This window comes from Pogoniulus pusillus, chromosome 24 (genome assembly GCF_015220805.1).
Source record: "Pogoniulus pusillus isolate bPogPus1 chromosome 24, bPogPus1.pri, whole genome shotgun sequence".
NCBI lineage: Eukaryota > Metazoa > Chordata > Aves > Piciformes > Lybiidae > Pogoniulus > Pogoniulus pusillus.
In genome coordinates, this window is record NC_087287.1 from 8,124,157 (window position 1) to 8,238,525 (window position 114,369).

The 114,369-nt window shown below is 42.1% G+C and overlaps 1 protein-coding gene and 1 long non-coding RNA gene across 8 annotated transcripts; one reads left to right on the top strand and one right to left on the bottom strand.

The window, feature by feature from the left end:
• Positions 1-218: 218 nt before the first annotated feature.
• LOC135185964 (uncharacterized) lies at positions 219-15,941 on the bottom strand. Its single transcript, XR_010306703.1, has 4 exons — positions 15,521-15,941; positions 9,668-9,721; positions 2,635-2,725; positions 219-289 (listed from the first exon to the last, which is right to left on the bottom strand). It is a non-coding gene; the product is annotated as an uncharacterized LOC135185964 (long non-coding RNA).
• Positions 15,942-15,945: 4 nt separating this feature from the next.
• On the top strand, positions 15,946-89,936 carry PTPN5 (protein tyrosine phosphatase non-receptor type 5). Of its 7 annotated transcripts, none has more exons than XM_064163245.1 (16): positions 15,950-16,027; positions 19,562-19,683; positions 20,619-20,779; positions 38,672-38,784; positions 58,868-59,049; positions 59,943-60,062; positions 61,895-61,978; positions 64,803-65,044; positions 67,111-67,300; positions 70,309-70,393; positions 74,274-74,353; positions 74,814-74,951; positions 78,194-78,304; positions 82,139-82,299; positions 84,041-84,154; positions 87,792-89,936. In XM_064163245.1, exons 4-16 carry the CDS (start codon positions 38,775-38,777, stop codon positions 87,883-87,885), a joined length of 1,611 nt encoding a protein of 536 aa, XP_064019315.1. In that variant the 5' UTR covers positions 15,950-16,027; positions 19,562-19,683; positions 20,619-20,779; positions 38,672-38,774; the 3' UTR covers positions 87,886-89,936. The 7 variants fall into 7 exon arrangements, with proteins under 7 accessions (XP_064019317.1, XP_064019315.1, XP_064019318.1 ...); XM_064163248.1 differs by having other exon boundaries at positions 58,883-59,049; XM_064163242.1 differs by lacking the exon at positions 38,672-38,784 and having other exon boundaries at positions 58,883-59,049.
• The last annotated feature ends 24,433 nt before the right edge of the window (positions 89,937-114,369 follow it).

The window sequence follows — 114,369 nt, forward strand, 5'->3', positions numbered from 1 at the left end:
GAGTCTCCCTCTCTGGAGATACTCAAAACCTGCCTGGCTGTGTTCCTATGTGATCTGGTATAGGTGATCCTGCTCGGATACAGAGGTTGGACCAGATGATCTTTCGAGATCCCCTCCAGCCCCTGACATTCTGTGGGGCAGAGGTACACTCTCTACTCTAAAATATCAGTTTCAGCAAACAGCTTTACGGAAACCAAGTTCATATGACCAACCAGAGACGTAGTTTCAGGACAGTAGCAAAAGTCTTGTTGCCATCAACCTTTGACATCCAAAGTCATGCTGGAAGGAGCTATGGAAAGAGAAAGAACACCATTTGGAGCAGAACTGTAAAATGTGGGAGTTTTGTGACCATTCACCTTACTGATTTTCCAGTATGCTTAAAGATAGGATAGTGGATAAGCAGTTTTGAGGGCACATGCAGTTATAAAATTGCCTTTTGCCTCATTGGTTTTATATGAAGAAAATAGTTGTCTGCAGTCAAATTTATTTACTGCCTGTCTCTCAGATAAGTTTTATAGCATTCAATAAAGGCTCATCTGGCTTCAAAAACAGATGAATCTTACTTATTTGGTATATAAAAATCAAAACCAGGACTTCCCATACTAATTCCAGGGTGTTAGAAAACACATCTTTATCAACTTCTATTTTTACTGCTCAGCTGCCCCAGGACAGCCAGGGTTCAAGTGCAGTGAGAAATGGCTTCAGTCTGATGCTCTGATAGCTCTGGTACAAGTCAGAGTGAAGAAATATTCTCTCCCTTTTTTTCTTTTTTACCAGTAGGAACTGAGGCACACAGCAATTTGCTCATACACTCCAAAAGCTTGTGTCAGAGCTGAAATTTTAATTTAGATCCCCTGCGTGTCTGCAGTGCCATTTCTAATGTCTCAGTGAAAGAAGACTTGAATTTCTGTCACATTTCTGAAGGCAACAGGTCTCAGATAGGCCTCCTTCAGCTTCCATACATGACTGCAATGCCTCAGAGAGCTGCTCTGAGTGACAGGAGGCACTTCCTTTCCCTGCTGGCAAGATAAATGTGTTTATTATTTTCCCAACCTGCATTTTGGAAGGTTACTTATACAGACTTAGAAGTTCACATGTGACTTTTCTGTGCTAGTCCTCAGAGCCATGGTCCATGCTGCTGAATATTTGCAAAGCGCTTTTGATCCACAGCTTTGAAGAGAGATCTATCAGAGAAGAGGGGGAAGTGCCACAGCTGTCTTTTCTGTAAGTATTTATTTATGCTTATAAAACCAGACAGGAAAGGTGCCCATCCTGTGTGCTAGGCACACTTGATGATTATTTGAAAGCACAGCATAACAGAATGACGAAAGCCAGTCGACACGCACAGCAGTAACCTTTGCTTAAAGCCTGCAGCAAAACTGAGAGCAACATGAAAGAGGAAGAATATGCAGACCTCCAGGGTGAAAACACCCAACCACCACACACTAAGAAACAGCAATGTTTCCAAAAGCCACAAATGTTGCCAACTCCTAATTTGGGACTGAATCACAACAGATTGGGGAATTGTGCACTGAGACAGGGTGTAAGCACTCAGGTTGTGCAGCAGGACCATCACAGAGCAGGTCCCTGGACTATGCAGAATGTGGTTTAACTGTGCAAATATTTTTAAACTCCCAGAACCAAGCAGTCATTTTTCTTGACCACTGAAGAGCTTCTCAGAAAATCTAACCTGGAAAGCTCAAGTAATTTGCACATGGATGGTCATGAGTATTGACAGCTATGTATATAAATCCCTCTCTGGCTCCTCTGTCTGTCTTGGGCTCCTAAAGGTACCAGAGATAAAATAAAGCAAATTCACAGTCTCTCTTCTGATCCAGTACAACAGCATTCAAACACAGGATGCAATCATTCATTGCAATGTCACTCTGGGAAAAAAACAAAACACACATACAAAAAAACATTGACAAACCTCCTTCCCCTCTGCTTCTGAGGCTTTTCTAATCTTCCAGTGCCATTCACCAGAGGCTGCTTTCTCCCAGGAGGTGACAGCAGCCTTGATAGAGTATTCCTGAAGTACTTTAAGTGGCTTTTCAGAGGAAGCAGTGATATTTAGATGCAGGCAGAATAAACCAGGCTTGGAACACCCAATTGGCAGGGTAGCTGAGAGCTGGGCATGCACAGAGTGCCTCAGGACACAGAATCACAGCCCTCCTCAGACAGGAGGCAGGAGCCGAGAACCAGTTCTCAAATACATCCAGTGAAATCCCAGCCACTCCACTTGTAATTCTTTCCTTTCCTGCAGCTGAGTTGACAGCCAAAGCCTGAATCTTGTACTGCAACAAAATATGCTATTATTTTCTTCAAGAATCATGTCCTAGTTTGTATGCCCATTAAATATTCATTTTCTAGGAGATCCAGAGTGGTTTCTGTAGGTTCTGTGTATTCTAAGGCTTAGGTTTTGAAAGGCTTTCTCCTGGTTCCTGAACCACAGAGCCTGTGACAGAACTGGGTTTGTGGAGTTTTATGTTAACCATTCTTTCCTTCACAAGGCACCACTGCTTGATGAGACCATCCAGGTTTCCAAACTCATATTAGCACTGCTCATTCATAGTTTTAAACATTTATTCTGCCATGTGTTACAGTGGATTCTATCCTGACACTGCTAGTATTTACCTGAATACATCAGCCAAAGGGATTGCTTTAGTCTTCTGATGTCCTGGCTTTTGCTCCTTCTCATCAACAAACTCCAGGCTCTTGAGTCAAACTGAAATGATTCCAAGACACATCAATGTTAATTTGCATTTGTGTCCACTGCTGTGGTGCCTTATGTGGGCTGCAGTTCAGCTGCTTTGTGCTTCTTTCCCCTTGAGTTCCAGCTCTCCTGCTGATGCTGAATGAGCACAAGGTAGAGCTACTGACACAGTACGCCCTGGGAACTTACCTAACTCTAGGCAATTTAGAGAACCCCAGTTGGTTAGCATAACCACCCCAAATTCTTTAGGTGATGTGGAGACAAATCCAACTAAATTCAAATTAAAATGCTCACATTCTTTTCAGAAAACATAACTATTTCACTTTGGGATTACAAAAATATTTGAGGCCTCCATTTCCTGACCAGTATTGACTGGGAACTTTTCAACCCAAAAAAGGAAAACATATCAATATTGATATGTTTGGCCCAATTCCTGATAAATACAAATTCTGAAATACCAGAAATTCATGTGGGACAGAAAGTTTACATTTACTTGCTCTCTGACTGCACAGAGTGGAACAGAATGCGAAGCATAAATATATCAACCTCCAGATTATTTCTGCTTTCAGATGAAAAGATGGAAGCATAAATAGGCTGAACTCTGACTGATTCAAGGACAAAAAAACCAAAACACAGTAAATCACCTAAATTACTCTCAGGAGCCAGGAATTCTCACTCTTTGTCCAGAGCTGTAATGATTAAATGGTGATGCCAGTCATGATAAAACCATATAACAGGAGAAGGTGGGCGTTGGAACACCTGTAATTGGTGACAGCAAGGCTAATCATATATACTGTGTGTAATTCAAATACTTGAAAAAATACTTTCTCCAACCCACACAGGAACACTGTATCACTCCATACTGCTGTGATGCACTGCACTGTATTTCTTCTCCTTAAAATTGTATCTGTAGTTTGTGTAACACTCTTACTAACACATCCTTACGTTAGAAATAGGAAGTGAGTAATAGCATCTCCTGTGTTACTTCTGTATGTGCATGCAGTTTATTAGTGAATCAGTAAGAGAGATGCTAGATTGCTTGATTCCTGGGTGGCATTAAATTGAAATGGAAGGTCATCCTTTTGTTGCTTTCCTGCTCTCAGGGTTACTAATCTAACAATTTTAACAGGACTTCCATGTTAAAAAAGAGTTAATGTCCAGAAATTTCATATTTCAATGAAAGGATTCAAATGCCACAAACCTAACAAGCAAACTGGATCTCAGAGTTTACTTTGAAATATGGATCTAGTCATGCCTCAGGACTGCTTCAGGCAAATCTCTCACCACCATATTACAATGAAAACTGGGAAGGGAGCATTCAGTTGATATTTCAGCAAATAAACAAATGTTTGTTCTTAACTCTTCTGTTTCCCAGCTGTTGAACTGTTCCAACAGCTACCTGAATTCAAAAGCTCTATCTAGTCACATGAAGAACATGGAAAGACTAAAATCAGCTTTAGGTCTTTTAGACTTGGTCCACTATGAATATAAGCAGACAGAACTTGTAGCAGCTTCACAAAGAATTGCCCTGGCCTATGCCATGGATGAGTGTGAACTTAGTATGTAAACCAAATAACACCCCAAGTCAAATATATGCAGGTGTGAGCTCAGAAAAGCCTCTTTGAAATTTAGGCTTGGGAATAAGGGGATAAGGGGTTAAGGAGGCTGTAAGGCAGGCTTTATACACAGCCAATCATCTTACAACAGCTGAAAGTAAAATAAGCTCTGAAGAAATTGAGGGAAAAAAATCCAGTCCTTAATAGTTTTGTCCCATCATTTGGACTTAGAAGGGATTCTCCTATTACTTCCGCTAGGCTGGTGGATATATCTGATTCTTCAATGACACTAACACCCAAAATAGTTCTGCACTCTCATCACACAACATCCTATCTTGACCTTCCAGACCAGAAATAAATTACTCTTCAGGCTGTGAGGACTTTTTCTTCCTTCAATATACCATTCACTCCATGGAGAACTGACTTTGCAGTAAGCTGAAATTTCATCCAGCACTTCAGCACAATGGCTGCAGTGGAGCTCCTGCTTCCTTAGACATTGTTTCACCACAACCCTCCAGCCTTATTTCACCTGTGACACCCTGACATCCACAGGTAGCCACTGCCCTAATACATGTAGAAGCTCTGGAATTTCACTGAGGAGATGAAGGCACATTCCTTTACCACCTTGCTGCTAGAGCTTTCTAGAGCTTTCTTGGAATAGTCCAAAGCATACCCTGAACTCTGGAGAAGAAACTGTGAGGAGGTAAAAGCAAGAGAATCTGTAAAGACTCAGTCAGAGTACAATTAACCTGGGTCTTGCAGAACACAATACAAAAATACAGCAATACTTAAGAAGTGTTGTCACTTTGTCCTCTTGGTACTGTTAAATCACATACATTTAGATTCAGGAATCATAGAATCAGGCAGGTTGGAAGAGACCTCCAAGATCATCCAGTCCAAACTATCACCCAGCCCTATCCAGTCATCTAGACCATGGCACTAAATGCCTCATCCAGTCTTTTCTTGAACACCTCCAGGGACGGTGACTCCACCACCTCCCTGGGCAGCCCATCCCAATGCCAATCACTCTCTCTGCCAACAACTTCCTCCTAACATCCAGCCTAGACCTGCCCTGGCACAACTTGAGACTGTGTCCCCTTATTTTATTGCTTCTGCTTCTCCACCTCACACAGACTAGAGAAAGCATGGATAAATGCTGCTGGTTTTAATAGCTGTGGAATCCTACTGAAGTTAGCAGGATTGCAAACATTCAGTTAAAGAAGAGTTAGACCAACTGATGTTATTGTTGTGAGAGAAGCAGCTCATATTATATTTCTCTGTTTTGGTTCATGTGTTTCACTGCAGTCAAACAATCCAAACCTAGGATAATGGCAGGGGAAAAAAACCCAAAGCAATAAAACAAAAAAACAAACCAGAATGTTTAAAATCATGAACTGTAGTTCTTTTTGTTCTTCCTAGGTTTTGGTCCCTTAAGATGGAGATCAGAAGAAAAAAATGTTATTACTTTAAAAGTTAAGAATCTTATACTGTGGCTATGGTTTAGCCATAACAGGACCAAATGCTGCCAGATCTGCAGTAAAACATTGCAGTTTCTTGACACTATCTTTGAACTTGGTCATAGTACAAGTGTTGACCCATAGAAATGCCTCTTTCCCAATCAGTTCCTGCAGGGCAACAACTTCTGCAGAAAGATTCCTCTCACATCAACAGCTAATCAATGCAACACTTCTCTGGGGTAAAGCTTCATCAGTATTCCATAGATAAAAGAATGATATGATGAGAGATTAAGATTCAAGATCATTCCTCCTCTCCGTGCTCCAGATGCAATCTCCCAGCTCCAGGCAAGGTTGTTATCTGGACTGGTGCTATTTTTCCTGTCTTCTTTACCTGACAGCCTGATTTATGTGGATTTATCTGCCAATCCTGAAGAATGACAGAAGGGCTCAGCAGACAGATGCCCTGCCTGAGGTCCTCCCTGGTAAAGCCTGAAAGCACACTGGGTCATTAAGCATCTTTTGCTATTTGTCTAGGCTTTCATAAGGATTTGGTACCAGTATGGAGAAGTCAAGCTACAACTACAGAAATAGTCTGCTAGATCTGCAGGCTGGGCCTTCAACACCTCTAGTCAGAAGGAGGCTTTTCTCCATAAGTAACAGCTAAGATGTACAGTGCTGAAGTGAATCCTTCCCTTTTCTCCTGCAGTTCCAAACTATTGGTTGGACATTAACAAGGCAGGTAAAAGCAGAAGAGTTCTCACTCTTCAATTAACCAGTCTCTATCCAACTGACAAATCAGCACTTTGCAACAGACTTTAATGACCACTAGTCACAGTTCTCAGGCTTGTTTATTGCTTTGTTCAGATGACATTATTTTAGATGGGAAATAGATGGAAAGATGAAACGTAACTGGTGCTATTCAGGAACAGAGCAACAGTCCAGTTTGCTTGGAATCCTGCCTCTGTATCTGGATATAACTGAATGCTGAAGTAAAGGCTATGAAAGAAAGGAGGGGACAGGGGGAAATCCACCTTCTTACCCCTTTCTTACCTCCTCTGAAGGCCTGTGACAGACCACCCTCTGTTTCCCTTTAAGTTGACAGAAAAACAGCACAGAGAAATAGATGCAAGCTAGGGATGTAGTTGTTATATCACTATATATATAGTGATATACCAGCTGGCCACAGATAAGTTGTTGTTTTTTTTTTCTGAAGATGAATCTCACTTTCCAGTTTAAGTCTGGATGACCTTTCAGTTTCTCTTGCTGAATTTTGTGCTCCAGTGCCATATGGATTCTATGTCAGTTACTCCTACTGTAAGCACTGTACACATCAACTGGTGTGCATTACCCAGGCACTAAATAATGGAAATTGCTTATTGCTTTCTCAAATGGTTATTACAGAGAATTAAAATTCTCTTTTTCTTGCAGTATATAAACTTCAACAGAATTCACATTTTGCATGCAGAGAGGGACTAAATGACAAGAATGACAGCACTGTTAAAAAATCAGCAATAAGGCTTTTCAAAGAGTTACTCCTAGTTGGTTAGCTTTAGTAAAGGAGGCTCAAATCAAATGTTTTTGAAAGTGTGTATTTATACACTATTTTTTTTCAACCAAAAGTAAGTCAGACTATATCATGGTTATTTGTGCAGAAACAGTTTGTGTAATGACTACGAGGGGATTGAGTCCAGCATCAGTAAGTTTGCAGATAACACCAAGCTGGGAGCAGGTGTTGATCTGTTGGAGGGTAGGAAAGCTCTGCAGAGGGACCTTGGCAGGCTGTATGGGTGGGCAGAGTCCAATGGGATGAGATTTAACCAGGCCAAGTGCAGGGTTCTATACTTTGGCCACAACAACCCCAAGTAGCGCTACAGGCTGGGGACAGAGTGGCTGGAGAGCAGCCAGGCAGAAAGGGACCTGGGGGTACTGGTAGAGAGTAGCTGAACATGAGTCAGCAGTGTGCCCAGGTGGGCAGGAGAGCCAATGGCACCCTGGCCTGGATCAGGAACAATGTGGCCAGTAGGACAAGGGAGGTTATTCTTCCCCTGTATTCAGCACTGGTCAGGCCACACCCTGAGTGCTGTGTCCAGTTCTGGGCTCCTCAATTCAAGAGAGATGTTGAGGTGCTGAAACATGTCCAGAGAAGGGGGATGAAGCTGGTGAGTGGCCTGGAGCACAGCCCTGTGAGGAAAGGCTGAGGGAACTGGGGGTGTTTAGCCTGGAGAAGGGAAGACTCAGGGCAGATCTCATTGCTGCCTACAACTACCTGAAGGGAGGCTGTAGCCAGGTGGGGTTGGTCTCTTCTGCCAGACAACCAACAACAGAACAAGAGGACACAGTGTCAAGTTGTGCCAGGGGAGGTCTAGGCTGGATGTTAGGAGGAAGTTCTTCCCAGAGAGAGTGATTAGCATTGGAATGGGCTGCCCAGGGAGGTGGTGGAATCATGGTCCCTGGAGGTGTTCGGATAAAGCCTGGATGAGGCACTTAGTGCCATGGTCTGGTTGACTGGCTAGGGCTGGGTGCTAGGTTGGCCAGGATGAGCTTGGAGGTCCCTTCCAACCTGGTTGATTCTACAATTCTGTGACTAAAGCTAAGAGTTACAGATGCATGTATGCATTAAGAAGACTGATGACATTAACAGTGGGTTCCTCACATATTCTGCAAATAGCATCCTGGAAAAACCATGAGTTTCATCCCCTGCAAAAGGACTCTCTGCAAGAAAAATGCCAAGGTTGCACGAGAAAGTTTCCACCTGGCACAGGCTACTGCTATTTAGCTCTTTCTATTGTTATTCTTCATTCTTAATACTTTTCAAATGGGTAATCTTAATTCATAAGCTCTCACATGTCAGAATCTGGAGTAACTTCTGAGCACTGCCTGATGAACCAGGCTTTGTCACAACAGGCAGAAAGAAAGGGCGCTGCTGCTGCTGGCAGTTCAGTAATGCTAAGTGACAACGAGACTGGGAGCGAATACCAACTAGAAGAATTCAAAGAAAAAGCTTGAAAACAGCTTCAGGTGCCAGACAAAGCAGTCTTGCAAAGCATATGCCAACTTCTGATGACTACATAGAATATGCAGGTCCCTGGTTTCTTAATCAAGTTATTTTCAGCAAAGGGATACACATCTTGTCTTTTTGTTACCTGCCATGACAGAGAAGTTAAAATTCTTAGCTGATTATATGCCCTGAAATCTAATTAAATCAGAGACAAATCTTTACTTTTTGCAGTATATTAAAGGCATTTTTAAAGACATCAAGATACTATTACAACCAAAGAAATAATTTGCTATGGTGGCAATCCCTTAGGAACACAATATTGAACCTTGCTCAAGATATCCATCACAAGGCCCTACACATTTTGAGTCTCCCTGTAGTATTTTGGCTTGTCATCCTTATTAATACTGATGATACAGATATTCATGTCTCTGTGCAGCCATAAGTGCTGCTGTGCCAGCAATGAATGAACTTCGGTTGCAAATGATATTTATTTATTCCAGACACATGGAAAGTTTAGGAACTGCCACTGGAAATATTCTTTTCTGAATAAGATACCTGAAATCTCATGTTCATATTTCTTACCTTCATAGGACTGTCAAGTAGTGATAGGACTAGAGGGAATGGAGCAAAAAAGTGGGTAGATTCAGACTGGGTGTTAGGAAGAAGTTCTTCATCATGAGAGTGTTGAGACACTGAAACAGATTACCCAAGGAGGTGGTGGAAGCCCCATCCCTGGAGGTTTGTAAGGCTAGGCTGGATGTGGCTCTGAGCAACCTGATCTAGTGTGAGGTGTCCCTGCCCATGGCAAAGAGATTGGAACGATATGATCCTCGAGGTCCCTTCCAGAGCTGACAATTCTATGATTCTATGTCAGAAGAAAATTTCTGTGAAAGATTTTTCTATGTAACTCTTGGACAAAATGCACATTGGGTCTCTTGCTTACCAGAGCTTGTATTTCTGTTCCCAAGGATGATTTCTGACATCAATTTTCTTCAGCCTGGAGCAAGAGGACAATTAAATCAGAGAGATAAACAGGTATAGATCCACAGCCACACCCAGCTATACAGACTTCAGCTATCCCAAGTGTTTCTCAATTCTGCTTAGCAGCAAGGCTTGCTGTGAAATGCTTGTTTACTAATATTTGCAAGACTATGACAGATGTACAAAATCAGCTAGGCTACAGTGAACATTAAGAAAGAACAGCTGACATTTAAATTTAGAGAGAGGAAACTAGGAACACCACTAACTGTTCACTGGCGTGGACATTTGGATAGTCAGAGGCAATATTCTCTATAGAAACAGCCTTTCCTTTCAGATTTGTGCTTTTGTCTCACTTCATTCCCCCTAAAATCACAGCAGCTGAAGCTAGACTATGAGTTTTTACATACAGAGAGATCTGGCTGGTGACTGCTGCTGATTTTGCCAAAACTTTTGTGATTTGATTGTTTATTTGTAAAACCTGCTTCAGCAAGAATGCAAAAAGAATGTGGAGACAGTATTTTGAATGCTAGATATGTGCAGGAGTTAAACTAATCTAGGAATAACAGGGGTATTTTAATGCTTTGGGAAACCTGAAACGGATTAAAAGGCAATATTTAGAGTCAACTGTATAGATGTCATTTCTTTTGTTATGGTTAGGTTTCCACAGCAGCCTCTAGTCCTTTTTCTTGTTGACTAATACCACAAATGTTCATGGCCTGTAAGTGTATATATATGTGACATACTGTACCTCTCACTGGCTTGCACTTCTGTTTGTAAAGAAAGGTGTCTTTTAGCACCTACAATCCAGCCCACGTAGTTTCATGCTTTTACTTGTAAGAGTCCCACCTGCTTTCTTATGATGAAGACCTACAGAACTGGTATAGAAAGCCACAGTTCTGACCTCAGCAATTTACTATCCAATTTGGAATAACATCATTTTCATCAATGGCAACAAATATCAGGGGGAAATTGAGGAAGAGCATATAGGTGATAAGATCATGCAGTGACAAAAGCTAACAATTATTTTGATTTTAGAATTTCCCCTTCAAATCTTAATACCTAAATATTTCATTAATCTTTTTTTTTTCTTCTCCAAATGATCCCTGCACTCACTGAGCCACCCTGAACTCACCAGAGATCCAAAGGTGAATCTGAAATGTTCAATGTGCTGTATATGTGGACTGTGTCCCAGGACCTGATACCAACAATGCCTACCAGTTTGAGCAGTACCAAAGGTGCCAGGAACACCAGATGCTTTCAAAAACATATGCATTGCCTATTTTAGTGTTGTTCCTTCTCATATGCAACAGTCACCATACAGTCTAAAAGCTCTTCCACTGCAGAAAATAGTCATTTTCAGACCAAACAAAAACAGTCAGCATAGACCACTTTCAAAACTGCACACTCTCACTGTACCAGAGCTCATGTTCTCTTCTTCAGCAAAGGTAAGTTTCAGGCTGTAGCTGTAGAGAACTGCAGGCACGGTCCCCTGAAAGCACACTGCCTTCAGCATACTTTTTTGTCCTCAAACAAGAAATAGCAAGCTGCCACTCTGATTTCCTCTGAGCCATATGCTTTGGCATCTTTAAAGCATCCAAGCCAAACCTTTTTGCTTTTCCTGAACCTCTCAAAAGTGAGATAACCTCACAGTCCCAGTCTCTGACTTTCGTATGGTTTGTTTTTTACTTTTGTGCAAATTGAGGGTTTTACCTCACGCAGAAATTACGCTTCCCAAGTTTTGAATATGACTGTGTTAGCCTTCTGCAGCGGGTGTGTGTATCAAAATAGCTGCTGGTGCCACAAGCTGAGAGAGGGGAAACCCCAGGACATGCACCATATGGTGGCAGGGACAGCAGCAGAAACGCAATTACTAATTAAAACAGTTCTTCGTGGTTTCAAAATGGCTTTGCTGTGAAGTATTAACAACTGCTGTTAATCCTTCTTTATGATTGCTTAACTCTGAATAAACACATCTCTATTTCAACTTTGGAAAAAGTTTTTTTTTTCCTTCTTCTTCTCCTGCCTTTTTTAACATTTGAAATGTAAGGAGTATTACAGTAACCATGGTATCCTGATGACATAATGGTTACCATGAGAACAAAGCTGAAATAGTGTCATCAGAGCCCCTTCTCTCTGCTGTGTGTTGAGTTTTATATTTAATAGAAATGGCCAAACTGCTGCCACCCAGCCTGGCTAATTCTACTCTGCTTCACTCAGGTTTCAAAGCCTGTAAAAGCAAAGCTACCGGGTGCAGCTCCCTTCCACCTTAGTGCAGTCAGTTTTGCTTCAAGGCAGCAGTGCCACTGGCTTATAAGGTAAGTCTGAGCAACAGCCAGGTAAGAGGATAACTGTGCTGCAGCAGATTCCTCCAAGACACTGGTATTTGTCATATCCCTAGGATATACTCCACTTTCAGCCTTTGGCCACGTGTAAAATGGCAGATCTTGGTCTTTACTTGATAGACAAAGCCAATTTTAAATCAGGCTTCCTGAACTATGCCAGAAGATTTCTTTGCCAGCCTCCACAAGGTCTCTCAATGCACGACTGTCTCTGGTCCAGTCCTGCACTGGGCTCTGCTCAGAGTGCTTTGTACCCACACAGGGATCCACTGCCTTCAGGGGCATGAAGTGCAGAGATGCTTCACGCCCAGCCTATTGCAGGACAGAAGGGCTGAGGCAGACACCACGATTCAAAACAACACTGCGACCCAAGTTGCACGATTCATCTTCACGAATGCTCTTGAGTGCTCCCGATTCAGAAATGACTTCAGATTCTGTTACCACCAGACTGATTGCTATGACCACTAAGTGCCACCTGCCCCTGGGCCAGCACACTCCCATTGCTACAGGGCAAACAGGCACTTCCAAAACGCCCTACCCAGAGGGTAGCTCCAGCTTCAGAGAAGCAAAAGCTGTTAGTTTCCTCAGAGAAGCTTCTCCTGTTATTGCAAGAACCGCTGGACATGACTCATGCATATTGTTTGTTCATTTTGCTATATATATTTCCCAAATGCTATTTTAAGTCACATTTCTCCCTTATGCTCCTACTAAGTTTACTGCACGAAAACAACCCTCTAATTTTAATATCATATTTAACCAAAACAAATGTGGTGTGGCTCTTTTCACTTTAATAAAGCTATGCTGGTTTATATCATGCATACAGATATAAGTGGTCAGAGGGGAAGACGTGGAGGGCACTACAAAACAAAGGGGCCAGCTAAGCAGGCAGCATTTCCTATAGAGCTCCCTGCTTTCTGCCTGCTTAACAAAATGTTTCCACACCAACCCAAGTTGGTTGCAGGTGGTTCACATACATTTCCTTCCTCCTCTAACTAGAATCCATTGCCTCTTTTACCCCACTGTTTCATACAGTTCTTCCTGCTTACTTTTTGGAAATCAGGAGGGAGTCACTGTCAAAGACTAACTGCAAAGACTCTTTCTAAAACCACAGAACAAGTAAGGTTGAAAGAGCATCTGGTCTAAATCCTACTAAAAGCAGGACCATCTTGGAAGTTAAATGAGGTTGCTCAAGGTGTTGTCCAGCTGAGTTATGTGTACAGCCAAGTATAAGTCTACTCTCTCTGGGCAGCCTGTGCCAGTTTTCAATCATGCCTACTGTGAAAGTGAGAGCAGTCACCATTTCCTTATGTCTTGCCAGAATGTAGCTCTTGCTACACCTTTTTCCTACAACTTATTTTGCTATGCAAAGTCTGAGCCTATCTTTATTACTCACTGTTCAGTAGGTGAAGACAGCACTATGATCCTCCCCTTGCCTTCTCTTATCCTCTTCAAGAAAAATCAAACCTCAGCACAGAACTCCCTGGCAGTTCCCAGCTGAGTGGTCACTGAATCTCTAACCTTCACCCTCAGCCTCATGTCTGATGTTAACCTCATCCCAGTCTCACACTTCAAGTCTTCTTAATTTTTGCAGGCTAGAGATTTTTGCCTTCCCTGGTGATTTCCTCTGACTACCCTTCACCAGGGAAATGGTTTCTCAGAATCAAGTCAAGAAGCTCTGCTTCTTCTCAGTGATTAAGCTGCCAGCCCCATCCCCCTGCAAAGCCACTCTGCACCCCATAGCAACGAGCAGCAGGTAACTGGTACAACAGCAGCATTTGGGTCTAAGGAGAGGCAAACCTCGGTGCACAGCAAACCTTCTGAACTCTACGAGGAGTTCCCATCACAGGCTCAGTCCAGGTTTTCATGCTGCTGACTTTTGAAGGGATGATGATAGTGAGCTAGTCCAGTAGTAACTGACAAGTCCAGTTTTGCCTCTTACATCAAACTCTGACTCACTCTGCACTGATATCAACTTGCAATTCTCTCTTAATTGGGAAAATCACTAGGATAGTACTCACTGCCAGAATTCTGGGTCATAAAGTCATTCTCTGACTCAGAAGAAGGTTTACAACAGCTGTGGCAGTGATATGGACTGTAGGTGAGTCATGTTGAACTATCAGCACAAACATAAGAACCTCATAAAACAAATACACAAAGGATTACACTGACCCATCTAAATTATAATCTTACATTTGCTATTCTATAGCAAAGGACCTGATGGTGTTTTATTGTGCACTGAGTTTTCAGGAATGTAAAACTCAAACAAAACAAAAAGTTACTAAGACACTTCTCACCATATGAATCTAAAGCAGCTTTTTTTCTCTTTATGCAGAGCCTAAAATTTTAGCTGGTATAAATTTTCTGGCAGGCACTAAATTTGTGGAGGCATACTGATTTAAAACAGCTCAGATTTTGATTCTAGATTCATGGGACAAAACCCCATGTTTATTGATTATGTAACCCTAAATGCAGATATGTCTCAAGTGCAGCAACGTATCTAACATCAGCTACTAACAAAGTACTCTGTGCATATTTAGAAGTGGAAAATGCCCTGTTCAATTTGAGCTGAAGGAGATATTTAGATAGATAAATACTTTCCAGTCAGATTCCAATACTTAAAAGGAAGAAAATACATGAGATATTCAGTAAATTAGGGGAATTACTGACTTTTGCTGAGTCAATTCCACTGACTTAGGAGGCCCTCATTACTTGATCCTTTGACTCTCCACTAAGTCAGGGTGGCAATGCTAATGTCACAAGTCAAACTCAACCATATTCAGCCCAAAGCACTGGGAAGAGCTCTGATCTCCAGCCAGAGGCTCAATATGTGTTTGACAAGTCAGAACCTTCTTAGGGACAACTGTTGGGCGGAACAAAAGGATTACGAGTACCAAGTAATCACTGGAAAAAACAAGTGGGCTTCAAACAATCTTGGACAAGTCTTCCTCCCTCCTGTTACTTCTAGACAAGAGTCCTAGCTCAGGAATCAGGCACTGGAGTTTTTATCAGCAGACAATGGCTTGCCTTTGGTGGAACAAAGTAGGTTTCTAGATGAGCAATCAGACACCTCTGCCTACATGTAAATGGTTGTGGTCATGGTATTGGCTTGAGAAGGCTTCAACCTTCCACCTTCTACTCCAGGATTTTCCACCCAGACTTCACCCGATGAGAGGCACGCTCTTCACCCACCCCAACACACTCAACCAGGCTAGCTACAGGGCTCTGGGGATCTATGTGCTGTAAGCACCCCTCAAATGCGGCCCCGGGCATCTAGGGAACGAGTTGAAGACACAGACCCCTTAACAGGGACAGCTCTGCCTTAAAATGGCCTCTCAGACTCTCTGAAAAGAGACTGGGGGTGCCACTGGCTGCCTGCAGTCGCCGGCTCCCCAGCTCAGGAACCCGCAGCCCACGGCAGAGGCTGGGGGCACGGTGCCTCCGCCGCGGAGCTGCCCGCGGTACGCCGCCCTACCCACCTGGGCCTACCGGCGAGCCTCCGCCGGCCCGGGGCCCTCAGTGCGGTGGCGGCTCCGGCTCTCCCGGGGCCGGGCGCTCGCGCCCGCCGCCTGCCTGTTTCATTCATGCTTTCTCCTTCGCCATCTCCCGCTCCGACTGAGGGGAAACGGGAGCGCGCGTGGGCGGCCGCTGGAAGGCTCCCTGTCAGTCAAGCGGCCGAGCTGAAAAGAAGGCGAGCGAGGGAGAAGGAGGGAGAGCAGCTTTCCCGGGGGAGGCTGTTGTCGCTGCCAGCCTCGCAGCCCTTCTCGGGGGCATCTGCAGAGACGGGGCGCGGGGAAGGCGGGAGGGGGTTTGCACCACAGACCTTCCCACCTCTGAGGGAAGCCGCTCCTCTCCCGCCCGTTCATCACCTGTGCCCCCTCCTCACACACCCACTCGGCGGCTGCGGGGCCCGGCGGCCGCTCTGCCTGGCGGGAGCGCCGAGCGGAGGGGTCCATGCTTCTGGCGGAGGGGAGGCCAGGCTGCGTGTACGTGTCTGCCGGGGGCTGCGGGGGCGGTGGGTCGGCGGTAGGGAACCGGCTGCCTCCCCCCACCTCAGGGCGAGACCGTTGTGTGTCAACGGCGGGGGAAGGTGAGGGGTTCGCGGGACAGCGGGTTCCCCTCAGCGCTCCCCAGGGCTGGCGAACTGCCCGGGGCTGAGAAGCGCTTGGTTGTCCCAGTAGCAACCGCAACCCTGGGGGTCAGTGCTGTGAGGGGGTTCTGAGGAGAAGCGCGAGGCAAGTTGTAACTGTCTTCACGACCGTAACGGTTTCGGGTGTGTGCGGAAGACTGAGGGGAGAGGAGCGGGGGCGCCGGTGCAGTGCGCAACGGGGCTGGGGGCTCGGCTGGGGAGAGGCGCGGCGTGTGAGGGAGGGCCCGCTGCCCCCCACCGCGCCGCAGCGGGCGGCTCTGCCTTTGTGCTCCCTCCGCACCTGAGTGCGGAGTTGGGAGGGACGGCGCAGGTGGAGGCGGGCACGGTAAGCAGCAGCAGCAGCAGCGGATCTCTAGAGCTAGGAAAGGGAGGTAAGGCTGTGCCGTGCTGGGGTTCTGTGGGGCGGCTGCACGCTGGGATCTGCGCTTTGGGCCGGCGGCGGGGGCGGCGTGCAGAGCGGTACGGGTCTCTTGCTTGGCTTTTCCTATAGCCGCTTTCCATCTTTGTCCTGCACCACAGGGAGAGATGCAGCAGCCTTGTCCCCCGGGGACGGCCGGTGCTCGGAGGTGGGCAAGCGGCATCAGCCTAGCAAAGAGGCTGCCGGGCAGGGGCTGGAGAACGGGGATCAGCCGGAGATGCGTGTCCGCTCCCGCTGTCTCCACGCAGCCGCCCGCGAACCTGTAAAGAGCGCTGAGGGGCGGCCCCGAGGCGCCCGCTCCTCTCCTCTCCTTCGCCCGCCGGCCGCGGGGCCCGGGGAGTGGCGGTGGCAGGCATAGGGCCGGGGGCTCGCAGTGTCGATTTTCTCTGTTTTCTTCCTCAAAGAATACGCCAAAATAGGCGAAGCAAACGCTGCTGTGTGCGCTTAGTCGGTGTCGCATAGGAAGGAGTGAGGAGGGTTGGGGGAGGCTGCTTACAAGCCGGTATAGTCGGTAGTTAACTACGGGCTGCAGCAAGAATTTTAGCAGCAGCAGCAACAGCTTTGCGATGCTTTCCGGGAATATTGCTGCTTTTGAAACGATGTGACAGACAGCCTGTGGTACGCTGCTACTTGCTACTAGATGGCAGTGCAGAGAGCAGGATAGTTGGCGTTGTAGGTAATAAAGTCTTGGGAAGCCGGCGGCTTCCGTGCAGCTGCATTTTGGTGGAGTTACGGATGGGAGAGAAGAGGCTTCACGTCTGTCCGTTGAGCTTATTTGTAACTAGTAGGATTTTTTTTTCCCAAAAAAACTTTATACATGGTTGACTTGTTTTGCGATTAGCATTTGGTGAGACTGGCTGCTACCTCTTGTTTGCGAAGGCAAAATATATGCAGTGTAGGTTATGCCTTGGTGTTACTGTGTTACTTTACAAAGTTTCTGTCGTTTGGATCCAGCTCCGCTGGCTGCCACCTGAATAGCAAAACCTTTACAGCTGAGGACCAGATTCAGTACTTCTGTTAGAGCAATACATTATCAATTCAAAATAAATTGTGGCTGCGTTACCCCTTTTATTTCATGAGTGCTGTATATACACTGAGGAAGCTTTTTGGTTTGGTTTAATCACAATGGGCAGTTTGGGATAGCTTCCTTGTTGTATAAGTGATAGAGTTAATGAAGTGAGTTCAAATCTTGGACTCGGAGCTCCTGTCAATTGCAGCAGAAGAGTAGTACATCATGAGGTGCTGAGTTCTACTATGTCTGGTATTTGAAGTAAGAATTCTCTGCTCGTCCTGCCCTTGTTTTCCTTGTTTATTTCTTTGGAATAGCAGAAGGAAGTGCTTTTGCTTATGTTTTCATGGATATCTTTGAATTAGGGTTTTATATCTGAAGCCATGGGTTGTTCAGAGGCTCAGTGTGTGCCCATTGAGAGAGAGGCAGTTTAACGTGCTGACTTGAATGCCAGTAAGACGGGCACTAGAGCTCTTATTTTACATTTGCATATAATGAATCCCAGGGTTTTCAGTAGGTGTGTGCAGGAAGGTAAGCACATCATGTTTACTTGTTTAATTCACCTTCCAATTGAATAGGCATTATCCTTTCTAGTGGTTTCGTGCTGGTTTGGGTTTTTTACTTGCTGTTTAGCATTGTTGTAGTTTCAGGACCAAACTTTGAAGTGCAGAGAGAGTTGCCAACTGGATGTCATGCATGTAAAACTAGAACAAGAGTCTTTAAATAGCAAGAACATCAATTTAGTAGCAATTTAGTATGATAATTGGTACAATACACATGAATACAAATCTGAATGATTATGGCGTGCATCTTTTGATACTAGTTTTGCTTAAGTACCAAGCAGAAAAACGGCTAAATACGTTCAACTTCTAAGTATCTTAACTGTTTTGAAATGGAAGAGCAGTTTTCTGTTATATGGTTTGTGCTTTAAAGATGGGGGGAGTGGGGAGAAAGAAGGGCAAAATCATTATTTACCAACATTTGTTTTTTTTTCTGGATCTTAAAATTCCATTATGTAGCAGATGCTTTCCAGTATCTGCTTTCTCAGTATCTGGACAGGCAGATGCTGCTGCAGCAAGACCAATTACACTTATTTGCAGCACAGGAGAAGAAAAAAAAATACATTAAATAATCTGTTCTTTCTGCCTCTGCCTGAAAAGATCAGCCATTTAGCTCTATTTTGGGCTTTTCAGCAGAAGAGATGAGATGAAGTTAAGTCAGCTCAACAAAAGGAGAGAAACTATATTGCAAGTTAGGAAATTTCTATTTCTAGAACCAAATAATTTGCCTGACAGTCTACGTGAAAGGATTCCCCCTCCTTGGCTTGCAACTGTCCACAAACTTGTAAAAGAGTCAGAGTCTTCCTGGGTTTTATTGCTTGCTGGTTGTCTAATCAGATTGTTCTGTAATATCTGTCAAAAGGCAGAAGGGGCAATGGAGGCTGGAGCACTGTAAGCTTTTGTATAAGAGGCTTTATGAATTGCAGCTTTTTAAAAAATGCATGACAGAATCGACCTTTGAAGTTCTCTTTTTGTTCCCTTCTTATCCTGTGCAGAGCACAGCAGAGTGTGACTGAGTTCCAAGATCTGACCTGCGATAGGACATGAGTTCTTGGTTTAAGCTGACGCTTTAAAGAGTTTAGTTTTAGTTTTCAGATATAAAATGTTTCTGCTTTTGAAGGTATTTGAAACTTTCTGCAAACAAAACATACCAGTGAAAGTTAGACTGAAGAGGTGATTTGTACTAAAGCATCAAGAACAGAAAAAGCCAGAGGAGATGGATAGTGTTTATGTGCTTAGATGTATGAGTGCTACTGCTTAGCGAGAGAGTCGTCGTAGTCCAGGAAGGCAAGGCTCTTGAATGTCTCTGGAAGGTGGCAGGGTTCTTTTTTAATTCTCACTACAGAGCTCAGGCACAGTAATTCTTTTTTTGGCTCTTTTCAGACTTCTCCCATAGCGGTACAGAACCGACTTGACTTGTGATTTTAAACAGCTAGTACCCTAATAATTTGTATGTTAAACATCAGATTTGAAAGACTTCTGATTTGTGACCAGCTCGAATTACAGTAAGTGGTTCTCTATGTTCTTGGTTTGTCTTTTTTCTCTTAGCCCTTCCTTGCTTAGCTATCTGCCGCATGTAACCCGACTCTTGACCTCTTTGGGGCAGGAGCAGCCTTTGAGCATTTGTTTCAGTGGGGCTTAAAGCCCTGATTGCAGCATTAAGAGATTGATGTAAGAGGAAGTAACAATCCGACCCTGATTGAAGGTCAAGGATAGCTGTCCAAAATATTTACTGTTTTAGGAAGTGGACATCTAGCATATTTTTGAAAGTATCATTTCCTTTGTGTTTCTGTATCATAACTAGTTTCATTCTGTGTTTTGTTACTGTGCTCATGGCAATAACAGCTAGACAGAAATTTTATGGCAGTGTTGACCTGTGGGCACAACTGCATGTGTTAACAGAAAAACTCTTGGTTTTGACACAAACTCACCCTTCGGGTGTAGCAACCTGCTTAAGGTACAGAATGATTGTGACCTCCTTTATCTGTCATCAGATAAACACTTTCAGACTAGCCTTGACAGTCGCTGCCGTATAATAAAGCCATTTAGACCATCTTTTTCTAAAAGTGTTGAATATGTGATGCTGGGTTCAGATAGCAATGAGTGCAAGAAAGAGCAATGACTGTAGGTGGTATCTGTTATGTGCATGGGTTTGTTTAGGATGATACTTGGTGCTTCTGGCTGTGCCAGAGGGTCAGACAGTTTTGGAAGCTTCATTGAGAAGTCACTGGTAGATGTAGTGCGCAGAGCTTGCTTGCTCATTTTGCCCACGGTTACACACACAACTAAAACATCACTGTTTAAACTGATATCTGTGTGTATGCATCACTTCATCAAACTGCTCTGGCACAGCTAGTTTTAATTACTCTGCTTTTTGAAATCCTTCAAGTGTCATAACTCATATATCACTAGAATTGTTCTACTGCTCGTTTGTCCACAGATCATGTTTCATTAAAAGTGCTGATGAGCACTCAGGATTCTGAAGACAGCAGTTCTGTGCAAGATAAGAATGCTCCTTAAAGAAGCTGATGGAGGATAGAGGTCCAGAGTTCCTGGCAGACACTAACAGCGTAAGATGGCACCGTAGTCTAGTCTCAAATTGTAAGTCTGAAGGAGAACTAGATGTCCTTGGCTTTACAAGAACTTACTGCACTGAAGAAACTTAATAGCAACTTTGAGTCTGATTTCAGGACTTGTACAGATGTGTTGGCCTCTGTTCAGTTACACTGCTGTAACTGTGGAACAAGTAGGTTTTCTCTGTGTGAGTGTGAATTTAATCCCTCTATGTTAAATGAAGTAATATTTATTTACCCTGGGATCTGCATCTGTCACTTCTGAACTACTTTGTTTCTAGAACTTCTAAGAAATCTAGGAAAAAGGTGGTGTTAGCATGACTGAACCTACTGATTCCAAAGCAGTCTCCATTTTGAAAGCCGTATTCGAAAGATGTTAGTTAATTTGCAGGAGGTTGTTTTGAAACCTGCAGCTGAAAAAGGTTATTAAATCACTGATGTCATGAAATATGCAAAATATTTCATACAAATGATGTCCATACCCTTGCAAAGTCTTTATTGTCACTGAGGTTTTTTTGCAGTATAGGCTCCTACAAGTTTCAAGTCAGAGGCTAAGATACTGACTCTGTATTGTGCCTTGAAATACAATTACATGGCTGTAACTCTAACATTAAATACAAAAATAACATGATGCATTGCAGATACAAGTTTAGTAACTCCTCTTGGGGAAAAAAAAAAATCAATATTAGTGGATATTTTAGTGGGCTTTTCCATTTCAGAAAGTGAAAGAATCCTATCTCCAACCTCTATTTTTCTTCACCTTCATTATGCAGTTCTTATAAGAAACTCTAAATGCAGAAAGTGTTTAAACTTGCAAAATGTGTTTCTATTTGTAAGGAGGCAGTGATCAGATCCTGTCTTCCCTTCCGATGTAACTCAGAGATGCAGGAGAGATGGATGGATTTCACTGGGAAATGGAGAGCTAATTTACATATGGAAATTTGCTAACATCAGTGTACCAAGCTTGTTTTCCACATGCACACACCTCTTACAGAAGCAGACTGTGAACATGGGAATGTATCTGTCTAAACACTCAGAATGGCTGTTCTGGTCAGTAGCCCTGTGTAGACTTGGATCTAAATAACTATTGCAGCAGTTGGTGGCATAACCTGTAGACATAAAGGACAATAAAACAAGAACTAACAATGCACGTTGAAGTGTGACAAAAGCACAAAGACTGAGCAGAGTACTTTCTATTGAGAAGAATGCTTTCTGTTTAAGGTTGCGGCTGCTTATTGAGGTAATGATGCATCTGGTAGTGCTGGTGCAGCAGAGAAGTGACTCGGTGACTTGTGGAAATGCATGTTCATGGAAATCAGAATTATACCTACAAATTGCAAGTTCTGTGTATCTCCAGATGTACAGCCTTTATCTACATGCAAGGGGTACAGGTGAAGAGAATTGCATTTTGTATCATTAAGAATTAGAGGTTGGAAACTGGTGCAAGAACAGGACTGTAACCTAGAGGTAATGAAGTACAAAGTCAGTGGCAGAGCAGCAGACGTGGACAGTGGGAGCCATTGCTGCATGTGGAGTAATGACAAGGCATGACAGAAATTATCCTTTTAAAAAAAAAAAAAACCCAAAAAAAAGTAGCAAATTATTTGTACTATGTGGTATTTATTTTAAATTTTCTTTACAATGCAAGAGTTGTAAGCTATGTTTTCATGTCCCAACTATTCCACAATGGAACATTTGCACTGTGGGACTACATCAGCCTATAAAAAAACATTGACAATGAGAATCAGAAAGGTAAAACAACAAATTCATTGTTGGCCTACAAGTTAAAATGTGTTCTGAATTTGTAATGGAACTGAAATTTAAATTTAAAACACTTGAGAAAATAATATTTCTGTTTGGATCATGTAATTTGGAATGTTTTGGCTATTTTCAGTTATTTCATCTCTTCCTTTTAGATTTTTTGTTTATTATCTGTATTGTTTCTCACATTCTTAGAAGCAGAACCTTGAAAATTTCACATTCTTAAAGCCTGCAGGACTGTTTGTATTTACTAATACTGTTTATACATACCTTTTGTCTTTTTTGAAACTAGCTTACTACTTACACTACCATTTAGTGTATAGTTTAATTCTCCACTGATTTCAGCTCTTAGCAGGGGCAACTTAGATGAATTTAGATGATGAATCCGCTTGGACAAATGTGTACCTCACTTTCAAAATGATGTATCTCAATTTTCCCCTAGTTCCACACCCCAGAAAGTATTCATCCTCACAGTTTCTACCCCGACAGACAAATATTTTCTTTTTCTGTGCAAATAGTTGCTACTCCCCTTCAGTGGGAGAACATACTGTGTTTGTAACACCCCCAATATCATGAGCCTCTAATGGTCTCTTACTGCCTATTAGGAAATAAATATTCTGGCATGTTGTAACAATGCAGAGCTTTTTGAGATATCATTGAATAATCAAAACTACTGGGGAAAAAAAGCTTAGCATTTTGCATAGTGAGAGTGTTTGTGCTGAACTCTATCTCTCAGGTGCTATAAATAATAACTACTTTCATAATGGATGACTTGCAGTCTCTAAAAGCAGGTCAGTTCAATTACTACCTTGCTTCTTTTTCTGCTCTTTCAGTGGCAGATTTTAAGCAACTGACAGCATTGCAGGTGTTTTTGGGTGAAAGTGATAATTCTGTGGATGTGAAATAATGGGAAGGCTGCATTGGAGTATAACAAGATTTGGATCTTCTTGAAAAGCAGGATTCAAACCCATGAATTTTTATGAGCTTGGGATTTCACTTTTTCCCACTCTTGTAAGATTTGGGTCAGGGCAGTTAGAAGCAAGTTAGGCATCTTGATTCAACCTCTCTGAGAGGGCACTTGTTTACCATAGATGTTATTTGAAGCATTCCTTTGGACACCACTTTTCAGTTCACTGTGAGTTTGTTGAATTACACTTGCCTGTTCAGTTTGAGAGGAGGGGAAGTATTGTTTGTGTGAGTTTTTGTTTGTGGCTTGTTTTGATGTTGGCTTGGTTTTCTGGGGTTTGGTTTTTTTTTAGTGCAGGTAAATAGGCTGAATATTTTTTCTAGCATCATCCAGAGATTCTGAGAGAGGGAATCTCTTTCAATTCATCAGACAGTACATTTTTCTCCATGATGATTCTGTACAGCCCTCTATGGTTTCGGGAACAGAGACTTTCTGCTTCTTTCTGTACCTTGACGTACTGAGTATGACTACATTTGTTTACTTCCTTTCACACAACATCTTCCATTTGGTACTCCAACAGCATCTGTTCCCTCGTTTCCAGTCTCAGTAACAGTGTATCTTACCAGCCTAGGGCTGGGCTGTAGCTGTCTCCTTAAGGAACAGAGCCTCTCTTGCCAGTAAGGATCACTGCCACCATTCCATTACACTGACCAAAGCGTTTACTCCTTAAGTTTGAGAACAGCAAGCCAGAGAGGTGGAATAATTTAAGAAGCTAGCTTGTTTCAGTTCTCTTCTAAACATGGAAATCGGCGCCTGCAAACGTTTGTAAGATGAAACCTTGGCACAGATATGATCATTTCTGTGAAACTGGAGATGTGACTACTTTCTTATGAAACTGCTGGGAGCTTTGTGAATTATTGTAACAAATCCTGTGACTAAAAAGCATGTAATGGCTATTTCATTCTGCTGGTGATTGCTTCTACACTTCAGAGCCCATTTAGAAAGCCCACATAATTAAAACAGTTAACATTTTCTTTGAAACTGGAAGGGGACTTGCATGCATTCATGATGCACTGACATAAGCAGTTGAGAGCCCAAATGCTGTGTGTACATAGCCCATTCTTGTCTAACCCCCTTTTTTTTCATACCCTCGAGTCCTTTGTTCTTTGTGGTAGATTACTGTGAGCATATATAACTTTCTCCATGCTTTACAACATCACTAGTTTCTTAATTATAGATTTTATTTTCACCCTAAAATAGGTGCTGCCATTTGTTCATATCCTCCTTCTCTTTTGAGCTGTAAGCATCATGTACAAATAGGGTATGTCCTGATTTTTTTTTTTTGAGGAAGCACCGTTGTCTTTATCCCTGTGAATTTCATGTGTACTCTCTGACACTCTAACCCCTTAGACTCCTGGCTGGACATATTATAGATCTTGCTGCTTAATGTAGTTCTGGGCCTTTGCTGCAGTTCTGCATATTGCCGGTGGGCAGTAGATCCCAAGTGGAGAGTCAGTGCTCTACAGTTTTATAGTGATGCTAGATGATGACAGGACCAGCAATTAAGTAACAGCATGTTTTATCTCAAAAAACTCAAAAAGAGAGATCTCAAAACTTAGTTTTTCAGTCTCTAATCCTTGAGTGGATTAGACAGCATTATATTAGCTTGTACTAGATTAACCTTAGGACTGGTGATTTGTATTAGTCCTGGACATGACTTTAATATTACATAAAGGTGCTGGGGTTTTTAACCTCCAAAGTGGTGGTAAGTCACTGATTCAGGCATGGTGCTGGTTCCTGTGTTTGGATAGAAGAGGTTATGACCTCTGTGCCTAGGATTTAGAAGAAGATTCTGCTCTGCTTGGCAAGCTTGCTTAGAAGTCAGGTTCTGCTAACACTGTCTGTGGGTTTACTGTGTTGTGTCATAGCCTACTGGCATTTATCTGGTGGCTGGGGATTTGTAAAGCTGTGGCTATGAGATTGTTGATTATGCTGGGAAGAGAATGCAGTCCAGAGCTATCTTGAATAGTGGCTGCTGTCATTTGGGAATTTATTAAGGCATCCCACTTGGCTCCCTTGGTTGTTGATACTGAACAGAAAAAGAAATTGAGAGCAGATCTCTGAGCTGATTTACTGCCCTTGAAACTGAATGTTTATTCCAGTTTGGAATACAGAGTTTTCTGTCTGTGTTTGCAAGCTTTTCTTCCTTCATTTTTATAACCAATATCAGCCCCTGCTGTTCTGTGCATGGCTCTCATCCTTCCCATGTCTGTCACCTCTCCTGGCCCAAGTGTCAACTCTTCCAGCTATGTATATCTATTTCTCTCACAAAGAGCTGAGTAACCTTCTGCCACAAAGGATTCAAACTAAGGAAGTGCAAACTGCCCTTTTTGTCCACTACCTCCCCTCAGATTAGCATCTTCTGTTGTTTGTTGTCCAAGTATGAAAGAAGCACCTTTCCCCCAGAAGCTCAAGAATTCCTTGTTTGTAAGGGACTTTATCATGGACTGAAATGAGCTGAAGCCACCATTACAGGATACAGAAAAGAATCATTCGGGTCAGATTTCTTTTTCTTTCTCTCTCTCTCTTTTGCAAATGACTGCTATGGACATCATGCTCTCCAGTTCTCTGGTGGGTATTTGGAAATGACATCTTGAAACAAGTATTTGGGCCTGGGAAGTGCCACATTAATCCATCCAGCTGTTTCTAGGCCGTTTCCTAAAATACTGAACTTAAGCACTGCATCTACCTGCTTGTGATTGCAAACTTTCCTCTTCAGTTGCTGCGTGACTTTAGAAGATGCTTCGTAAGTTACCAGAGATAGAGATGAGTGGGAATCTTAGATTCTCCTAACATGTCAAACTAGATAAAGCTTTGCTAGTCATAGTGATTTACGTCATATTTGGCCTTTGTCCTAGAGAATTTCATTTTTTCCCCCCCTGTTGTTCAAGAACTGGTCTCAGAGCTTAGATCAGTGCAAATTTTTAAAGCTCCTTTGCTGTGGTAACCTGTTACTGCAAATTGGTGATAACTGACTGCTTAACCTATTTTATTTGCCAGAAAGCTTAGGAGTCTTCAGACTATTTCTCAGTGACACTGGTTCATGTGGAGAGTGTTTTTGGAGGAAGCAAGGAGACTGGAATGCAAAAGTGGTTTCTCTTCTCCCAGACAACAAGCAACAGAATGAGGGGACACAGTCTCAAGTTGTGCTGGAGGAAGTATAGGCTGGATGTTAGGAGGAAGTTCTTCACAGAGAGAGTGATTGGCATTAGAATGGGCTGCCCAGGGAGGTGGTCGAGTCATCATCCCTGGAGGTGTTCAAGAAAAGACTGGATGAAGCACTTAGTGCCATGGTCTAGTTGACTGGATAGGGCTGGGTGCTAGGTTGGACTGGATGATCTTGGAGGTCTCTTCCAACCTGTTTGATTCTATGATTCTTTTGCATGCTCTATGCATAGTGATGCCATGAAAAAAGCAAGGTTTGGAAAGAATGAGAGAATAATTGTTCCTGTCCCTCTCTGCACTTACTAGGCATTTACATTTGAAGAATGAGGCAGAAGCAGAGTCCCATCTGCTGATGTTCCCCTTTGCATGAGATAATTCCTTAAAGAAGAGGCCTTACATATATGACTGTGCTGACCTCTGTTTTCTGTGTATGTCGCAGTTTATCTGTGGGTGTGTTGTTAACTGCTGTGCAGAAGGGGAAAAGTGAGAAACTAAATCATTGCTGAGGCTGGAGAAACTAAACAGTCCCTTCAGTTCTACTCAGGTCACTATTTCCAAGCAAGGGTTTAGCATCTTTGCAAAGCTTGAACAAAGATAACTTTAGAAGTTGCCTCAAAATTAATCTTAATTTCTTTGTGTGTTGGATTTGATGGCAGAAACTCCTCAGATGGTGGAGGGAACAAGATCAGGCTGCATGGTCATGTCTTATAGGTTGTGAAATCTTAAAGCCTGTCCACACAAACAGGGGCATATTTTCTGTCTGAAAAGATTCTGATACTCTGCTGAGGGGCAAAAGCTGTTACTCTGTTTTGACTTGAAGTGATGTCTAGGGAGAGAATAAACAGTATTGGCAGCAGCTTCTTTTCTTTGAGCATTATGTATGTGTACTCCCTAGAGAACTCATTAATTTTTAAGGCTGTGGCAGCAATAGGCTAAATGGGCACAGTAGTGATACATGGATGGTTTGAGGTGCTGCATTCATCCTTTTGGGATAACTGCTGTCTTTGGTGACATGTGGCACCCCAAGATTAGTGGGGCAATTTAACCTGAGAAGGCAGCTACGTAGTAAACAAGATGCTGCTGTTTGGTACAATGGTAGAAACAGGAAAACTATTCTCTTTCTAGAGCTTTGTCTGCTCCCTGATCAAATCCTCCTCAAGATCGACTTACCATGCCAGTAAACTCAGCCTGGTTTGAGGAAGGGAAGAGTTATGAAAGGTCAGTCTCACCGTGGGGAGCCAGCATTATGTGACAGCCAAGTTCTGGGTGACGGCGTGATTTCTAATCGGCAATTGCTAGTGAGGATAAGTGTCTTGATTATGATTTACAGGGTCTTAATGTTGTGAGTGGATAAGCTGTTCAAGGCTGGGTATGTTAAGGGTGGTCATGTTTCACATACATAGAGCCTTTTTGTAGCTAGTAGTGTCCAAATGCTTAATTTAATCAAGTAAATTTTCAGTTAATACTGTCTTAGTATGGGAAGTCTTATCTCAGACAGGGTGAGGAGCTCTTGACTTAAGATCTAAATTGTATTACACCTAGCTTCCTCTGTAAGAAAAGTCATAGCAAACTGCCACTGCCTCTTGAGCTACAGCCCTGAACTCTGGAGGAAGCATACTGTTTTTTCCACGGGTAGGTGATTTCAAGGGGTACTTAGCACTACCGAGCCAGCAAAGTCCAAGCAAAGGACGCTGTGGCATGGCCCTGGGGCTCTGATAATGTTTTGCTGTTGCCTGGACACTCAATAGGGAAGGATGAAAGGGGGATCCTCTGATGCCCCACTGGTTTTCACGGCTGGAACAGATCTGCCTGCAGCCAAGGCCTGAGGCACTCTGAAGTGCACATGTGCACCTCTGTGAAGGATACAAATTTGGGTATCACAGAACATTTTGGGGCAGCAGTGCCTGGACCTCAGGATAATGAAGGATGGAAGATCTTCTGTTTGGTACTGAAACCCTTTACTGGCTGGATTTTGACCATACCATCCTTACTTTTAACTTTTCTGACCTTGCTGTAGTACCATGATCTCTCACTGCAGGCTTGAATGGACATGAAGTGCTCCTGTCTGCTCCATTCACTCTGTTGACATTGTCTAATGTGGCTTTTCCTCCATATTACTGCAACTCATTTCCAAGAATTAAAAGTCAGAGCTGTGCACTGTGTTCCAGATGATGGTGTTAGAAACTGCAGGAGCTCCAAATTTGATCCTATGTATTTTCTAATTAAAGAAATGATGCCAAGATATTGTGGATGCACCACATATAAACATCAGGAGGAGAGTAATGGTCCATCTAGTGCGAAAATATATTCTGTGCATAAAGCTCTTATGGACTGTGTATTTCATCATGTTTGGAAGTTTATAGTCCTTATCTTGTTGACCCTGAACTGTAGGCACTATCAGCCATGTGAAGGAAGCAGGATCAAGGGACTTTTTACAAGGACTTGTAGTGTTAGGATGAGGAGCAATGGTTTTGAGCTGAAAGAGGAGAGATTGAGACTGGAGTTTAGGAAGAAGTTCTTTACAGTAAGGATGTTGAGGCAGTGCAACAGGTTTCCCAAGGAGGTTGTAGATGCCCCCGCTCTGGAAGTCTTTAAGGCCAGGTTGGATGAGTCCTTCAGTAACCTGGTCTAATGGAAGGTGTCCCTGCCCATGGCATGGGATTGGAACTAGATGATCTTTAAGGTCCCTTCCAACGTAAGCCATTCTGTGATTCTAAGCTTTCTAACCCAAGAATAACAAGTGCAGATAGACTGTGACCTAGACCTCAGAGGCAGCTCAATGCTTTAACATTCATTGATATAAGCAAGTACTCAGACAATAGCAATCCCTCATTCTTTGGGGAGATGCTGACCACCCACATGTCCCACTGAGATCAGAGGCAAAGACGTTTACTACCTCTAGGATATGACCCTGAATACCTGCCAAGGGGTTCTCTGCTTTTGGAAACTGAAATGGTTCCAAGTTGTTGAGGGTTTTTTTTTTTGTTTGTTTGATTTTGTGTTGTCTTTTTCTTTGGTGTATTTTGAAATAAAAACATGATATAAAATCTACACTAATACTAACATTTTCTCCCTACCTCCCTCCCAGATTCTCTTCCTGGACCAAAATGCCACATGTCATACGAAGTTTCAGGAAAGGTTTGCTAACACAGATTTAGGGATTTATAGTGTAAATGCTGACACAACCTTAACTAGCCTATTGCAAATGTGACACTGTTCATTAAGGACTCTCCAGGGTGCAATATGCTCCTTAGTGGATTAGATTCCTGGAAATTTAATGGCAGTTTGCAAATTGACATCCACTTTGTTTTCAGCCTCTCTCTAGCTGCTCTGCAAAGCAATTCTGATAACGTGCAAGATTCTGTTTTACTTTGGTTTACTTTCATGCTGTACCTTAGGCAGGAGCATGAGTCAGCTGGGGAGATCCTAGAGAACAGTAGGAAAACAGATTGTTTGGTATCCAATTAACCTTCCAGAAATGAACCACAGGTTATTCATACCCAGCCCTCAGTAACCAACTGAATTCCTCTCTCACCTGTTGGTGAAGCTCAGCTCAGAAAAGGCACCTGAGACTTATGTGTAATTCTAGCTTTATTTCTGAGTTGGTTTTATTTGTAGGATGCTACAATACTCTGTGCTACTTAGAGGTTATCCATAAAACATCACTGTGTAATAACTTCTTTAACTTCATGTACAGACATTCATTCTGGAGTAGCTATCTTAAAGCACTTATCCTTCTGTGACATAACTTGTATCTGTAAGCAAGTTAATAAAAGTTTAATAGTTTTGGAAGGGTCTAATTGGCCTAGGTAGAAGAAATTCTTTGGTGTATAATTGCTTAGCTAAAATGTCATCTTTTGTAAAGGTCAACATTTATTTTGTTATTACAGTACCTTGCAAAGTGTGCCACCCTTGACTTAACACTGTTTAAGCTCTATGAATGCTGTGAACCATGAAAATTTTGGCCACCTTATCTCAGGCCATATGCTTTGCTATTATGATGCTTGTTTATAAGCTGGTCAAACTGTTTGGGTGGCGATTCATTGCTAAGAGATCATGAATCCACAGTAATATTTATCAGTAAAGCAAACTTCAGGGCACTAATACACATGAGAGCAGGAAAAAAAAGCTTCCCAAGATTGCATAGAGCCCTGAAACATCCTTATAAATGCATGAAGACTGCTTAGCTTGCTGGATCATCTTGAGTAACACTGTCAACCCCTCTTCGGGCATGAAACAAGGGAAAAGCAGGCAGATTCTGTATTCCTTCAGGAGGCCAGTTCCTGCAAAGGATATAAGTAGATGAGGCAGTAAGGAGCTGCAGAGATAGGCTGTTATGGGGAGTTTATAGTTTGCTTTAAAAACCCCTATGAGAATGAGTTTGATGCAAATTTGCTAGATGGTTTGAGTTCATGTTAGTGAAGTGGCTCAAGTGCTTCTACAAACCACTTGACAAGCTGTCTGGACATGTGTTGAATTCAGAATTACAGTACATGTATTTGTGCATTGCCTGTGATTCATTTTGCTCTCTGTTACTTAGGACCTGCCCTCTGGCTCACGCAGAAGCATACAAACATTTCCTTTCCTGAATCAGCTTAGAATATCAGGTGTAGTGCTGCACTACTCAGGTTAGGCTTCATGTGGGTGGAAAGGGACATTGTATAATTTGAATCCAGCCATTAGTTTAAGGGGTAAAAAGATGAGGAAGTGATAACTGCAGAGATGAGGATGCAGAGGTGAGTAGATATAAAGGTGAAGGACTGTGTGGTAGGACAGTAACTCCTTTTTCACGTTAAATTTCTTTGTTGCAGCTGCAGTGTGTATCACATGGGGTGGTGCTAATGACTAAAAGGTGTTTATTCTCTCTTTACCCTCTTAGATGACCTCGAAAAACTTAGATGGATTCTGGTAGAGTTGTGAGTTTGGGCTCAAAACTACAGTCTGCACATCTGGTACAAGAGTTCTAGGGAGAAGAATGTAGTAATTTTAATGCTCCTTGTTGTGTGTCGTGAGATACAGTGGGAAGGAATTATCCTTGCTGCCTGAAGACTGAGCTGAGGAGGATATTGTGACCACTTGTAGTGGCTGGCTCTGTAGCAGGGTTTTTATCTGTTATGTGGGAGGCTTAGGTTTCATCAGAGCGGAGAATTTAATTTCCCCATTTCACCGAGGCTGGATTTTTACAGGAATGTAACTCTGTGTACCTTGCAGAATCTGCAGGAGAGCAGAGCTGATTTGTGTTGAGACAGATCTCCCACACGGCTGTGAAAACAAGTGCACAAATTCAGAGTAGCTGGGAGTAAATCTGAAGTAACTGTCATGAAGATTGATGTTCTCTCTAGGAGTTAATCTAGATTTACATCAGGATAACTGTGACCAGAATCTCTCAGGATTCATCTTTGCTAGACTTTAGTAGCTCACTAAATTAATTGCTAATTAACTTGAGGTGGTTGATTATTGTGGATTCTTCCCACATATTTCTTCTGTCTTACCATCACAGAATTTAAAGATCAGACCAGATCTTACCTATTCTGAATTTCTGCTTGTCAAAAGCTGTTCTCTTCAGCTAGGTATAACAGAGTGAGCACAGTCAGCAGGCATTACGCTCCTCAGGAATCCCAAGTTTGTGCAAATCTGGGGCAAGAGTAGCAGAGATGTGGCAACCCATATTGCTGAAGGCACTTAAAATAAGGAGGGCATTAGGAGAGGTCCTGCAAGGTAGTCCCGAACTACCCTTGAAGGTTGACCTTGCTGGTTTCCATAGTGGAGATTTACCCTTGACATAAATGCAGTTGTCGGTGTTAAGTGGGTTTACCACTGAGGTACTACCTCCCCTCAAGACATTTCTTGCCTTGTGTGTCAAAAAGCAATTGAATTTGTGCTTTGTTAATTCTGTACAAAGCAGCTTGTAACACAGTAAAATACTAATTTGCAGTGTCTGGGGCCATTAGAAGGAAAACTGGCCAAAGTAATTCCTTCAAGTTCTGACAACACTGAGACACTCTGGAAATCTGCCTTCTTCCTTTCCTCTTTGCAGATCATCATCAACACTGAACTAAAAAGACATGCCTTTCTTGTGTGTGTTCCAAACTGGAATGTCAGGAGGATGGGGTTCATGTAATCCTGCTGTAGTTTTGGTAAGGAGGACTTAGGACATCCTTACTTGAAAATTAAATTCAGGTTCTGCTCCAGCTTCTTCCAGAATGGAGGCAGAGCAGTTAAAACAAGCCAGCTGAGAACCTTTGAAGACAGTGAAAGGATCTGCCTTGGGGTTGAAAGAAACTAAATTAGGCTTCTATTCAATAAAAGGTCCTTAAACATTTTGTGAGGTCTCAGAAGAAATGTCTAAGCACATGAATCTAAAAGTCACCCTTGTCTTTACAGTGTGCTTAACAACCTTCTGGTCCCTGGGCTTCACTTTGAACTGATCTGTCTCCTAGCAGCTTGCAGTTTGAGTTGGTCATAGTGACTATGAACATGCAATGAAGATGGAAGAATACAATAAAGTAGAGATCATCTTTTCTTGCCTGCATAAGAAAGTAAAGGCATTATGCCAAGCAAATATGCGCATTAGATGACTAACAGAGCTCCCACACTGTCAGTGTAGGCAGGGAATATGCAATGCAACCACATATGTGTCTAAGAACCATACTGAGTGCTTTTTTATTCTTAATGTTTGGTTTTGTTTTTAAATTGGAGTTCAGATCCTTGAGCAGGATGTTTATCTCTATGCACAGCAAACAATATTGGTCATAGTTTTAACGTACGATCAAGGTTTTTACCGTACCGGCTGGTCGGTGTATTGTGACTGACAGCTGAATTCCCAGTGGCTGCTGGAAATGTCATCAGGGTAGCCATGCATATAGCATATGGAATTACCTGAGTTTGCCTTTTCTCTTTTTTTTAATGGCTGGGAAAACCCTTTTTATTCTTTCCAGTGAGACTGTTGTGGGGAAGGTTTGTGCTTAACTGCCCCACTTGAGGTTTGGTATTTCTTTGATAAAATTGGTGTGAAGTTTTCACAAAACCTAGCCTGCTGTGACACAGGATTTGAGTCCCACTTGATGTTTGCTTAGCTATAGTTTTAAAATATACCTGCAAGTACTACTGAGCTGAACAGCCAGGGAAGTTCTGTAAATCCCTGCAAGCAGAGTATAGTTGAATTTTGCATTTCATCTAGCAGCGAGCTTTCACTGAAGATGGTCCCCTTTTCACTCCTCCAATGATGACTAATCCACCTCCCAAACCAATTAGCTTTCCATCAGTTCTTCAGGCTGAAGCTGCAGCCTTGTTGCTGCATAGATAGGGAAGATAGATGGGTGTGCAGTAGAGTGAACAGGATGAAGCAAGCCCCTCTTTCTGCAGCAGCCTGAGGTTAAATAACCTTAAATACAACATAAAGCTAACCTTAAGTGTTGATGTTTGGACAGTAGTCTTATTTAAATTCTCCAAGAAATATTAAGGACCTACTGAGCTAACTCTGCAGACAGAGAATGAGACAAAGTCTCTGGAGTTCAATGAAGATACTGGAAACCAAAGACAGAATCCAAAACCACCCAGTTACAATTCTGTGGCCTGACAACCAGATGATCAAGTATTCAGTGATTACTGGGACTTTGGTTGTTCCCAGAGCTAAAATTTGTTCAAGTTCACCACACTTTTCACTGAGTTATCTCATAAGCATAGAGTCTTCTAGAAAGAAGAGTTTGAGAGTGCAGGTAGAGAAAGGCAGAGGTCTTCTTACTCCTTCCAAGCCCTTCTCATTGACAATGTCATCATCTGTCAATATCCTTTTAGCACTCAAGAACTTTTTATCTGATGACAAATTATTTTTTAGGATTTCAAGAAGCAACAAAGCCTTATTTCCTTTACAGAACTATTTAGTAGCCTGCTCAGTACAGATTGGCCTTTATTTCCTCTCTTATAAACATCTGTTTCTTGACCTCTCTGAAAGTTGGCATCTAGATCCAGCTACTTTTATTTTTACCAGCAAGAATTGCTATCGTGTGGACTAGCAGTTAAAAAAGGCAGTGTGAATGACTGGGCTGAGAGTCCACACATAATCTGCATTATGTAAACTCTGCTTTTCACTCAGCTAGTTAATTAAACTTGGGTTTCAGAACCAAAGATGGAAACCACTTAGATGCATGCTTTATTTTAATAACATGTTTCTATTCCTCTGTCCTAGGAGACTTGGCTCTGTCTTCAGGTTTGTCTGCTCTGGAGATGGAGAAGAGGGAATATAAGGATGAAAGGAGAGCATGTAGCTCTATGTAGTCTGTTTTCAGGCTTTCTGATTTGGGGTTGTAGATGGAGAGAACATCTTATAACACAAAATTGCTACAAATTGCCTGAATTATGTGTTATTTGGAATAGATTCTAGGCCCTTCCCAGGGAAAGAGTGGACAGTAGCAACAAAACGTTTCACAGTTTTGTGTTCTGCTCTCTGGATTACTGTTCTGTGGTGATGCTCCTGCACATTAACCTGCTTTGCAGCTCTGTCAGTGCCCAGCTATATACCCAGATAATGATACATACAATTTTTACTTTCATCTGGGTAGACTGCTGCTGTTTCCAGCAAAAATTAACTGGCAGCTTAAGAACACAGGGCTTTGGTCATAAAAAGCACAAGAGAAAGTCACTCTTGCTTCATTCCAGTAGTCTGAATGTGCTACTGAGCACTTGCTAGCAGAAGTTTTGCATTAGCTTATCAGTCCTCTGTGACACAACCTCTAGAGACTTCACACAGAGCAAAATGAAGTGCTGAAATCTTCTCTTAGCTCTGAGCCTGATTTCGCTGGCACTTATGCGCATGAATAAGTACTCCTGTGACTGGTTGTAGCTGCTGGTGTCAGTGCAACGAATGGCACACAAGGTGTAGAAGCAAGATCATGCAGGTGTATTGCCTTTGTTTAAGGAGACTGGTTTTCTGTAAAACTACTCTGCCTTCAAGGTTTTTGCAGTCATGGGCATGTGGCAGCATATTTCTTCTATGTCATTATAGAGTAGGTGTAAAATGCTACCAAATGTGACTATTGTCTTCATATTGGTTTAGCTTTGATTGTAGCTGCAAGATGGAAGGCAATGGAGAATAAGGCTATATGCATTTTCAGACACAGGATTGATTCCTAACTGTTCTTGCTTTAGTGATGTTTTCTTCTGGTCACTGACATGCTGTTAGAGAGCCAGAAGGATGATGTAAGGCAGTAGATGAGTTGATTTCCTTCAGTAGTTGAATACTGCTCTTGTCCTGAAGTTACATGGTGGGGGAAAGACAAATGCTGGAATTTAGAGGCAGTGTAGATTCTACCAAGGCACCTGTACTGAAGACAGACAACAAAAATTGTGTACAGCTTCAGAAGAGTTAACTCTTTACTCCTGGAAGCTGCAAGGACTTTGAGGTACAGGCCTTTGCCTACAGCTTCAGCATTAGTTCTTACTCATTTCAGCCCTTTGGAAATGTCATGGTGCCAAATTCCTTGCACAGTATTGTGTGCAGAAAAAGTGCTTTAATGCTTGCTTTTGGGTATTGTGATGAACTGCACTCAGGAAGGTCACAGAAAACATTTGGAGCTGTTGTTATTGCAAACAGTTTTATCTTAAAAACTAAGATGTGTGATCAAGTTACCTTGTGTCAGCTGAACCACAGGAACTGTCTGTATGTGTTCTTAGTCTGCTTTTGCAATTTGTGTACTAAGCAATTTGTGCTTGAATTTTGACAGTCTTGTCTTCTGTTTGCATTGGATGGAGAGCATGAAAAATTAATTACACTTCTGTTAACAGAAGTAATAACTTTCTATACTGAAACCCGAGCACTTTATGACAAGACATGGTAGCAAAAGGAGAGATGTATGGAGAGGAAAAAGGTCTTTTATTAGATCACTTGATGTAGTTTAGGAGTATAATTTGGCTTCAGTGGTGTGCCAGGAGCCACCAATTCATGTTTTTTTTCCGTTGATTCCACTTGGGACTTGCCTGCAAGACATCTTTTCTGTGTTTGAGCTTTGACTGAAGAAAACAGGAAACAAATTTAATAAAACCATCTAGCTGAAAATAATTGGTTGTCATCTTTTCCTGCAAAGGAAGGAGGAGAGGTGTTTCTGAGTGGCTATAAAAGTATTAATACCTTCTACATGCTTATGCCTGATTTTTCTGGGTCTAAGAACAACTTCTGGATTGTGTTTTGATGCATACTGTATACATAGACAGTATTTCTTATGGACCTGCCTAGTTACTCCATATTATACTTATATTACAAGTGAAAGACACTTGTGTGTAGGCATCCAGGCCTTTACAGCAGATTTCCTCCATGAACCTGATAGTCTCTTGTCCTGGGTAGCAGAGGATTGCTGAATGCTGAGATGTGCTATATTTAAGGGGATTTTTTGAGGGGTGCTTCACACATGACTCTAATGAGTTACTTTTACCTGGCTGCTGTCTTGTATCCTGATGTCTTCTAAGAATGTGATTTGCTTTTCAATACATTCTTCTTTAACATCCAAATGTGCTGTATGAATGTGAATGTGCAGGTGAAGTATGGTTATCTAGGTGCTCTTTGATTTATTAGCCTGTTTCATAACTGGGAAGATGAGTTTTTAACACGGTGAACACTGTGATTTCAGCAGGAGAATCTGTGTGGGAGAGGGCTCTTTCTGAATTCACAGGATGTCAGGGGTTGGAAGGGACCCAAAGAGATCATCGAGTCCAACCCACCTGCCAGAGCAGGACCATACAATCTAGCTCAGCTCACACAGGAATGCATCCAGACAGGCCTTGAAAGTCTTCAGAGAAGGAAACTCCACAGCCTGTCTGGGGAGCCTGTGCCAGTGCTCTGTGACCCTTACAGTAAAGAAGTTCCCCCTTGGGTTGAGGTGGAACCTCCTGTGCTGTAGCTTACATCTATTGCTCCTTGCCCTATCACATGGAGCAAGTGAGAAGATCTTAATCATCCCCCCTTCCTGACCCTCAACCCTCAGATATTTATAGACCTTTATTAAATCCCCTCTCAGTCTTCTCCAGACCAAAAAGCCCCAGGTTCCTCAGCTTCTCCTCAGACAGTGCTCCAGTCCCCTAATCATCCTTATGGCCCTCTGCTGGACCCTCTCCAGAAGATCCCTGTCCCTCTTAAACTGGGGAGCCCAAAACTGAGTGGAGTACTCAAGATTCAGTCCTTCTAGTACTCTCGTTTTTTAGGAGACTTATTGAGTGGGGAGGTTTGTGCTGCAAAGTGTGTTAGCATCACAGAAACAACTGTTTGTGGGCTTCAGATGAGACTGTGAACAAACTGGTCTGATGTTCACAATGCAAGATGCTTTAGAAGTAGATGGCAAATCATAAGGCTAGAAGGCAAAGCATGTCATAATCTGGACAAAGAATACATCTCTGTCCCCTGCCTGAGCAGAATTTGTAAAGAAGGAATAAGTCTTTGCAGTTCGTTAAGAGGTGAATTGCTTTCCACCCTCTTGAGCCATGTCTTTGCTATGCTTTCAGTGGCAAGTGGGACACAGTCTTGGAGGTTCCAAGTTCTGTGTTCAGTTAGCCCCATTGTGTGGGTAGATCTGATGCATTCAGCAGTCCTTCACAAATAAATAGTAAGAGTTTCTGTCCTGTACTGACAGATCTTTAAGCACTCTCTGAGATTATATTGAAACTGGCCATTATGATTTCAGCAGAAAGCATTTTCCACAGGGAGCAGATGACTCCTAAGGGAGCTTAGCTTTTCCTTAAATACCGAAAGACTTTATGGTACATACCCTTTGGGTATCCAGAGGCTTCAAGTAGATCTCAGTTCCATTATGCAGGCAATAAGCAGAAGCAAGTGGATCAGTAACAACGCAAGAATGTTCGTCTCCTTTCTATGTTTCACTCCTCAGATCAGAGGCTTGATACATCCTTTATGGATATGCATCACATCATGCTCTTTTAGATTTTCTTTTTAAGAAAAGATACTTGTAAAACCCCTGAATGATTCTTGAATATCTGCTAGTGTTAAAGCTCAGAATTTTTTTTCACTTTTATTTCTTTTAGGATTTTAGTGCATAAAAGGACATAAATGATAATCCCAGAGGACCATCTGTCCTGGAGCAGACATTGGAACTGAGCTATTATGTGACTGAAAGGCCTTGAGTGCATGTCAGATGGTAAGTAAGACAAGGAAGATCGTGTGTATCATACTGTCACTTCAGTGCAGATGAAAAATAGTCATCCACTCGTCCAGAAGTTGTCTTGATCTTCTTGGTGAAGAAAAGGAACAAGAAATAAACTAAAACAACAACAACACAAAATCATTAACCAAGGAAAGTTTATTGCAAATTTTAGGTGTTTTGGAAAGCCTGGTTAGCATGGAAAGTACTTTTTTGCTAGATCTTGTTGTGATGAAGTACACCTTTTAATATAGCTGTAGGCCTTACATCATACAAAGAGTCCATTTTACTTCCTTTACCTACACCATGTCGATGAACTTAATTTTAACTTTCTGAGGAGGCCTAAAGGATTTAGTCTTTGTCTCTTAGAAACTCCTTAGAAAGCCCTTTTAAATCAAACCCATAGCTAACTCAAACATGATTTAATTTATTTGTGGTAGGAAGTAATTAAATTAGTTTTGTTTAATCATCAAGGAAGTGGGTGTTTTCAAGTCATTCTGGATTTGGTTCTAAGCATATTCTTTTACCAGAAAGAGTTTCCTGTTTGGGCAATGAGGGCTCTTAAAGCTACTGGAATTTGAAGTTCCAGTTGTCCATCTGGTGTAGATAAACCTTTCTTCTTTGTATTGGTTAGCTGATCTATTCTTCTTCTGCTTATATCTTAAATCAACCTTAATGCTGTACTCGTCCAGGCTTCCTAACCACCTTGCAGGTATAGATGTCTTGCAGATTCTTGCCGTGATTGCTTTTATGCTGTAGAAGCTACTTCAGCTGGTGCAGGTATGCCTTTGGAATCAACTGCACACTGAGAAGGAGGCTCAGCTTCTGGAAAGAGAATATTGAAAGCCTTTATTTGGGAGTATCTAGAGGGTGAAAACATGTTCTATAGACAGACAGAATGTGACAGACAGTAAAGTGAATGACTTGATTCCACATGCCTGTATGCTTCACTCCTGAAAAGCCCTTTATGATTACTTGTATAAGAATCCTGAGAAACTCCAGCTAACCTACAGGTGTTTCTCCTGAATGTTCCCCATTTTCTTAAGAGATTAAACTGGTCAGCTCTGGCTGGATGACAGAGCTTGCCACTCATTTGATGCCAGAAAGGATGCTCTTTCCTTTCTATAAGCTGGGTGATTCATGCTGATATTCTTTACAGCCTTTGTACTATGGTCTTGTCCAGATCTTTTGAGGAGGCCACTGTTAAATCTAGTCCAGAAACTCCAGTATTACTAACTTCTGTATTGAGATGGTGTGTAGGTGTGCCAAGTAATTTGAAGCTTCATTGTGTTAGGACTCGTGCAAACATCCAGTCAATGGCAAACATGCACTTGCTGCCTCAAAGCACTTAGTCTTGGGGTTTAGCATAAGTAAAAGCATGGTATTGTATGTTAGCTGATCTCTGTGGTCATAGAATAGATTAATTTCAAAGCAAGTTGTAAATAGAACATGTTAATTTCAAAGCAGGATGTAAATGAAATTCTGTTGTTTATTCAAAAGAATTCATTCAGAACTTTGCAAAGATTATCAAACTTATCCCTGCACTGAAATTTATAGTAAAATATAGTTAAAAGTTAAACCATGAGTGAATTTGATACATCCACCAACACAGAAACCACACATGTCCTATTTTTAACTGGATAGTGTAAAAGAAATAAAACAAATTACATCTGTGTGCTCTAAATGCAGTGTAGGACTCTTAATGTGTGCTAAGTATATTCTTGTATGCTGAAAGATTTCATTAAATAATTAAATGTCTTCACACTTCCTTTCCTATCCACCAATATGGCTTTTCTGAGGGGGGAAATATGTGAATGGTTCTGGCAGTAGTGATTTTTAGATTTTGACTGTCTTTAAAATTATTTTGATTTCTCCTAGTTTATATTGGACTTCACTACTTTCCATTGTATTTTCACTTTAGGCTTTGGCATTGCCCATCTTTATTCATTCTTCCTCATCTCCATTGAATTCTGCTTGGCAGAGATATCTGTGTTCATGCACATAGCCTGCAGGTTGTTTGTCAGAAAGGTCTTTAATTCAGCAGTGATACTGGGTTGCTCCTTATATGTGGGCAACATAAAGGGAAGGTTTTCAAGCAGTTTTGTTTTTATTGCAGAATAAGGCGTGGGTAGTTCTGCCTTACAGAAAAGCTTAGCCTGGGAAAACCTGATGTAGGAGGGGAGAAAGAAAAGATCAGCAGTCATTTATCATGTGACATCGAAATGGAATAAAACCCCTGTGCTAAGGCTTTTCATCTAAACGTGAGCTGAAGGTCATGCTCTTGCCTGCATGTTAACATAACAGTGCGAGCATATAAGCATTGCTGAAGTACCATGGAAGAACATCTGTTTGCATAGGCTGCTTCTGGCAAATGTGCTTGCTGAGGAGGTGTCCTCAAGAGGCCTCAGTCTGAGGTAGCTGGACAGACTGGTTTCAGCACATGAGGCAAAGGCAGCTAGAAGGTATCGATGATGCTAATTTGAGCGAAGGTTTAGGCAATGGTGTATGAAATGCAAATCCACGTCTTTAAAGTTTAGCAAAGATGCCCCAAAAGATGTTTGATGTTGTTGCCCAGGCATTGTCATAGGCCTGTTGAAGATTTGGCCAAGAATAAGGGTATCATTCCACTGGCCTTGTTTAAGATTTGGCCAAGGATAAGGTTATCATTCCATTCAGCTGTCACTATCACACTACTGAACTTCAAGACTGCAGAAAATGCTACATAGAATGGGGCCAAAAGTTTCCAGTGGTTTAGTGCCTAAGCTGACCAACTAAGAAAAGACATACAAAGAAAGGATTGTCATTTTAATTGCATAGCATGTGAGTTAATGAGGAACTTCCAATGCATTGCTTGATGAGGGTAGGTTGGAGGGCAAGTGTTTAACCAGTGTTCTCTTTTAAGTTCTGAAAAATGCCTTGAGAAACTGTTAGGATATGTTTATGCTGGCCAGCAAAAAGACACAGTAAACCTAAAAAAATGGACTAGATTAAAAAGTGGTCATTTTAGGTAAGCAGAAAGTTGTTTCTTTCACAGAGCTTCCCTGTATGAGATTTGGCATGTGCTTGCATCCAACACAGCACATGAAGCAGAAGTATGCAGAGTGGTATAAAACTGGATGTATGCAGAGTGGCATAAAAGTGGATGATGTTCCTGAAGGCTTGGAAGGTTTTGCTGTAGATATGTGATGTAGCCACAAGCTGCTGTGGTGCGGGTGGAGAACAGGATACAGATAAAAGAGGTCACATGAGTCTGTAGGGATGAGCAAAATTAATCTGCTATTTTTGAAGCTGTGAGCAATTGGGGTGACATTTTGAAGCTGAAATCTTTCAGGTAAATCTTTGTTAAAACAAATTTCTTCTGCAGTGTATGCACCAAACCGTATACAAAACTAAACTGATGAAAAAGTCTGTCTCTGAACAGCATCTCAAAATCAGGGAGATGATGAGAATGAGGCAGTTTGCAGTGCCAAGGTGCACTGGATCTATGGGAACCCTGATTTCAGCAAAGATTAAAATTAAAAACCTGCCTATTCTTTTCTGACAAGTATCTATCTGGTAAATTATCATCTGCTGCTTTTAGATCTGCAGACCTCATTGCTTTAGTACACTCTCTTTCTAGATTATGTAATTGACTTCAAGGAACTTAAAGAAAGGTATTGGCTATTTGTAATGCATGAGAGAGTATTGTTTGTTGTTTCATTTGATGGTGTTGCACAAATAATCCTAATGACTCTGGCACTATTTCTTGCAAAAAGAGCGAGGAAGTGACTAAGGAAGCCTTAGCCTGGGATTCTGTGGTTTACACTGCTTCTGCTGGAGAAAGAAAGCATATTGCTTTATTTTCTTTGGCAAGAACGCTTCTCTGGGAGGATGCTGCAAGGAAGAAGAGAGGTGGTTTTCTTAATGGTTTGAGAACTGCAAGTTGAGAGACGATTCATTTAATGTTGAGCTTTCCATTATGTGGACGTTTCATCATTTCACTGTGGTAATTATGAACAGAAGTCAGCATTTCTAACAAATGCTTGATTCAGAAAGAGATTTGTGCTTATAAAATGTTTATATACGAACAGGAGCAGAGTGTGGCTAACCATATGCTTGTATGTGGAATTCAAATAGAACCATGGAAAAAAAAGTCACTCTGCCTTTGGCATGGAAAATCCCACCCATTTTCCTGAGGTTGGTTTGGTTTGGTTTTTTTAAACCCATTCCATTGCAAATCACAGAGATGGCGTTCACAGTGCACTAGGTAAAAGTTGTAGAAGTGGCAGTAACAAGGAGAATCAAAAGAATAACAGAATCATTCAGGTTGGAAAAGACCCCTGAGATCATCAGGTCCAACCATTGACCCTATTCTACCAAGTTCATGACCAAACCATATTGCTAAGCAACACATCTAAATGACCTTTAAACACACCCTCCAGGCATGGTGACCCAACCATCTCCCTGTAACCATGACTGAAAGATTTAGCATTTACCAACAGATTAAATATGTGGGTAATGTATATTTAGTGTATGTTACATGGCTAACAAGGGTAAATACTCAGAGCAAAATTTTGTCCTTCTCAAGATCTTAAAGGACATGCAGTGATAGGAAAAGTAATTATTGGAAGATATTTTTTGTGTGGCACCCCTTTATGGAAGGCTAGACAAGTTCTCAGGCATTTTTCTTAATTCTTCTTGCACTTGATCCTTTCTCAAGATGGGCAGGTAGCAAGTGAGTTGACTTGATGCTCTTCCTTTTTTTATCCCTTGCATAAAATGGTTTTCTTGCCTTGTACAGCATTAGTGGTATGACTGTGGTATATGGGCACTTACAGGGACTGGAATCTATTGGTGCTGCCCCCAGTGTATGCTTATTCCTCTACTAGTTCCATTAACCCAACACAGAAGTCATGGTATCAGGGGTATATTTTTTGTCTAACATCAAAGGTAGTACTGTATTATTCAGAGTGAGTTTTTTGTGAGGCATTTAAGGAAACTGATTAAAGTTCTAGTGGAAGTGGGAATACTTTGGTCAGCTTTCAGGCATCCCGTGTGAAAATGCAACAGAATCCATTTGCTGATATGTCCCTGGGTTTCTGTATCGCTGAGTGACCATGGAGAGACAGTCCTTCATCATGTCACTCTAACTAGAAGACTGTGAAGCTGGATGGCCTCTGGCAATGCTGACGCTTTGGTATTGATGAAGAATGCACTTTCAAATTGCAGCCTACTACAAATGTCTATCTCAATCCTCAAAAGGCTTAGGAGACGACATCAGCTGGATTAGAGCATACAGGTTTCTGCAGACAACAGTTTACAGTGGTGTTGTGAAATGGTCTGTATTATCATCATTGTCATGGTATCCCAGGTAAAGAACACACACAGGCTGATCTAGGAGTGTTTTGGTGCAAGCTGCACCTTGTTATTTGTGTTTCCATAGCCAGGTATTCTAAACACTATGCTGATGCTTCTCCAGTAGCTATGAATTTTCCTTGCTTTCCACAGGGCTACCCACCTGTCTTCCTCTGAGTGCATACTGTCCTGCCTCTTTCTTCCCCAGACTTTAAAAAAAAAAAAACAAACCAGTATTTCCAGTTGCAGTTTCTGATTTCTGCTGCTCTGCCTTTGGAAAATTTGGTTGAGGAGCTGCCAGTGCTAGTTGGGAAATGATAATCAAGAAAACTTAACTAGATTTTTATCCAGCTTCAGAGTTCAAAGTAAGGTACTCTGGAGGAGAGAAAGACTCTGAGGTTACTTATTGCTCAAGAGGAAGTTTTCAGTGTACTGCACTTCTTGCATATGCTGCCTTGTTTGATTTGAGCTACTGCCAGATGCTGGTTTTAGTCTCCACTCAGTCCTTCTGCCAGGCTTTCACACTTCTCCTCCTCCTTCTATGGGCATCTTGTATGGCGTTGTATTTATTTTCCTTCTTTCATCTCTTCTCTCATCACATTCTCATTTCCATTATTCTCAAGCATACTTCTACCTTCTCTTGTGACCTTTATTTTATTCTCCTCATACTCTGCTTGTGGCTGCTAGCCCACTGTCTAGCTTAACTTTCATTCTTTGTGTTACCTGATTGGAGTGGGTTTGTAGGACCTGATTTAATGTCACAGAACAAACAAACCAAAGGGCTGATTCAGGGGTGTGGGATGTTTTGAATTAGGCACATTGTTATGTACCGTTTTCTACAAGTGCCTCCTGGTCAGTGTTAGAGTTGGTGGACTGATTGATTCATGGACAAATTAATCGTAAGTACACCCTGGAACAAACTGAAAATCAGCCTGGTTAAGATCGTAGTTATTTTTGAGAATAGATCCTTACTGATGAGTGTGTCTGCTACAGTCTTATAAACTGTTATTTTAGCTGAAGCAAACCACCCTTTGGAAGTCTGTTTTTAGAGTACCTCAAGCCTCTGCTGCTTTTGGGAACTGTGCTTTCTAGAGCTCTGCCTTGCCAGTTGCAAGATTGAGGTTTCATGCTTTCCTTAAGCCTGCTGGTGACAACTCTGTCACCAGGGGAAAGCGCAAGAAATCTCAATGAAAAAGTATTTTGGTAAGGATAGCTTTAAGAAGAGAGTGAGTGGAATATGCTGCCCAGGAATTAGAGGGTTTAATGATGGAATGTTTTCCTTACAGTATCACAGTTCTTTCTGAGAGAAGAAAGTCCTGGAAACTGAGACTTGCTTGATCTTTGCATCTTCTTAACTCTTTCCACCTACTGGTGCACTCTGATCTTTGTTAAACCGGTGCTGTTCTGCGTGTTCGCAGGGAAAAGCTCTCAAAAGAAAGAGGAGGGACTGCGAGGAATGAGGAGTTAACAAAGCTGGGTGAGGGCAGGTGGTAAGTCATGCTCAACTGTCACAAATTAGCACAGAGCAGTCTCCTGACCCTGCTGCCTAAGAGGAGTTACCAAAGCAGAGGTGATCATAGAATGGTCTCAGCTGGTTGCTAGATTTCCAGCGCTAGGAAAACTGGTTAAATGCAACCTGGCAGTTCCCACACAATGCGTCTTCCAGTTGAGACCTGGCTACCTTGCAGAACAGCCATATTCAAGCATGTTGCTGAAGGAAAGAACATGAAGGGGAGTCTGTCTGTCTTGCTGAGTCTTCCTCGGGAGAATTCTCAGTGGAACTAAGCTGTTTGGGCTCTCAGATCTGGTGGAGAAAGGAGAAATTCTGACACTGTGAGAGGAGCTTTTGGGAGGACAGAAGAGGAGCTGAGTCAATATTGACACGTTTGACTTTCTCAAAGTGCATTTTGGCAACATCTGTCAAGCTTGCTTTAAAAATAACCCATCCTTCTATGGCTTAACTATGGATATTTCCCACACTTAGATCTCAGCTTAAGGAACTAGTATGAATTTCATGAACAAATCTACCATCTTATTAGGTTCATACACCTGCTCTTGGAAATGGAAACCCAGTAGCTTTGAGTTTGTACTCATATGCTTTGCCATCATAGCTTTCTGGTTGTCATCTGAGCTTTACATAATCTATTCTGATCAGTTTTTGTGTCACGTTGTGTTCTATATAATTTCATCCCTGAAATCGCGCCCACCACTATGATATCTGCTAGCACTTGGTTGTTAGACTGTTCTCACCATGGGATCTGAATGCCTCTTCACTGTAGTCTGGCATCCTGTGTGCTGCACCCCATGCTGTGGTAGCAAGCTGCCTGGATATTACTGTTCTGTGGTTCTACCAAAGCTTCTGAAGGCTTCTGGCTTTGCTTTATTTTCAACTCAGCTGTTTTAGCTAAAAGAGTGCCCTAGTTAAAAGAAAACAGCAATATCACCTTAAAGTAAACGGCCAACTGGAATTTTATTCAGTCCCAACAATAGAGGCCATTTGCTGTTGATGATTGCCATCATGGCACGCTTTAAGTGAGAACAAACATCCTACCCCCCTCTAATACACACAGGCCTTTTTTTCCTAACAGATTTATTCATTAAGCATATGTTCAAAGACTACAGCTCTTACCACTTTTAAATAGAACAATTTTTTTCATTGCTTTTCATAGATACAATCCACAGTGTTATGAAAAACCCATTAACGTTCCAGATTTAATTAAGTAAAGTATTCTATTAGAACTCCTTTCTGCTCTAGCAGTTGTTTGACAATAGACAGATAACTACTGTATGTTGGAGAGTGACCTTCAAGCGACAGTCGAGAGTTGCTGCTTTGCAAAATCTTTAGCAGTTGGAGTACTTTGTTTGCCCTATATGCATGTTAAAAAGGTCTCTTCACACCAGAAATAGTGGGGGAGCTGCTTAGGCTCGAAAGCCTTGGTCCCAGTTTCCTTGCACAAGCAGCATTCCTGCTGAAACAGGTAAAAGTTTCATCTGACCAATTTTTCAGGCTTTCAGGAAGAGGGATGGCACTCCTGAAAGGCACTAAATGCCTTCCATTTTGTGTGCCTTCTGTGGGAGACAAAGATAAATACAGACAGCTTTTTCAGAACAGTCATTTTTCTTTCTGTCATGTTCATGCAGGGGCTCTCAAAATGGCCTTTTTTCGCACCCTGAGTGCTCACTGCTACTGGCAGGTTCTGAATATCCTTTGCCAGGACATTGAAGAGCTTGTGATATTTTCCATAGGAACTTGTGCAACGTCTATTAGATGAAGCCTCTTTTGTTCTTCATGGAGGGTTTTGAATGCTAATAAAGTGCTATTCCTACTGGAGGTATTGATGGATTCAGTGATGCTATGTCCTTTCAGCTGATAAGGCCATTTCAAGCTCTGTAGAGATGCAAGCATAGACTATAATGTTAGAATTATCCCCCAGAAGTAGGACTTGGTATTTCCTGGATTCATATTTAATCTTCTGTCTCCACTCAGCATATCTGAAATAGATCACAGTGCCTATACCTGGGTTTGGCATGAAGTCATAGCTCTTTCTTGGTGTATTTTCCCAGCATAATTGATGTCAGGACAAAGAGTGTGCTGCATCTGGTTGTCAAAAGAATATTCTAATACAATCTTCCTTTTGTTAAGAAAGGCAGAACTGGAGGGGTAGGGGGAAAGGGATGTTGAAAGCGCTGCACTGGTCTTTAGAAGCCAAGGATGAAATTTACAAGATTACTCAGTGAAGATTTAACTTCTTCATATTTAAGTCAAGCATATTACTTCAGTGTGAGAAGAGACTTGGTATAAGGCATTCCACATCTTCTCTTAGTGCAAATGAAGTGTTCTGCGTAGCACAACAGCAGTGTAGCTGTGTGGATGAAGTTTTCCTTCCCACTGACACGCTGTCACTTCATGAGTAGTGTACTATGTGAGGGTGCTTCAGCATGGAGACAGAGCAGTGTGGCAACTGAGAGTCCATAGCAATGTCTTTGGTGCCTTTGTAGTGACCTGAATTACACAGGTTATGAAACCAGGAGCTCCTGAAAAGGAAGAAGTGCTTCAATCAAGGTGTTTTTTAATAACCCTCATTTGTGTTGCATTGATGAGGTGGTTAAATTTTCTGGAGATGCTGTGAGACCTTTTATACCTGTAGCAGTGGGAGGTTTTAAGCATGCCTCCTTGGTGGTTATGCCTCCCACAAATGCAACTCACCTGCCACCTGCTTCCACACAACATCAGATTATATTTGAGGTTTTGAAAAGCATTTCTGCCGCATTTGCTGGAGTATAGAAGGAAAATCCCTAGGCTGGCTGATACCAAGCTGGCCTTGGAGCTAGAAGCAGAAATGCTACACCAATGCAGGATCCACAAAGGTTTGCTTACCTCCTAGCAGACCTGCTGATTAATGTTAGCTCCTGCTAAAGTAACTCAGCATCAGGCTATGTGGTGTGAGACAGTTGCCTGGGATCAAGTGGAGCTTTGGGATGTGTGCATCCATGAGATGTTTGTTTCTTTGGGTTATTCTGCAGAGTGAGGCTCCTGCTTGCAGACAAGTGGTGCAAAATCCTCCCAGAATAATTGCAAGGCTTGTCATCAGTGTGTGCTTTTTTTGTCTCACCTTCTCCAACATAGATCCTTAACAACTTGTGCATGTCTGTTTATCTATCTAGACAAAACATTGCTCAGCGCATGTTCCCTCACTGAGAAGAGGATGAGAAGGCAAGCTGTTGTGTTTCCTTGGTTCACTACTCAAGGCTGTATAATCATATTGATGAGCATAGTATAGGAACCCATACAGGCAAGACACAAGAAAACAAAGTGAACTGTAACTGTTACCTTCTCCTGTGGGCACTGAGCACCTTTTGTGGTTAGCCAGGGGGAAGGAGAGATAAATGAGACCATTATTCTTACTACACTTTAATGATCTAAGCATGTCCCTAACATTAAGGGACTGCAGTTACAGAGGTAGCAGAGCACTGAACTGGAAGCAGTGATATTTAATTGTGCAGGCTTTGCATTTGGGCCCATAATGGAGTAGCCCTGTCTGGAAATCCCATTTTAGAACAGAGGTAAAATTGAGTGTGGACATCCTGTTTCTAGATGTTCACACCCTTATTTCTACCAGTGCTTGTTCTGGAGCCTAAATTACAGTATCTGAGTAGTACTATTGCTTTCTGAAGAAGCCAAACAGTGCAAGTACAGCTATTTAAAATGTATGAAAGGAAGCAGAATGCTTATACTTGGGATAGTACCCTTGAGGCACATATCAGGTTTGTGGCTGAAGATGATTGTTGAGACTGGTCTTGATGTAGTTTACTTTGCTCAGGAAAGAGAGTGTCTTTGAAATAAATGTTGAATTGTGATAATGTTTTTGCTGAAGGCTCCAGGGCATAAGATTTTTAGTCGGTTAGTAAAGCAGGCTATCCCCAAATGAATGACCTCAAAGTGTTCCCATTTGAACCTGGCAGGAAGCCCACATATCACCCATCTGCTTCAAGCTGCAAACCCTCTCATTCAGCAGAGCAGAAAGTGAATTTAATCTCTACAGGACACCAGGCTAGTAAGTCACTTGAGAAATTAGAAGCACACAATGATGTTAGCATTGGAACTGTGGAAGGTATTGCTTTATGGAAATAAATCCAAGCAGTATGAGTGTGCTAACACCAGTTCAGGTGGTAGTAGTATGAATAGTAAATACTCTGAGAAGCACAGGAAGCCAGAATGTGCTCGTTTCTTTTAATTGTCAGATTCTCAAATTGCTGCAGGGGGAGTTTAGATTGGATAGTAGGAGAAAATTCTTTATTGAAGGGGCGGTCAGGCATTGGAGCAGGCTGCCCAAGGAGATGGTTGAGTCACCGTCCCTGAAGGTGTTCAAAAAACATGTAGACATGGCACTTTGGGCCATGGTTTAGTGGCTGTGGTGTTGTTAGGTTGATGAGGGTTTTTCCAACCAAAATGATCTATGATTCACTCTTGTTTAAAAGTATTGTTGCTATTTTTTGATTATTCAGGCACTTTTACATATAAACTGTAGTTAAAGGCTAAAGGCACAAATGTATAATTTGGGTTTGGGAGGGAGAGTTGGTTATCTTCTTTCAGAAAGAGAATTCAACCTTCTACACCTCTGTCTGCACTGGTGTTGTGCTGTTGACACTTCTCCCCAATTATGTTGTCTGTGTGAGGCTGACTCATGAGTGAAGCCATAGCTCTTGAGCTGTGGAATTACAGAACTGCTTTGTGGGTTTCCATTTTCAGTTTAAGGGGAATGTGGAGGTTGGGAATAATTTGAGATGACCAACTCCACTAAAATTCAAGTTGTAGTCTGTTTAGAAAAGCTCAAGGCACCTCCAAAATTGTCAGCAGGCGCTTGAAGACTTTCACTGAAGAAAAGAGAATAACAAAGAGATGTATTATTTATTAAAAAGGACAAAAAAGTGCATCTAATTCTCAAGTGGTAATCAGACAGAATCTCTGCATGGATTTTAACAGGGAGGGAAGAAAGAGCCTTATGCAAAACCAAAAGAAGCTTTGAATAGAGCCCTGATTGAAAGATGGCAAATGCTAATTGTGTGTGGGTGTGATAGCAGTGAATATTCAGTGTCTCTGCCCCACAAGGGTCTGCGTTCACTTAAGACCAGTAATTTGATGCCACATTTCATATTTTAATTGTTTTGAGGCAAACCCTCTTCTAGGGGCTCTAGCTGCCCTGAGACACAGCATGTCCCTTAACTTGACATGGTTCATAGCAGAAAAGGAGAGAGGGACAGTGCTTAACAACTCTTCTTATGTTTGAGACCTGTAAGCATGAGCAAAGCCATTAAGAATAATCGACTTGTGTATTTGGTTTAGTAGTGGGAGTATGATTCATGTGTGGACAGGGGCATAACTAATCTTGCCTTGGAAATTAAGAGCAACTCCTCCATTATTAGTGGAGGCATAGCAGTTTACAGCAAGGAGAATTGGGCTGCAGCAGATGGCACAGTAGCTCCCATATCCTTCCCATATGGGTGCTTTATCTGACATTCCTTTACTGCTTCTGATGACTTCTGATGGTTCACCTTTGCTGAGCTGGGAGGACTGTCTTTCTAGAGCAGAGAGTCTGATAATTTTGTTTTCTTTTCACTCCCAGGGAAGTGAAGCTTGCCAGATTGAATGGTGTCAGCCAAGTGTATTGTGAGCTGCTTTGCCCTTGCAGTTGTAATTCATGTGAATTATTATAGTAAGATGATCAAACAAGTTCTTTTCTCTCCTACAAGTTGGGCTGGTGTATTAAGCAGCTGTTAGCACCATGTAGGACTTCAGGTCTGGAAGGAGTGCTGCTTTGAGCATCTCTTCCAGGATGGAAGACTTGGATAGCAACTCAAATGAAGTTTTCCAGTTTCACCCTTCAATGAAGTAAAATCTCTGGTAGCAGGCTGCATACTGCACCCTGAAGAGGGCTCAGGTCAGGAATGACTTCACAGACCAGAGCCCTCTGTTGTAAAAGTGCATTCTGCAAGTTCTGTTCTCCTGGGCATTTTTTGATGACCTATGAATTGTACTGTCCAGAAGTCTGCTTACAAAAAAAGTACTAAGAAAAATCTGGACCCTCTACAACTGTGATAAACATGTACCCAACCATTGACTGACAGCAGATGCCTTTTCTATGCAAGAATTTGATAGATAGTAGATGTTGGCTCCTGTTATGCTTGGGTTTTAGGGAAGCTGCAAGAAAATAGCCAAGATTTTTCTCTTCATCTTCTGGAATGATGGAAGTTTGGTCTGGTGGACATTTCCACTGCAACAATTCAACTGAAGATGCCCTTAGGGACTGAAATCTATCCAGATGTTATTGGCACTTATTGTCGTGACACTTCCCTGTGGCTGTGACTCAATCACTACACAGTACCTTGTTGGACTGTTGGAAAAATCACAGCATCTTGCAAGCCCATCTAAATCACAGAAAAGGGTAAACCATCAAGATCTGCCCTGAAGCTTGAAATTTGCAGAGTGTATCAGCAAACACACAACATCAGTGACTGGGAATCACATTAGGTTTGCAGCTTGTTTGCTGGCCAGCCTCCTCTTGCTGAAGAAGTGGAGAAGGCAGGGTTTTTTTTGCAGTCAGATAATTCTCTTCCCCATACTTGCAGGCTTGCTTTTGTATGTGACCCTGCAATATCATCATCATGGTCCTGGGTGAATGTGAATATTTTTTTCTGACTTCACCTCTCTTTCTCTCCTCCCACCCGTCCCAGATGAAGTGGCAGGTGGACTGAGTGGGAGCAGTGTGAAAATGAATGCAGAGAAAATGTGTGACTCAGCAGTTCAGCAGGGAGCTGCTGAGTGGAAAGGCAACTCTTCTCCTCACACACTGGCATCAGATTCCTCTTCTCTCAGAGATGAGAATAGGCCTTTTATGGGTGGAGCTGTGTCACCCACCAGCAGGGAGAAGGGGCTGCTTATTCTTTTCAGCAGAAATTACTTCAATTAGGGAGAGAACTTCCTTCTCCAAGTTTGTTAAAAGCGTTGCCAGTGAAGGAGAGAAGTATTGGGTGAGAAATCTGTGGAGCTTGCTTGCTCCCGGATTTTCTGTGTGTCTTTCCTCCTTGCTTTTTCTCTTGATTAATCATTCCATTTTGGTACTCCAAGTTTGGCTGAAGCAGCACCCAGGCTCTACCAGCTGAGTTTGGAAAGTGCAGGTTTCCAGTTCTTTTGGAGGCTGGGAGGTGGCACTCATTTCTTTCTCTGTGCTGTTGTTTTGAGAGCTGCATTTAGAACATTTGTGTTTCTTGGAACAACACCGCAGGCTTTAGACATGCCACTCATGGACAAGTGCAAAGCAAAGCTGGTGCTATTTGTGGGTTGTCCTCTGCCACACAAGTGTAAATTAACCTTTTTCCTCTCTGTATAAGTGACATAGGAGACTGACAACAAGGTTGCTGGTATGCATACTGGGTCTTTGTGAGAAGCTTTGCCTTCCTCTGTAATGTGTCGAAGATGTTACTTACAGTTGCTTGGACCTCTCACTTGGATGAATGTTATCTCAGGATTATTCTCACTTTAGGCTCTGTTACACAGAGGAGAATGAAGCTTGCAGTTACTTTGCGGTCCTACAAAGGACCATTGATGAATCTAACAGCTTCCAGATACCAAACTGATTTTAGAATCACTGTTGTGCATTGCAGTGTTAAGTGGCAAACTTAGTGGCATATGTGGATTGGTCTCTGAGTTGCTAGTGTTTGAGTTCAATTATCTGGTGTCTTCTGAATAACAGAATTAATCAGGTTGGAAAAGACTTCCAAGATCATCAAGTCCAACCTATCACCCAACACCATCTATTCAACTCAGTTACGGCACCAAGTGCCACATACACTCTGTCTTTTAAACACTCCCGGGGACAGTGACTCCCCCATCTCCCTGGACAGCCCATTCTAATGGCCAGCAACTCATACACATAGTAGCTCTTGTTGTAGCTTTGTATTGCAAATATAAGTTCTACCAGCTGTGAGTTCCTGGCAGCTAACATCAGGACTTCTTCCATAGCAGAAGTGGAAATATTGAGGTGATTACATTGCTGTAAATCCCTTCTATCTCCAGTCATGCAGTAGTAGGTAGTTGTAGGATGCATCTGGGAATGTTTTTCTCTGCACCTTTTAATCTGGCTGCTTGTATGGGCTCTAGTGTTTGATTCAGTCATTTGGAAGAGGTAAGTGTATCTTACTCTTGTCAACAGAGCAAGTTAAGGATCGAGTAGAGTAGAGGTAGCCAGTACCATATCATCACTGAGAAGGTCAGAAAAAGAATTAGATGGAGGAGCCAGAGAGAAGGAGATGCATTCTCAGGATTACAGCAAGTGTTAGAAATAGCATTCCCAGCTTTCAGCACAGTCCTTCAGATCTTGAGTGTAATTTTTTACAGAACTTGTGAGATGAGTTTTGAGTACAGAGAACATCAAGGAAAAATGAGAGTGCCTTCCTAGCCAATACCTTTTTCCTAAAGCTCTCTTCTTTGATTAACAGTCCTTTCACCCTTCAGCACAGGCTCTCTCTCCTTCACGTGCACTCCAAGGTAGCTTTTTCAGCTTCAAGCCCCCACTATCATGGCTTGCCTGCAGTCAGCATGTCTTAACAACCTGCAGATTTAACAAGGCCCCAACCAGATACATTAAGTACAATGGGCAATGTCCTGCAAAGCAATTCAGGTGCACATGAAAATAAACAATTGGTTTGCAGACCTGTACCAGTCATACACATTCATCTGACCAATAGCAGGGCTGCTGGGCAGTTGGGTGGAAATCAGAGACAGACATTTCAGTAGGCAGCTCCATTTTGGTATCTTAAGATGCAGAGTCCATATATGAATGTAAGACTCTGGTGTGAAGTGCTGTTTATCTTGATGGATGGGATGTATTGCAGTTCCCCCACGCTATGGTCCTGTCTTATAGAGTAAATTCTTGCCACACACAGCCATCATTAAGACATAGACAAGTTCAGAGGGACATGTAAATGAAATAGGGCACAATGCAGCTGAGCAATGTGTTGACTGCTGCAGCTTAAGAGTTGTCAGAACAAGTGGGGTCTGTGTTCTCCTTCTGTCTTGCATGTCTGGCAGGTAAGATCTACAGAGTTTGGGAATTCCATTATGAGTGAAGAAGCTGCCACTGTTAGCAATATTTGTATTTCCTGTTGAAAAGGCCTTACCACTCAATCCCCCCGAAACCTAATTCCCACAGGCATAGTGTGATCTAAGTACAATAACTGTATGAGCACCATATTTTCACTGCTGCACTACACCTTCTGTTATTAAAATCCTTTGGTAAGGAGCAATTCTTTATCTCAAAAAGACATTGCTAAGTCTGCCAGTGGAGCTGTGCCAATACTGTGAGCATTAGCACCTATGCACAAGAGAGGAGATAAGTTCCTTTTGAAGTGCTGACTTTGTTAGGAAATACAATCAGGATTCATGGTCTTGAGGGATTGAGGTTTTGTTTTTGTTTCTCTGAAGGCTCTGAGTATGAATCAGAGCTGCTGATGCTTTGCCCCCAGAAGCCTTTGATTGGATCATGGCATGTTTGTTACTGCAAGGCATTGTCGACTTATAATTACTGCAGTGCGTTTCAGTTAACTCTAGCACAAAGCAGGTGTTTTTGTGAGAGTGGATATGGGCATTGTTTCAGCCTTTCATGTACCCGTGTAGGAAGTCAGAGAGGCACAAGGGCTTCAAATTGGGCACTGTCCGAGTTATGGAAGCGTCTTACCTCGTGAGAGGACAAAAATGTTTCCCTGCGTAGGTTATTCCATAACAAAGTATTGTGATGTTTATTTTTGGCAGCTTGTACTGGTGGCTGTGTTTAAGAGAAGAATACAGGAGTGGACCACTGGTTTGATCCAGAAAGTTCCTTTTCCTCATCAGCAAGCATGGGGTTAAGCTTATGGTGATGGTTTGAATTTTTTGATTTGCCTTAACAAGCCACATGGCTGCTGGTAGATGTCAGAGATCTCTAAATTCTTCTGCCGATGTCTTGGGCTTTTTCTAGCAAGCATAGTCCTGTGCCAAAGCAGAAGTACTCATGGAACTTGAATCTCAGTCTCCACAATGCAGGAATTCAGGAGGATATTATATGAATGTTAGATTCCCTGTCAGTCACATCACTAGCTTAATTCACTCCTGCATGTAGGCATCCTTGTCAGCTGTCTCAAGACCTTCGCACTGACCTTGACACAGAAAACTTTAATGATCTCTCTCGTTGTTATCGAATTTGTGCACTGAAAGAAACCAGGATCCATTAGGGCAGATAATACAGGAATATAGGATTGCAAGATGACATCTGAATGGTAACTGAAGCATTGTGTAGAGATGACAGTGAAATCAATACACAACCCTAGGTTGTTGTCATTATGTTTGTTAAAACCTAATATTTTGTGATTTGGAGTAGCATTTTTTTTTTAGTGGATTTTAATCTAAGGTACTTTCTTTTTAGACCCAAGACATGGAGCTTAAACTATACCTTTTTATTTATGGGTTCAGACAGCTCTCCACTATTTTAGTTCTTGCCTCCTATTGTATTCTGCTGTATTAGTGAAAATATCTACTGATGGCAGTATCAATTCAGCAGAGCAGGAGTTCTGGGCTTCTAGATCTATAGCCCAGATCTCTACCTTATGCAGTGAAAATAACTGAAAATAGCATCAGTCTATTTGCCTTCATGTAGGGCAGTTGTAAGAAGTAGAATGTGACTCCTACTGCTGTACAGCTGTTGCTAGACAACACAGGAATACTGGGAGGTGGGCTTCTGGGCCGTGGAGAGGCTCTGATCCCCATGGTTACAGGCACACAGCAGTCCCCTAACTTTGACGTCTTTGATCCAGGTGTTAGTTAAGTGGCTTTCACATCATCGTATTAGAGTCAGGGTTGTCTTTACAACTTAAACAGACACGACCTTGTAAAATCTCAGGCTGTTGCAGATAGGAAACAAAGAAATTCCATTTACCCACTGCATAAGGCAGCATAATGAGCTTTTAGTGAGTTTTAAAAGTCTTCTGAAGTAGGAAATCTGAGTTCTAAAAAATATCTGAAAGCTGTGTTCTGCTCCTTCTTCCAGTTGGCTTTCCAAAGATGTTTTAGTTCTGCTCTGTGTGTATTCTGACTTGAGCTTCAGAAGCTTGTTCCAGAATTGAACCCATTAGGATTTGGAAAAGCAGTAAGTAGTTTCACTAGCTGCTCTTAGAGACAGAGGTACATAACTTAATGCAGATAAAGGAAAAGTAGAACTTCAATCTTATTTAGTGAAAATTGAAGGTTAGAGACTTTAGGGCCAAGCCATAATAAACTATATGTAAATAGAAGGTTTTGAAAGTTTGTATTTCAGCCACAGGTGCATGTTTTTTTCCATGGATGGCAAAAATAATTTCTGACCTCAAGATCATATCCCTGCTAAAATTCAAATTCTTGTTCCAAAACACAGAGTATAAACATCCCATAAAAACAGCAGGGAAAAATGAGTAACAAGGAGTTTTCCCTTGATTCTCATCCAAATCCAGTGAGGCACAAAACTGTCTGGAAGCTTGAAACTTCTCAGCTTTAACTGTTAAGTTTTAGCACATCATAGAAAATGAAGATAAAGGTCAGCATTGAAAGTATTCAAGCAGCACTTCTGAGTTTATATCTTTACTTCCATATTATTCTATGTTTTAGTGACCTTTTTATTTATGTGCTATGAACCTTTGATAGTAGCAAATTGCCACACTGAGTCCTTCCTGGTAAATAATTTCCATATCTATGGTGTGACACCTATGGGTGTATGTCTATCTCCATACATATTCTCTATGCTTCCTCAGAAGTACCTGTGTGAAGACAGTGAAAATAGCTGCACCTAACCAGTTGCACTCATCATGCCCAGCTGAGGCCACTACCCATCCAAAACTGACTGGAGATAATTTGAAAATGAGCGACCAATAACCTCATCTCCTGGGGAGGTACCTTGCAGGTGCTCCCTCTTGCATGTCTGGCTCTCCCTAGTCATCACACAATGATGACCCTCCTGTTTCTGGGCAGTTGTGGCAATGGGGAACCTTGTAGAGAAAACTTATTGGCGTTTCCCAAACACCATCTCTGCTCAAGAGAACGATGTCTTAGGGTCTGTTTTAGTGAGGGGAGGGAGAACAATGACAGAGAGAGAATAAATATCTCGTCACCTTCTGTGATGCTCCTGCCCACTCATGGGCTTGTATTTTAGAAATCAAAATGAGCTGTTTTCATGAATCCTTACAGTACAAATGGACAGACCCTCAGAATATACACAGATCCCATCTTTCATTTGCTTTATTAGAGCTGTGGCTAGTTTATGGATGCTTACCTCATTTAGAGTTGCTATTGGGGGACACGTAATGAAATGTCTGATGAGAGGAGCAGGTTGTAGACACCCAACCCCAATAAACCAGGGAAGGACCAAGCATGTGGTCTTTCCCTGCAGCTCAGGGTTAGGCTTAAGGCTACACTGTTGTATACAGGGCAGCTTTGGGCCTTTTCAAATACAGGATGATGTAAATCAGTAACTTTTACATCAAAAATGGGTCTGATTTTTCCACTCCTTTTAGCTTGTAAATTAATTTGTCTACACAGACTATGTTCAAAATACTGTGGCTAGCTGCTCCAGTGTGTATTCCCACCAAATGACATAGCATTACAACAGTATTAAATAGACCTTGAGTATGAATTCTTCCAAGAATTAATTTATTAGTGTGGAATCTGTGTTATTGGTGCCTTGGACACTCAGCCAAAACCCAAAAGCCCTGAGCACTACTGTAACACCTTGCATGAAACAATCTCTACCTCAGAAATTGCTAATCAAATTAGACAGTGCAGACACAGAAGGGGAAATAGAGAAACTGAGGCAGAGAGGGACAAAAAGGCTTCTCTGCCACCTTGTAGCCAGGAAGTGTGGGAACAGCATAGATGGTTCCTTTTCAAAAGTCAAACCAAAAAGGTGCAGTGATGTAAATGAGAATTTGTTAACAACAAAGCCCAGAATCTGCGCCTGTGGAAAGGAAGGGAAAATAATTTATCCGCCCACACTCACTTTTTTCTGACGAAGGCAGGTGAGTGCAGCTGCACTAACAGAATGTGACGCTCGCAATCCTGAGCTGCACTTACTGATGCAGAACTGAGAGGTAACCATCGTCTCTAGGCAAACAATAGCCCTTGCATCCTCCACCTCAACCGCAGGGTTGTGTGCTATTCATTTCCTGCACATGTCGTTTTCACGTGAAGGTCTTTCCAATCCAGCTGCTATGGAGTCAATGGATGAAAGTGAAGGGCGGCAAGGACAGCTGAACAGGAAGGAGCAGCCTCTGAAAACCTCCCAGAGAACGGCACTGCTTGGTTGGGCTGCTCGGTGGAATGGATTAATGCCCGGAGACAGCATGTATCTGTTTGTCCTCTCACAGATACTGGTAAGGCAGCTTGTCATCATGCTCTTGAAGTGCTGAGACCCGTCTTTTAAGCTCAACTTGGGAGGTTTCCTCCTCATCTGCTGCAGATGCAGCAATAGGCATATAACTCCAGTCCTCCATTCCTGCAGTCACATCTCCCAGCATTGCTTTGCAAACATCCCCTGCTTTTTGGTGTTCCAGACTCCCATCCTGTTCCCTGCCCCTCTGCAAATGCACCCTTTACCAAAGAACCCATCTCCTAGCAAATCCATTTTCTGTGGCTGATATGTATGGGGGTAAATAACTGTTTTGTTAAAGTGGATTGGGTGGTGTATCCTTTGAAATTGTGTTGTGCCCTTCATGGTCAGGGGTGAAGCTGTACCTTGCTATGAGGGTGTTAAATGTCGTATCAGTGCTTTTGTAGTTTTATGTTCACTCTGGTGCATGCAGCAACCTTAAGTGGGTCAGGTCAACCATCTCAGTATGTCTGTGTATAGGGATGCCTACACAAACATGGCTATTAGGGAAAGCTTTGCATAGAATGAGGTAGGCCTTAATAGTCTTTGAATAGCCAGTTTTGATCTAAAAGTGATAATGTTGAAAGTTCAGGTGTCAGAGGAAGCTGTTGCTCTTGCAGTGTACAGGCTACTGTGGGCAGCCCTTTTGCTGGTGTAGATCAGCTTAAGCTTGCTTCATTTGATGATATCCATCTGGTTAATGGTAGCTGAGCTTTTAGCCTTTGGCTTTTTAATTCTTGTTAAGCTACAGCCTAGAAAATACCTGACTTCTTAAAGCAAAAATGATGATCAACATGAAATCAATGAGACTAAATTAGTTAATTATGCAGTCTTGAAATGAAAATGAATGTTTGTATAATGAGATGCTCATTATGTATTTTCTGATTGATTGCACAGCTTCTCTGCATGATGCTGTGGTGCAGCACTTATGGGACCATCTCAGCAGCTCAGAATGCCTTTGACCTGCTGTCTTACTTGCTTACCCCATTTAAACAGATTTTGTCAGATCAAGAGGAGGTAAGTCTCCGAACTCCTCTCTGATTACATACTTGATGTCAGTAGATTTGGGAGGTGCTTCTAATATTTCTTCTAATGTCAAGTATACTTAATACGTGTACTTAATGTAGTATGCATTACAGTACTGCTGTATTGTTTGTGTGTCCTGAAATGGTGACAGGAGTTTTCTGAAAACAAATCCTTGTTTTGTCTTCAAGACACAGAGCTGGATTTTCAGCTGTGATGTTAGGTCAGCACAGCAAATTTTTTATAATGTGACAATGATTGCCCATGGAACAAAGCAATAAAAACCAAATCAGCTCACTAAGGTTTAGACCGCAGTAAAGAGAAAGCTGGAATGTGGTTTATTAGGATGAATAGAAACTTAGATGCTGGAAGAATGCATCAGCTCACAGAAAGGGTGCAAATCACAAGATACTCAGCCACAAAATTCTATTTTTCTTGAGTGTTTGGAGCATATCTGTGTGCAATAAAGGAATTTCAGGTGTACGGATTCAATTATACCTACAAAGCTACCCCAGTAAAATTGCTTAGCTTCTCACCATGACATAATGACACATATACCAGTATGATTCATCTGATAAATTGCTGGGGTAATTATACCCAGTGCAGATTTCTCTGGTGTGGACAGAACCTTAATTAAATAGTGAGCAACTGCCTTGAAAAACTCAGGTTATTTGCGATCAGAATGGTTGAATTCACTGTACTTAATATTTGTAGTAGAGGCTATGCAGTGCAGATAGGAGATGTAACTCAGTGCTTTTTGTGGCTGCAATACAGTGGAGACTGTTTTCTGTGTTCTCTTAACAGTGTTTACAGATTGCTTGTTCACCTGCTCTTTTGTTTGTTTGACAGAAGCACTTTTTCTTTGCCCTTTCTCAGTTGAATTTACTATGCACAATCAGAGCTTTTGTGAAGTGCTGCTAGTGTCCTACTTGTAGTGGGCCAATTGTTAAGAAGTTATTCCTTACAGAGAATCCCCAGTTTCCAGGGCTTCAACTAAAATGTGTTCAGTGTGGAGAAACTGATTGTTATAATGCAACACAAGAACACCCCGAGTATGACTGTGTGCAGATGCTCATGCATATCTTTAAGGATTGTTTATTACAGCACTACTTACTGTGCACATTTAGATTTGAAAACAGCAAAGGCAAAGAAGTCTTCTGATACTAAAATAAAGAAATGAAAGCTCTTAAGTCCAAGTTTCTCTTTAGCTGTAATGGTAGGTCGGTAACAGTAAAACTCTTTGCCCACTGAAGCCCATTAAAATTGAACTTTGCAACTACTGCTGAAAATAGGCTAAACTCTGAACTACTTAAATATGGCTAAGACATCAGAGTGAATTTCAGTGCTAGTGCTGTGAATAAACCCAGTGGTATTTCACAATGTCTGAGAAACACAGAGGTGTCCTCTGTGGTCTGAGGACCCACAAACATGGGAACAGTACTAAACAATACTAAAAGCCCTTTGCCACAGTATGAAATGACATTGACTCTGACCATGACAAATTGATGCAGGCTGCAAAACTGAATTGTGGATCTGGATCTCAGTTTTGGCAATGAGTGATGCTAGAATCAGATTTCCTGTTTGCCTTAAGAGTGAAATCTGAGATTTAGAGCTTCTGAGGTGCTGGACCTTAGAGGTATTTTACATTTTGGTTGTCTTCAAAACCTGATTTTTTTTTCCTGCTGCTGGTGGTGACTTGTCCACAGACAAGAGTATGGCATGCTTAAAGCTGCTTGGGAAATCCAAGAATGGATAAACAGGTTACCAAGGATATGTATGCAGATTCTATGCTGTGCCTCTCAATTTAGTTGTCTGTTGTTTGATAGGACCTGACTAGGATTTGGAGCATTGTGATGTCATACATCCTGCTGTCTTTAGCCTCTCTAGGACTGTTATTTCTTGGATCTCTGGTAAGTTATGATAGTGTGCAAAGTATATTCATCCCCTTTATCAGTATGTTTCATTAAGATGCCTAACTTACCCAAAGTTGTTGATTGTAAAGGAGCATGTTTGGGGCTACTTCTATATCTGGTTGCTTTAGCTAGAGGACCACAACTACATGTATCCTTACTCAATTTCTTGATGAATTTGGAAGCACACTGATGGGTTTTATTCTTCAACCCAGAGATGGAAGCTATTTTCAGTTGAGAGATGTGGTCCAGTAAGAGTACCATTTAATATTGCTGCCTTGTGAATTGCCTGCAGAGCATCCACAGACTTAAGTGGCAGAGCTATTGCAGAGCACCAGTGTACATAGGAATGTAATGCCCTTGTAGATGTAGGCTGAGACCCCATCTGCAGAACAAGACCAGTGGCATGGTTACAATTAATGTGCACAGCTGTAGGCTGTTTGGGAGCAGAAGTGCATTGCATTTCTCCATTGGTTGCGTAACTGGCACCAGCTTGTGTGGGAGATGGAGAAGCTACAGAGACTTCTGTCATTTTAGGGAGTTATTGATTGAGGCTGTATACTGCTCTGTTAGAGTAGGAATAGAGTTAGTCAACATGCAGGTGGAACATCTCCTACTGTCCTTGCAGCAGTGTGCATTCACAGTATCATCAAGGTTGAAAGAGACCTCACAGATCATCAAGTCCAACCCTTTACCACAGAGCTCAAGGCTAGACCATTCTAGCTTATTCCTATTTTGTGGTATTTGTGACTGTAATACGCATAGAGTGAATTTTTCAGGGGAGCAGACCTCAGCTAGTGTTAGAAACACTTTTCTGACAATACCCAGGTACCAGAATGGATTGGGAAGTTAGCAATGCCAATGAAGATAAAAGGCTGGATAGAGTGCTTAAGGTTTGTGTTAGTGATGCTGTCTGTTCTTTGCCTTATATAATCATGTGTTAAGACCTGGGAAGCTTCTGAGAACCAACACTGAGCTGTCTAGTTCTCCTGAACAGGTTTCCAGAACTGACTAATTTTTCCATGACCCCATTACTTTGAAGTATAACTTAATTTCTTCCAGTATCTTGGGCAGCTCTTTACGACACACATCTTTCAACTTAAATTCACCTTAGAAATAAAGCAGTTTTTCTTTTTTTGTTCCTTTGGACTTAGTGTGTTAAATCAGCAGTAGAAGTGATCCTGTGTCACCATAGCAGTTCTACAATTGTAAGATGTAATTGGTACTCTGATCTTAGTCTTGACTCTCAGCACAAGTGTTGATTTTAGTAACAACAGCACAATCCAGTAGGGCAAAGTTACTGAGTTACTATGAACCACTCAGGTACTATGGTCTTGCAGTGTGTGGAAGAACCATACTGTGGTACTGCCAAGCTCTGGAAGTCATCTTGGGCAATGAAAATAGAATCAGATCTTCAAACTTCTTGCTTATCATCCAGTAGGCCAAGCATGTAGGACAGACTTAGTTCAGACTTGGCCTCAAGTTTGTGGAAAATTGAAGCCTAGTAATCAAGTTCTTGGTTTTGCTTTTGTAATTGCTGCTTAGCCTGATAAAGTGGAAAATTGTGTTTGAAGCTACTGTCAGATGAACACTGCTGCTTTGTGAGAATAACATCTGCTAAAGCTTGCTTCACTTCTTTTCATTCTTTAAACTCAGAGAAATGAGAGTACATGAAGACACACAGGCACAAGGAAATTGTTGTTTAAAGTCCTATATGAGCTAATTTGCTTTAGGAAGAGAAATGTGACCTTTTTTAATAGCATATTTTCTAAACTGAATTGCCCTTTTGGAGGCCATTTAAGAAAAGGACAGAAGAGGATTTACATGGGAAAATATGACCTGTTTGTCTTAGTCTTGAAAGGGTTCCTGATAGTGCAGTGTGATTTGTTTACCATTTAGGCTGTGTGGTACTGATCCTAGTTCAGTGTGATATGGATGAAGTTGGCCTAGGGTTCCAAATACTGGAATTCAGGAGTACTCTTGAAACTTTTTAACTGAGGCCCATGTGGAGGATGAAACAATCTACTGATACAGCCTCACAGTCATCTAGTCTGCCACAGCATCCATGCAAACCAATTTGATACAGTAGTTTTTTTAGATTAATGCTATGTCAAACCTTCTGTTAGTTAATATTATAAACTTTAATATTACATTTATGTCCTACAACTTCACAAGGTTTATTATTTCATGGCTATACTGTGTTTAAATCAGATAATTAGCTTATAAAGCAGTCTTTGCCACAGGCCAAAAAATTATATGGCATTCTGTGCCTCAAAAGCAAGTACATCAAATCAAGGCCTCTTTAAAAGAAGTGATTGGCTTATCCATGAATTCTGAGTAGAATACCAGATTGTCAAAGATGTGCAGCTCAGGAAAATTAGTTACTTAACTCACATACCTCCACATTTTAGTTGAAAACCCTTTGTAAGTGGTGAGAGGTATGATTGTAGAATAATGTGGTAGGGTTTTGTTTTGTAAGCAAGTCTAGGGAAGGGTAAGGAGCTGAACAAAAGCACAATGATATCACATTGGCTTGCATATGATGGTCACAAGCACATTCCTTTTCCAGTGTTGCCCTGAGTTTAAGCCTTGCCAGCTCTGTGGAAACCTCTGTGACTGAAAGCAGGTTTGAATGGGTAGATGTGAATCCTTGTAACATGCACCACAAAGCTACTCCTGCATGGAACATTCCTGTCCTCTTCAGTCCTCTCTAATTCTAACACATTGTAGTGGGCTGGGATGTTGCCCTAAAGACTCATCCTCTAGGCTGTATGGAAGAGCTGAAACCAGCAGAAAGCTTGTTCTAAATTTTTGTTTCCTCCAGTTTTGGCATCTACTCAGAGCCCCTCCAGACCCTCCCTTTCCACTGCAAGAGGATAGACGCCAGTCCGTGAGCCGCCAGCCCTCATTCACCTACTCAGAGTGGACAGAGGATAAAACTGAGGATGACTTCCTAGATTTGGATCCTGTACCAGAGACTCCAGTCTTCGACTGCGTGATGGACATTAAAGCAGCGGAGACAGATCCAGCGACTCTGACTGTGAAATCTGTGGGCTTGCAAGAAAGGTAGGGCAGATGGGACTAAGAGGGGAAAGTCTGCTCCCAGATTGGGGGGATTGAGGAGATCTGTGCCTAACAGAAAAATTTGTTGCTTTCATGAATGTCATTTTAAAATAGGGTTTTGAAGCCAAGCACCTGCTTTATCTCCTGTCTCAGTTTTGGGCCAGTCATATTAGCCAAAACCATGAGGTTTCTAGATGGCTGTTAACAAGTCTTACACAAAAGCATCATTTTTTTTCCTTTGAAATATCCATTTGTATTTGATCAGTCTCTTCCTATGCACAAGAATGCAATTGCATTGCATGAAATCTGCTGTAGAGCAGTGAAAGTTTTTACCTCCAAAAAAGCTGAATCTTACTTTTTCTTCTGTCACTTGTGCTGCAGGTTTAGTCCTTTCTCCAAAAGCAAACCACAGGACAAGTGATAATCTGCAGTATTTATCATATAAATGGGTTAGTCCAAACCTGAATTAATGGCTTTGAAATTAACACAGTAATGAAGCACTGGGATGAGCTGTGTTCACTTCTTTAACCATCAGGACATCAGCTTCTCTGATTCACAGCTGGGAAATGGCGGTTTAAAACAAAAGGAAGATCTTCTTTTGTTGAAAGGTTTATGTCCTTTCATTTGTCTTAGTGAAATAGAACTGCAAAGAAATAGAACTGTGAAGTGAGCTGCAAAGGTTATAAACAAGAATGAGGTTACTGAAGGGCTCAACATAGCAAATTACCACCTGTATTTACTTCTCTATTATTAAGCTCAAGTGGAATGCTAACCCTTGCTAATTCTGATGTCTAAAACTTAAAACAAAAGACAGAACTTAGATTTTAGAAAGTGTGATGTGTTTTTTTTCCTCCCTTTATTCTCAGTTACAACATTTGTCCTAAAATATCTTACCTTTTATTCTTACATTCTACTTTAAATATTTAAATCTCTCTCTCTCAAGGACATATCCTTGAACCTCCTCCTATCAGTGAGTTTTGCTGTTGGGCTTGAAATACATCAGTTGTTTCTGCTTTTCACTATCCCTGAGTTTATTCCATCTCTCCTGACATTTGTTTTCATGTGCTTATTGGCCTGCAGGTAAAATACTCACTGTTTCAAGAGAGCTGGGGACTATCAACTACAATTAAAAAGAATTGTCAAAGATGTAGAGATGGGAGAAGGAATGCAGTTGCTTGAAGTTCTTGCACTCAGTAGAGCATGTACACTTCAGATGTAAAATAAACTTCTCTTCAACGTGTGTGTGCTCAAGAAGCCAGATGACTTCAGATTTGAGCTGCGCTCTGACATTTCATTTACATGAAGCACTGGTCACTCTTTCTTTATCTGATGTTGTGTTGAGTTCTCTACCTATCCCTCTTTTGGATCCATTCTGCTTCTTCATTTTCCTTCCTTCTCATTCTTTAGCCACCCATGCTGTTAGAACAGCCACTAGCTAAAGTCAAATGTCACTCTTAAGGTGAAACAATCTAATTTCCTCATCTGAGGAACTGTTACTCTCATTTATCTATGTAGCCTCTTCTACCTTAGAAGAACCAAAAGCCTACAGGAGTAGGATCAAAATCTTTTGAAAGGTGTCACTAGAGATTCGTTGTCTACCACTAGTGGCCATGTTTCATCCAAAATCATTTTCCCATGACTGTGAATCATAGCAGGAGGCTGGCTGCACATTCTTCTGGAAAAACTCCTGAATCCAGAAAAGGGCTGTGATCCAAATAACAACTTCTACTGGCTTCTCTAGCAGCTGGTCTTGCCTGCATGTTTAGGTGGATTTCAACAGCTCCTGCAAACAACTTCTAACAAGATTTTTGCCAGCCAAAAGTAGTGAAAAACACGTTTGCTTGATGGATTCATAGAAGACTGCACCTAGTAATCACCATGTTGTATGAATGTATTATTTTGCTAAAGACACTTAGACAAGAATCCATTGAATATGTATTTATGGTATGCAAGACTGACTAGAGCTCAGAAATGCTTTAAAACTGCTGTCACTGGGACTGTGTCTGTTACCAACAGGAATGAGGCAGTCCGTTCTGTTGTAAGTAAACTTCGATTGCTCTGTTTTGCAGGAGAGGTTCAAATGTTTCCCTCACACTTGATATGTGTACCCCAGGCTGTTCTGAGCAAGGTTTTGGCTATATCATGTCACCACGGGAACAATCAGCCCGAGAATACCTCCAGACAGCATCAAACATCCTCACTGAAGAGGAACTGCACAAGAAAGCACTGGATCCTTTCATACTCCAGGCTGAGTTCTTTGTGAGTATCTGACCTCTTCTTGTAGGAACAGCAGAAATATGGGGTGCTGTCTCTCTCTTCTGTAAACTTTGCTACTCTTTTATATATTATATTTTACATTATTAGTGCATACAAACTGTATCAGTGAAGCATTTAATGCAATTCCCAAGTTTGTTATCCTTTGAAATGGTCATGTCTGAAAGTTTTTCAGTGGTACTGTCACTTAAAAGCTCAAGAGTTGCTTCTAGTAACAACAACAAGAAGCTTTGTTTTCACAAGAGTCTTTCTGTAGCCATGCTAATTTTTAACCAAGAAATCCAACTCTTAAGAGTACAGAAGAAAAGCCAAGCTTGCCACAGTCGTAACTTCATGAAATGTCTGGAGTTGCCCTAGGGATAAAAGTAGTTCAACTGCATGCTCTTTGCTGTTGAGTGCTTGGTATGGAACCACTTTACAAACCTGAATTTTCTCCAGTTAACCAAGGCACAGGATAGCTACATTACTCAGCAGGAGCCATAGGAAGTATGTCTTACTGGGTTTTTTTCTGCACAAACCCCTTACTAGTTGCAAGCTGCTCTGTCAGTTGCTTTTATGTTTCTGAAGTGTTTCCTTGGCTCACTGTGTCCACTGTTGCTTTGGGATAAAGAATTCTTCACCTCGTTATGGGGAAAAAAATGCTTCCACACACATGAAGCAAGAAGTTGAAAACTGGGTTTCTAAGTAGTTTACTATGAAGGCCAAATCCATTTTGGTACAGGGGCTTTTTAGATCTTTGCATTCTGTGGATCTCTTCCCTAATTGCCTGAGTGTCCATGTGACAGGCATTGTCATGTCATTAAAAAAATATGTGAAATGCTGCAGTGGATCTGAGCATTCAACCCTAGGCAGAGCTGAAAATTCCTGTACCAGGTGGTAGGTAACCAGAGCAGCCTTTGCATGCTAGGGTATTTCAGAGCATGTGATCAAGAGCTACCAAAGTTAATACCACCTAGTGAAATATTCTCTGAAGCATGAAATCTTAGCAGAGCAGGAGGAAGATTGTTCTGTAACATAAGAACCCTTTCAACCTGTCATTGTTATGACCTGGAAGGGTCTGGAAGGGCAGGAGTAATGCTTTATCGTTTGCTGTACTCCTTCCATGAGTGGTTTCAGGGCTTCTTTTGCTTTCCAAGCACAGAGGGAGGTGAGATAGTCTGGACTTCTCTTTTAAAACAGACTGCTAGATGTCTGTAGTCCTTAATTCACTTAGTGCTGTCCAAGGTGAAGAAAAGCAGCTTTTCTGTCAGCAAGCTCGGATACTTTTTAAGTAAAGCATCTATTGCTGTTCCAGGGAGGAAATGTTTGCTGAGTGAGTGTCTGCACTGCCTGCTGAGCAAGTTCACATACAATTTTGTCAGTCTCACAGGTGCATTGTAGCTTCCAAGCAATGAAACTAATGTTAGAATTAGGAGGGAAAAAATAGGCTGTATTTCTCAGAGAGATTTGTGAATTAGTGTTTAGAAAATCATTCATCAGCCAAATTATCTCAAGCCATTTCTATTCTTTAATTAAAAAGCATAGATAAAATTGCTGCATAACCAAAGGGTCATTTCTCTAATTACAAATTAATGATCTAGGTTGGGGGTGTTATGAAACAGTGATCACCAACTAGCACTGCATCATGTATTTTCAGTCTGTATAGTTGCTTTTCAAAGTGCAGGCAAGCAAGCAGCTGTGTTACATTTTGGAGGCAGAGTCAGAAGGGATGTCACTTGCAGAGCCAAGTCCTGAAATTCTTACAAGATGTAGAGTTTTCAGGCAGGCAGAAGTCCTGCTGACTTAAAGGATTTGCTTGAGCAGTGAATGGTGCAAGTCCCAAAATCAGACCATGGAGTTTGACTCGAGTTTTGGTTGACTAAATACCGAGTGAGAATTGGGGAGAACATGCATGGTTTGTTCCCATGCAGTTCCCCAGATGGATAGGAAGTCACTTCCACAGAATGTTTTTATCATAGAATGGTCTGGGTTGAAAGGTCCTCTAGTCAAGAATTGTCTCTGGTGAAGCCTAGCAGTATGCTCAGTGCTGTGTAAGAGACAGGATGCAGATAGTCTTCTAAAGCTGTGGTATATAACATAGTCCATAGCTCCTCTGCTCATCTCAATTTCTTCCCAGAATGAGGCTTGTCTTTCTCAGCCCTGATTCCTGTTACCAGAGTGTCCATTATTGGTGTCTCAAATCCAGTGTGCAGCATCTGGGATGACCAGCTCTGCTCCCAAGCTCCCACAAGCCCTTTCTCCAATGGGTCTGGTTAATACTTCCCATTTCCTCACATGCCTACTGACTCCAGTTGGTGGGAGGTTTCTATTTGTTCCTGCCTGGTGTTGGCCACTTACTTGCAGCAGTTCAGCAGCCCTTCCATCTTTGTGTGTTATTTGGATCAGCCATATAGTGAGTATCCCTGAATACTTCTTTACTGTCCTGATCTGTGGAGCTTTAAGGTGTGGTGAGCAAAATATGATGCTCCCCCAGCTCTGCAGAGTTATGTCAGTACACCAACCTGCCAGAAAGTGTGTCATCATTTGTTGCTGGGGAGAGTCAGTAACAAATTATTTCCTTCCACCCTCAGAGAGGAAGAAGAAATGTGAGTCAGAAAGGATGGTGTCTGAGGTCCATTGCTTTTGTAGCAGAGTATCTTACGTACCACCTTTTGCTTAGTTCTGTGCCTACGTTTGCAATTCAGTTCTAATAATGTTAGGAGTTAACACAGTGCCACTGCATGTGTTACTCAATGAATTAGTCACTATGAGCTTTTTGATATATAAAGGATTTCAGAAAAGAAAGCCAATGACAGTAAAAGGAAACATCAATCATACTTCAGTGGTAAATTGCTAGAAGTACTGTACCATATGTCTCAGTTGACTTCATCACTTTGCCTCCTTCACAGGTAGGACGTAATGGCCTTCTGTTTTTATTCCTCTTGTGAATCTAATAGTGCTACCTACTGTGTTTTGTTTTTGTTTTGGTGTGTGTGTTTATTTGTTTTAAACAGGAAATTCCAATGAACTTCGTTGATCCAAAGGAATATGATATTCCAGGCTTAGTACGTAAGAATCGCTACAAAACAATTCTCCCAAGTAAGTCTCTGCTTTTTAAGTTGCTGAGGCCCACATGTTGAAGGGCTTTGCACTTCCCTTTTCAAAATGCATGAAGTGAGCTGTCACTACAATGTCATTTCCCGAGGCTGTATATACGAAGCAGCAGCGTGGCTTCAAAGTGTAAATCAAATTCCAGAAGAGGTACAGAGCATGAGGAGCCTCAAATTCACAGCAGCACTTAGGGTTTTAAGTCATTAGAATTGCAACACTCAGTGCTGCTTAAAGATTCTACCCAGGAACTTGGTGTGATTATTCAGAAGTTATTTAGTGTTCTTTTGATGAAACTCCTTTAGGGGGTCTGTGTTCTAGCAATGTTATTTTCCTGGCCCGTGTTTTTCTCAGAATCATTTCTCAGATGCCAACTGAGAAAAAGTGGGAATTAGCCTGATGGCAATAAGGTGATAGGGAAAATCACAATCTTTTTGTTAGCCTATTTTTGTTTGTTGCTGGGAGTAGGACTTGAGAAACATTTTGGTACAGAGTTTTAGAAGTGTTACCAGTTTCCCCTCTGTCCTACTTAAAGTGACTTTGAAAATGATACAGTTAGATTCATGCCTCTCTTTTTTTTTGCTCTAAGCAACTGTTGGAAGATGCCACTGCTGCTAGCCACAGTAGGTCTGTTTGGAAGGCCCAAATGGTTCAGTGTCAGGTTGCAAACAAGTGCAGAAAATCATGTCCTCAGCTGTCCCATTTCATTCAGGGAACCTGGATTTGAAGTAGTTCCAGATAAGACCCTATCATGTCTGTAAGAGTTAACAAGCTTATCCCAAGCTCCTTATGGTCTGGATATTTTTTCTGAATTAATTTCAAAACTAGTGACCTCTGTGCAGCTTTGTCCCTGGCTTAGACCAAATGAGAGTTTCCTGAGAGAAGAGAGCTGACACTTCACTTTTTTTATCCGGCCATCTTCCATTTGAAAGACCTTGGTGCTAGCAAAGAGAGCTAAACGTACCCTTTGTGCTTCAGAGCCAAGTAACCCAGCATACTATCCAAGCACAAAGAGGGAGAGGAAACTGAAGGCAAGACGAGGGAGAGTTCAAGGCTTTTCAGGCTTTGATCTTCCACTGCCTTTTGTTTCTGAGCTGAGCCTGTAGTGCCTTAAGTGCCTAGCATTCCTCCAAGTTGTGGCTGCAGAATGCAGTCTATTGCAGGAGCTGCTGAACTTCAGTACAGCAAACCTAGACAATTGATTACCATAGGAAGCAGCTAACGCTTCATTACCAAACTAGAATCAGACCCAGATTCTGAATCTGAAAAATCACTGAAATTCCCTTAGCATCTGAATTTCCAGGAGCAATCTGGGCAGTTGTCATTAGAATTTAAGCAGTCACTTAATATACTGATCAGTTACTTATAGCCCTAGAGTTGGTTGTAGTAAGAGACATGATACTGGTGTGTACTTAATCTCATGTACATTGCTTTTGTGGTAAATTCTTTTTTGCAGAGTCTCAAATTTTGATTTTGGTAGTAAAATGGCTTAGAATGTGGCTTTTTGATGGCAGAAGGGTGTTTAGGGGGAAATGTCAAGCTAAGGAGGTTTGATTATTTCATAGCTACAACCTGATTTGCAGACAGCCCTCTCCTGGGCACGTCCTGTGGCATTTCCTGGAAAATGATAACTGTGCTAAGCTGTTTGGAGGTACTTTTTGAATGGGTAGAAAATTATGTTCTTGTTACAGCATTCCAGAGTGGCAAGAACTTACTGTGCATGTTGTATAACAGTTTTAGTGCATCCTTTTCACAGCAGTCATGTCTAGGCAGACTTCTTCAATTTCTACATAGCTTTATTGCTTTTACACCACCTTAAATTACACAGAACCGTTCAGTTCAGCAGGTTTCTCTTAAATGTTAGATATTGTACCTACACAAGTTGGTCATCAAAGAGTCTGTGGGTGAAAGAAACAACCTAGCATAGAGAAACAGACTGCTGCTGCTTTTTTAAAGGTGTGGTATCATCTTAAACCTCATTTTGATATGAGAGAAGTACTTCAGAGTAGGATTTGGTTTTGCTTAAATGCCACTCTGAAAATTTGAAATTCATACTAAAAACTTCTAATATGAAAGTCTTGCTATAATTTTTTTTTTCTTAAAGAGAAGTTATTCCTGTTTACATATTCCTAAGAGTTGTGATTCAGCTTCAGCTACGCTTTCTGCAAACCAACGCACGTTCTTGTGTCAGCACTGCATTCATAGGCCTCTCTCACATGACACAAGGTTGAAACTGCTCACTAGGATGCCACCTTAACAAATGTAAATACCACATCAACAGCCAAGTATTGGAATTTAAAAACATATTCTGAATAATATTTTAATGTTTGTGGCTGTGGCAATAAAAAACTCCACTGTGACAAGTAACCCAAATTTTACCACATGCTAAAAGAATCCAGTGTTAAGAAGTTTGTGGCACCTGTTGATAGGATTAATCAGATCTGTCATATGAAATGTGAAATCTGTCATATGAAAGGGGTTTTATTTCTCCCTGAAGACCACCCCCAACATTAGCTGCATAACAGTGTTAGTGCTGTTTTTAATGAGGGAGATCACATAATTGTTACTGCAACTTAAGCAGACGCTGAGGATGACTGCATAAAGCCCAGGCAAAAGGACTTCAGTGAAGGGGTTTAGCTGCCCAGTCCAGTGACATTTGAATAAATATCTGACAGCCAGTGTCACCTTGATGATGTGCAGTGTTGCAGGCTACTAGAATTACTGAGTTAAAAGCATACTTTTAGCTCTTGTCACACCACCTCCCCAGCACTAGAAGTGTAAGCCAAGCTGAGCAAGAGGGAATTGTAGCAGGAGCTCACTGATTTTAGTACTTCTGTGCTATTACACAGTATCTTTGTTAATATCTTTACTTTGTGACTTGATCACATAACAGGTAGCATGAATCCATTCTGTCTGAGGATAGTGTTTGATGCTAAGCCTGTGGTACTGTAGAAAGGACTGCTTAGTCCTTTGTCCTGTCCTCAGTATCACACCAGTTTTGCATTTCTTAACATTTGTTCTGGTTTCTAAGCAGGCAGAATTTTAAGTTACCTGGGGTTTGTTTTTAGTATCCTTCCGAGGGTAAATGCCATTGCTGTTCACAGAGGCTTCTCTCAGGGGGATATTTCTTGTCAGTGGTAACCAACTGTGTAACATTGGTGAAAGTGGCTGAACATGGGCCTGTGTCAGCTGGCATAAAAATCAGTGCTCCCATTGACTTCAAGGGGAACTGGACTAAATTCTCAGGTGGAATACTGTTATAATTTGTCATCTTATTAAAAAAAGAATCATGCTTCATAATCAGCCCTAATGAGAGAGAGTCAAGTACTGAAGAGACTTATGCAAAGATCAAGGGACTGGTTTTGCTCTTTAGTTTCTTCTTAACCACTGTATTCATTAATAGCACATCCTGGAGTTCAGTTCATTGCCAGACAAAGCAGGGAAAGAATTATTGTCGTGCCAGTGTGCAATGGTTTGGGAGAAAAGCTGTTTGCTGTCATTTCACCACCAGTATTCTGGTATCTTACAAACCAGAATGAGTCTATTGACCTAGCAAATTAAGAAATAATTTCCTGGAGCAGAAAACTGCTTTTCCAGAGTCACTCTGGGACACTGCCTCTGCAGTAGGAAAGACTAAGCAGGCTTCAGAGAATGGGTGAAACTATCAGAAAAAGCCAATTTACCCAACCATACTTTCCCTTTTTTGTTTTTTTTTTATGGTAACATCTGAACATGTGAACTCTCTAAGGCCACTCACATCTGTTGTGATTGTCATGAATACATGTAAATGTCTCACTGTAAAAATTAATCTTGTGTCTCTCTGTCCTCTGAGCAACTGATAAGCTATTACTTATCTCTTTACACCTTTTAGATCCTCACAGCAGAGTGTGCCTTACCTCAGCTGATCAGGACGACCCCCTCAGCTCTTACATCAATGCTAACTACATCAGGGTGAGAGCTCAGAAGTCCAATGTATCTGTCCAGCCTCTATCGGCCACTGTTACTGTAAACAGAATTGCAACATCCACTGGCTTTTAAAGGCATCTTCTCTCCTGCTTACATGAACTGAAAACCAAGTTTGGAAGTGCAAATGTACAGGGTCAGAGTAGACAAAAAGACTCTTCTGCATTTCCTGATGCAAAGTGCCTGTCAGCTGGTCTGACCAGGGCACCGGGTCACAAGCCTGAATAAGGCTCTTGACCTAGCCAGAGTCACCTCAAGGCTGTTGGACACTCCTTGCTGGAGTTACATGAGTCCACATAGTGCCTTTGCTCCATGTACACATGTGCGGGAGAGAGACAGAAGAACTGATGCACCATTTCAAACAGTGGTAGTGATCTGTTTTAAAGACTGAAACTTCAAGGCTGTGATGGCCACCCCTGTTAAAATTGATTTCTTGTTTTGTTGGCAGGGCTATGGAGGAGAGGAAAAGGTGTACATTGCTACTCAGGGACCGATAGTCAATACCGTCAGTGATTTCTGGAGGATGGTGTGGCAGGAGCGTTCCCCCATCATTGTCATGATTACCAATATAGAAGAGATGAATGAGGTAAAGATCTTACACATAGTCTGTATTTTCATTTCTTCTCTAGCAGATATTTTCTGTATAGATGCTAAGCCAGAGAACTGTAGTTCACTGGCCTGAGCAATCAAGCTGGCATTAAATTCTTCAGGCTCAAAGAACATGAGGCCTTCTCTTTCACTTCAGTTCAGTCTTGTTTTGCTGTCTGACTTATCCTACTGCTGATTTTGCCATTTTGATTCTCCCAGCTGACCTCAAACCTCTCCAAACCCAGCCCTATTTGCAGACACTCTTTCAAGTTCTCTCTAAAGGGATCAAAACCAATAGCAGCCCATAACTACAAAGGCTGAATGTCTTTAATTGACAGAGTTGGTGCTGCTTGCTCTTGCATTTATTGTGATTCACTGTCTATAGCCACATTTCACTGAGGTTGTTCGTGACTGGTAAAAGATGCTAGTTACAATAATTAACAACTAGAGCCAACTTGGATATGGAGAACCTTTTCCTGAATGCATCCAAGAAATGCTTTTAAAATATTGAAATTAAGATGGTGGAATAGTCTATTCACCACCTACTTCCAGAAAGTAAACTGTCGTGGTGTTTCTACTGATCTACCTGACATGATTTAAACTGCAAACAAAAAATACTGCTGTCCTGCAGCTGTTTGTTATGAGCCTGCTGAAGTATTTGCCCCATAGCAGTGTTGCAAGAACCATGTGCCTGGGCTTCAGTTCACAAACAGATAGTTGAGCTTACATCTGCCTTCATCGGCAGTAAGATGCGAGAAAGTGGTCTGAGCATGTGCTGGGCTCTGTATCTCACTTTACCACTGGCAGCAAGGTATAGTGAAGAGTTGCAAATGGTGTTTCTTAAGCTGCAGCAGCAGTATTTGTGAAGGCTTGTCCCCAAGAACCCATTAGTAATTTAGGTGAGTTTCCTTTGGGCAAGAGACTTTAGACACTTCATGGTCCAAGAATAAGGGCATAGACAGAGTTATAATGACTCAACTGGAAGCACCCATAATTATGCATGGACACAAACCTTTAGGTTTCCCCATTTGTGATGTAAATAATTTAGCTTTGAACTTTAGTGGAAAAAAGAGATGAAGGCAGCATTGTCATGCTCTGCAAGTTAAAAACTGTCTTTTCATGGGCACCTGACTGAGCACACCCTGTCAAGGCATTGCTGATGCAAAATCTGGGGTGTTGCTGATCTAAAAGTTTGCTTGCACTAACATTTTAAACTCCTATCTGCCTCTTTCTGAGAGGCAACACTGAAGTAATAACTTGCTCATTGATCAGTGTCTGGTTTGTGGCATATAAGGTATTAAAAAGTTATGGCATAGGGTACCAGAATCATCAGAGTGGATTGAAATTTGAATAAGATGGTGCAGAGGAAATACTGTTCCCAAATGACATATCTGGTGATAAGTTCTTCCACTGTAGTTTTCATAACAGGATCACATATAACAGGAATGTAAAATAACCTTTATATCTGAATTTCCTCTTATTAACACTAACCAAGCATTTCACCCAACATATCAGTCTTGGGAAGCAGTGTGCTGCAGTGCTGGTGCTGAGCTTGCCACAGCCTTTGTATCATAGCAGCGCTGCTGAGTCTTTTCTGATACCTTTTGTGTCAAAAATTAAACGGTGTCAGGAATCTGAGCCATAAATATAGGGTAAGTCCTGTCATGTAAATGTCTTCTATATTAATTCCTTTTCTTCCATAACACATATATGAATAACAGAACTCAGAAGTGCATAGATCCAGAACCAAAACCTTTGTTCGGTGATGATGCTAGTAATGAGGCTTTGTGTTCCTCCTCAGTGCATTGCCTTTGCTAATGTGAGTATTAAAAGCTCTGTATCTCAGCCCACTGTCACATCTAATCTGAACTGACAGACAGCCCACAGAAATGAGTGGGCAATCTTACTCCACTCCTTCAAGCAGAGCAGTGTCTGTGCTATTGATAGCTGCTAGCGTTTTTGACAATTTTTACAATGGATTCTGCAGTTGAAGAGCAGAGGAATTAAAAATGCAATCTGCATAAATAATTTTTCAGAGACACAGTGGGCCCCACTCCCAGTGGGTTATTGTCTGATGCACTATGCAGATGGAACAGCACCGATTCTCCCACACACAAATTTTGACTTTGCAAGACACTTTCCTGTTGTTAGTTTTCCTCTTGAAGTGGATTTTTTGTTTGCACTCGCTCTTACCGAAAAATCAACAATGATTTAACTTGCTCCCTTCAAGATTGTGTGCAAATATATAGAGGAGGAAGCTTACAAGCATCATTTTTACCTGAGTTTGTCCAAAAACAGATTCCTCTTCCCATTATCCCAACGGTGCCTTTTGTGCCAACCCTGCCTCGTTGATGTCATTCCTTGTTCACGAAGCAGTTCAAGCAGCATGTTGAAGTGTTTCTCCTCCTTTGCATGTTGATTAAAGAGAAACTGCTCATAAAAACCACTGTCTTTTTCAGTCCTCCTTCCAGGGTAGAAGTGCTTGCAAATTCTTCCTATTTATCTTTGCTGTATGAGTCCCACAGCATAAATTTGCAAATGGACTGTGGTTTCTGCTTCTCTAATTGTCAGATTAGGCTGGCTGCATCTCTGCCTGGTTTTTGGCAAAATCAGATGTAGTAGTCTAATAGTTCTCACACCTGTTGCTCCCTGCCAGTTCCTTGGCTTTGCAATATTCTGTGTCCATTTAAAGTGGGATTTGGTACATAATCCAATTCCCCAGACATCCCAAGTCATGTTCTTCTGTACAAAAACCTATGCAAATGATCATCATCTATTCAGAGAGCATTGCCCCTTTATGAAAAATAGAAAAGGTGTATTTTATGTTTCCATATCAATGTGTGCACACCACAGAAATATTGGTAACTAGTGTATGCTATACTAATCATTGTTGTCTAATGGAAAGGATTCATTTGAAAACAGCAGCACGTGGCCACTGGCCTTTCTAAATGAACCTTCAAAATGCACATCACTTGCATAAAGACAAATAAGGATCAGTGTATTTAAGCAGTGCTTAGTCATTACTTGATTTGTACATTTTTAATCATGCAATCAGGCTGTGCTGGATGCAGAAAAAAAAATCACCTGAAATGTGGTCCCTGTTTAGGAAGGGGGAGAATGTACTTATTACAGAAACAAAGTTTATTCATATTCATCTATACATGTGCCACTCTCAGGAGTAAAAATGAATCTCCCTTGATACCTGAAAGCTGAAATAGATTTGTTTTGTATTGCACACAGAAATGCACAGAGTATTGGCCAGAGGAACAGGTTACCTACGAAGGAATAGAAATCACAGTTAACCAAGTCATACAAGCAGACGATTACCGTTTAAGGCTCATCACCCTAAAGGTAAATCATTCCAATGTGCTTACAGTAGTTCAGCTGTCTAAACCCTTAATGGAGATGTTTATGAAGGGTTGTATAGAAGCCACTTTTTATTGATGAAGTCATCATAGCTTTGCCCAGTTCACCAACATCTGCAAATTACAGTGAAATAAGTGGTCAGGATTTGAGACTGCACATGTCTGAAAGCTACCAGGTCAGTTGTGGTAGCATGAGCTTCACTCGGTGGAAGAAACCGAGACTCATGCCATGCCTGTGTCCTCTCTGTGCGCTAGTCAATGAGAGTGACCCATTAGATCATAGATAGCTTCTCACCAGCCATTGCAAGTCCTCCTACACACAGCACTGGTGAAATAGCAGGCTAAACTCTGCCATGATGTTGTGTAGAATTCAAAGACTTGTTCGTCGTTTGGAACGTGGCCCTAAAGGTTCGTGTTACTAACAGAGAACTTTTACCTGCTGCATGACGCCTTACATGTTTTGTAGCACAGTGACCCCTGGGAAAATGCTTAGATTGTGCTTCTTGTCTCATTATGATCATTATTAGGATGCTGTCAGACTGCTGGATACCCACCAGCTCTTTATGCCTACAATGACTTGTGCTACTAACAAGATGTGGCGGAGCTGAGCAAGAGGTCTTTTAATTTTGCTTGTCTGGTTGCAGTTTCTGTCAACAGTGCTGTGGTAGCACCAATTCTGTTCACCGTGGCTGAAACCCTTTTAACAGATACCATGCTAATTTGTTCTCCAAGTGGTTTGGCTGACTTGACTTGGACAACGCTTTAAGGGATTGTTCTTGGAATCAAAACCACTAAAACTGTTGATGACTTTTAAATACCTTTTCACCACAGCATTTTCTGTGATTACATTTATCTTTCCAACTTCTTGTATATGTAGTGTCACATACAGTGACCCTTCTGTCATCCTGTGAATAGAAAGCTTAAACAGAGGTTTCATTTCTTAAGCACTTAGCTGCTACATAGTCTGAAGTACCAGAGTTCTATTTTACTATGTTTCCAGTGCTAGGTTCTAGAATCTCAAGCCACATGTTTTAATAAGAACAGTCTGCTTACGTAAACTTCATACATCTTTCATTTACCAGCTTTATCCCTGACCTCAGTATAACAACATAATGTCTTTCCAAGCTGAAAAACCTCTCTTTTTATCCAACCAGTTTCAAGTCTCTTCAGCCATATGCTAATAGGCAGAAAGCCAGCATATGAAATCCCATGTCTGGATTGAGTGTGGAAACTCTGCCACTCGTGCTTCTGGCAAAGGCAGCAAGGAGAGAATCACACTCCCTGACAAGTGGGAAGTAAAAGAATATTTACAAGTATGTTGCAGGTTTGCAGAGGTCTTAAATACAACTTATCCCAAACAATACAGTGCAACAGCAAGAACCGTACACAAGGCATGGTTACCTCTAGCCACTGACCATCTCAGCTTCAGCTGCAGCCTGCATGCTGATAGACTTTCAACCACCAATTAAATCTTGCTTTCTCTTAGGTGTTACCAAGTCTTCTCAGTCTCAAGGATGTACCAATAGAAAAGATTCTGTTAAAGTCAAAGCAAAAGTGTACAGAAGCATGAAGTCAGGTCTCTCTCTAAGCAGAAATTGAAAGCTGCTAACATCATAGGCAAAACTAAGGCTGGCTTCTGTTTCTGTCAGAGGGGTGACTTTATGTGGTGACTCATGTTTTCCTTGGATGTCTTTTATCTTCTGCTTTTCTCTCAGTATTGTTGACAACATTTTTATTATAATTTTTCACAACCCACTTAGCAATCCAGTGTTCAGAGCTTCTGTGGCTCACACACAGTCAACACATTCAAAAGCAGCAGTGTATGTTCATGTTTCAGGGCAGTGTTGATGGGATTTACTGTAGTGAGCTCAAGTACTGTTTGTGACAACTAGTTCTGCTCTCTTAACCTTCTCTCTAGAGTAAATAATCTGAGGCCAGGCTCTGTGCTACAACAGCAAGACTCTCCTTTCCTAGGCTGAGGTAGATGTACCCTTAAGGTTCCTGTGACTGTGTTTCTATGTACACTTTAAACCTTCTGTGGTGGTTTGAGTGCTCCCTGGCCCCCCACACTTTGGAAATCATCCAGACTAGACTCAGCAGCTCTGGAAATTTATTGAAGCTTTATATTTACAGCTTAGCACAATAGACAAGCAGATATTTATAATACGTACAGTTAAACACATAAATATACCAGTTAAAAGGTAGTACAGAAACACAGCTCCCCTCCCAGAAACCTAAGTCTCCAAGAGGAGCTCTCAACCACCCTTCCACCTTTCCCCTGCCCCTCAACCTTCCCCCAAGATCTTGCCTCATGTTTAAGGTAGTATGGAGGGTCAGACAGGAGGGTTAGGATGCAGGTGGATTTAGTCACAGAGACAGCAGGTTAGGCTAGAGATGCAGCCCAAAGCCTAGACAGAGAGTGACTGCCTTATCTATATTTACATTCTTATACATCTCAGCAAGCCTATGAGTGAAGGAGACATCACCATTGTTTTCTTCTCACAGCCTGTAATCTAATTCTTCTCACCAAAACATTCTAGTTAGCTTCAAACTAGCACATCCTCTGTAAGCTGGGACAGTAGCTCAGTGAAGCCCAGTCTCCCTTTGTCCATTTCTCTTTTTCCTCCCCTTGTGCCATCTCATATGTGCCTGCACAGATGTTTTTGTGTATGTGTGATAAACCGAGGGGGGGAACTGAGATATCCATCTGAAAATCAATCCAGCACAAGAAAGAAAAAAGATTGAACTAGATCACTTCCCCAGACCAGCTCACCGTGAAGCTACGCATGAGATTTCTCAACCAAAGACAAGGCTGGAAGGTGTCACAACCACAGAGCACTTTTAACATCCAACAACTGACAGTCACAGGCACGTAAGAGTATAGATGACAGAAACTATTTCCAGATTTTTGCACCTAGCTCTTTAGAAAGAGATAATTCTGTTCTTTTTTTGCTCCACTCTTAAACTTCTCCAGCCATGTGTTTAAGGGAACATTGTGGAAGCTAACACTTCTGTTCCCAGACCTTCTGAAGACCTGTGCTTAGCCTATACCATCTGGCTTATGTAATGGCTGAAAGGATAAGGCTATTTCCCTGAGCTCCATGTTACTATTTGGCACCTTTAGAAATGAGGCAGAAGGATGTCACTTTGAACACAGAAAATCAGCAGCACGCAGTGCTACTTGGCACTCAGAAAAGGTAATGATACATTTGTTCTATTCATAGCCATGCTGAGGCAAAGAATTGGGATTTTTGTCCCTCAAAAAGCCCTGGACTGTGACTAGATATGATTCTCACCTTCTGTGATGTCTCTGAATTTGTCACCATGTCTAAGAGAAGAAGAGAATTGACAAGAAACTGATAGGAGTCTGTCTGTCAGAGGAGACAGAAAAATCATCTCCCATCTCTCTCCTTCATCTATCTCTCTAGCTATCAAAGGCAGAGATATGGCTCCTGGCTCTCTGTCTGTCAAATACATTATGAAAGCAATTATGTCACAAGCACAGCTCTGTCTTTGCTGAATGAATCTGTCAAGAGGGAACAGACTGCCTGGAGTGTTTTGCACACAGCTCTTGGCACTAAAAGAGCAGAATGCTTGGGTGGGGAGAGCAAGGTGAGGAATTTTTTAAGGCAGTTTACTGAGGTGATATTTGAAATGCAGATTTCTGTGTTGTGTGGCTTGTCATTTGGATCTCTTGGTCCTTTTAGCATCAATTCACTCATCTCATTCTTAAAGGGAAGGAAGGAAGGCCAATTTCAATACCAAATTACAACCAGAACTTCTTTTACACTTTGTGGTGTTTGTTTTCACTGGATTGCAGAAAGGAGAAGAAGTCAGAAACCTGAAACACTACTGGTATACCTCTTGGCCAGACCAGAAGACACCAGATCAAGCACCGCCTCTGTTACAGTTAGTACTGGAAGTGGAAGAGGCCATGCAGAGTGCAGAAGAGAAGAATGCCCCAGTGATTGTTCACTGCAGGTAAATAAAGATGGTGTCTGACTTCTAAGGGCTTCTTGGCATACAGCAGTATAGTACAGATACTGTCATGCTGGCCATGAGTCACTTGGGAGATCTTGCCCAACTGCTTTTGAAATGTGCTTGGAACTTCTAAAATGTAATGACAGTAATTTTTTATTGCCAGGATGCATCCAGAAACAGACTGAGCTGGTGGTGGCTCAGTTACTTGTGAGAAGTCTCATTTCATTTGCCTTACCAGTAATACCTCAAAAGGGCCAGGTTACCCAAGGTTGACATGCTGTGTGTGTAGTTGAATAGGAAGATACAGGCAAGCAGAAAAATGAGAAGGTTAGACTTTAAGCCTCAACCCCCCCTACTTTGTCATTCTTTGACTTCAAAATACTCTCATTATGCCAAAGACAATAATTTAATGAAACCAAATGAAACAGTGGCAAAGCTGATTGCAGCAAGTACTTATCAACAGACAGGAAATGTATGCAGTAGAGAGTAAAACTGAAGTACCTGTGAAATGCCCCTGGCAAAGATGAATATTTCTTATATGGGAGAAGCAAAATCTTTACAGTGGTTTCAAACCTTATGGAAAAAATGTAATTATTAACCACAGGGCACAAAAAATAGGTGGAGACAGATACTTCTCTCCGTCTTCTAGAAAGAAGTAAGATGATGTACTGACCACTTGCAGCCATAATGAGGAGAATTCTTTTGCACTGCTACCTAGGGAGTGTGTTAAGCAACAACTACTCATTGTTACTCTATCAGCTACACTGGGTGAAGTTGCCTTGATCATAATGTAATACAAGTTAAAATGATTCCAGTGTAGATGTTTGCCCAACAAGCACAAAATCAGAGTGAAAACGCTGTCTATACAGTCAAACAGGATCAGGACTTTGTGAGCAGTAGCTAACTGAACTCCATTGTTGCTTGCTCGTTTGTTGCCAGTGTTGTTGTATTACAACTTCAGTGTAATTTAAATGGAAGCAGGTTTCTTGCAGTTTTGTCGAGTGATTATTCCTGAGTATGCACACTTAATTATTTAATGCGTGAGAAGAGCTGTCAGCTTTTGCTGCTAGTTTTTTATCAGGTGATAAGAGGAATTCACAGCTTCAATAGCATTGTGCCTTTGAGAATAAAATCAATTCTGGTCATTAAGGACTGTATCAGACACAAAGGTGTTCAGGGGAAGACAGAAATTTCTCTAAGAGGGAGTTCATAGCATTACTAGACTGGAAATCTGCTCAGAAAATGGCATCACACGTTCCATACTGCTGTTAACTCTAATTATTGAAGCAAGGAGGTTGTTGTTTTTTATTGTACCTGTGAATGAAAACAGCTTTCAAAGAACCTTGTAGCATTAAGAATCTCCAAGGGAAGGTTGCATTCAAAGCAAGGCCTGCCCTCAAACCAAGCCTAAGAAATACTGTTTAACTGCTTATTTTCAATGGTTCAATGACAGGTTCAGTGGCATACTTGGTCAAATACTACCTCACAGTCCACTTTTAGCAGGTATGTGCTATGTTCACCGTTTTGCTGTGAGTGGCTCACAATTAATTGTGTTGTGCCATTGAAGTCAGTATCTTTGCCTAGTTAGGGCTTTGTATTCCCATATACCCTTCTGGCAGAGGTTGGAGGAAGGAAAGGCATAATGGGGTTTGATTGCTGATTTAATGGCACTCATTTAACAAGAAAGTTCCAAAGCCATTCTAACATCTCCACTGCCTCTCTCTGCTTTTCCCTCCCTTAGTGCAGGCATCGGGAGGACTGGCTGCTTTATTGCAACTAGTGTCTGCTGTAAACAGCTGAAGAGCGAGGGCATAGTTGACATACTGCGAACAGCCTGCCAGTTACGGTTAGACAGGTAAGAAAGCCTGCTTCCTTTCCAGAGAAAAGAAAAATGCTCACATAAAGGGAAGGATTACCAAATGCAAAGAGGAGAGGAGGGTGAATGGAAGCCAAGACAAAACGTTTATCAGGAGTTGTTCTGTTCTATGCGGTTCTGATTTGTCATCTTTGCCTGTTTTACGAGCAGTAAACCTTTAACGAAAGGCCCAAAAATTGAGCTAGATTCACAGCAGGCATCAAGATCTGCATAGCTGCAGGCTTCACTGCAGCAAAGGATGACCTTTCACCAGCTGAGGAGCTGGCCTCATGTTGGTACAGAAGCAGAGGCTCAAAGGTCTGCTGTACTTCAGTTCAGAGCCACAGATCAGCACTTTGCTCCCAAGAGGAGTAAAGAAAACCATCATTGCATACTTGGAGCTGTGAGCACCATTGGGAGGGAATGGCTGCCTGGGACACTGCAGCAGAGGGAGAGTCTGGAGTGTTTGCAGACATAGGAAAGGAGCTATGAAAATCTCCAGAAACTCAATGGTTTCCAGTTAAGCATTTCTTAACATACCACCTTGAGTTTGATTATGAAGTAAATAGAGTTGAATTTTGCACCAGAGATGTTATTTTTCTTCTCCTGCTGGTTTCAAGTGCCATCAAAACATGTCTCAGTGCTCTCTCTAATGATAATGATAAATGTAGTCGGGGGAAGAGATGTCACGAAAAACATACCAAAGATTTTTCTGAGAGAGGGGAAAAAAAAAAAGAACCTCAACCCCACGCTGAACTTTATTTCAGAGGAGAAATTATGCTCAGTGGGAGGCAGAAAATGAAATGCTTGCTGCCCTGCTGAGGCTCTGATAGACAGGGACGTGCAGGAGCTTGGAGGTTTGGCTATTTCACTGGATTTCAGGCCAGATAAAGAAAAGCTTTTTGGCAAAATAAGAGTATGAGTAGTGAGTGCTGGTTATGTATGGCCCAGTGAAACAAATGGTTGGATCTGAAATATGTTATCTCTGTGACTAATGTTACACAGGAAAACAGCCATACAAGTGCAAGTTGAAGTCACTTGCTTTCAAATGTGCTTGATAGACAAGACCAGTTTAAAAATACTAGACTGCCAGCTCCCTTCTCCACACAAAGCATTTACAGAGGCTGAGACAGGGAGATCACATTTAAAGGATGCAATGGAGGGAAAGAAAGATCTGCAAGGAACTCTGTACCTACCATGTAACTCTTAGAAGTGGGATGGGATAGGGAAAAGCTATTTCAATGTCCTATAAGAAAATACTGCAGGTAGAAAACAGTCAATCCCCAAAATCCTTGCTCCAGAAGAGCATGGTTTCTTTAAGGACTGAGAAATGGGCCATGTAGCCTCTTGGAAATCATGCTGCCATGCACTGTCATGTTCACTGAACCCCCAGAGAAGCAGCTATAAGAAGGAAGACTCTTGCTGTCTCCTCTTGTCTGGTGGTTACTGGCTAGAGAAAATAGGGTGGGTGGGAGAGAAGGAGTCACCAGGGACTTAGGAAAAAAGTGTTGAGTGCAGGCCAGAGCAGAAACATAAAGGAATGCATCTCGCTGCTTCACAGCAGTAAAGAGGTTGACATTAGCTCAGAGAACCACCCTTGAGGTTGCTGTGGGGGTGAAGGGAACAAATATTTCTTTCTCTTAATTGCCTCACAGATCACTTGGAAAAATTCTGTGTGCTGAGTTTTTTCGCTGGTGGCCAACAGTTGGTCCTAAAATAACTTAGTGTGACTAAAGAGAGGAAGTGATCATTTGTGCATCTTTCCCACAGTGCTGAGAGACATTTGCTGTCCTTTCCCACAGTGCAACTCAGATTTGTAAGGTTTCTGTGGCAAATTGGGGTGAAAACATCTTTTGTCTGTTCTGTGCTGCAGCCTGGACAGCAAGCACATGCCATGGTGTGCATGTGTGTGGGAAGGGGAGGAAGCCACCACATAGCAGGGAACCAGATGAAAAGGAAAATCATTTCCTGTGGTCTGAAACCTGGTGGCCACCCTAGTGCTTCTGTTGCTACAGCTTCAGGGTGCAACCTCACTGTTCATAGAGTTGCATGGGGAGTAATTGCCAGATATGAGTAATGTTCCTGGTGTGTCATGGACTGACAGAAATATATTTCAATGCTGTGTGCAGCACAGAAGGACTCAGAAACAGATTAACTGTGAGGTGGTATTAAGTGGAGCAGAAAGGGAGGAGCTCTACTCAGCTAGGAAATAGTTTCTTTAGAGCACAGTGTGTGATTCCCACCTTTGCTTATTGATGTGAAGTTGGAGCATGGGTCCCTGCCCTTCCCAGCTCATTATTAAGTGTTATTTTGAGCAGCTGCTTAACAAAATAACAGCAAGAGGCAAAAGGAGGAGATTGTCTTGCCCACTCATCTACCCCTGACTGATGTGATTACTGTGTGACCCAGAGTTGTTATGCTGGACTAAACTGAAGAGGGCAGTCTCAAAGGACAGTGCTAGCAATCTATTTGGCTTGGAGGACAAATCTTTTCATTCATCTCCTCTGGTGAAGGTTTCTGAGGGAGTACACCACACATGCTCCTCCTCAGAGTGAGACAATCTGGTTGGCCCTGGCCACCCGTGGTTTCCCGTGCCAGTTCAGCACCTTTTGGCATTGTGTTCCTAGGAGCTGAGCACTGGCACCAGTGCTGGCTGGTTTTCCTTCACCTGTATTCACTTTCTGTGAATTTGAGCCATGGGGTTTAATTATGATTTTAATGGCTTATCAACAGATCACTGTTGATGAGGCACTCTGAGCAGAATTTTAAATGCTCTTAAAATGGACAACTTTATCCTTGTTCTTTCTGTTTGTTGCTGTCTCCTGCTGCAGTACTTGTGTGTTGATTAATAAGCTGCTTGCAGAAATACACAGAGTAATGATACATGGGAAAGCAAACTGTCTCTGCTCCTGCTTGTATTCCCTTTCAGGTTTGCAGTTTTAAAGAGAACAGCAAAAGCTGAATCAAAACAGATTCTGTACTGGGAGGCTTTTACTGATGGTGTGCATGGCAGTCAGTTCAAACCAACAAATCTGAGTTGTCTTTTCTTAAAGATTGATTGTTCCAAAACCGTGCTGGCTATCCTCTAGTTCCCTGGTGAATTTGTCAAATGTGCAATGTTGGATGGCACAGAGAAAAGAGCTCCCTCTCCAGAATGGGGAAGTTGTGTGGGTGTGTGCTGCATCAGTTGTCTCGGCTGGCTCTTTGTAGTCCTGAATTCAGTCCCTAGAGCAGCTTCACAACTACCTTGCTTCTTTATTCCCCTTACTTCCATCTATCCATCTAGAGCTTTGGGGTGAGGATTGACTTCTGTGGTGTTTGACATGGTGCTTGGAATATGGGTGCTCTGCTAATCTGAGTGTAAATGATGATGGTGTTGCTTTCCTGAATGAGAGTCTCTGTCAAGAAAAATCCAGGTAAAGCCCACTCCTGTTCTGGCTACCTTCTGGGTTTTTTTGTTAACAAAGCCTTTCAAACTGAAGCTGGATATCAGGCTGTGAGCTGGTTGTGATCTGTGGGCACTTCTCACCCATTGGCATAGACACAAATTTTGTGTTAGCTGTGCCTTTTCCTCATATGTTGGCATGTAGTAAGGTTGCTGTTTCCTTCCCCCTTTTTTTTTTCTTTCCTTTTTCAGGGGAGGAATGATCCAGACTTGTGAACAGTATCAATTTGTCCATCATGTCATGAGCTTGTATGGAAAACAGCTTTCTAAAGCAGCAGAAGAATAAGTGTTCATGATATTCCTAAAGGCTAAAACCAAGAGAACTTTTGACTGCATTCAGATGTATTTCAGATCTGATAAGAGACACATGGTAACCTGGCTCTCTTAGCTGGAAAGAAAAAGATACTATTTTACTTTGATATTGCTTTTATGCTCTTGTTTGCATTGACATTTAAGACCTAAGGTATGCCTTGTCTTAAACATATGTGACAGGACATAATCTTCACCAAAAAAAAAGGCTTATTTATACTGTAAATAAGAATAGTAGCTTCATTTGTTACAAAAGCAAGAAAAAAAGGAGGGAAAAAAAAATCCACTGTCTTCATTTTGCTATTTTTAAAAGATCATTGCTAATATTATCCAAATACAGTGTGAAACTTTTTGAATTGTCATGCTGAAATGTGCTGTACGTTGACTAAGCTTGAAAGTAACTTTTTTGCCTCTTTCTGATTGTTTTTACATCTAAAATTACCGAATACTGTGTATATCGTAAACCTTCTGAGCCTCTGCGTTGAAAGACTCCAGTAGATTCTCATTGAAGTGATGTTTCACACATCATCTTTGCTTGTTTATTTTTGTTTTCATTCTAAAGCAGTCCACCACCAGTGTTGCCAGAACCGAGGGGGAAAATAAAAGTTCAGTCATGCGAGTCAAATTCTTGCCTCCCAACTCTTACCAGCAATGTACTCTGGTGTCGTGACAGCTGGATGGATGTGGGCTATAATAGAGTGGCTTAGGTTGGAAGGGACTTCAGACATCATCTACTCAGACCTCCCAGGTTAACCTGAACAGAAGTTTTTCACGCTTTACCTTTTCAGTGTCAGTGTTTGGACACCTCAGTCTGCAACCAGATTTGATATTGGCTGAGTTACCATTTTATGTAGTCAGGCCACACTCTGAATACAGTTTCCTCTGAAACAGGAGATGTGAAATCAGGTGAGGAATTTTGTGAGGTGAATTCATCTTTCTTAAAACTGTAATAATAATATAACTTGCTCTGTGAATTTAAACTTCTTTCAAAGCTTTGAGGGTGCACAGTGATTATTAAAATCAACACAAATTCTGTAGGTAAGCTTTAATAAAAACTTAGTCTGGACATGTTGGCTGCTTTTTGATAAATTTGCCCAATTTTTAGACAGTCATTAGCCCATTGCAATCACTATTCCAGTTTCCTTTTTGATAATACAGGCTGCTGGCCCTGCTTTTCTTTTTAGACCTCAAACAGGCTGTGAAGACGAGTTTGTGCTTAATGCTCAGAGGTAAGCACACGTTTAAGTGCTTTATTGAGCAGAGAAAAATGGAGGTACATAGGACTCTCCACATGAAAGATAAGTGTTTTGTGAATAGAAGCTGTAATGGTCTACTAAAAATATTTTTGCTTCTCTTTATTTGTAACAATAACCCAAGCCCACTGCTTTTATTGGTGCAGAAGATTCTGAGAATTGACTGCACTTCCTAATCAGGAGAAGGTAAAGCAGCTCTCAGAACAATAAGGGCTGATCCTGCTCCCACTGAGGTTTTGCCATTGACGTCAGTATGTGCAGGGTAGGGCCTGAAATGTTATGCCTACAAATTCATCACTGTGGGGGAAGTTTCCCAGTATTTCAGTACACATCCTTTGTGTTTATTCTGTATCCATGAACCTGTAAAATTCCTGTCAGCAGGGTTTGCATGAACATGTGGCAAAATGTGTTATCTTTGAACCACTTGATTTTATTGCTGTATTTAAAATATTTCCTTCAGTGAGAAGCTGGCAGGAAGAACTGGCATTCTTTTTAAAAATACTGGTGGTAGTCATTAAATAGAGCAATAAACTTAAGCTTTTGAGCATAACATGACTGTTAGTTTTGTGTAAACCTTGCTAGCTGCATTCTCCCCACTGCTGCCGGCTCTTTCAAAGGGGTGATGCTATACCATCTAAGCACTCCTTAGAAGTAACAAAGGCACCACTGATGTTCTGAATAACATTGTAAGTGGATCTCCTTATAAATGTTTTCAGCTGTTCAGTGCCCTTCAGTGTCAAAACTGACTCGGTGAATAAAATTTCTTCTTCTGTCATCAGCTTCTTGTGCATCTGCTAAAGAATATTTGCTGGAATGGATGGAAATGGGCATATAGGATGGAAGTTCAATGCATAAGTTGCCTCCTCTACAAGGAGGCTTTCTAGAGGAGAATTGTTTTACAGCAAACAAGATATAAAGCACTGTGAGGTACTGACTTCGAGGTACTTGCACAGATCCTCAGCAGGTGTTAGCTGACAATGCTTCACTAATTTGAGTAGAAGTGAATGATTTGTACTGATGAAGGAAATCTAACCTCCTGTCCACTGCTGTTCTGCGTGTGTGGGAGAGTGGTCGTTGATCAAATCAGACTGCTTTGTATCAATTCACTGGTACAAAGCAAATGTCAGCCTAGTTGGCAGTAGGTCATGCATCTCGCACCAGGTAAGAGCATGCCACTTGGTCAGGCTCCAAATATTCAAATGCCTCTTGAGACATTATTTTGTCTAACAGATTTGGAGCTAATCCTCCTATTTACTCTTTGGCCTTACAATAATTAATGTATTTTTCTCTCTCTTTCTCTCTCTCTTGAAAAAAAAAATAGAATTTGAGATCTGAAGGACCTTGTACCAGCTCTTCTGATCTGAGGTAGTCTTAAGAAGTACTTAGGATTAGCAGAAATGAGCTCTGGCCATGCAGAGGCACTTGATTAGTAGATCTAGAGCTTCAGTAATCAGCAGGTTTGAAACTGAGCTGACAATAGGAACTGAGCTATATGCTTTACCAGGCTTCTCTTCTTATTGGAAACTCTTTCTCTACTAAAACAGTTCCTAGCACATTGCCCAGACCTCTTTCTTCCATGGACTACAGCATTAATCCCTGCAACAAAGTTGTTTTCCAGAGGACTGATTTTGTCTCTCCAGGTGAGTTAGCACATAACAAACTTCAGATTGTTTGGGTTTTTTAGAACCAACTGGGATGTCTTCCGTTTCACAAGGTGATTGACACTGGGTGAACGGGACAGCCTAGTTCATTGTCCTACTTGTCCACGCCTTTGGTCCTTGGCCTCTACATTTCAACAGTGTTACCCTGTTTGTTTGTGTCATAATAACAGACTAATGGCATGCTGTTGTTTTGTAGGTCCTCTTGAGACCAGCAGCTACAGAGTTATGTAAAACCAAAACCTAAGTTTGCGCTTGAGGGTAAGAACTGTCCCCACGTGTCTGACGCTGAAGGATGATGATAAAGATGGCTTGGTGAAATCATTCTGAAACATCAACTACCTAGCAGTTGTGTGCAGTAGAATGTCATATTTACTTGCAACACTTTCAAGACTTGCTAACTGTTTTTTCTCTACAGTTAGTCTGCTTTGGAAAAATCCTATCCTTAACCTGTGAATTTGCAGCTGCTAAAGGACTTCAGACTGAAGAGATCACTAAGGAGGACCTTGGTTCCTGTCACTCTGCTGTCTCTGCAGTAGAGGAACGATGCAGCTTCCACCCAGGTGGGCTTAGACAGTTGATCGGTGAGTTGGCAGGTTTTAGAAGTGGACTTGTGCTGTTATTTTTGATGCTGTCTTTCCCTGGAAACTGTTTTAAACAAAAGGAATGTACAATTTGATAATCACATCTCTGTGTTTTACAGGAAACATGCTTTATATATTTGCTAGAGAGAAACTCCCATCTCTTTGTGAGATAACACTGGTTGATAACCTTGTTTCTTCTGCCAAGTCTATAGATGCATATTTGCATCTACAACCTGGGACAATGTAGGGCAGTTTGGGAGTCCTGCAAAAAAAGTGATTGCTACATTCAAAAGCACAGCAGAAGTATGTGAATGAAATCAGCATTTGCAGCTTTGTGTGTAAGAGACAGGCAGTCAAAGAACCTCATCCTCTAGACAACACAAGCATGGATTTCTAATGTCTCAAAGCAAATTTCACAAAGACTCAAATGCCTTCTGTTAGACACTGGGGAAGAGTGGAGTCCACTCTTCTCTGCGTACTGGCACAGATCAGGCTCTAGAACCTGAATACCACAGATGCCACATTCTCATGGCATGATGTGAAAGTCACAGAAGAGGCTACTGTTAACTTTGGTGCAGAAGACCTCCCCAAGCCTGTGCACTCTGTAATCTCCAGCAGGCAGCAGTGTCAGGTTTATTCAGTTGATAGCAAAACTGAATGCAGAGCAAGGCTAAATTATTTACTCAAAATTAACAGCCATGTTGGCACCAGAGCTGGCAGTCTGGCTCAGAACATTTAAGCAGATAAAGAGTCTGGCAAAGGACTCAGGTATTGCAGTTTCTTTCTCTCTGTTGGACCACAATAGTCAATGTGTTTGTTCTCTGTTGCATCTTAATCTCCTATCTGCCTACTGCTTCTTATTAAAACAGGGTTCAATAAGTCATTGTATCACACTAGTTTTAATCACATATGTTGACAGCCAGTATTTTCCAGGGATCATCTCTGCCTTTGGAGAGAGCCTGTCTTGCTAGACGTTCTTCAGGGGGCTCTGCCACTTCTGCCTACCTTTTGATCTCAGTACACTGGGGACAGAAGTTTGTAGTACCATGCATCTTAGCAAAGGTATTTCTCCTTTGGGAAAAAGTGGTGTTTGACTGAGTCAAACTTTTCTTATTATGTCTGACCTTAATTCCCATAGTCCCTGCAGCAGCTGCAAAGTGGCTGCTTTCTTCCAAAAAGACCAAGGAAACACTTTTCTCTGGAGCTTAGAGGGAAAACATCCCGCATAGATCCTTTTGCTCTTTCTCCTTTGCACGCTTAATTTGTTTGCCTCACATGAGTGCACACAAGGAAGACTGTCAGGAATTAAATCAAAACTAATAAGGCAGGACAGAAACTTCATCTTCTAAATGAGCTTTGACTCCTTGTGTCTCAAGGAAAACCACTATGTCCACTGTGTCTTCATGGTTGTTGTGAGGAATATGGAGAGCATACACTGAGGCATCACAAAGGCCAGGGTAGTGAAGAGATCATTCAGAGTTGCTCTTCCCCTTTTTAGGGCCTATATGTGACACTGAGGCCAGGCTTAGGGATCCATATCTAAGGATCTTCTCATTCATATGTAGTGGTTTTCCTCCACAGCAGTGTGTGTACATACTCACATAGCCCACTCAGCATGCCACAGTAGCTGGTGTAGGAACAGAGGCATGAGGGAGGATTCAGGAGCACTGAAATGAACACAGAAAGAGACTGCCTGGTTTTTGAATCAGTTTGGCTAGGTGGTAGGAATTGGACTGGGTTGGCATTGTTATGTTTTTGTTGGGGGTAAACGTGCCCAGATGCCAGGTTTCTCTGTATTGATGTTGGGCTCTTGTTCCTGAAGTAGAATATTGTAGTGGTAAGTGAAGGTTGCTTGGTTGGCAGATTGGTTAGTCAAGCAATAAATAATACCTTATCCATTTTACAGCATGTCCAAACCAATTTCCACACACTGCTGGTTTGATAAATGCATCTCTGTTAATAAGAAAGGTGGAGAAGGGAGCACAGAGCTTTTTTTTCACTGGAACCCTTCTTTAGCCTGTGAATTAAAGCATGTGGGCTTTTTTTTTTTTTGCTGTCTATATATGGTATATTTTACTCACTGGAAGAACTGACAATGCTTCAATCTCTGTGTATTTTTAATTCAGTTTTATTAGATTTTTTTTTTTTACCTCCCTCAGTAGCAGAAATCATCTTAAAATCATCAGAAAAGATGGTACATTCCTGAGGAGAGAATCAGGGTTGGGCTTTGCCATAGTTTTTTTCCAGTGTTTACCTCTAGAACTATCCCACTCAGCCCTCTGGAAGTTGGTTAGGCTTCAGTGTTCTTTGATTTCCTAAGTTACTGTGTTTTGCAATGCAGAACCCAGGTGGCCCCTGCCCTAGAATCTCTTTTCATTCAAATTTAACATAAATACAGAGGAGATAATAGCTGTCTGTTCCAGACAGAAATGCAGCAGTTCATTGTTTCTAGTTGAGCCTTCGTTTCAAGCAGGATACGTAGTTTGTGTCCTTCAAAACAGATAGGCCTGTACACACATAAAATGGCCTCTTGTACCCACACTATTTGAGCACTGCTGCTCTTTCACTAGTAAAGTGAAAGAGAGAAATACACAGCCTGAGATCTGTAATCCCTTCTCTTCTTGAGAAGTACCTTGCTTGTTGTGAGTGAAATCCTTCTCAATATGAAGAGGGGTGACAGAATCTCAATCTGCTTAAACGAGTGGAATAGAACTGATTAAATGAGGACCTCTGTATTCTGAAGTTGTAGAGTGGTTTTGTAAAGACCCTGGCCCCTGTTTGAGAGACTGAATCAACTGATTGGACTTGGAAATGGTGGAAACTGCTGTCCCTCTAACAACGAAACACAGCCAAAGCCTGACTGTTTCACTGAGGTGTGCAAGCAGCACTTAAATTGCCTTAATTATTGGTATCGACTTAAATACCAAAGCAGGATTTGATCATTGCTTAACTGTTTGAAAGCTGGACCCACTCATTTTGGGTTTAACATGAAAAGACTCCAAATTGTTCATTAGTTTGTCTTTGATCAGAATTTTTAAATGATGCTCACAATTAATCATAAAAGTATACTCCTTTTAGCCTCCACTTGGAGTTTTATTATCCTGATGTTCCAAGAGTGAGAAACTGCTGGAGCCAGTGTGGAGGATGTAACAACAAAGCCCACAAGAGGCCACTATTTATTTAGGTTTTGAACTACCCGAAGCCTGATTTGTCCAGCGTAGAGGGACCCAGGCGTCTTCCTAGGAATGCAACAATCTGAAGGAGCTGAAGGACACAGAAGGTCAGTAATGGTTTTGAAAGCTCCAGTCTCCTAACAGGGATTTCCCTAGCAACTAGAAAAGGTAAGGTATACATAAACACGTCCTCAAGATGTCCTAATTCTGTGTGTTCTGTGGCTGTGGACAGGCATGGTAGAAAGAGACTGTGTAAGATCAGTAGCTTTAGTTTCCTGTGTGCTTTGTTTTTCCTTTGCTTTCCAAGAAAGGAACCTTGTGAAGTACCACTCTGAACTGTAACTCCCTGAGATGCTTAAAAGCAGAAGAGCTCAGAAAAGTACATAGACAGAACTCAGTTACCTACAAAGCAATTAGCCAAATGTGTCCAGCTCTGTCTTCTGTAACTTGCACCAAGTCTTTTTTGCAGGTACTTGAGTGGTGCTGACAAGCCTTTTCTGGAGATCTGATTTGCCTTCTGCGTGGGTGCTGATTGTTAATAGCAGCCATAGTAAATACACTGTGATAGCCACGCTACATGTGGTGAGTGAAGTTAATCTTTGCAGAGTGCTCATAGATTGATTCATGGTGCATCTGTGTTCCTAAGCACAGAAGCTTATCTGACTATCCTTTTCTTTCCCACAGCTAACACATGGGCAAGTCAAGTCACGGTGATAGGCAGCAGCAGACAATGTCACGTGCAGCCTTTTGGGCTCTGGAAGTTGTCTCCAGCCTCATCAAAACCCAGGAAATTTTGTATTCTGATGAGGCTTCCAAAAGCTCATTGCTTAACTATCAAACCCTTTTTTTTTTTTTGACAGAAAAAGCTTACTCTCCTGATTGAAGGATAGCAAAAGGTAATAGCTCACTAGTTTAGAAAAAAACAATGTTTCTTACCAGCAGTGAGCTGGCACAGGCTCTTAACCTGTGACATTTCATGTTTCCAAGGATGAAGATTTTGGTCAGGCAAAAGAAATTGAAGAGAATTTGATTTTTAAGGTGAAAGGAGGAACTGTTAAACTGGTGGATTGGCTTTTAAGCTGTGTCACTGTGGGCTCTGTACTCTGTTACTTGCCCAAAATCCAGAAGAAAGACTGAAAAGAAGCAAGCAGTTGATCAGCAGTCTCCTGTGGGCACTTTTCCATCTCACTACACAAGCCTTTCCCAAGAGTTTTAACTGGCTGGGGCAATTATCTGTGTAACTTTGTTTCAGCACTACTTCTTGTGCCTAGGCTTCCCAGTCCTTCCAACAATACCTCTCTGTTCGTAGAATCATAGAATGGCCAGGACTGGAGGGGACCTCAAGGATCATCTAGTTCCAACTACCCTGCCAATGGCAGGGACACCTCGCACTAGATGAAGTTGCTCAGAGTCACATCCCGCCTGGCCTTACAGACCTCCAGGGATGAGGCTTCCACCACCTCCCTGGGCAACCTGTTCCAGTGTCTCACTGCCCTCATGGTGAAGAACTTCTTCCTAGCATCTGATCTCAATCTGCCCACTTCTAGTTTTGCTCCATCTCCCCTAGTCCTGTCACTGCCTGACATCCTAAAAAGTCCCTCTCCAGCTTTCTCATAGCCCCTCTCAGATACTGGAAGGCCATAATAAGGTCTCCTCAAAGCCTTCTCTTCTCCAGATTGAACAGCCCAACTCTCAGTCTGTATCCATAGGAGAGGTGCTCCAGCCCTCTGATTATCCTTGTGGCCCTTCTTTGGACACGTTCCTGCAAACAGCCAAATGCATGCCTGGTGTTTGAAAGAAAACCAACCACATTATTATAGAGCAAGGTCAAAGTGATGCTGCCCACCTCCCTTAACCTTTTGTTGCAGCAGGATCATCTCTTAAAGATAGGGTTTGCCTTATTTTAGGCAATATAAGTGTAAAATAGTTGACACTATTTTTAGAGTGTAATACTCCTTTGCTGCTGTTGAAGCCCTTAACAGGGCTTCGGCACAGGCTGTTTGGTAGTGTGGTGGGTCCCTTGAGTCAATTAGTGCTCCTGTGCCAGGCACTGCAGCACTCTTGACAAGCAGTGCATAAAGATGTAGTCCTTCAGCTTGCCAGATGATTCCAGGTATGCTCATAGATGTCATCTGTGGTTGCCTGAAACCTACTACTTAAAACAATCTACAGTAAAGGAGAGGGGAAAGAAAAACAGAGCTAAGAAGAGATGAAGAGAAAAGAGGTGTCTGTTGGTAATCAGCTCTGTAGGAGTATGTGCAACTTTTACTGAACATTATGAACTGTAGTTAGCTTAATTTCCACTGGAGCTGAAGGAAAGAATTGATCTTTCTGCTGCAGCTCAAGAAAGAAATCAAAATTGCTTCTCTGACATCTTGCTGTTTAGTGTAGGAAATTGGAGATCAGGAACTAAAAATAACAGGCTGAATGTTTGTCTTTTTGGTGTTTTCACAGGTGGGTCCCTAACTCCTGACAGAACTGAAACCAGTGGAAGTCAGACAGCAGTGTTTGAGCAGATTTCCTGTGCAAAACTTCACTAGGAGTTCGATAGGAAAGAGCTGAAGTGGGATGATAATTATGAAATTATCACATCTGATGGTGGATTTGCCCACACTGTGAAAACTTAGGGTTTGAAGTCTAGTGACTGTGAAGCACCCATTGTTGAGACTAGAGATTAGTGCAGAACACTCCACTCTTCATTGATCAAAAGTGATGCAAAATAAGCATCTTTGGGCAGTGGGCAGGGTTTAAGCTGCAAAATCCACAGAGCTAAACCACAAAACTCTAGAGCTTGGTCTGAGAAAACTGGATGCTGCAGTCTCAATTAGGATGTGGATGGACAAGCAGAGAAGCATTAGAACTTCCTTTTCACACTGCAAGTCCCAAGCCTGGGATCCCTCCTGCCTAGCAGCCCATGTTATATCTTGCAAAGGCAAAGCCATCTGTTTCAATTTATGTTTCCATGTATGTGCCGTTTTTTTCTTGCCAACCCCTTTCCCAGGGGTTTCAAGTTAGCAATCTCAAGAACAGCCAGGTGAAAAGCCTTCCTGGAGTCTCTGCTGACTTCTGAGGATGTCACTCTGAGGGGAAGGAAGAATGAAAAAGCGATTGAGAGGTCTCCTGGGTACACCATGAAGCAAAGAGCAGAGTTTACAATGAAAGCTGCTGAGCAGAGTGCCCCAGGAAATGGCACAGCCGTCCTCGGTGATGCAAGACAGAGACCCTAAGAAGCAGGAGCTGGAAGGTAAGTGTGAATGGCTCGAGGGAGGAAGAGGAGGAGGAATAGCAAACTTTACATTGTTATTCAGTGAACTCTGCAGAGGAGCAGTGCTGCTTTGCTCTAACAGCTGGGAAACTGATGTGCAGGCTCTTTATTAATGTGCAATAAGCTCTCAGTCTGCACCTTCTCTTGGTAGCATGCTGTATAGAGCAGAAGAAGCCTAAGACAGCCATTTAAGTCCTTGCATGTGTCACCTAAACCAGCCTAGTAAAAGTCTACTGTATTTTTTATTTTATTTGAGGTTATCCTAATGAATTCTCACCCTGATTTTTTAAAGCAACCCATGGGATGTTTGACTGCAGTCTGATGAGGACCAGCAGCACAACAGGAGGCTTGTAAATAAATATTTAATGCCACATTTATTTGGTGAATTAATTTTGCAGTAGCATTATTGATGGGGTAAACTTATGTCTAGAATCTTTAAAGAAAGCCAGAAGGCTGTTAAGAGGAGGAAAAAAAGCTGGAGAGCTTAGCTTCATGCTCTCAGCATTGGCTGGAGAAGAATGTCGAAGTTAGGGGTGGATTTTAGCATTTCTGATCACTTCTGTTTGTACTTTGAACTATGCCCAAGTGCCTTACAAGAAAAGTGCAGCATTTTAGGAACAGTTTTAAATGGAAATGGTACTAATGTGTTCTTTACAGGTTCTGGAAGAGATGAATATTCAGTTGGTAGGACAGTATCAAGGAAACTTCAGGGGCTAAAGGAATCTCAGCTGTGAGGTCGAGCAGTTTTACCCACATGGAAGATGGATCTGCTACCGTGCCCATCCCTGTCAGATGTCTCCATGAGACTGGTCTCTTTCTAATAGTCCTGCATTTTTTGTCAGATGATGCCCACAAACTTTATTCTGGTGTACAGGATTGGGTGGAGGTCACTTCATTAGTTGCATTTCAGTTCTTATTTTATTCTCCCAAAACAGACCAAGGAGGAGCAGTTTCCCAGTGAGGTCCATAGCCCTTAGCAGGGCTTTCCAGTTGTGCAGACAGGTGAGGATTCTGTGGCCAGAGTTTGAGCTCTGGTTCCTAGAGGAGATGGGTACCAGGTCTGGCATGTGAGTGCCCTCTGTGGGCAGTGGCCTGGATGGCCTGAAGAGACAATGTGGGACAGAGGCCTTCTCTGGCTACTCCTCTGGGACAGGAACCACTTCTGTGGCACTGGTATCCTGGAAAGCCATGGTTGAACTGCCTCTGACTCCTGCACACACTGAAATTGAAGTTTAATGCCTTACTTGTAGATTCGTCTTACCCTGTGCAGAGTTCAGGTTCAGCTACAGATACTACATAGGCAGTAGAAGAAGTGTCCAGCTGATTTGATAGCTCCTCTGAACCAGCGAAGGTCTGGAGCAGTGCCAAATGACTCCTTTTGGCTCCAGCTTTTGGATTCCTGTAGGCACATACCCTCTGATGAACACATAAAGAAGGGCAAAACCTCCTTAGGAGCAGCCTTTCTTCAATGGCCTTTGTTCCCAGGATGTCAAATTTACAGGACTGCTGTCATTCTGCAGGTCTGTGGATTTGGTTAGGAAGCCTTCCTGCCACTGAATACCTTCAAGGTGTTTGAAGCGCTTGGTCAACAATTGTTCTGCACAGGTTTTCTGTTCACTTGCTTCTACTGGGACTTCCTCCAGAGGCATTTGCAACCATGAAGTGTATGTGTGAGATGCTCCTGTTCTAACTGGGAATCCTGCTAAGCTTTCTCTTAATCCTGAATGATGTAAAGGTGGAAGGGATATGTCCTAAGGATGGTAAATAGGTGAAATACCCGTGGCGTCCTCAGTACAATGAAAGGCTGCAAAACTCAGGTGAGAAGTTTGCTCCAAGTAGCTACTATGTGACATGGCTTGGCATTAATAAAAGGCCTCTGACTAGGACAGGCAGATGGAAAAATCAGGCAAGAACAGATTTAATCTTTCTCAGTCTGATGGGCCCTCAGTCTCATGAAATTTTGGCTGGGGTTCCTAACTTCTTCAAAATTTTCTTTCCCAGTCTCCTGTAAAAAATGCCTTCACATCTGCTAAACTATTTTCTCAGCCTGTAGGCTTGCAGTCTTTCCCACAAGGGTGGCTTCTCACCACCTGCCCTTCTCCCTCTCTCAGTCTCTGATTTTCAGGTAATCAGTAAGTGTATCCTTTGCACACTTAGATGTATGCTGGTTTTGCATGTCTAGGCAGATGGCAGATTGTTCTGTCCACCCAATGCTAAATATTTGTCCACATATCACAGAGCATTTTACCAGAGTAGGAGTCAGAAATCCTGAGCACTTAGTCATCTCAGAGCAGCAAGTAACTGATCAGAGGGTTCAGGGCCAGGGCTGGAGATGGTGTTTGTTGCAATATGGCTTGTTTCCTGCCTCCATCTTCATGTCAGTTTACAGACATGAAAAAGATCTGGATAGTGAAGCAGGGAGCCATGCACAAACTCATTGTCAGCAGTGGGGAGGAGCACTGAGTGAGGTGGACATGCAGAGAAAGGAGCAACAGTTGCTTTTGGAGGTAGCCACCACATCTCTGTGCTGCTTTTCACCATATGTACACAAGTAATTGCACACTGGGTGCTCCACAGGTCTGCTTACCCGGACCTGTACCACTGTACAGGAGGCTTATTTATCCGTGTGCATGGGCAAAACCTCCTCTTTCTGTTTTGTTCCCTCAGGGGAGAAAACTGAACAGTCCTACTAGTTGATTTTAGGTGGCTAAGCAGAGGGTTCTGTGTTTATAAATCAGCCGTGGAGAATTTTAGCCAGAGCCTTTACTTCAAGCCTCGTTGTCAGGAGCAACCTTCTGTGAAGCTGCGCTCAGATAAATGTGTGTTGCTGAGCTGTCGGCTGGCAGGTGGCGCTGGCTGGGCTCTTGGGCTGCCTGCTGCATGCAGCAGCCTCTTTGGGGGCAAGGGGAGAGACCCAGCACTGAGGGTACTGCGGCTGCAACACTCAGGACTGATCACACCCATCCACAGCCATGTTTTGCTGTAGGGTGAGATGATTTTTCTGCAGTCAGAACTATTTTTAATGCCTTTTCTATGACTTCGAGCAGAAGGTTGTAATTTCTAAACACACACATTGCATGTGGATAAAACACCAAATAAGCTCAGGAACCTGGTTGGTTTTCTTTCTTGTGTGCAGGATGTCCTTATCCTTTTCCTGTGTTACTCTGCAGCAAATAAGGGGGCATTTTCTTTACAAGCAGTCCCTGACTTTGATCCTACTACCTTTATCATGATAATAGAGATATATATCCTAGTGTGGCCTTAGGGAAGAACAGCACAAAGGGCTGCTGCTTCCTCTTGTGCCTTGCAAAACTGAGAAACTGCCTGGAATCAGAACTCCAGGGAAATAAGAAGATCTATTTCCCAGAGGTCCCTCCTCTTTTGCAGAGATGAACAACTGAAGGAGGGCAGGCAGCTCCCTGTACAGGAAACAGAGCTTAATTAACTGAATCAAAGCATGCTGGAGATTCTGGGTGTCCCTGAGGACTTCCACAAAATACAGAATTCTTGTAATGAAAACACAGAGTCTGTGTTTTGGACTATGTCTTCTGGGAACTCACAGACACAGGGAAGATGTCAAACTATATTTACAGCTTTTCAAATGTTTTCTGTTCTTTCCAGATTCTTCTGTGACTGAAGAACCTGTCTTAAAGATTCTTGCTTATATGATGTTACTGTGAAGACTAAGTATGCAGCAAGCATCAAGGTTCCCCTCAAGGCAAAGCCAGTGCCCAAAGATGGAAGTGACAGAGGAACAGAAAGTGGTGATGGGGGAAGCCAGTGACTGCATCACAATCAAAGCCTGTGTGAAAGAAGACAGTGGAGCCATCCTGATGAATCTGGAAAATCACTGTGGCTCAGCTGTTGATGATCCTTACCCCAGCTTCACTGGTAGGTCCTAAATTAATGATTGTATAACAGGATAAACACTGCTAGATGTGTTTGCTTACTGACACTGTAATTTGGACTTCCTCTTAAGTCTCCTCCAGGCTAAACAACTCCAGCTCCCTCAGCCACTTCTCATAGGACTTTCCCTCCAGCTCCCTCCCCAGTCTCATCACTCTCCTCCAGGACCCTCTCCAGGACCTCAATATCCTTCTTGCAGTGAGGGGCCCAGAACTGCACACAGTGCTTGAGGTGAGGCCTCACCAGTGCCAAGAAAGGGGACAGGATTACACCTGCTGGCCACACTGTTCCTGATACAGGCCAAGATGCTATTGACCTTCTGTGCTATCTGGGCACACTTCTGGCTCATGTTCATTTGGTTGTCACCCAGCACTCCCAGATCCCTGTCTGCCAGGCTGCTCTCCAGCCACCCATCCCCCAGTCTGTATCACTGCATGGGGTTATTGTGGCTGAAGTGTAGGACCCTGCGCTCAGTCCTGTTGAATTTCATGCCATTGGCCTCAGCCTATTGACCCAGCCTGTCCAGGTCCTTCTGCAGCACCCTCCTAGCCTCCAGGAAATTGACAGTCCCTCATTCTCATCAGCTACTCACACTGCAGACAATCCAAATCTCCCACAGGGGAAAGCAGAGTTTCTGCAACATGGAGAGAAAATGTAAAATGAGATGTAAAGCACACAAAGGCAATGGAGGAAAGCAGGTGACTCACTTCATCATTGAAAGGAGGATGGCTGGAGGAAAAACTGTGGATCAAAGTAGGGGTGGTAGAAGCACATTTGCCATGGAGAAGGAGGAGGGAAGGAAAACCTCCCAATTTGGAATGCATACCATCAACTCTGAGGGCCTCACTGAGCCCCTGGAAAAAGGAGAAGGTTTTTCTGGAGAACCTGTAAGCCAGCTGGTTTTAATCTGGTTTCACAGTCGGTTTTGTCCTCTTCCTCCATGTTAGTCCCTAAGAGAACACTCTCCTGTGTGCTTCAGGGGGAAATTCCAAGAGCAGAGCTTAGAAGCTGCTTTTTGCTCAGGCTGATAACCAGGACGTACCCAGGTCCTGTTCACTGCAAGTGTTTGTGGTCTCAAAGCCCTTGACATGGACCAGCCACAGGAGAGGGCTGACTAATGCTGTTCTAGTGTGAGTTATGTAAGCTTAGATATGGCAGAGATGAAAAGTGGCTTTCTCTGGAAAATATTGTGGGGGAGGAGAGGAGATAATTTAAAAGGAAATGCTGAAAAAACATTTGTTTTACAGCCAAAAAATAAATTATGTCAGCCAAGAACTAACTTGGCTAGAAAACACTGCCAAGCTATCTTTTAGGAGTTACAGTCTGGGTATCTCTTGTTTCCATTTCTCCTTTATGGACTGAGATCCCCAATGAAAGGGGATTTGTAGTCCCCTTTCTCCAAGACCAGAATGTACTTACAGAAGATACAGTGCAAACAGTAATCCTGGTCTATTGAGAGGTTTCAGAAAGAAAATTAGCAACTCAAATCAATATATGTAATTTTTTTAATCTAAAACTTCCTAGGGATCAGGGAAGGCATTTCTGAGCTGCTCTGCAATGCATTGCAGAAAGAGCAGAGTAAGCACAAGAGTTGAAATGTTTCAACAGTTGAAATGACAAAGGGAAGTAGGTGGTGAAGGAATAGCCTCTAGAACAAAGGTTGTGACTGTGAATAAACCCAGACATAGAAGATACCCTCCTCAGCTTCTTGGTAGAGACACATGTTTGTGCACCGCATAACACAGACTGAATTCTGACAGTATTGTGATAATTTGGCTTTTCTTCTGTGCAGGTCCTCTAAGACAGGTGTCTCAGCATCAAGTTGTAGATGTTCCATCACTTGGAACTCCCCAGCCCAGGATGGAGGCTCCCCAGTGCAAGATTTTATCATAGAAGCAGAGGAAGGAGGGCAGCGATTTTTCTATCCTCGTCACCAAGGAGCCAGTCCAAGGTGATACCAAAATTATCATCTGGGTTTTGTAGGCAGCAAGAAAAGTGAATAAGATTTGGATGCAAAATGAAGTATTGATTAATCAAGGAACGTTTCATCATCACATCTACCAAGATGCACACTTGAACACATGCTGTCCCAAGCAAGCTTTGCAGCCCTCAAGAGGAAAAGGCTTGATACCTGTAAGCAACAATCAGCACCTCTGAAAGTCCCACTTATGGATTTGGGAGCCTAATTTCTAGCATCTACATTTTATAGTTCTCCCTACCTAACCTTGACTGCTTTTCTCTGACTTAGACCAGAACTGAATTAAACAAGTGACTGATGTTGTTGTCTCCCTCAGATAGCAACCATATGATCCATGCTTTGCACAGCTTGTGTAACACATGGGAGTGTTCCTAGCAGCAGCAGCATCTGACTAACAAGACTTTTGCTTTTCTTTTTCTGTTAATATTTTGGTTCTTTCTTGGATTCTTTCCTCTGGCTCATTCAAAATGTGGACTTCGATTGTAGATTAATTAACATCAATCATGTTATCCAAAAATATCTTCCTTTAGGCACCACTGTTGCTCATGGTAAACAATGGAAACACTTTTTAAGGCAAATGATTCAATTCCTGAGGTTTGGGAGTTTTCTCAAAATTGAATGAAGGTTTAACCTTGCTTGAAGGCTAGACTGGGGAAGGCTTGCCCACTCTGAGTTTGTTACATCATGACAAATCCCACTGAAGTAAGTGGAGCAAGGCATAAAGATACTTTTCCCCAGCATGTAAGAATTTACCAGACTGAAGACCAAAATCCAGTGGAAAACATTGTAATCCATTTTTTCTCTTCTAGACATTAAAATTCCATCTCCTCCTTGGGGAGAGAAAGTTGAAAATGGAGCAGACCACTGGGAGAAGTAAAGGTTAGACCTGGTTAAGGGGCCCCATGGACCTCTGAAATGTATATTCTTCTCCAGCAGTCTGTGAGATGAGATTTCTTCTGGGTTTATCTCAGTCAAAAAAGCAATAAAATAAAAACAATATTAATGACCACTTGGGAAGACACTTAGGAGTGATTAGAGAGTTGTGTAAGCATAGAGTCATAGAACTGTTAGGGTTGGAAGGAGCCTCAAGCATCATTTACCTCCAACCGCCCTGCCATGGGGCAGGGACACCTTGCACTGTATCAGGTTGCTCAGAGCTCCATCCAGCCTGGCCTTCAAAACTAAAAAATCACAATGTGTGTGTCTGTAGGTACCAGATTCCAGTGGAGTGGTTTTCTGGAAGATACAGAATGCCTTCTGTTTGATAGGCATGGATGATGCAGGCCCTGGACTTCTCAGCATGCCCTCACTGCAACGAATCTCACCAGTAAGTTTCCTTTGCTGTTTAATGTCTTGTTTTTCTCCTGCACATGCATGTTATGACCAGATGGATGCATTTATGACTGAGGGAATGTGGCTTAATGGACTGCTTTGTGTTTACAGCTCAATTATAGATTAGGAAAGACCTCAGTGCTGTTGGCTGTAAATGTAATTCTGACGTTAAGTGCCTGAAAGTGTGATATTATTCACTTAAAAGGTGTAACTATTAAGATAAGGACACAGTAAGAGGTGCCCACCTTGGGGGAATGGTGCATATGCTAACAACAGAGATCATTGTGATAAAGGTGCTCTTAGGTGCAGATACTTCTAGTACTTACTGTTCAAATCTAAGTTGCCAAAGGCCCTAATATATGCCAAAATAGTTTCTCATATGTTTCACTATGCTTCTTTCACCAGTCTCCCATCAAAGCTTTTACATGAAGAGAAAACTTCTGTGGAATTCATGAAAGTTGCTTACACATTGTTTTATTTTCACTCTGGATCTTTAGTAGTAAAGAATCTCTGCCTAATTCTGTACTGATCAAAACCACAGACAGACTCCAAAGGATTACAGTAGCCTCAGAGTTGCTGGGATAGGCAGATTTGATTTTGTGCCAGTTATAGGGAATTCTAACTCTCATACAGCAAGATAACTGAAGCATTTTAAAAACAAAAGGCTATCAGAGGCCATTCATAAATAGCTTAAATTATTGATGGGATCTTGTAATAGATACAGGAGTGGGCTTTAGTAGTTGCACATAATTTAGGCCAAAACTGCCCAAGTGTGGAAACAGGGATAGCTGAAAAATGAGAGTTCTGTGCAGTAGACAAGAGCCTTGAGGTTAAATAGTTACTCAGATGGGAAAGTACTGCAAGGCCTTTACAGCAGAAAACAACACAAAACCAATTTAAAGCCTGAAGCTATCATTCTTCTCCTGTTAGAAGACTTGCATTGTTTCACATTATGCCTAGGAGAATATGTCCTGTCCATATGCACCACATTCCTTATGACCCTCTGTGCCCATAAGAGTGTTCTACATAAAAGCCATTAGCATTAAGTTTGTCACAGCATGTTGCACTGCTTGCCTTTGGGTTTTGGTTGGGTTTTTTTGTTTGTTTGAGGCAGTGGAGGGAGGGTGGTAGTATTTTAGCTGAGATTTTCAGAGCAGAAAGTGGATTTGGATACAGAGCTGCATCTTCATTTCATTAAAGAACATACTGATGTTTTTTCATGTTCCATCTTCTGCTCATATGTGTTGTGGGCACCTAACTGAACTGCTGCAAGGTGGACTAAAGAGCAAAAAGCAAGATCTGTGTTTTCAAAAATAGCTATTAATTGAAGGTGCAGTAATCTCTGGCAAATAAACTCAAAGAACATTAAAAGGCTCTTTCAAGCCAGTAAGCAACGTCACTAATCCAAGTCCAGATAGCACCTGACCACTTTACACAGGAGTGCAAGAGGGATTTACTAACAGGAGGAGACACAAGGCACTGAAAACCACACAAAACAGATTATAGGAAATGTACTGCAGAGCTCACCAGTCAGCTAGGAAGAGACAGAAGCAAACCTTTAATGCAAACCTCATCCAAACATATGTGGAAAGTGAGTGATGGTCCAGGCTCATAGGAGGTGCCCTTTCCAAGAAGAACTCAGATGGTCCTGTGTCAGATGTAGTGAGGATTTTTCTTAGTGGCCAGCCTTGGAACAGAGTCTACATCTATGGCCATGGTAGGAACTGCATTATTTTATTGGAAAGGACTTACCGTGATTATTAAGGCTCCTTTTATGCTGACACATTGCAGGTTCAAGCATCTTGAAACAGAAGCAGCTCTGCATTCACACATGCACCCATGTGCCTGCAGACAGAGTAGCCTGTCACAGCTTTGCTGCTGTCACAGAGCCTCCAGAACTGATGAAGGTGGATTTTTCCAGCATTTCACTAGACTGTGCTGTCAGAATGTATACTGGAGATGAGAGCTAAGGACACCAAAAATTAACAAAATGCACCAAGATCCCTATCTCCAGTAGTGGTTGTACTGTGGGAGGCTTGCTGGAAAGAACACAACTTTTGAACCTACAATGTGAATGAAGCTGACTCCAATGAAGCAGTGGAGTTGCAGGGAGGAATTTTAGCAATGCCACCTTCAGGTAAGACCTGTAGCATCTGCCCAGCTGGAGCTCCCAGCTATCAGCTGCTACTTTCTTTTGCTTTCAGCATATACCACAATTTGTAAAGGATTAACAAATGTATCTTGCACGTTTACCATCACAACTCTGCTTCACTTTTGCTGAGCTTCTAGAGGTGCTGAGAAGAGATAGAGAGCAACACAAACTTTGCAGTCCTTCAGCCAAACTGAAATCATTCTGCCATTCTCCTTGCTGAGCTAGATGAATATGTCAGATGTAAGGGCAGTTGTTTCCTGCACCAGCTGACCTCTCACATCACATCTCACATGTGATTAGAGGTCACTGTTGGAAGATTCTTTGATACCAGTCATGAACACTGTAGTCTGATTATGGGTTAGGAGGGCAGGGACTACAGCAAATGAGCCATCATGTTTGAACTGCCTTGCTGTTGTACGTGTAGTGGTACTGAGAGTCTGCATTCGTCTAGGCACCAGTTTGAATGGGATGAATAATCAGGTGCCAGCATGCTAGAGTTGAAATAATATTACCAGAGGTCATGCTTCAAAGACACTAATTCTATTTTGAGAATGAAATCCCAAGCTAGCTTGCTGTTTGGGATAGCAAAGTATTTAAATCCCTGTTGGTTAGGACTTAGGGTTGTTTAATCATTAATGAGGAAATGCAGATTTGTGTGTCTAAAAGACTCCCAAATAACAAAGCAAGGTGCTGACTGCCCTCAGCAGCAGTAATGCCAGCAAGAAAAGAGTTAGGAATTGTGTTATGTAGTCCTGATTCCATGAAAGTCGAAGGACATTCAGGCTTGCCTGATGAAACCTCAGAAGACAGCATCCAGGTGACTGATATGAAAAATGGTTCTTTCACTTCTTAGTTTCCACTTCAGGCCAACACCACCTATCTGTGCAGCCTGGCTTTGCTACCACATCTCCAAAGAGCAGGGCTGCAGGCTCCAGACAGTTCTCTGGTGAGGAATGGCAACATGCAGTACTGTGCTGAAGGCTATGGAAAGTCCTGTAAGAAACAGCCATTATACAATACTACTCATGGCAGAAGGTGGAGAGTCAGGTCATCTAATGAGGCATTAAAACTGCTTCCTCTTCTTCTGTGTTCTCATTCACTTGACATAAATAGTTCATGAAATAGGAAAAGTAGTTCTTATAGATGAGCTATTTTGAAATGTTCCCATTCCACCTGCCTCACCTGGAATTGTCCTGAAGCTGCTGATTGTTGAGGCATTGATGCTCCTTTTCTGGTGGTATTTGGAAAAGAGCAAATCATTGCATCCCTTACACTTACTGCAGTCTGCTGGAAGTTGAAAGGGAGCTTCTTCCAGTCTCCAGGTGTGACCCATCAGACTGAAGAAGGGCTTTGGTTTTCTCTGCAGTTTCTCTTAATTTCTCTCTCTCTCTCTCTCTCTCACACACACACTATATATATATATAACGTTTTCCTTTTACCCTCTGATAGCTTTTGATCTGACTGAAGCTGAAGAGTCCCATGGTGGTTTGTGCTGGGACAGCACCATGCATTCATACACCTTTCCCTGTGAGATTCTTTGTGGTATCCTGTTGGAGGAGATACCCTGCAATTAGAATTTTCTGGGATATCTGGTGAAATGCATCCACAGGGCTATGGAGGCTTTAGTTGTACTTTGGCATCTACCACATGAACTCTTCCTTGGAGTCTCACATGGAAGTTTAGGTTCATGAAGATCTGAGAGACTGCTCACTGTATTTATGGCCAGTCTTTTTCTAAACCTCCCTGTAGTGGTAAGTGTAGAGGGACTTGTGTGCAGGTTTGTGAGCTGCACAGCCTAGCCCTCTGCAGCTGGAGTAACAGTGTTCAGCAAAGCAGAAAACATTGGTAAGCTCTCCGATTCATCAGGAGAAGCAGATTTCTTCTAGCATACAACTGTAATCCATGCTAACTGAAGTGAAATCATTCTTGGTTAAATCTTGAGTGACTGAGGGGAGTGATTGGACTGTAAAGACAATGCTTGAGGTCCCAGCACTATCCTTTCTGAGGTACAGTTTCTATTAACAGATGTTGAGCTTATTTCTGTGGATGCTGAGAGCCATTTCTGTGGGTTTTTTAACCCTAGACTAGTGCTTGAGCTGAGTTTGTGCAGAACCCTGCAGAATCAGCAGCAGTGTAAGAATGTAATATCTCCTAGCCTAAACTGTACTACTTTATCTGTGTTACACCAGCTGTTTTCTCTCAGCTTTCAAGATTAAACTATTGAACTGTAGCGTAAGATTTAGGTGGCATCTCCCATGCTAAGCCACCCCTACAGACCTTGTTGGGGACAAAGCCTGTTGTTGCTTGAAGCAATCTCTACAATTGTTATCCTTGAGACATTTTCCCATCAAGTGGCTCCCGGAGACACAGATCTCCTTTCTGTATTCAGAGATCTGGTTTGTTTCTGTTACCATCCAAGTCAGGAAGCAGAATGCTATAGCTCCGCATTTATCTTGGCCAGGGCTCCCCATGACACCAGTGACATGGCAAAAAGAAAGGATATCAACAAGAGGAAGGACAAGAACCATTCCCAGTCCTATTCACTGCACCAAATGATTTATTCCTGACCTGTACCACGTCATCATCAAGAATAGATATGGAGAAGCCCGCTATGATATTCAGATGCAATTTGCAGGTACAGTATAGAGCAAACCTGAGCAGCTCAGTCTCTTCTGGGTATTGACAGGAAGTATTCCTCTGCTGATGGAAATTTCACACCATTTCAGCATCAACACTGGAGCTGAGAAGGTTGCCCCTTTCTTTTCCTTTTCCCTTTCCTTTTCCCTTTCCTTTTCCCTTTCCTTTTCCCTTTCCTTTTCCCTTTCCTTTTCCCTTTCCTTTTCCCTTTCCTTTTCCCTTTCCTTTTCCCTTTCCTTTTCCCTTTCCTTTTCCCTTTCCTTTTCCCTTTCCTTTTCCCTTTCCTTTTCCCTTTCCTTTTCCCTTTCCTTTTCCCTTTCCTTTTCCCTTTCCTTTTCCCTTTCCTTTTCCCTTTCCTTTTCCCTTTCCTTTTCCCTTTCCTTTTCCCTTTCCTTTTCCCTTTCCTTTTCCCTTTCCTTTTCCCTTTCCTTTTCCCTTTCCTTTTCCCTTTCCTTTTCCCTTTCCTTTTCCCTTTCCTTTTCCCTTTCCTTTTCCCTTTCCTTTTCCCTTTCCTTTTCCCTTTCCTTTTCCCTTTCCTTTTCCCTTTCCTTTTCCCTTTCCTTTTCCCTTTCCTTTTCCCTTTCCTTTTCCCTTTCCTTTTCCCTTTCCTTTTCCCTTTCCTTTTCCCTTTCCTTTTCCCTTTCCTTTTCCCTTTCCTTTTCCCTTTCCTTTTCCCTTTCCTTTTCCCTTTCCTTTTCCCTTTCCTTTTCCCTTTCCTTTTCCCTTTCCTTTTCCCTTTCCTTTTCCCTTTCCTTTTCCCTTTCCTTTTCCCTTTCCTTTTCCCTTTCCTTTTCCCTTTCCTTTTCCCTTTCCTTTTCCCTTTCCTTTTCCCTTTCCTTTTCCCTTTCCCTGGAGCTCAAATTAAATTTTTTTGCCCCAGAATAAGACAGAGGATCTGTAACAGCAGAAACCAACACTTAAATATGTTCATTAAATCTTAGATTTCCCCTGGCCACCCACCGATGTGCAGCTGGTTGAAGAACTCCCAAACACTGTGACCCTAAATCATATCTCAGATGTGGAAGATGATGGCAGACTGGTTATGGTGTCCTCAGATGTGATGTCAGTAGCACCAAGTGGCTCACAGCTGCAAGAAGTTCTACAGCAATACGTGCACTGTCACAGGCCTGCTCCCAGGGAAGAGATACTTCTTCTGAGTCATTGACTGCAGTGACACTGGGGACACTGACAGCAAATTCACAGGAGCAGTGATACATCTCCAGAGGCAAAGGTAAGCATAAAAATTCATGGCAGCACTGGAGGAAGTTAGGCATTTCTGTACACGAGACACTGGACAAAGCTCAGGCTCCTTCTGTGGCCTTGAGTATATCATTAACCTATTCTGAAGCTCAGAATAGGCACAAGAATACCTCCTGGGTTATCCCATCCATATTTTGGCAGTCTCTTCAGGACTGGGCTTCCTTTTCCTACATGTATGTGTAGCACATTACACAGCAGTTCCTACAGATGCTGTTTTCCATTAACATTCAAGGTAGCAAGGGCTGTGTGCAGGGAGGGTGACATTATCACATCTTGCCATATGAGAAGATTGGTGTTACAAGTGACTTGTAGCATATTTTCAGTCTAACTGGGATTTATCTCCTAAACGAAAAGCAAATCAATCTGGCACATGTTGGTGACTGTGTAACAGTCATTCTTGGGTCAAAACCTACAAGGTTCTAGAAACACATTAAACTATGTGCTCAGAGGTCTGCCCAAAGGTAAACAGCTTTGTTTGTCAGCTTCCTGCTAAGATGTCATCACTAGTAGAGGTGTGTCAGCAGCACTCCCAACCCAAACTGAAGATGCTCATCAAATCAAACTGGTAAGTGATCATCCTGCCCAGGTTGGGGCAAAGCAGAATGCAATACTTTGTCAAATGAGATCTAAGCCAAATAATTTGCTTTGCCTATGCCTGCTGTCATAAAGAATATAGTAAGAGAAAACAAACTATCTGTTAATATATATTACCAGATTATGCATCTGTTTCTTCAGAGGCCTAGCCACGTGCTGCTGCAAGTCTCCCAGTCCCATTGAGAGTAATGGGCAATACATTAACAGAAAAAGTAGTGCACTAAGGGGCACATCAGGTGTCACACGGAGTATTTGTACTGGACCAGCAGCCTTCCTTGACTGACGTAACTAGACCATAGGTGTGTTATTTCAGTTACATGTGCAGCTGAGAAGGAGCACTTCCAGCCACGGGGCTGTGGTTGTGTTCATGTGTAGAAGCACTCTAGACCTGCATTTTACAGAACCTCAAATAACTGCAGTAATCACCCTGTCTTTAGGGGAATATAGAGGAGTTATGTAGTAAATGGAGAGAGCTACTTTGTTTGTGCCTTGTAGTGCATTCCCTTGAACATTCTTTTGCTAACAGCCTACTTGCCTTCAGGCAGGACAGCAGGACGAAAGCAGATGTGAACTGATTTCCTATTCTTTGTAAATGACAAGTCACAAACTCGAGACATGGTAGGAAAAGCTCTAAAGGCTATGGAGGAGATAAGCTGCTCTCTGAGAATGAGGTTTTGTCAGATAATTTTGCCATACATTTAAAATCCAAGGGATTTACCTGAGGGGATCTCATGCCAATGCAAAAGGAGGTAATAAAGACTTCAAGAACAATCTTTAAATAGAGGCTGAGAGAAGAAGACTTGCAGTGGACAGTGGAAATTAAATTCCATGTGCAATTCCCCATGATTCCCCCAGAGCATTTTGTAGACTATTAATGCCTCAGAGCAAGACCAGCAGACAAATATTCTTTTCTCTAGAAGATCACCTGCTTTGGTTTATAATTGGGTGTAGTTTAATCATGCATTTCTAAAGTGCCTTGGGAGCCAAATATCCAGAAGCAGTTTACAATGTGGTGGCATTAATGAGAGAAGGCATCAATATATCTCCATGAAGCAAAAACCTGACACCTTATTTACAGACCAAGAAAGAAAGAAATTAATTGCTTGCTTACAGTTGCATAGCAGATGAATGGGAGAATGAGGTTTCTGGTTCCTTCCTGCCATGCTTTTCGGTTTGTATTTGTTTACCTGTTAAGATAGGTATGCTGGTCAGATGCTGAGAATAATGTGGTGTGCTGTTCAGTCTTCCTCCTCCCTCAGTTTTCCCTGGTGGGAAAGAAAGCCCAGGTCATCAAATGCAATGCCCAGTCTCTTGGGATATCTATTTGTGCAAGAGATTCTGTCTTGGTGGTGGCTTTCTGCTTGCATGTTTGTGTGTGCAATGGACAGTGCAGCATGGAGCAGCTCACAGGGCCTCTGTCCTCAGCAGTATTTTGACTTTAAGGTGGAGTATCCCAGGAAGGACTCTACTTCCTGCTTCCTCACACTACTGAGGAACCACAACACAGGACAACAGGACAACTGCATTGTGAGTTGTGCTCTCATCACCAGATGCAACAGTGACTCTGTGCAAGGGCAATGTTAGCATCACATCCAAATCTAAGTTGTAGTTTAACTCACCAAGGAGCATCTGCCTGCTGATGATCCTCCATTTTCCAGCTGCAAGCTGATTGTCTGTGATCTAAGTCAGATTTGCAGTCACTGATTTGGTGATGGTGATTCCCTCCAGGTTGAATAATCATAGATTTAATATCTGAGGAGTTTGCATCCTGCTGTTTCCCAGGACAAGTGTGCTTACTGGGACTGCTACTGTGGATCACACTTCTCTGGGACAGTGTGGCTCACATCTTTGTCACAGAGGAAGAGGTTGCTCAGTCTGTAGGTAATGTAGCTGGAGCCACAAGAGCCACATTCTAAGAACCTTATACAAAAAAACAGCTGAAACCTGACTTTGTCTTCTGAGGACACTGATTTTTGTCTTCAGTTGATTGAGGCAGTATTGGGTCCCTGTTTTGGCCAGCAGGTCTCATTAATTCCTTTGATGGCTCAAAAGCAGATATGGTCAGTCCCCAACCAAGTCTGTCCTGCACCCATGGCATACTTAGTAAGAGGCAACTTGCTGTAAGTCTGACAACAACTTTGTGCTCTTTTTTGCATACCACAGATGCTGCACTGGGCAAATCTGTTACCTTCCTGTGTGAAATGGCAGGATTTTGGCAGCGTTGTATGAAAGCCAGCAAACATTTCCAAGGCAAAATCAGATATTTCATATCCCACTCTCACTTCCCTATTTATTTCCATGCCAATAGTTCCCATTCAGTGAAGCTTTCAGTTAGTTGTAACAGGTAGCTTGGTTCCAGCTGGCTCAAATTGGTCCTGTGAGACTGACCACTTCCAGGTGCATGGTTTTCAGGAACAATAACCACAATTGGTTTTCCTGTGTCACCATCCCCAAACTTAAAGGTTGGTCTTATAATGTACAGCAGGGCCTTGAAATAGCTGTGTCCTGTGAGTTTCAACTGGTCTCTGGTAAGCTCACCCTTCTTAGGCTTAACTAGGGAGTCCTCAAGGTTGAACATTCTCCATTCTTTTGTCTATTGTAACACTGAACCATGTTTGTTTCATTCTCCCTTTCTAGAGACAGGACCTGGTGATTCAGGACCTGCTGAT

Excerpts from the sequence above, each read along its gene's own strand:
- PTPN5 (XM_064163242.1), top strand. The coding sequence starts at position 20,707 with ATGGAGGATAGAGGTCCAGAGTTCCTGGCAGACACTAACAGCGTAAGA. Across the intron at positions 70,394-74,273 it reads CTACAAAACAATTCTCCCAA|ATCCTCACAGCAGAGTGTGC; the intron begins GTAAGTCTCTGC and ends TACACCTTTTAG. Across the intron at positions 82,300-84,040 it reads CCAGTGATTGTTCACTGCAG|TGCAGGCATCGGGAGGACTG; the intron begins GTAAATAAAGAT and ends TCCCTCCCTTAG.